At 38.9% G+C, this 144,179-nt stretch overlaps 1 protein-coding gene across 2 annotated transcripts; it reads right to left on the minus strand.

Moving 5' to 3' along the window:
* Positions 1–47,213: 47,213 nt before the first annotated feature.
* On the minus strand, positions 47,214–110,662 carry MAGED1 (MAGE family member D1). 2 transcript variants are annotated; one of them, XM_060086809.1, is made up of 13 exons: positions 110,581–110,662; positions 53,301–53,374; positions 51,861–52,589; positions 50,529–51,197; positions 50,333–50,396; positions 50,037–50,116; positions 49,717–49,808; positions 49,411–49,490; positions 49,277–49,319; positions 48,941–49,003; positions 48,254–48,368; positions 47,634–48,019; positions 47,214–47,424 (listed from the first exon to the last, which is right to left on the minus strand). In XM_060086809.1, exons 2-12 carry the CDS (start codon positions 53,343–53,345, stop codon positions 47,642–47,644), a joined length of 2,358 nt encoding a protein of 785 aa, XP_059942792.1. In that variant the 5' UTR covers positions 53,346–53,374; positions 110,581–110,662; the 3' UTR covers positions 47,214–47,424; positions 47,634–47,641. The 2 variants fall into 2 exon arrangements, with proteins under 2 accessions (XP_059942792.1, XP_059942790.1); XM_060086807.1 differs by lacking the exon at positions 110,581–110,662 and adding an exon at positions 53,904–54,036.
* Positions 110,663–144,179: the final 33,517 nt, after the last annotated feature.

Consider the following 144,179-nt stretch of genomic DNA (forward strand, 5'->3'; position numbering starts at 1 on the left):
AAATCAATCAATAAAACCCAACATATCAAAAGCCTAAAGAAGATAGAGTGATGTCAGGAAGAACATTAACTAAGAAGCTCTAAGCATTCAGTCTTCCACAGAAACACTGAGTAAACCAAAATATATGAACCACAATAACTTTGAGAACTCTAGGAACCAGGTGAGAAGCAGCAGCAACCAAACAAACATCTAAATAAGGAAAAGCCACAATTAAGATGGTAAGAAATTTCATGACATTTTGTTCACTCTTGCCCCACCTCCTCCTTAGATCAGCACAGCATGGTCAGGAAGAAACTTCCCAATTCCTAATTCCTCCCTCAGGAGGGAAGGAAAAGAGATGTAACTTACTTGCAGTGGTCTCTGTTCAGAGATGTCGAAGAGACTAGTTTTTGTGTCCTGTGACTCAGGGCACTAATATGTATTATGACATGGTTTGGATAGTAATTTGGGAGACAGAGAGCAGTGGTGTATGCAACAGAGCTCAGGGGACCTGCAGACCCACAGGCACCAGGGAGTAGATGTTACGAGCAGAGGAATACAATAGAAAACCAAGGCTTCTGATTCTGAAAAGAAGCAGGGGTGAGACTCTTAAGGAAATCAAGCCATTTAAAAGCAGCTGTATACACTGAGAACTGGAATAAAAGTAAAACATAAGCCAAGTGAAGAAACATATCAAAAAAGGCTTATCCCGGACTTCAGACTATACTACAAAGCTACAGTAATCAAGACAGTATGATACTGGCACAAAAACAGAAATAGAGATCAACAGAAGAGGATAGAAAGCCCAGAGAGATAAGCCCACGCACATATGGTCACCTTATCTTTGATAAAGGAGGCAAGAATATACAATGGAAAAAAGACAGCATCTTCAATAAGTGCTGCTGGGAAAACTGGACACCTACATGTAAAAGAATGAAATTAGAACACTCCCTAACACCATACAAAAAAATAAACACAAAATGGATTAAAGACCTAAATGTAAGGCCAGACACTATCAAACTCTTGGAGGAAAATATAGGCAGAACACTCTATGACATAAATCACAGCAAGATCCTTTTGGACCCAATTCCTAGAGAAATGGATATAAAAAAATAAACAAATGGGACCTAATGAAACTTAAAAGCTCTTGCACAGCAAAGGAAACCATAAACAAGACCAAAATACAACCTTCAGAATGGGAGAAAATATATGCGAATGAAGCAACTGACAAAGGATTAACCTCCAAAATTTTTTTTTTTCAGGTGAGGAAACCAGCTTTTCTTTTTTTTAATTTTTTTTAATTTTTTATTTTTTTATTAGTTTCTGCTTTATAACAAAGTGAATCAGTCATACATATACATCTGTTCCCACATCCCTTCCCTCATGCATCTCCCTCCCTCCCACCCTCCCCATCCCACCCCTCCAGGCGGTCACAAAGCACCGAGCTGATCTCCCTGTGCTCTGCGGCTGTTTCCCACTATCTATCTACCTTACGTTTGGTAGTGTATATATGTCCATGCCTCTCTTTCGTTTTGTCACAGCTTACCCTTCCCCCTCCACATATCCTCAAGTCCATTCTCAAGTAGGTCTGTGTCTTTATTCCCGTTTTACCCCTAGGTTCTTCATTACATTTTTTATTTAAATTCCATATATATGTGTTAGCATACGGTATTTGTCTTTCTCTTTCTGACTTACTTCACTCTGTATGACAGACTCTAGGTCTATCCACCTCATTACAAATAGCTCAGTTTCGTTTCTTTTTATGGCTGAGTAATATTCCATTGTATATATGTGCCACATCTTCTTTATCCATTCATCCGATGATGGACACTTAGGTTGTTTCCAGCTCAGGGCTATTGTGAATAGAGCTGCAATGAACATTTTGGTACATGTCTCTTTTTGAATTATGGTTTTCTCAGGGTATATGCCCAGTAGTGGGATTGCTGGGTCATATGGTAGTTCTATTTGTAGTTTTTTAAGGAACCTCCATACTGTTCTCCATAGTGGCTGTATCAATTCACATTCCCACCAGCAGTGCAAGAGTGTTCCCTTTTCTCCACACCCTCTCCAGCATTTATTGTTTCTAGATTTCTTGATGATGGCCATTCTGACTGGTGTGAGATGATATCTCATTGTAGTTTGGATTTGCATTTCTCTAATGATTAATGATGTTGAGCATTCTTTCATGTGTTTGTTGGCAGTCTGTATATCTTCCTTGGAGAAATGCCTATTTAAGTCTTCTGCCCATTTTTGGATTGGGTTGTTTGTTTTTTTGCTATTGAGCTGAATGAGCTGTTTATAAATTTTGGAGATTAATGCTTTGTCAGTTGCTTCATTTGCAACTATTTTCTCACATTCTGAGGGTTGTCTTTTGGTCTTGTTTATGGTTTCCTTTGCTGTGCAAAAGCTTTGAAGTTTCATTAGGTCCCATTTGTTTATCTTTGTTTTTATTTCCATTTCTCTAGGAGGTGGGTCCAAAAGGATCTTGCTGTGATTTATGTCATAGAGTGTTCTGCCTATGTTTTCCTCTAAGAGTTGGATAGTTTCTGGCCTTACATTTAGGTCTTTAATCCATTTTGAGCTTATTTTTGTGTATGGTGTTAGGGAGTGATCTAATCTCATACTTTTACATGTCCCTGTCCAGTTTTCCCAGCACCACTTATTGAAGAGGCTGTCCTTTCTCCACTGTACATTCCTGCCTCCTTTATCAAAGATAAGGTGACCATATGTGCGTGGGTTTATCTCTGGGCTTTCTATCCTGTTCCATTGATCTATCTTTCTGTTTTTATGCCAGTACCACACTGTCTTGATTACTGTAGCTTTGTAGTATAGTCTGAAGTCAGGGAGCCTGATTCCTCCAGCTCCGTTTTTCGTCCTCAAGATTGCTTTGGCTATTCGGGGTCTTTTGTGTTTCCAAACAAATTTTGAAATTTTTTGTTCTAGTTCTGTGAAAAATGCCAGTGGTAGTTTGATAGGGATTGCATTGAATCTGTAGATTGCTTTGGGTAGTAGAGTCATTTTCACAATATTGATTCTTCCAATCCAGGAGCATGGTATATCTCTCCATCTATTTGTATCATCTTTAATTTCTTTCATCAGTGTCTTATAATTTTCTGCATAACCTCCAAAATTTACAAGCAGCTCATGCAGCTCAATATCTAAAAAACAAACAACCCAATCCAAAAATGGGCAGAAGACCTAAATAGATATTTCTTGAAAGAAGATATACAGATTGCCAACAAACACATGAAAGAATGCTCAGCATCATTAATCATTGGAGAAATGCAAATCAAAACTAATATGAGATATCATCTCACACCAGTCAGAATGGCCATCATCAAAAAATCTACAAACAATAAATCCTGAAGAGGGTGTGGAGAAAAGGGAACCCTCATACACTGTTGGTGGGAATGTAAATTGATACAGCCACTATGGAGAACAGTATGGACATACCTTAAAAAACTAAAAATAGAACTACCAATCGACCCAGCAATCCCACTACTGGGCATATACCTTGAGAAAACCATAATTCAAAAAGAGTCATGTACCACAATGTTCATTGCAGCACTATTTACAATAGCCAGGGCATGGAAGCAACCTAAGGTGTCCACCGACAGATGAATGGATAAAGAAGATGTGGCACATATATACAATGGAATATTACTCAGCCATACAAAGAAACGAAATTGAGTTATTTGTAGTGAGGTGGATGGACCTAGAGTCTGTGATACAGCATGAAGTAAGTCAGAAAGAAAAAAACAAATACCATATGCTAACACATATATATGGAATCTAGAAAAAAAAGGTCATGAAGAACCTAGGGTCAAGATGGGAATAAAGGGCCTCCCTGGTGGCGCAGTGGTTAAGAGTCCGCCTGCCGATGCAGGGGATACGGGTTCGTGCCCCAGTCTGGGAGGATCCCATATGCCGCGGAGCGGCTGGGCCCGTGAGCCATGGCCGCTGGGCCTGCGCATCCGGAGCCTGTGCTCCGCAACGGGAGAGGCCACAACAGTGAGAGGCCCACATACCGCAAAAAGAAAAAAGAAAAGAAAAAAAAGAAAAAAAAAAAAAGATGGGAATAAAGACGCAGTCTTACTAGAGAATGGACCTGAGGACATGGGGAGGGGGAAAGGTAAGCTGGGACAAAGTGAGACAGTGATAGTGTAGACATATATACACTACCAAATGTAAAATAGATAGCTAGTGGGAAGCAGCTGGATAGCACAGGGAGATCAGCTCAGTGCTTTGTGACCAGCTAGAAGGGTGGGATATGGAAGGTGGAAGGGAGGGAGACTCAAGAGGCAAGAGATATGGGGACATATGTATATGTATAACTGATTCACTTTGTTATAAAGCATAAACTAACACACCATTGTAAAGCAATTATACTCCAATAAGAATGTTTAAGAAAAAAAAAGCCTTAAAAGAACAATGAGCCTTTAAGATGGACTGGTCAGTGAAGCTCTTCCCCTCCACAAAGCTAGTCCATAAATGTTTGGAGCAGCAGCTATATTTTCAAATGCCAAAATCTCAACAAAATATCACAAAGCATTCAAAGAAACAGAAAAAGTTGGTCCATTCAAAGGAACAAAGTCTCTAGAAATCAACCTAAAGAAATGCAGGCCTCTGACTTACTTGACAAAAAATTTAAAACAACTGTTTAAAATATACTCAATGAGGTAAAAGAGAACTCAGACAGATAACTAAGCAAAATCAGGAAAATGACAGCAACAAAATGAGAATATCTATAAGGAGGTTAAAATTATTAAGAAGTATGAAACAGAAAATTTAAAAGGAAAAGAAGAATACAATAACTGTGTTGAAAAATCCACTAGAGAGGTTCAACAGCAGATTTCATCAGGTAGGAAAAAAAATCAGTGAAGACAGGTCATTTGAAACTATTGAGTCAGAAGAGCAAAAGAAAAAAGAGTGATGAAAAGCAAATAGAGCCTAAAAAACTTATAAGAAACTATTGAATCGATCAGTATATGCTTTATGTGAATCCCAGCAGGAGAAGAGAGAGAAAAAGGAGCTGAGAGCTTTTTAAAAAAAATAATTGGTTAAAAACTTTCCAAATCTCAGGAAGGAAAGGGATATCCAAATACAAGAAGCTAAGTGAACTCTAAGTAAGATAAACTCAAAAAGACCCAACTGAGTCATATTATAATTAAACAGTCAAAATTCAAAGACAAAGAGAGAATCTTAAAAACAGCAAGAAAAAACTGACTCATCACATACAATGAAGTCTCTGTAAGATTATCAATGGAAATCTCAGCAGAAGGCTTGCAGACTAGAAGGAAGTGAGTTAATACATTCAAAGTGCTGAAAGGAAAAAACTATCAACCAAGAATACTATATACAGCAAATCCATCCTTCAAAAATGAAGGACAAATTAAGGCTTTCTCACATAAACAAAAACTGAGGGAGTTCATTACCACTAGAAATGACCTACAAGAAATGCCGAAAGGAGTCCTTTAAAGTAGAAATGAAAGGAGGCTAGACAGTAACCTGAAGCCATACAAAAATATAAAGTGCTCCATCAAGGATATATATATATATATATATATATATATATATATATATACACACACACACAAATACAAAAATGCATACATATGCAAAAATCTGTAATGCTGTAATTTTGGTTCATAACTCCAGTATTAATTCTTTTATAAGATTTAAAAGATAAAAGTATAAAAAGCAACTATATATCTATGTTAATGGGTTCCCAACATGTACAGATGTAAATTTTGACATGAAAAACATAAAGTGGGGGTGGAGCTGTAAAAGAGTAGAGTTTTTTATACCACTGAAGTTAAGTTGTTATCAGTTTAAATAGATAGTTATAACTTTAAGATGTTTATATAAGCCCTACGGTAATCACAAAGAAAATATCTGTAGAATATACACAAACGGAAATGAAGGTAATGCAAGCATGTCAGTACAAAAACAGAAACTAGTCAAGTGGTTGCCAGGGTACAAAGGAGAGGGGGAATGGGAAATGACTGCTGATGGCTTTCTTTTTGGGATGATGAAAATATTTTGGAAAAGTTAGTGGTGATGAATACATAACTTTGTGAATATACTAAAAACTACTCAACTGTACACTATAAAATGATGAAGTCTATTATATGTGAGTATAACTCAGTGAAATATATCTAAATCTGCAACTATCATATGACTCAGAAATTCCACTCTTGGGCATTTATCCAAGAGAATTGGAAATTTAGTATAATGCAAAAACCTGTACATGCATGTTCATAGAACCTTTATTCATAGTAGCTAAAAACTGGACATGACTCTGATGTCCTTCAATGGGTGAATGGGTAAACAAATGGTGGTACATCCATACCATGGAATACTACTCGGCAATAAAAATGAGCTAACAATTTATAAGCAATGTCATGCATGAATCTTAAACGCATTATGCTGAAAGAAAAAAAGCATTATGCTAAATTTTTTAAAAGCAAATCTAAAAATCTTACTTTATGAGCATCTACAGTCACCTCAAAACTAAAAGTTTAATTTAAAAAATTCACTGATACATATTTCTTTTCATGTGTGAAATGAAAGTATAGATTAATATGTGGATAGCTAGAGAGAAAGATAACTTGACAGAAATGAATTTGACAACAATAGGCTTATAGCCTACATAGCTTACATTCTATTTAGAATCAAATGTATTAAAGTAACATTTTAAGACTATAATAAAATAAATGGAAGTGAAACAAGAAAGAGAAGAACTTTGTTTAAATATTTTTTAACTTGGGAGATATTAGATCCTGAAAGAACCCTCTAATTTTTTAAAACAATAGATTTTCAGAAACATTATGGGTTTGGAGTCATTGGATATGAATTTGTATGTGAGCATTCAAAGTTTCTCAACTTATTGTGCATAAAAATCTTGGACTTGGGCTATAGAACATTGTGCATACTTTGACAGCATTTTGCACCTTCTGGTTTGCCCCTCTGATTATTGCTATTATATATTTAGACCAGTATTGAATAGCTCCCATCTGCTTTATTTGGGGCTACAACTCAGGTGGTATAACATTTTTAATTTATTTTATTTTTAAAATCGTCATACATTGAAATTGATGTCTTCCCTTTGTCCTATGAAGTTTAAAACACACACTCATTTATGTAACCACTGCCACAGTCAGAATAGAGAGAACCATGCCATCATTTCCAAAACTCCCTTGTGCCATTTCTTCATAGCAGAATTTCTCAATCTTGGCACTATTGATATATTGGGCTGGATACTTCTTTGTTGTGGAGAGTTTTTCTGTGCACTGTAGGATGCTTAGAAGCATTCTTGGCCTATGCCCATGAGGTGCGAGTAACAGCCACCACCTCCCCCACGCACCTGGTTGTGACAATCAAAATTGTCTGGAGTCATTGCCAAATAAATGTTCCCTTGGGAGGAGAAAAATAATCTCCTGTAGTTATGTACCACTGCCTTATAGTCACACCCTCTCCCCAGTCCTTGTCCTGACAATAATCACAATGTGTTCTACATTACATTTATCTTTTTGAGAATATCATCTAAATAGAACAATATGTTATGTAACTCTTTGAGATTGACTTCCTTGACTAAGCATGCTTTTGGGATTCATCCAAGTTATCACATCTATCCATAGTTCACTCTTTTTACTGCTGAGGTATGTTCCGTTTATTGGCTGTATCCAGATTTTTTTTTTTTTTTTTTTTTTTGCGGTACACGGGCCTCTCACTGTTGTGGCCTCTCCCGTTGTGGAGCACAGGCTCCGGATGCGCAGGCTCAGCGGCCATGGCTCACGGGCCTAGCCGTTCCACAGCATGTGGGATCTTCCCGGACTGGGGCATGAACCCGTGTCCCCTGCATCGGCAGGCGGACTCCCAACCACTACGCCACCAGGGAAGCCTGGCTTTATCCAGATTTTTAATCCATTTACCTGTTGAAGGACATTTGTCTGTTTTTCAGAATTGTGAAGATTTTGAATAGAGCAGGTAGAAACATTCATATACAGGTTTATGTTTAATTATAAATTCGTTTGTCAAGGGTAAATACCCACAACAGTGATTGCTGGGTCATATAGCAAATATATGTTTAACTTTGGAAAAATCCTCCAAACCATACCCTAAATTGTTTTTACTACTTTGCATTCCTATCAGCAATGTATGAGATTTCCACTTGCTCCACAGTCTCTCTAGCACCTGGTAGTTTCATTAACTTAAAAAAATTTTTTTAGTTTGAAATAATTATAGATTCACAGGAAGTTGAAAAAATAGTACGGGTACTGTGTACCTCTTACCCAATTTCCCCAATTACATTTTACACACCCATGGTATAATAGAATATGAGGAAATTGACACATAAAATGTGTGTACAGTTATATGCCATTTTATCACATGTATAAATTCTTGTAACAACCATGGCAGTCGAGATACAAAACTATTCCATCACCGCAGAAATCTCTATCATACAGTGTATGAGAGAACCATTTTCTCCACATCCTTGACATTCAGGCAAGTAGTAGTAGTTCATCATGGTTTTAATTTGCATTTACCTAACGATGTTGTATATCTTTTCACATTCTTATTTGTCTTTGTTGAAGTGTCTGTTCAAGTCTCTTGCCCATTTTCAAATGTTCTTGTTTGTTTTAGTATCGAATTTTGAGGGTTTAAAAAATATATTCTGGATACAAGCCCTTTGTTAAATATGTGATTTGTATATTTTCTCTCAGTCTGTAGCCTGTCTTTTAATTCTCTTAACAGTGACTTTTGCAAAGCAAATATTTAAAATTTTAATGAAATTCAATTTATCAAATGATGCTTTTGCTGTTATATCTAGGAACTCTTTGCCTAATTCAAGCAACAATTTATTCTATGTTCTCTCCTTTTTATAATATTACATTGATATTTAGATTTATAATCTATATTAACCTAAATATTGTATAAGGTGAGTGGTTTAATTCAAGGTTCATTTTTTTTTTTGCACATGGATGTCTAATTGCTCCAACAACATTTGTTCAAAATACTGTCCTCTCTTATTTATTTGTTTTGCACTGTTGTTAAAATCGAATGCCGGGGCTTCCCTGGTGACACAGTGGTTGAGAGTCCGCCTGCTGATGCAGGGGACACAGGTTCGTGCCCTGGTCCAGGAGGATCCCACATGCCACAGAGCGGCTGGGCCTGTGAGCCATGGACACTGAGCCTGCGCGTCCGGAGCCTGTGCTCCGCAACGGGAGAAGCCGCAACAGTTAGAGGCCCGCATACCGCAAAAACAAAACAAAACAAAACAAAAATCAAATGCCCATATTTGTGTGAATCTGTTTCTCAGTTTATCAAATCTCTATTCTGTTCCATTGGTCTATATGTCTATATATTTGCCAATACCACACTGTCTTTATTACTATACTAAGTGGTTCTTGATGAGAGATAATATTGCTCCTAAGAGACATTTAGCAATAGCTGGAGATATTTTGGTTGTCACAATTGGAGGTGGTGGTGGGGTTGCTAAATATCAGTTGGCCTAAATGTCAATGGTACTGAGATTGAGAAACACTTCATAGTCATTCTTAAAATCAGATTGTCTTATTCTTCAAACTTTATTCTTTGTTCAAAATTATTTTTGATATTCTAATGCCTTTCCATATTAATTTAGAATCTGCTTGTCTATATCTACAAAATATCCTGCTGAGATTTTTATAGGAATTGCCTTAAACCTATAGACTGACATGAGAAGAAATGCTATCTTTATCATATTGAGTCTTTGTTGGCATATAACTGTTTATAGTATTCTCTTATGAGTTTTTGTATCTCTGTAGTATCAGTTGTTATTTCTTCTCTTTCCTTTCTTATTTTGTTTATTTGGGTGCTCTCTTTTCTTCTTGGTGATCCTGGCTAGAAGTTTGTTGATTTTGTTTATCCTTTCAAAAAAAATACCTCTTGGCAGTTGGGGTGGTGGTGGTGTGATGAATTGGGAGATTGGGATTGACATATATACACTAATATGTATAAAATGGATAACTAATAAGAACCTGCTGTATAAAAAATTAATTATATTAAATTTTAAAAATACCCTTAAATCCATTGTAGTTGAAGAACCCCTCCTGTTCAATATAAACCTTTGGAAATGTGTTGAAATTTCTCTAATAGACAAGTTGTTTGCAATTGTTATGTATATGCATCATGGAAGAATATGTGTTTTGCATTTGTTGGATGCAAGATTTAGAGACATCCATTAGTACAAAATTTAAAACAAATTTATAAAATGTTTATTAAAAATACCTCTTGGTTTCATCAATCTTTTCTATTTTTTAAATTTCTATTGTATTTATTTTCTCTCTGAGCTTTATTATTTCCTTCCTTCTGCTGACTTTGGGGTTTGTTTGTTCTTCTTTTTCTAATTCTTTTAGGTGGTAGTTTAGGCTTTTTATTTGAGATTTTTCTTGTTTCTTGAGGAAGGCCTATGTCTCTGTGAACTTCCCTCTTAGAACTGCTTTTGCTGCATCCCTGAGATTTTGGAAAGTTGTGTTTCAATTTTCATTTGTCCTGAGGTACTTTCTGATTTCATCATTGACTGTTGGTTTTTTAGTAGCGTGTATTTTAGTCTCCCCATGTTTGTTCTTTTCCCATTTTTCTTTCTGTAATTGATTTCTAGTTTTATACTGTCATGGTCAGAAATAATGCTTGATATAATTTCTATCCTCTTAAATTTGTTGAGGCTTCTTTTGAGACCTAGTATGTGATCTATCTCGGTGAATATTCCATGTGCGTTTGAAAAGATTATGTATTCTGCCTTTTGTTTTTAGATGTAATGTCTTATAGATATAAATTAAGTCCAAATGGTCTATTGTATCATTTAAGACCATTGTTGCCTTATGGATTTTCTGTCTGGGCGATCTGTCCATTAGTGTCAGTGGGATGTTCAATTTTCCTACTATTATTGTATTATTGTCAGTTTCTCCCTTTATGTCTGTTAGTATTTGCTTTATATATTTAGGTGCTCCTGTATTGGGTGTGTATATGTTAACAAGTGTAATATTCTCTTCTTGTATTTATCCCTTTATCATTATATAATGCCCTTCTTTGTCTTTCATCATAGCCTTTGTTTTAAAGTCTATTTTGTCTGAGTATTGCTACCTCTGCTTCCTTGTCATTTGTTTGCATAAAATATGTTTTTCCATCCACTTTTAGACTGTGTGTCTTTCACTTGAAGTGAGTCTCTTGTAGGCAGCATATTGAAGGGTCTTGTTTTCTTATCCAATCAGCCCACTCTATGTCTTTTTTTTTTTTTTTTTTTTTTGCAGTTCGCGGGCCTCTCACTGCTGTGGCCTCTCCCGTTGCGGAGCACAGGCTCCGGACGCACAGGCTCAGCAGCCATGGCTCATGGGCCCAGCCGCTCCGCGGCATGTGGGATCCTCCCGGACCGGGGCACGAACCCATGTCCCCTGCATCGGCAAGCAGACTCTCAACCACTGTGCCACCAGGGAAGCCCCCACTCTATGTCTTTTGATCAGAGTATTTAGTCCACTGACTTTAAAGTAGTTATTGATAGTTATGTACTTATTGCCATTTTATTACTTGTTTTCCAGTTGTTTTTGTAGTTCCTCTCTGTTCATTTCTTCATCTTTTTCTCCTCCGATTGTGGTTTAATGCTTTTCTTTTGTAGTATTCTTGAGTTTCTTTCTTTGTGGTTATTGTGTATCTATTGTAAGTTTTTGATTTGTGGTTACCATGTAGTTCACATATGTTGACCCATAATTATAGGTACTTGCTTTAAACTGATAGCATTTAAGTTCACAGTCTAAAAGATCTACACTCTTTACTCCCCTCCACCACATTTTGTGTTTTTGATGTCATATTTTACATCTTCATGCTTATACCTTTACTTTTTGTTATAGTTATATTTACTTTTGCATTTTTTTGTCTTTTAATCTATGTTCTGGTTTAAGTGATCTTCTATTCTTACTATATATTTGCCTTTCCTACTGGGATTTTCCCTTTTCTATAGATTCTTTTCCATTTAAAGAAGATCCTGCAATATTTATTTTAGGGTAGGTTTAGTATTGCTGAATTCTTTAATTGTTGCTTGTCTGAGAAGTTCTTTATCTCTCCTTCTATTCTAACTGATCATCTTGCTAGGTAGAGTATCCTAGGTTGCAAGTTTTTCCATTTCAGGACTTTGAATATATCATGCCACTCCCTTCTGGCCTGCAAAGTTTCTGCAGAGAAATCAGCTGATAGCCTTATGGGGATTCCCTTGTATATGACTCTTTGTTCTTCTCTTGCTACCTTCAGAACCTCTCTTTATCTTTAAATTTTGCCATTCTAATTATGATATGTCTTGGTGTAGGTTTGTTTTGGTTCACATTTTTTTTTTGGAACCCTCTGTGCTTCCTGTATCTGTTTCCTTCTTTAAGTTTGGGAAGTTTTCAGCCATAATTTCTTCAAATACATTTTTTTTGTGGTACATGGGCCTCTCACTGTTGTGGCCTCTGCTGTTGTGGAGCACAGGCTCTGGACGCACAGGCTCAGTGGCCATGGCTCACAGGCCCAGCTGCTCCGTGGCATGTGGGATCTTCCCAGACTGGGGCACGAACCCGTGTCTCCTGCATCAGCAGGTGGACTCTCAACCACTGCACCACCAGGGAAGCCCTCAAATACATTTTTGATCCCCTTCTCTCTTCTCCTTTGGAACTGTTATGATTCAAATGTTGGCACATTTTATGTTATCCCATAGATGTCATATGTTGCTTTCATTTTTTAAAATTTGTCTTTCTGTCTGCTGTTCTGATTGGGTGATTTCCATTATTCTATCTTCCAGATCACTTATGCATTCTTCTGTGTCATTTAGTTTGCCATTCATTGCTTCTAGTGTGCTTTTTATCTCAGAAATTGAATTATCTATTTTTGATTGGGTCTTCTTTATAGTTTCTAGTTGTTTGTTAAAATGACCTGTGCTCAGATCAATTCTCTTTCTTAATTCACTTAACATTTTTATTATCAGTGTTTTCAATTTATTGTCTGGTAGACAGATTATCTCTATTTCACTTTCAAGGATTTTCTCTTGCTCTTTAAATTGAGAGTAGTTCCTCTGACATTTTATTCTACTTAACTTTCTCTGTCTCTAAGAATTTAGCTGAAAGAGTTATCTATTGTGGTCTTGAAGGGTTGTTCTTAGGTGGACATGTCCCTATGTAGACTGCATATGCCCAATGCCCCTGGTGTGAGGGATGGATTTGATGTGGACACCAGTCATGTCTTTCCTCATCATGTTCTGGCCACCATCACTTTGGTAGGGGGTGTGGCTTTTGATGGAGGAGCTAGAGTATGTGCAGGGTGTGAGGCAGGATTTCCTCTCTGCTCAGTGGCCATTACCACCCTGTCAGGGGCAGGGTTTTCTCCCAAATTGCTAGAGTGGAAGCATTGAGGATCAGGCTCAAACTGGCTCTGTTTCCCTTGTGTGTTTTTGCTTCTTCCTGCACTGTGGTCTTTGCTCCAAAGGAGGGGAATTCTTACTGAGGTCTGATGGTCTGCCTGTGTAGGCATCTGTAGCTATGCTCAGACACAGCTTTCTCCCCTGTTGTGGTCATTCTAGCTGTAGTGTTAGGTTGCGGCATGGAGTGGCCTTGACTGGAGCACTTGCTTGGCTGGGGCTGGGGAATGGGCATGGTGATTTTGGGAATTCAAATGGCAGTCAGAAGTCTGGGCTGCTTCTGTAATGCTGTCTGAGCTAGTGCCAACAATGGCCACTGATGCCTCACTTGGACCACACCTTGGTCTCCCAGGTTACCTCTGTTCCTAGATTATTTTCCCAGGTCCTGGCCACAGTAGATTCAGTTCCAAGTTATGGCATGGAGTGAGTTTGGATTGGGAAGTACAGTGAGGTGGCAGCCACTAGGACACACCTCTCTCCGTCCTGTCTGGTGGCAAGCCAGCACCTACACACTCCTCATAAGTGGAGTCTATGCATCTCCAGCTTTTCTACCTGTCCCAGTGATTCTACAAACAGCCAAGAGGGCTTGTCTCCTATGCATGGGTCCCCAGGACTGAGGCACCCAGTCTGTGGCTTAACCCACTCACTCTCCAGGGTGAGTGTCCACCTGTGCAATCTCCCTTTTCTTCTTAGTCCCTTCCCAGGGGCATAGGTCCTGACTCAATGCTTTTTCTTCATCCTACCCAATTATGTGTGTATCTTTCTTATAGCCTTGGTTGTATGAGTTATTTTTCCAGTTTCCAGTTAGTTTCTCATAATTGTTACACATATAAATGTATTTTTGATGTGTTCATGGAGGGAGGTGAGTCCCACATCCTCTTACTCTGTCATCTTAATCCCCCTCTTAGTGTCCAGTTTTTAAGTCTGCAACTCAAATCACCTAGCTCTGAGAGCCAAAAGAGCTCAGCATTTATGAGTCTCAAAGGATCATAGCAAAGAAAAAAGCAGTTGTTAAATGGGCATATGAACACATCCTGCAGCTATCGCCTCCCCAAACTCAGTGCAGATGGAGCAGGAAAAAAATGCCAATCTCCTAGTTTTTCCCTGGACGAGTTATGACTGAGTCTTTTCCCAGCTGCAGCCTGAGGATGCAGCTTCTTCTCAGCCTGTATCTGAGAGCTGACTGAGATCCTCCCTGAAGCCTGAAAGAGCTGGTGAGCATATCTGCTACCTTCTCTCTCCAGCTCATTACAACAAAACTAAGTCACTAGCTTTTTCCTGGAAGGAGCTTGTGCACACAGCAAGCATCCCAACTTTTATAGCTTCCACCCAATGGATGAGTCTTCCTAGCTTTGATAGCCAATGGGTCTTGGCACTTGTTAGTGCCACAGGATGATATTAATCATATTAAACAAAGAATCCGTTTTTAAGTGGGTGCATAAGCACTTCCTGAAGCTATATTCCCAGGCTCAACACAGAGGGAACAGCAAAAACACCCATTTCCCAAGTTCTCCCTGGAAGAAGTTTGACTGCATACTTTCCCAGCTGTTGCCTGAAGGTCTGGCTTCTAATCAGCCTGCATGTGAGAGCTGACTGTGATCCTCCCAGGAGCCAGAAAGAGCTGGTGGCCATGTTGCCCACTTTCTCCCACTGGCTCACTCCAACAGTACAATCAAATATCCAGCTTCTTTTTGGAAGGAAGTTTTCCATAAATCTAGCACCCTAACTCTTATGGCTGCCACCTGGGGAATGAGCTCCCAAATTACTTAGTTCTGGGAGATGATGTGGCTTGGCATTCACGAATCCCCTAGGAATACACACAAAAAAGAGGTGGTTCTATAAGAGTGCATAAGCACTCCAATGTCTATTCCCTCTGGCTCAAGACTAAGTGAGTAGGTGCAAACACCTAGCTCTTGGTTTCTCCCCGACAGAGGTCAAACTTCATATCTAAGTTTCTGACATTCCCACCTGCATCCTAAAAGTTGAACTTCTAATTAGTCTGCATCAGGAAGCTGAAAGCATTACCAAGCATTTGGGACACTGAAAGGTCTTGGTAATCTTAATCTACTGGGAACCACTAAGAACAAAGATGGCAGCTTGGACAAACAGAAAGGTTTGAAAAGCAACCAGGAGCTCTGGCTGGGCTGACTGATGAAGTTCATCACCTACATGAGGCCAGTCTGTCAAAACTAGGAGATATCTCTGTTTTACCTAATGTGCAAAAACCAACAGTCAAGTAATATAAAGAAGTGTGAGAATAATTTCCAAACAAAAGAACAAGATAAATCTCCAGAAACCAACCTTAATGAAATGGAAATAAGCGATTTACTTGACAGAGAGTTCAAAATAATGGTCATAAATATACTCACCAGGTCAGGAGAACAATGCATGAACAAAGTGAGAATTTCAACAGAGAGAAAATATTTTAAAGTACCAAACAGAAATCATAGAGTTGAAAACAGTAACTAAACTGAAATTTCAATTGAAGGATTCAACATCAGATTAGATCAAGTGGAAGAAAGGATCAGAGAACTAAAAGGCCAGGAGAAATCTTCCAATCAGAGGAGCAAAAAGAAAAAAGAATGAAAAGTGAAAATAGTTTAAGGGACTTATGAGACACTATCAAGTGGATCAATATATGAATTATAAGTGTCTCAGAAGAGAAGAGAGAGAGAGGAAGGGTTATGAAGCTTATTCAAACCTGGGGAAAGAAACAAAAATCCAGATGCAGGAAACCCAAATGATAACAAAAATATAAATAAAAAGAGACCTGGGCTTCCCTGGTGGCGCAGTGATTGAGAGTCCGCCTGCTGATGCAGGGGACATGGGTTTGTGCCCCGGTCCGGGAAGATCCCACATGCCACGGAGTGGCTGGGCCCGTGAGCCATGGCTGCTGAGCCTGCGTGTCCGGAGCCTGTGCTCCGCAACGGGAGAGGCCACAACAGTGAGAGGCCCGCGTACAGAAAAAAAAAAAAAAAATAGAGACCCATGCTGAGACATATTGAAATTGTCCAAAGTTAAAGACACAGGTAATCTTAGAAGCAACTAAAGAAAACTGACTTATTATATACAAGGGAACCCCCTAAAGGACGTCAGTGGATTTTTCAGCAGAAACCTTGTAGGTCAAAAGGGAGTATTGAAAGAAAAAGAAATGCCAAACAAGAATACGTTACCCGGCAAAGCTGTCTTTGGAATTCAAAAAGGGATAAAAATTTTGCCAAACAAAGGATGAAATAGTTCACCATAACTAGACCAGCCTTATAAGAAAGGATAAAGGGAGTTTTTCAAGCTTAAATGAAAGGAAGTTAATTAGTGTCATGAAAATATATAAAAGTATAAACTCACTGGTAAAGGTAGATGTATAGTGAAATTCAGAATACTCTAATATTCTAATGGTGGTGCGTAAATTAGTTCTAACTGTAGTATAAAAGTTATAAGACAAAAGTATTCAATACAGGTGAATAATTTCTTAATGAATATACTATATTAAAGATGTAAATGCTGACATCAAATACAGAAAATGTGGGGAGGGAGAGTAAAATGTAGAACTTTAGGGTGTGTTCAAATTTAAGATTTTTGTTTTGTTTTTCTGGGTTTTTCTAAACATCTTTATTGGAGTATAATTGCTTTAAAATGGTATGTTAATTTCTGCTTTATAACAAAGTGAATCAGCTATACATATACATATATTCCCATATCTCGTCCCTCTTGCATTTCCCTCCAACCCTCCTTATCCCACCCCTCTATGTGGTCACAAAGCCCTGAGCTGATCTCCCTGTGCTATCCAGCTGCTTCCCACTAGCCAGCTATTTTATATTTGGTAATACATATAAGTCCATGCTACTCTCTCACTTCGTCCCAGCTTAACCTTCCCCCTCCCTGTGTCCACATCCCATTCTCTAGGCCTGGGTCTTTATTCCTATCCCTCACCTAGGTTCTTCAGAAACTTTTTTTTTAAGATTCCATATATATGTGTCAGAATATGGTATTTGATTTTCTCTTTCTGACTTACTTCACTCTGTATGGCAAACCCTAGGTTCATCCACCTCATTACAAATAAATCAATTTCGTTGCTTTGTATGGCTGAGTAATATTCCATCGTATATATGTGCCATATCTTCTTTATCCACTCATCTGTCGATGGACACATAGTTTGCTTCCATGTCGTGGCTATCGTAAATAGAGCTGCAGTGAGCCTATTGGTACATGACTCTTTTTGAATTGTGGATTGCTCAGGGTATATGCCCAGTAGTGGGATTGCTGGGTCGAATGGTAGTTCTATTTGTAGTTTTTTAAGGAATCTCCATACTGTTCTCCATAGTGGATGTATTAACTTACATTCCCACCAACAGTGCAGGAGTGTTCCCTTTTCTCCACACCCTCTCCAGCATTTACTGTTTCTAGATTTTTTGGTGATGGCCATTCTGACTGGTGTGAGATGATATCTCATATTAGTTTTGATTTGCATTTCTCTAATGATTAATGATGCTGAGCATTCTTTCATGTGTTTGTTGGAAATCTGTATATCTTCTTTGGAGAAATGTCTATTTAGGTCTTCTGCCCATTTTTGGATTGGGTTGTTTTCTATTTTTGACAGTGAGCTGCATGAGTTGCTTGTATGTTTTGGAGATTAATCCTTTGTCAGTTGCTTCATGTGCAAATAGTTTCTCCCATTCTGAGGGCTGTCTTTTGGTCTTGTTTATGGTTTCCTTTGCTATGCAAAAGTTTTGAAGTTTCATTAGGTCCCACTTGTTTATTTTTGTTTTTATTTCCATTTCTCTAGGAGGTGGGTGAAAAAGGATCTTGCTCTGATTTATGTCATAGAGTGTTCTGCCTATGTTTTCCTCTAAGAGTTTTATAGTGTCTGGCCTTACATTTATGTCTTTAATCCATTTTGAATTTATTTTTTGTATGGTGTTAGTGAGTGTTCTAATTTCATTCTTTTCCATATAGCTGTCCAGTTTTCCCAGCACCAAGTATTGAAGAGACCGTCTTTTCTCCATTGTATATTCTTGCCTCCTTTATCATACATAAGGTGACCATATGTGCGTGGGCTTATCTCTGGGCTTTGTATCCTGTTCCTTTGATCTATATTTCTGTTTTTGTGCCAGTACCATACTGTGTTGATTACTGTAGCTTTGTCGTATAGTCTGAAGTCCAGGAGCCTGATTCCTCCAGTTCCATTTCTCGTTCTCAAGATTGCTTTGGCTATTCGGGGTCTTTTGTGTTTCCATACAAATTGTGAAATTTTTTGTTCTAGTTGTGAAAAATGTCATTGGTAGCTTTATAGGGATTGCATTGCATCCATAGATTGCTTTGGGTAGTATAGTCATTTTCACAATGTTGATTATTCCAATCCATGAGCATGGTAAGTCTTTCAATCTGTTTGTTTCATCTTTAATTTCTTTCATCAGTGTCTTATACTTTTCTGCATACAGGTATTTGGTCTCCTTAGGTAGGTTTATTCCTAGGTTTTTTATTCTTTTTGTTGAAACGGTAAATGGGAGTGTTTCCTTAATATCTGTTTCAGATTTTTAATCATTGGGCTATAGCAATGCAAGAGGTTTCTGTGCATTAATTTTGTATCCTGCAATTTTACCAAACTCATTGATTAGCTCTAGCAGTTTTCTGGTAGCATCTTTAGGATTCTCTGTGTATAGTATCATGACATACTCAAACAGTGACAGCTTTACTCCTTCTTTTCCGATTTGGATTACATTTATTTCTTTTTTTCTCTGATTGCTGCAGCTAATATTTCCAAGAGTATGTTGAATAATAGTGGTGAGAGTGAGCAATCTTGTCTTGTTCCTGATCTTAGTGGAAATGGTTTCAGTTTTTCACTGTTGAGAATGATGTGGTCTCTGGGTTTGTCATATATGGTCTTTATTATGTTGAGGTAAGTTCCCTGTATCCCTACTTCCTGGAGGTTTTTTTTTTAAAATAAATCCGTGTTGAATATTGTCCAAAGCTTTTTCTGTATCTTTTGAGAAGATCATATGGTTTTTATCCTTCAATTTCTTAATATGGTGTATCATATTGATTGATTTGCATTTATTGAAGATTCCTTGCATTCCTGGGATAAACCCCATGTGATCATGGTGCATAATCCTTTTAATGTGTTATTGGATTCTGTTTGCTAGTATTTTGTTGAGGATTTTTGCATCTATGTTCATCAGTGATATTGGTCTGTAATTTTCTTTCTTTGTGACATCTTTTTCTGGTTGTGGCATCAGGATGATGGAGGCCTTATAAAATGTGTTTGGGAGTGTTCCTCCCTCTGCTAGGTTTTGGAAGAGATTAAGAAGGATAGGTGTTAGCTCTTTTCTAAATGATTGAAAGAATTCACCTGTGAAGCCATCTGGTCCTGGGCTTTTGTTTTTTGGAAGATTTTAAATCACAGTCTCAATTTCAGTGTTTGTGATTGGTCTGTGTATTTTTTCTATTTCTTCCTGGTTCAGTCTCGGAAGGTTGTGCTTTTCTAAGAACTTGTCCATTTCTTACAGGTTGCCCATTTTCTGACATATAGTTGCTTGTAGTAAACTCTCGTGATCCTTTGTACTTCTGCAGTGTCAGTTGTTACATCTCCCTTTTCATTTCTACTACTATTGATTTGTGTCTCCTCCCTTTTTTTCCTGATGAGGCTGGTTAATGTTTTATCAATTTTGTTTATCTTCTCGAAGAATCACCTTTCAGTGTTACTGATCTTTGTTTCCTTCATTTTTTTTTCCATTTATTTCTGATCTGGTCTTTATGATTTCTTGCTTTCTCCTAACTTTGGTGTTTTTTTCTTCTTCTGTCTGTAATTGCTGTACGTGTAAGTTTCAGTTGTTTGTTTGAGATGTTTCTTGTGTCTTGAGGTAGGATTGTATTACAATAAACTTCTCTCTTAGAAGTGCTTCTGCTGCATCCCAAAGGTTTTGGGTTGTCGTATTTTCACTGTCTTTTATTTCTAGGTATTTTTTGATTTCTTCAGTGATCTCTTGGTTATTTTTTAAACATCTTTATTGGACTATAATTGCTTTACAGTGGTGTGTTAGTTTCTGCTTTATAATAAAGTGAATCAGTTATACATATACGTATGTTCCCATATCTCCTCCCTCTTGTGTCTCCTTGCTTCCCACTCTTCCTATCCCACCCCTCTAGGTGGTCACAAACCACCAAGCTGATCTCCCTGTGGTATGTGGCTGTTTCGCACTAGCTATCTATGTTAGGTTTGGTAGTGTATATATGTCCATGCCACTATCTCACTTTGTCACACCTTACCCTTCCCCCTCCTCATATCCTCAAGTCCATTCTCTAGTAGGTCTGTGTCTTTGTTCCCGTCTTACCCCTAGGTTCTTCATGACCTTTTTTTTTCTTAGATTCCATATATATGTGTTAGCATACAGTATTTGTTTTTCTCTTTCTGACTTACTTCACTCTGTATGACAGGCTCTATGTCCATCCACCTCACTACAAATATCTCAATTTTGTTTCTTTTTTATGGCTGAGTAATACTCCATTGTATATATGTGCCACATCTTCTTTATCCATTCATACAATGATGGACAGTTAGGTTGCTTCCATGTCCTGGCTATTGTAAATAGAGCTGCAATGAACATTTTGGTACATGACTCTTTTTGAATTATGGTTTTCTGAGAGTATATGCCCAGTAGTGGAATTGCTGGGTTGTATGCTAGTTCTATTTTTAGTTTTATAAGGAACCTCCATACTGTTCTCCATAGTGGCTGTATCAATTTACATTCCCCAAAACAATGCAAGAGTGTCCCCTTTTCTCTACACCCTCTCCAATATTTATTGTTTCTAGATTTTTTTTACATCTTTATTGGAGTATAATTGTTTCAAAATGATGTGCTAGTTTCTGCTTTATAACAAAGTGAATCAGTTATACATATACATATGTTCCCATATCTTTTCCCTCTTGCATCTCCCTCCCTCCCACCCTCCCTAATGGCCATTCTGACCGGTGTGAAATGATATCTCATTGTAGTTTTGATTTGCATTTCTCTAATGATTAATGATTTTGAGCATTCTTTCACATGTTTCTTGGCAATCTGTATATCTTCTTGGAGAAATGTCTATTTAGGTCATCTGTCCATTTTCAGATTAGGTTGTTTGTTTTTTTGTTATTGAGCTGCATGAGCTGCTTGTAAATCTTGGAGATTAATTCTTTGTGAGTTGCTTCATTTGCAAATATTTCTCCCATTCTGAGGGTTGTCTTTTGTTCTTGTTTATGGTTTCCTTTGCTGTGCAAAAGCTTTGAAGTTTCATTAGGTCCCATTTGTTTATTTTTGTTTTTATTTCCATTTCTCTAGGAATTGTGTCAAAAAGGATATTGCTGTGATTTATGTCATAGAGTGTTCTGTCTATGTTTTCCTCTAAGAGTTTGATAGTTTCTTGCCTTACATTTAGGTCTTTAATCCATTTTAGGTTTATTTTTGTGTATGGTGTTAGGGAGTGTTCTAATTTCATACTTTTACATGTACCTGTCCAGTTTATGCAGCACCACATATTGAAGAGGCTGTCTTTTCTCTACTGTATATTCTTGCTTCCTTTATCAAAGATAAGGTGATCAGGGCTTCCCTGGTGGTGCAATGGTTGAGAATCCGCCTGCTGATTCAGGGGACAAGGGTTCATGACCCAGTACGGGAGGATCCCTCATGCCATGGAGCGGCTGGGCCCATGAGCAATGGCCACTGAGCCTGCACGTCCAGAGCCTGTGCTCCACAACGGGAGAGGCCACAACAGTGAGAGGCCCGCGTACTGCAAAAGAAAAAAAAAAGATAAGGTGACCATATGTGAGTGGGATTATCTCTGGGCTTTCCATCCTGTTACATTGATCTATATTTCTGTTTTTGTGCCAGTACCATACTGTCTTGATTACTGTAGCTTTGTAATATAGTCTGAAGTCAGGGAGCCTGATTCCTCCAGCTCCGTTTTTCATTCTCAAGATTGCTTTGGCTATTTGGGGTCTTTTGTGTTTCCATACTAATTGTGAAAATTTTTTTCTAGTTCTGTGAAATATGCCATTGGTAGTTTGATAGGGATTGCATTGAACCTGTAGATTGCTTTGGGTAGCAGAGTCATTTTAACAATGTTGATTCTTCCAATCCAAGAACATAGTATATCTCTCCATCTATTTGTATCACCTTTAATTTGTTTCATCAGTGTCTTATACTTTTCTGCATACAGGTCGTTTGTCTCCTTAGATAGGTTTATTCCTTGATATTTTATTCTTTTTGTTGCAATGGTAAATGGGAGTATTTTCTTAATTTCACTTTCAGATTTTTCACCATAAATATATAGGAATGCCAGAGATTTCTGTGCATTAATTTTGTATTCTGTTATTTTACCAAGTTCATGGATTAGCTCTAGTAGTTTTCTGGTAGCATCTTTAGGATTCTCTATGTAGAGTTTCATGTCATCTGAAAACAGTGACAATTTTACTTCTTCTTTTCTGATTGGGATTCATTTTATTGTTTTTCTTCTCTGATTGCTGTGGCTGAAACTTCGAAAACTATGTTGAATAATATTGGTGAGATTGGGAACCTTTTCTTACTCCTGATCTTAGTGGAAATGCTTTCAATTTTTCACCATTGAGGACGATGTTGGCTGTGGGTTTTTCATATATGGCCTTTATTTTGTTTAGGAAAGCTCCCTCTGTGCCTATTTTCTGGAGGGTTTTTATCATAAATGTGTGTTGAATTTTGTCAAAAGCTTTCTTTGTATCTATTGAGATGATCATATGGTTTTTCTTCTTCAATTTGTTAATATGGTGTATCACGTTGTTTGATTTGTTTATATTGAAGAATCCTTGCATTCCTGGAATAAACCCTTCTTGATCATGGTGTATGATCCTTTTAATGTGCTGTTGGATTCTATGTGCTAGTATTTTGTTGAAGATTTTTGCATCTATGTTCATCAGTGATATTGGCCTGTAGATTTGTTTCTTTGTGACATCTTTGCCTGATTTTGGTGTCAGGGTGATGGTGGCCTCGTAGACTGAGTTTGGGAGTGTTCCTCCCTCTGCTATATTTTGGAAGAGTTTGAGGAGTATAGGTGTTATCTCTTCTGTAAATGTTTGATAGAATTCGGCTGTGAAGCCACCTGGCCCTGGGCTTTTGTTTGTTTGAAGATTTTTAATCACAGTTTCAATTTCAGTGCTTGTGATTTGTCTGTTCATATTTTCTATTTCTTCCTGATTCAATCTCAGCAGGTTGTTCATTTCTAAGAATTTGTCCATTTCTTCCATGTTGTCCATTTTATTGCCATAGTAGTGTTGCTTGTAGTAATCTCTCATGATCCTTTGAATTTCTGCAGTGTCAGTTGTTACTTCCTTTTCATTTCTAATTCTATTGATTTGAGTCTTCTCTCTTTTTTTCTTGATGAGTCTGGCTAATGGTTTATCAGTTTTATTTATCTTCTCAAAGAACCAGCTTTTAGTTTTATTGATATTTGCTCTCATTTCCTTCATTTCTTTTTCATTTATTTCTGATCTGATCTTTATGATTTCTTTCCTTCTGATAACTTTGGGATTTTTTGTTCTTCTTCCTCTAATTGCTTTAGGTGCAAGTTTAGGTTGTTTATTTGAGATGTTTCCTGTTTCTTAAGGTAGGATTGTATTGCTATAAAGTTCCCTCTTAGAACTGCTTTTGCTGCATCCCATAGGTTTTAGGTCATTGTGTCTCCATTGTCATTTGTTTCTAAGTATTTTTTGATTTCCTCTTTCATTTCTTCAGTGACCACTTGGTTATTAAGTAGTGTATAGTTTAGCCTACATGTGTTTTTATATTTTACAGGTATTTTCTTGTAGTTGATATTTAGTCTCATAGCATTGTATTTGGAAAAGATACCTGATATGATTTCAAATTTTTAAACATACCAAGGCTTGATTTGTGACCCAAGATGTGATATATCCTGGAGAATATCCATGAGCACTTGAGAAGAATGCATATTCTGTTGTTTTTGGATGGAGTGTCCTATAAATATGAGTTAAATCCATCTTGTTTAATGTATCTCTTAAATGCTGAATTCTCTTAGCTTTTGCTTGGCATCCAAGGTTTTAACTTCTCTGTTGAATCTGAATGAGATCCTTCCTGGGTAGAGTAATCTTGGTTGTAGCTTTTTCCCTTTCATCACTTTAAATATGTCCTGCTACTCCCTTCTGGCTTGCAGAGTTTCTGCTGAAAGATGAGCTGTTAAGCTTATGGGGATTCCCTTGTATGTTATTTTCTGTTTTTCTGTTTTTTTTAAAAATATTTTTTGTTTTTTTAAAATTTTTGATAGTTTGATTAATATGTGTCTTGGCTTGTTTCTCCTTGGATTTATCCTGTATGGGACTCTCTGCACTTCCTGGAGTTGATAGACTATTTCCTTTCACATGTGGGGGAAGTTTTCAACTATAACCTCTTCAAATATTTTCTCAGACCCTTTGTTTTTCTCTTCTTTTCCTGGGACCCCTATAATCCGAATGTTGGTGTGTTTAATATTGCTCCAGGTGTCTCTGAGACTGTCCTCAATTATTTTCGTTCTTTTTTCTTTATTCTTCCCTGTGGTAGTTATTTCCACTGTTTTATCTTCCATGTCACTTACCCGTTCTTCTGCCTCAGTTATTCTGCTATTGATTACTTTGAGAGAATTTTTAATTTCAGTTATTGCGTTGTTCATCATTGCTTCTTTGCATTTTAGTTCTTCTAGGTCCTGGTTAAACATTTCTTGTATTTTCTCCATTCTATTTTGAAGATTTTGTATCATCTTTACTATCATTGCTCTGAATTCTTTTTCAGGTAGACTGCCTACTTCCTCTTCATTTGTTTGGTCTGGTGGGTTTTTACCTTGCTCCTTCATCTGCTGTGTGTTTCTCTGTCTTCTCATTTTGCTTAACTTACTTACTATGTTAACTTAGTATGACTTTAGACAGCCTCTCTGCTAATGGGTGGGATTGTGTTCATATCTTGCTCGTTGTTTGGCATGGGGCATCCAGTATTTGAGCTTGCTGGCCGTTGGGTGTAGCTGGGTCCTAGTGTTGAGATGGAGCTCTCTGGGAGAGCTCTCGCTAGTTGATATTACGTGTGGCTGGGACATCTCTGGTGGGCCAACGTCCTGGACTCGGCTCTCCCACCTCCGAGTCTCAGGCCTGGCACCAGGCTGGAGCACCAAGACCCTGTCAGCCACCATTCTCAGAAGAAAAGACAGAAAGTAAAGGCAAAACTGTAACAATAAAATTTAAAAATTTTTAGAAAAGAAGAGAGTAACCAAACAAATAAACAAATCCACCAATGATAACAAGCACTAAAAACTAAACTAAGATAAATGTAAAACTCAGAAACAAATCCGTTGCAGAAAGCAAACCCCAAGTCTACAGTTGCTCCCAAAGTCCACTGCTTCAATTTTTGAAACGTTCATTGTCTATTCAAGTATTCCCAGATGCAGGTTTTTTCAAGTTGATTTCTGGGATTTTATCCACTGTTCCTGAGTCTGCATGGAGAAATATCCCTTTATCATCTTTGTTCGCCCAGCTCCTGGGGTTCAGCTTCGATTTTGGCCCTGCCTGTGTATGTAGGTCCCCTTCAGGCATCTGTTCCACACCCAGACAGGAAGGGGTTAAGGCAGCATCTAATTAGGGCTTTCTTGCTCACTCAGGCTGTGGAGAGGGAGGGGTACAGTAGTCATAATTCAGATGCGGGGCAAGCATGCGGTGATACAGGCCAGAGTGACATTGCCACAGCCTGAGGTGTGCCGTGTATCCTCCCAGGGAAATTGTCCCTGGATCTCGGGACCTGGGCAGCGGTGTGCTACACAGGCTCCTGGAGGGGGTGTGGGTAGTGACCTGTGCTTGCACACAGGATTATTGGTGACATTGGCAGCAGCATTAGCGTTTCATGCCTGTTTCTGTGATCTGAGCTCATAGCTGCAGCTCACGCCTGTCTCTGAAACTCACTTAGGCGGTGCTCTGCCTTCTGTGGGCACAAGTGGAAGGAATCCCTTTTCTTTGTGCACCCCAGAATAATGGTCTCTTGCCTCTACAGCAGGTCCAGACATTTTTTTGGACACCCTCCCAGCTAGTTGTGGCACACTGGCCCCCTTCAGGCTGTCTTCACACAGTGAACCCCAGTAGTCTCCCTGGGATCTGACTTCCAAAGCGTGAGCCTCAGCACCCATTGCCCACCCACCATGGTGGGTGAGCAGACAAGTGTCTCAGGTTGGTGAGTGCTGGTTGACCCTGATCCTCTGTGCAGGAATCTCTCAGCTTTGCCCTCTGCACCCCTGTTGCTGAGTCCCAGTGAGACTACTGTCGTTGGCTGTGTGATGACAGCCTGAAGGGGGCTAGTGTGCCACAACTACCTGGGAGGGAGTCCCAAGATCCCGGGACAACTTCCCTGGGGGAATACATGGCACACCTCAGACTGTGGCAACGTCATGCCAGCCTCTGTCACCGCAGGCTTGCCCCACATTTCAATTATGATTACTGTACCCCTCCCTCTCCACAGCCTGATTGAACAAGAGAATCCTAATTAGATGCTGCTTTAAACCCTTCCTGTCTGGGTGGGGAACAGATGCCTGAAGGGGACCTACATGCAGAGGCAGGGCCAAAATCGAAGCTGAACCCCAGGAGCTGGGCGAACAAAGAAGAGAAAGAGATATTTCTCTGTGAAGCCTCAGGAGCAGTGGATTAAATCTCCACAATCAACTTGATGAACCCTGCATCTGTGGAATAACTGAATAGACAAGGAATGTTTCAAAAATTGAAGCAGTGGACTTTGGGGGCAACTGTAGACTTGGGGCTTGCTTTCTGAGATGGATTTGTTTCTGAGTTTTACATTTATCTTAGTTTAGTTTTTAGTGCTTGTTATCATTGGTGGATTTGTTTATTGGTTTGGTTGCTCTCTTTTTAAAAAAATTTATTATTACTATTTTGCCATTTCTTTCTTCCTTTTCTTCTGAGACTGGTGGCTGGCAGGGTCTTGGTGCTCCAGCCAGGTGTCAGCCCTGAACCTCGGAAGTGGGAGAGCTGAGTCCAGGACATTGTACCACCAGAGACCTCCCCGCCACACATAATATCAATCAGTGACAGCTCTCCCAGAGATCTCCATCTCATCACTAAGACCCAGCTCCACCCAGCGGCCAACAAATTCCAATGCTATAAACCCCATACCAAAAAACTAGCAAGATATGAACACAATCCCACCCATTAGCAGAGAGGCTGCCTAAGGTCATACTAAGTTCACAGACACCCCAAAACACCACTGGACACGGCCTTGCCCACCAGACAGACAAGATCCAGCCCCACCTACCAGAACACAGGCACCAGTCCCCTCCACCAGGAAGCCTACACAACCCACTGAACCAACCTAAGCCACTGGGTGCAGATGCCTAAAACAACGGGGACTACGAACCTGCAGCCTGTGAAAAGGAGACCCCAAACACAGTAAGTTAAGCAAAATGAGAAGATAGAGAAACACACAGAGATGAAGGAGCAAGGTAAAAACCCACCAGACCAAACAAATGAAGAGGAAATTGGAAGTCTGCCTGAAAATAATTCAGAGTAATGGTAGTAAAGATGATCCAAAATCTTCGAAATAGAATGGAGAAAATACAAGAATCGATTAACCAGGACCTAGAAGAACTAAAGCGTAAACAAACAGTGATGAACAACACCATAAATAAAATTAAAAATTCTCTAGAAGGAATCAATAGCAGAATAACTGAGGCAGAAGAACGGATAAGTTACATGTAAGAAAAATAGTGGAAATAACCACCTCAGAGCAGAATAAAGAAAAAAGAATGAAAAGAATTGAGGACAGTCTCTGAGATATCTGGGACCATATTAAACACCCCAACATTCGAATTATATATGTCCCAGAAGAAGAAGAGAAAAAGAAAGGGTCTGAGAAAATATTTGAAGAGGTTATAGTCGAAAACTTCCCTAACTTGGGAAAGGAAATAGTCTATCAAGTCTAGAAAGTGCAGAGAGTCTAATAGAACATAAATCCAAAGAGAAACATGCCAAGACACATATCAATCAAACTATCAAAAATTAAATACAAAGAAAAATATTAAAAGCAGCAAGGGAAAAACAACAAATAATATACAAGGGAATCCCCATAAGGTTAACAGCTGATCTATCAGCAGAAACTCTGCAAGCCAGAAGGGAGTGACAGGACATATTTAAAGTGATGAAAGGGAAAAAGCTACAACCAAGATTACTCTACCCAGGAAGGATCTCATTCAGATTCAACAGAGATATTAAAACCTTGGAAGACAAGCAAAAGCTAAGAGAATTCAGCATTTAAGAGATACATTAAACAAGATGGATTTAATTGATATTTATAGGACATTCCATCCAAAATCAACAGAATACACTTTCTTCTCAAGTGCTCATGGTACATTCTCCAGGATATATCATATCTTGGGTCACAAATCAAGCCTTGGTATATTTAAGAAAATTGAAATCATATCAAGTATCTTTTCTGACCCCAGCACTATGAGACTAGATGTCAATTACAGGAAGAAATCTGTAAAAAATACAAACACGTTGAGGCTAAACAATACATTACTTGCTAATCAAGAGATCACTGAAGAAATCAAAGAGGAAATCAAAAAATACCTAGAAACAAATGACAATGAAACCACGACAACCCAAAACCTATGGGATACAGCAAAAGCAATTCTAAGAGGGAAGTATATAACAATAGAATCCTACATCGAGAAACAAGAAACATCTGAAATAAACAACCTAACGTTACACGTAAAACAGTAAGAGAAAGAAGAACAAAAACCCCCCAAATTTAGGAGAAGACAAGAAATCATAAATATCATATCAGAAGTAAATGAAAAAGGAATTAAGGAAACAAGAGCAAAGGTCAATAAAACTAAAAGGTGATTCTTTGAGAATATAAAACAAATTGATAAACCATTAGCCAGACTTATCAAGAAAAAAAGGGACAAGACTCAAATCAATAGGATTAGAAATGAAAAAGGAGAAGTAACAACTGATACTTCAGAAATATAAAGGATCATGAGAGATTACTACAAGCAAGTACATGCCAATAAAATGGGCAACCTGGAAGAAATGGACAAATTCTTAGAAAAGCAAAACCTTCTGAGACTGAACCAGAAAGAAATAGAAAAAAAATTCCCATCACAAACAGTGAAATTGAGACTGTGATTAACAATTTTCCAACAAACAAAAACCCAGGACCAGATGGTTTCACAGGCGAATTCTATCAAGCATTTAAAGAAGAGCTAACAGGGGCTTCTCTGGTGGCGCAGTGGTTGAGAGTCTGTCTGCCAATGCAGGGGACACGGGTTCGTGCCCTGGTCCGGGAAGATCCCACATGCCATGGAGCGGCTGAGCCCGTGAGCCATGGCCACTGAGGCTGTGCGTCCGGAGCCTGTCCTCCACAACAAGAGAGGCCACAGCAGTGAGAGGCCCGTGTACAGCAAAAAAAAAAAAAAAAAAAAAAAAAAAGAAGAGCTAACACCTATCCTTCTCAAACTCTTGCCAATTATAGCACAGGGAGGAACACTCCCAAACTCATTCTACAAGGCCACTATCAGCCTGATACCAAAACCAGACAAAGATATCACAAAGAGAGAAAGCTACAGGTCAATATCACTGATGAACATAGATGCAAAAATCCTCAGCAAAATACTAGCAAACAGAATCCAACAACACATTGAAAGGATCATGTGCCATGATCAAGTGTCGTTTATCCCAGGAATGCAAGGATTCTTCAATATATGCAAATCAATCAATGTGATACACCATATTAACCAATTGAAGGATAAAAAACATATGATCTTCTCAATAGACGTAGAAAAAGTTTTCAACAAAATTCAATACCTATTTATGAAAAAAACCCTCCAGAAAGTAGGTGTAAAGGGAACTTACCTCAATATAATAAAGACCATATATGACAAACCCACAGCCAACATCGTTCTCTATGGTGAAAAATTGAAACCATTTCCACTGAGATCAGGCACAAAACAAGGTTTCCCACACTCACCACTATTATTCAACATAGTTTTGGAAGTTTTAGCCACAGCAATCAGAGAAGAAAAAGACATAAAATGAATCCAAATTGGAAAAGAAGGACTAAAATTGTCACTATTTGCAGATGACATGATAACTATACACAGAGAATCCTAAAGATGTTACCAGAAAACAACTAAAGCTAATCAGTGAGTTTGGTAAAATTGCAGGATACAACTTTAATGCATACAAATCTCTTGCATTCATATATACTGCTAATGAAAAATCTGAAAGTGAAATTAAGAAAACACTCCCATTTATCATTGCAGCAAAAAGAATAGAATACCTAGGAATAAATCTACCAAAGGAGACAAAAGACCTGTATGCAGAAAACTATAAGACACTGATGAAAGAAATTAAAGATGATACAAACAGATAGAGAGATATACCATGTTCTTGGATTTGAAGAATCAGCATTGTGAAAATGACTATAATATCTAAAGCAATTAACAGATTCAATGCAATACCTATCAAACTACCAATGGCATTTTCACAGAACTAGAACAAAATATTTCACAATTTGTTTGGAAACACAAAAGACCCAGAATACCCAAAGTGATCTTGAGAAAGAAAAATGGAGCTGGAGGAATCAGGCTCCCTGACATCAGACTATACTACAAAGCTAAAGTAATCAAGACAGAGTGGCACTGGCACAAAAACAGAAATATAGATAAATGCAACAGGATAGAAAGCCCAGAGATAAACCCATACACATATGGTCACCTTATCTTTGATAAAGGAGGCAAGAATATACAATGGAGAAGAGACAACCTCTTCAGTAAGTGGTGCTGGAAAATTTGGATAACTACCTGTAAAGGAATGAAATTAGAATAATTCCTAACACCATACACAAAATAAACTTGAAATGGATTAAAGCACTAAATGAAAGGTTAGACACTATAAAACTCTTAGAGGAAAACATAGTCACAACACTCTATGACATAAATCACAGCAAGATCCCTTTTGACTCACCTCCTAGAGAAATGGAAATAAATACAAAAATAAACAAATGGGACCTAATGAAACTTAAAAGTTTTTACACAGCAAAGGAATCCATAAACAAGATGAAAATACCACCCTCAGAATGGTGGAAAATATTTGCACATGAAGCAACTGACAAAGGATTAATCTCCAAAATATAGAAGCAGCTCATGCAGCTCAAAATCAGGAAAAGATCCCAATCCAAAAATGGGCAGAAGACCTAAATAACATTTCTCCAATGAAGATATACAGATTGCCAACACACACACAAAAGGATGCTCAACATCTCTGATCATTAGAGAAATACAAATCAAATCAACAGTAAGGTATCACCTCACACTGGTCAGAATGGCCATCGTCAAAATATCTACAAATAGTAACTGCTGGAGAGAGTGTGGAGAAAAGGGAACCCTCTTGCACTGTTGGTGGGAATGTGAATTGATACAGCCACTATGGAGAACATTATGGATGTTCCTTAAAAATCTAAAAATAGAACTACCATATGACCCAGAAATCCCATTACTGGGCATATACCCTGAGAAAACCATAGTTCAAAAAGAGACATGTACCACAATGTTCATTGCAGCAGTATTTACAGTAGCCAGGACTTGGAATCAACCTAAGTGTCCATCGACAGATAAATGGATAAAGAAGATCTGGCACATATATACAATGGAAGATTACTCAGCCATAAAAACCAAAATTGAGTTATTTGTAGTGAGGTGGATGGACATAGAGTCTGTCATACAGAGTGAAGTACTTTAGAAAGAGAAAAACAAATACCATATGCTAACACATATATGGAATCTTAAAAAAAATTGTTCTGATGAACCTATGGGCAGGATAGGAATAAAGTTGCAGATGTAGAAAATGGACTTGAGGACACAGGGAGGGGTAAGTGTAAGCTGGGACAAAGAGAGAGAGTAGTATTCACATATATACACTACCAGATATAAAACTGATAGCTAGTGGGAAGCAGCTGCATAGCACAGGGAGATCATCTCGGTGCTTTAGACCACCTAGAAGGGTGGCATAGGAAGGGTGGGAGGGAGGTGCAAGAGGGAGTGGATATGGGGATATATGTGTACATATAGCTGATTCAATTTGTTATACAGCAGAAATAACATTGTAAAGCAATTATACTCCAATAAAGATGTTTTTTAAAAAAAGATGAATGAGGTACTTCCCTGGTGGTCCAGTGGGTAGGACTATGCACTCCCTATGCTGCGGGCCTGGGTTCGATCCCTCTTCAGGGAACTAGATACTGCATGCATGCTGAAACTGAGAGTTCACATGCTGCAACTAAAGTTCCTGCATGTCGCAATGGATATCCTGTGTGCCACAACTATGACCCAGCAGAGCCTAAGTGAATAGATAAATAAATAAATAAATATTTTTTTAAAACTTAAGATGAATGAAATCATATCATGTATTTTTTCAGACCACAGTTGTATGACACTAAATAACAGGAGGAAAACCAAAAAATTTTAAAATATATAGAGATTAAACAACTTGTTTATGAACAGCCAATAGATCAAAGAAGAAATTAAAAGCAAATAAAAAATATGTTTTAAAAAATACAATAATGGAAGCACAGCATTCCAAAATTTATGGGATGCAGCAAAAGCAGTTCTAAGAGGGACTTAGGAAAAAAGAAAATTTGAAATAAACAACCTAACTTTACACCTCAGTGAAATAGAAAAAGAACAAACTAAGCCCAAATTTATCAGAAGGAAGAAGATAACAAAGATCAGAACACAAATAAATGAAAAAGAGACCAAAAAACACAATATAAAAGATAAATGAAACTGAGTGGGTTTTTTTTCACACCTCCTGTTCTTTTCCAGCAATACACAAGTTAACACTGATTTACCATCATCTTTAGCTGTGTTCATGATGAGTCTCATTGTAGTCCAGGACACAGAGACGTCCAACACTGTCCAGGTGTTGGGGAGATGGGTGCAGGCTATCTAGATTCAGGGGAGTCTTGGTTTCCATACCTGAATCTTTGCCCAGCTCTGTCTTTAGGGTCTCAGAAAGGCTACTGATGATCATGCGATCCTCATTGCACTGGCTCTCACTCTTATTATGAAATAACTCTTGAGCCTTCATGCCCAGGAAGCTTTCTGAACTGGGACCAAGAGTTGGTTCTTTTTGAAAACATAAACAAAATTAACAATCTTTTAATTATACTAAGAAAAAAAGAGAGAACACTTTTATGCCATAATATTAGATATTCTAAAAGAAATGGATAAATTTATGGAAACATACAACCTACCAAGTCTGCATCATGAAGAAATAAAAAAGCTGAACAGGCTAATGACTAAGAAAATTGAATCAGTAATTAAAAAAAAAAAACTCCCAACAAAGAAAAGCCCACGATCAGATGACTTCACAGGTGAATTCTACCAAACATTCAATGAAGAATTAATACCAATCCTTCTCAAGCTCTTCCAAAAAATTTGAAGAGAAGGAAACACTCCCAAACTCACTTTATGAGGCCAGCATTACCCTAATAGTAAAGCCAGATAAAGACATACAAGAAAAGCAAACCATAGGCCAATATCCCTGATGAATATATTTATAAAAATTCCCAACAAAATACTAGCAAACCAAATTTAACAGCAGATTCAAAGGATCATACACCACGATCAAGTGGGATTTATCCCTGTGATGCAAGGATGGGTCTAAATATGCAAATCAAGAAGTGTAACATACATTAATAAATGAAATACAAAAATCATATCATAATCTCAATGTATGCAGAAGAAGCATTTAACAAGATTCAGCATCCTTTCATAATAAAAACTTTCAACAACTTGGCTGTAGTAGGAAGGTACTTTAACATAATAAAGGCCATATATGACAAATTCACAGCTAACATCATAATGGTGAAACTATGAAAGCTTTTCTGTTAAGGTCAGGAATAAGAAAATGTTGTGCACTCTCACCACTCTCATTAAACATAGTACTGGAAGTTCTAGTAGTAATTAGGCAAGAAAAAAGAAAAAAAGGCACACAAATCAGAATGGAAGAATAAAATTGTCTCCATTTGCAGATGACATGATAGAAAACCCTAAAGACTCCACAAGAAATCTGTTAGAACTGATAAACAAACTCACTAAATTTGCAGGATACAAAGTCAACATACAAAAATCACTTATGTTTCTACTCACTAACAACAAATTATCTCAAAAGATGAAGAAAATAATCCCATTTACAATACCATAAAAATAATAAAATATTTAGGAATAAATGTAACCAAAGAGGTGAAAGATGTGTACACTGAATACTATGAAACATTGATGAAAGACATTGAGGAAGACACAAACAAGTGGAAAGATATTCCATGTTCATGTATGGGAAGAATTTATATTGTTAAAATATCCATACTACCCAAAACCATCTATAGATTCAGTGAAATCCATATCAATACTCCAATGGTATTTTTCACAGATGTAGAAAAAATAACCCTAAAACTTGTATGGAACCACAAAAGACCTCGAATAGTCAAAGCAACCCCTGAGATAGAAGAACAAAGCAGAGGCATCACACTTCCTAAATTCAAATTTTATTACAAAATTTATAGTAATCAGAACCATACGGTACTGGCATAAAAACAGACACATAGCCCAAAGGAATAGAATCAAGAGCCCAGAAATAAACCCATGCATATATGGTCAACTAACATTTGATAAGAGAGCCAAGAATATTCAATGGGGAAAAGACAGTCTCTTCAGCAAATGGTGTTGGGAAAACTGTATATTCACAGGCAAAAGAATGAAATCAGACCTCTATCTTACACCACTCACAAAAAGTTTACTCAGAGTGGATAAAGACTTAAACATAGGACTCAAAACGGTAAAATTACTAAAAGAAAACATAGGTAAAAACCTCCTTGAAATTGGTCTTAGCAATGATTTTTTTGGATATGACAACAAAAGCACAAGTAAGAAAAGCAAAAGTAAACAAGTGGCATTGCATGAAACAAAAAAAGCTTCTGCACAGAAAAAGAAGAAATCCATACAATAAAAAGGTACACTACAGACTGGGAGAAAATACTTACAAACCATCTATCTGATAAGAGGTTAATATCCAAACGTATGAAGAATGCATACAACTGAATAGCGAAAAAATAAACAATCCTATTAAAAAATGGGCAAAGGACTTGAACAGACATTTCCCCAAAGACATACAAATGGCCCACAGGCACATGAAAAGATGCTCGACTTCACTAATTATCAAGGAAATACAAATCAAAACTACAATGTGCTATCACCTCACACCTGTTTGAATGGCTATTATAAAAAAGACAAGCAACAACAAGTGTTGGAGAGACTGTGAAGAAAAGGGAACTTTTACACACTCTTGGTGGGAAAGTAAACTGGTACAGCCACTATGGAAAACAGTATGAACATTCCTCAAGAAACTAAAAATAGAACTAACATATGATTCAGCAATCCCACTTCTAGGTATATATCTGAAGAAAATGCAATCAACTATCTCAAAGAGATCAGCACCCCCGTGTTCATTACAGCATTATTCACAATAGCCAATTATATATGATGGAATATTATTGTCATAAAAAGAAGGTAATCTTGCCATTTGTGACAATATGGATGGACCTTAAGGGCATTATGCTAAGTGAAATAAGTCAGAGAAAGACAAATACTACATGATTTCACTTATATGTAGAGTATAATAATAACAAACAAACAAAAAACCTGAACTTGTAGTAACAAAGAGTAGAGTGGTGGTTACCAGAGGCTGGGTCATGGGGAGTTATCATTTAATGGTACAGAGTTTCAGTTTTGCAAGATGAAGAATTCTGGAGATGGATGATGGTGGTGGTTGCACAATATGGATGTACTTAATACCACTGAACTGTACACTTTATAATGCTTAAGATAGTAAGTTTTATGTTATGTGTATTTTGCCATAATAAAAAAATTGAACTAAAATATTTAAAACACAAATTGAGTTTTACTATGATGAGTGATTTCATACTGAAATTTGGAAATTTGGTGTATTTTGTGATGGGACTCGATATCTTACTTAAATTTTATGTTTTAGCAAGCATCTTCTGACACTGCTCCAGCTGTTGAAAGTTGGCATTGCCTCATTCCTGTTAGGTAGGAGTTGAAGTGCAGGTTCTCTACTTGGCCTCTGTTGATACCCAGAGTGAAAAAGGGACTCCTTATTACCACTGTGCAGGGTCAGGCATTCAGGCTCCTCTTTAGGCTTCTGCTGATATCACCCTGGCTGGTAGAGGCAGAAGTGTTTTGTTACTGCACCCCATATGGTTTCTACTGACACAGTGGTATGGTGGCCTTGTTAAGGATAAGGGGTAGTGATAGTCCTGGCTCTCTACAAACCTTCTCTAACACCATCCCAGTGGGGATGGAGGAGTGCTTCATTATTTCTGGGTAGATGTAGAAGTCCAGACTCCTCACATTGCCTTCACTGACACTTCCAGAGATGACGGTAGACTTCTTACCCTAGAGGTGGTGAAATTTCTGACTCTCACTTAGGTATTCTCTGACATCACCACAATCAGAAGGGGGAAGGACTACTCATTACTGCTGCACATGGTCTTGACATCTGAGGTGAGGAGTGGAACTACTTGCCACCCAGACAGGACAAAAGTTCTGGATCCCCATTTACCTTTCTCTGACACCATCCTGGCAAGGTCAGAGTCTGGAGTGCTTGTCTACACCCATGCGAGGGTAGAAATCTAGGCTCTCCATTTGACCTTCACTGGGGGTGAGGGTGTTGGAGTGCACTGCAGTTTTTTCATGACGTTTTGCAGTTACTGTCTAAAGGTTTTATTTCTGGAAGGAATATTTTTAAGTACGTCTACTCCATATTTCTGGAAGCAAGAGTCCCCCAAAGTGACTTTTGAAAAGGGCATTGTATGCCTTAGGACTAACAACAAAACCAACTTAAATATTGAACTCTAAGTAATAGTTTTATTGTCGTTTTTGTTGTTGATTTGATTTTTCTTTAAGAAGTATGGGTTAAAAATTCTGAAACTAAATTTTGTGTAGACTAGCATTGAACAAATAAATAAATTAGTGGATAATGAGAGCCAGGTTTCTCACTGTTGGAGAAGGGGATTACAATTATTGAAAGGGAGAAGGTTGAAATGAATCCTGTGTTGGACTGGAAGTGGGGTAACAGTATGAACTCATTGTTTTTAAAGTGGATGTAAAATATCAATAGATTAAAATGTGGATGCACACACACACACACACACACACACACACACACACATACTTCCCCTAGATCTGTCTTCTGAGATGGCCTGTAGCAATGATACCTCAATAGCAGTGAGCACACTTAGCACACAGGTCTTGGTTTATAAACACCATTTCCCACTGAAGAAAAAAAAGCAAGAGCTCCATGGTGAAATGTATGATGGCTGAGGCAGGAAACATACAAAATGAGTCTGTATTATCTTGCTGTGCCAAATGTAAGAAATGTTCAATAAATTATGGGGATGCATCAAATGAACTGAAGAGTCAACTAGAAGGGATTCCTACTGATCAAATCTGTAAGTAGTTGCATATCTAAATAAATAATCTTAGTAAAGGATTATACTGTATTGAATAGAATAATATCAGAGTCAACACTGATATACATACACACACACATACATACATACATACATATATACATTCTTACATGAGAAGAGAAAGAAATATCTTTATAGTAGAGAATTCAATAGTAGAAATCCAACTTTTAAAAAGTAGAAAAAGTGATGAAAATAGAAAGTCATCTCTGGACAATAAGCATGGTAATAACTGAATGAGGCAAAAATCATCAATGATACTAAAATTAATGGGTGAAAAAATTGGCATCATGTGTGTGGATGACTAATACCCCAGAAGAGAGTCTAAGCTGCCCAGGCTGGTCTTTGGGGATTTTCTTTAATCTGGCCCCAGCTTACACTTGTTCCTCTGTTTCCCTTTGGACTTGGACCCCCCCAATCCAGTCTGTCTATGTCATTCACTTGCACCTCTGCATAACAAACCAAATTACTAAAATCAACTACTTCTTCGTGTGAACCTTTTTGTACTTCAGTGCTCTGGCAGAGGTATAGAAAGTTGGGGCCAGACCCCGGATTTAGAGGCCACCCCAGTCCTTCCATGTTCTCATTCTACTACTATCAGTCTCACTTCCATCATGACATCAACTACCCATGCAGGGAACCTCCTCCAGGAGTCTGCTGGGCACACATTATTTCAAAGATATATGGACTCCTAGGTGTTGTCCTGGAAATGCACATATTACTTCTATCCATTGGCTAGAAATAGTCAGATGATCCCAACAAAATTGCAAAGGTGCCTGGGAAAAGTAAGCACTAAGTGGTTTTGGTGGGGTTTTTTGTTTGTTGGTTTGTTTGTTTTTTGCTTTGTTGCCAAATACTGAATTTTCCTCATATACTTTCTTTTTTTAATTAATTTGTTTTTATTGGAGTATAGCTGATTTACAATGCTGTGTTAGTTTCTGCTGTACAGCAAAGTGAATCAGCCATACATATACATATATCCACTCTCTTCTAGACTCCATTCCCATATAGGTCATTACAGAGCACCGAATAGAGTTCCCTGTGTTATGCAGTAGGTTTTAATTAGTTATCTTTTATATATAGTAGAGTCTATATGACAATGTCCCCTCCCTGTTTCCCTGTTGGTAACCATAAGTTTGTTTTCTACATCTGTGACTTAATTTCCATTCTGTAAATAAGTTCATTTGTACCATTTTTCTTAGATTCCATATATAAAGGATATCATATGATACTTGTCTTTCTCTGTCTGACTTACTTCACTCAGTATGACCATCTCTAGGTCCATCCATGTTGCTGTAAATGGCATTATTTCATTCTTTTTATGGCTGAGTAATATTCCATGGTATATATGTACCACATCTTCTTCATCCATTCCTCCATCAATGGACATTTAGGTTGTTTCCATGTCCTGGGTATTGTAAATAGGGTTGCAATGAATATTGGGGTGCATGTATCCTTCCGAATTATGGTTTTCTTTGGGTATATGCCCAGGAGTGGGATTGCTGAATCATATGGTAGCTCTATTTTTACATTTTATGGAATCTCCATACTGTTCTGCATAGTGGCTGTACCAATTTACATTCCCACCAACTGTATAGGAGTGTTCCCTTTTCTCCACACCCTCTCCAGCATTTCTTGTTTGTAGAATTTTTAAAATGATGGCCATTCTAACCGGTGTGAGGTGATACCTCATTGTAGTTTTGATTTGAATTTCTCTAATAATTAGTGATGCTGAACATCTTTTCATGTGCCTCTTGGCCATCTGTATGTCTTCTTTGGAGAAATGTCTATTTAGACCTTCTGCCCAATTTTTTAAATTGGGTTGTTTGTTTTTTTGATATTGAGCTGCATAAGCTGTTTGTATATTTTGGAGATTAATCCCTTGTCGATTGCTTCATTCTCAAATATTTTCTCCCATTTTGTGGGTTTTCTTTTCATTTTGCTGATAGTTTCCTTTGCTGTGCAACAGCTTTTAAGTTTCATTAGGTCCCATTTGTTTATTTTTGTTTTTATTTTCATTACTCTCAGAGGTGGATCAAAAAAGATCAGACAGAGAGTGTCCTGCCTATGTTTTCCTCTAAGAGTTTTATAGTATCTGGTCTTACATTTAGGTCTTTAATCCATTTTGAGTTTACTTTTGTGTATAGTGTTAGAGAATGTTCTAATTTCATTCTTTTACATGTAGCTGTCCAGTTTTCCCAGCACCTCTTATTGAAGAGACTGTCTTTTCTCCATGTATATTCTTTCCTCCTTTGTCATAGATTAGGTGACCATAGGTGTGTGGGTTTATTTGGGCTTTCTATTCTGTTCCATTGATCTATATTTCTGTTTTTGTGCCAGTACCATACTGTCCTGATTACTGTAGCTTTGTAGTATAATCTGAAGTCAGGGAGCCTGATTCCTCTGGCTCCATTTTTCTTTCTCAAGATTGCCTTGGTTGCAGAAATAGAGACACAGATGTAGACAGCAAACGTATGGACACCAAGGGGGAAAAGAGTGGAGGGAGGGGGTGGTGGTGGAATGAACTGGGAAGTTGGGATTGACATATATACACTACTATGTATAAAATAGATAACTAATAAGAACCTGCTGTATAAAAAATAAAGTTAGATTTAAAAATAAACAAAAAAATTGATTGCCTTGGCTATTCCAGGTCTTTTGTGTTTCCATACAAATTGTAAAAGTTTTTGTTCTAATTCTGTGAAAAATGTTATTGCTAATTTGATAGGGATTGCACTGAATTTGTAGATTACTTTGGGTTGTATAGTCATTTTGACAATATTGATTCTTTCAATGCAAGAACATGGTATATCTCTCCATCTGTTTGAGACATCTTTGATTTCTTTCATCAGTATCTTGTAGTTTTCTGAGTACAGGTCTTTTGCTTCCTTAGGTAGGTTTATTCCTAGGTATTTTATTCTTTTTGATGCGATGGTAAATGGGATTGTTTGCTTGATTTCTCTTTCTGATCTTTCATTGTTAGCGTATAGGAATGCAAGAGATTTCTGTGTATTAATTTTGTATCTTAAAACTTTACCAAATTCATTGATTAGTTCTAGTAGTTTTCTGGTAGCATCTTTAGGATTTTCTACATATAGTATCATGTCATCTGCAAACAGTGACAGTTTTATTTCTTCTCCAATTTGGATTCATTTTATTTCTTTTTCTTCTCTGATTGCTGTGGCTAGGACTTCCAAAACTATGTTGAATAAAAGTGGCAAGAGTGGACATCCTTGTCTTGTTCCTGATCTTAGAGGAAATGCTTTCAGTTTTTCACCATTGAAAGTGATGTTTGCTGTGGGTTTGTTGTATATGGGCTTTCTCATATACTTTCATAGATAAGTAAGATAAAACACAGAGAAGAGAAAATACTTGCCCCAAGTGACACCACTGGGGGAGGCAGAATTAGAAGCTAGGGCTCTCTGATGGCAAAGTCCAAGTTCTTTCTACAACATCCTGCTGTCTCAGCCCTCCTAGAGCTCACAGTATCCCAGCCCTTTTCCATGTACTCACATGTTCCATCACTTAAGATTTTTATTGTAAGCAATGGTATGCTGGTAAATGGTTAACAACTGGTTCTCAAAACAAAACAAAAATATCCCTGATTGGTAGTCTTTGCCACTTTTCATAGAGTACATAATCTCACCATGGTCAACTTCAAGTTACCAGTTTCACTGAATGTAAAGGCAGGATGAAGTGCACACAGGGGCAAGCTGGCCCCAGCACATCGCTGCTTATAAGCAATAGGAAGTCTTCCTTGCCAAAGTAAATAAGTAGGCTTTATTAGAAAGATATCAGAGACTCACAGAACTGGCGGGAGACTGGAGAAATGAACTTAAGAACTGGATAGGGAGCACAAAGACAGAAATAGTCTGATCAGAATGCTGCCCTGGGGATAAAAATCCCATAAACCATTTTTTTAACTCGTGTCAATCATTTAAGTTTCAAAGTCCAAGGAAAGGACATGTGATTGAGAAGAGTAGGTTGCATGCCTGTCCCTTGACAATACCAGGAGAGGGAGAGGAAGAATCTGGCTTATAACATTTCAGTGGGAGAAGGCACATATCTGAACATGTCATCCCACAAAGACTATGTGTCAGTTTTCTATTAATGAAAAACAAATGACCACAATTTGAGTGGAAAACAACATCCATTTATTATCTCATAGTAATTGTAGGTCAGAAGTCCAGGCATGGCTTGCCTGGGTTCTCTGTTCAGGCAAGCCCGAAATCAAGGTGTCAGCAGGGCTACATTCCTTTCTGGAACCTCTGGGGAAGAATCCACTTCTGTGTACATTCAGATTATTGGCAGAACTCCTGTCTTTGAGCTGTAGGTCTGAGGTCCTCGTTTCTTTGCTGGCTTTCAGCTGAAGGCCTCACTTAGTTCATAGAGGCCACCCATTTTCTTTGCCATGTAGCCCCTCAATCTTCAAATCCAGGAATGGATAATTTCCATGTATTAAATCTCTCTCAGTCTTTAAATATCTCTTAACAGGAAGAGTGCAGGCCCCACTAAGACCTCACCTGATTAGGTCCAGCCCACCCTGGATGATCATCCTGTTTTAAGGTCAACTGATTTCGGACCTTATTACATGTGGAAAATCCCTTCACAGCAGTGTCTAGATTAGTGTTTTATTGAATAATGGTGAGAAGGTGTATGTACACCAGGGGTGGGGATCTTGTGAGTCATCCTAGAATTATTTCTACCACGAAAATGGGGGAACTCTATTATCTTAAAAGGAAATTGAGTGCCATTAAGAGAATGAATGTATACCAACAAGACAGATATTCTCTACAGTCCATTTGTCCAACATCTACACATACTTTTTGCCATCTTATACTTTGGAAAATGGCAACATGTAACTATTCTTCATACAAGAAGAAATGTATTCACTCATCCCCAAAGGGAGCCAAACTTGAAGTGTTATCAGTCATAGAATCCATGTGCAAGTTTAGGGTCTTCAGATGGCATCCATTCTTCCTCTAGTTCAATACATACTGCATCAATATTCTGTAATAAGATGGATAAATAAAAAATAAAACTACCACCAACTCACCATGTATAAAATAGTAAGAAAAAGAGAGTAATAGTAAAAAGAAAGTAATAAAAAGGGGCACACTAAATATATATATATATATATGCATATTTTTGCAAAGAATCAAATATGGTAACTACTGCAGCCTTCATTTCTAAAACTGGTTATAAGGTCAAAGTTGATATAAACTTTCTTTCTTCATTGTTCCTGTTATGTTTCTTTTCATCCAGTCAGCATGGGTTGACTGGGTTGGATGGGTTATCTAGAAGAATGATTCAAACATTTATTTATGTGCAGTCTGAGAGATTGGTAGCATTGCCTGTATGGGATTGCTGTAGCTGTCTAATAATTTTAACCATGTTGGGACATGATAAGGCTTACTAGAAGATCTCCTGGTCTCCAGACACACTCCTTTCTGCGCCCATTATGTAGCAGCAGCCCTACTTCCCCCTGAAGATTGAAATCAGTCATCTTAGCACTTGACAGCACCATTTGTCACTAACTTTATCCAGTAATTGGGGTGACCATCTGCCTCAGCTAATTGGCTTTGTACAGAGGGAAAGCAAACTTCTCATCTCTTTATGACTGAAGGTAGCTATACAGCTTGGAGCCAGGTGCCTACTAAAAATTCTAAACCAGTAGAGTCCAAAGTTGCAGGGACCAGAAACATTTTGTGAATAGGCCTTTAGGAGCAAGTCTAAATTCCATTCTTCAGTTCTTAGACCTAGGAATTCTGGTTGTTGACTAGATGACGTTATATATTGTATATAGTGGCTAGTTCAAGACACATAGCATATATTGTAGGACAGCACCTCTAACACACAAGGTGTTGTCTCTCAACTTGTGGCATAACTGTCTTCAATAGAGTCATTATTCCACTGTATAAGGACAACTTTTTTTTATGAGTAATGGAGTGCATGATAAAACAATGAATTCCATAGGTATAAGCCAATCACCACACTTTTTTGGTTTTAAAATGTCCCTTGATCAGAAGCAAGTCTGCATAAAATTTCATAACTATGGATAAAACATTCTGTAAGATCACAGATGGTGGTTCTGACAGAAGTACTTCAGGCAGCGAAGGCAAATCCATGTCTAGAATACTCACTTATTCCAGATAAATTATAAAGCCAACTAACTCCTCCATGATATAATGGCTCCAATTAACTTACCCCCAGGTAACTGGCTGGTCCCTTTGAGATTGATATGTAACAGGAATTCAGTACAGTGTTGACAAGTTGGGCATTCAGCAGTGGGGGTGGTCACATCAGCCTTTGTAAAGTGAAACCATATTGCTGAGGTCATGTATAGCCTCTGTTCATGCCACCACGACCACTTTCTACAGGTGCCCATTAAGGAAGCACAGGAGTGGCTGAGAAAAGAGGTTTACTGACCTCCACTGAATGGGTCATATTGCCCACCTGATTACTGAAAGCATATTGATGTGAGTGGTCACATCTAACACTAATAGTCTCATTCTCCTGACTGGTTCCAAGAAGTCCATATACCACTTCCCTAGATCTGTTTTGTGTCCATTTTCCCAAATGTCCTCATTCAACATCTCTGCTAATTAGGATGCACCATTATCCCCGGACTTAGATCTGGATGCAATATCCTATATATTCATATGATATATATATATATATATATATATGTTTCCAAAGGGTGCAATGGCAAGGAGTGTGTGTAGATGTTGGATAAGTGAACTTCAGTAAATATTAGTTAAAATAAAAATAGTTTTTTAACTTTTTATTCTGATAAGACTTACAAAAAAGTTGCAAGGATAGTAAAAAGAATTCCCGTATACACCTAACCTAGATTCTCCAATGTAAATATTTTACTATATTTGTATTATTCTCCTTGTCTCTCACACTCTATACACACATACATGTGGAGACAAATTTTAAAATATTTTGAGAGTAAGTTACAAACACATTCTCTTACATAAAACAGTACAATAATCAAAATCAGACCACTAACATTGATACTAACAGACCACTAACTGACCTTATTCAGATTTTGCCAACTGTCCAAATTGCACCAGAATTTCATGAGCAGTGAAGGGAAAGAATCAAATCTCTTCTGGGGTATGAACAGGGCAGATGGTGTACTGAAACCTGGATTAGGGTTCAATCCACAGGGATGGAGCTAAGGGGGCTTCTATAGGCATTGGGCCTCCTCTGCCAGCTCCAGGCTCCAATGATACCACCCTCCTCTTTCTTCAGGCTCCCTAGAACTCCCTTGTGACCTTCCACACCTCTGATGTTGCCATAACCGCATAGTTCTGGAAATAAACTTTACCTGCTACTGGTCGCCGCAAGGCAGAGGACCCAGGACTCTTCCACCACTTTAGCACCTAACACAGCTGGGAGGATCCACAGAGCTCCATTGTTATTATTAGGTTTCTGTCTCACAGACAAGAGCTGGGGAGGGGTGAAAAATCATCTCTTGTCATCTCTCATTCCCATTGACAACTGGGCAAGGGAGGCTCAGAGAAGTCTGAGACTATTAGGGGCAGAGCTGGGGGGATGCCCCGTTCCTGTCTCTTAGGCCTAGTGTCTTCCCCTGACATCACACAAGTGGTCTAAATTCCTCTCCCTAAAGGGCAGTCACAGTCTGCACACAGCGTGGAGCTGGGGGTGTGGGTGGTGATGGGTGGAGGAGGGAATGACACCTCAGGGAAGACCTGTGCTTACCCGGGTGGCTTATGGATGAATGGGTTGTTCTTTTCTGAGGCTGCAAAGTGGAGTCCATCTACCTGAACGTGGAGGCTGTAAACACACATCGGGAGAAGCCTGAGGTAGGTGAGGGACTCTGTGGCCTAAGTTGGCACGTGGTGAAAGCACCCTCCCCTGCAGAAAGGCAGCCCCAGTCCCACAGAGCTTGGGTGTTTCCACCAACATGTAGAATAACCAGCACCCAGAAATGCAGGAACCGCAGCCCAGACTCGAGGCACCATAGACACCCACAGCTAGAGCAACCCTGCCTAAAAGGCCTCTGGCTGAGGTTCCCCCTGAGAAGAGGGTCAGGATCCAGGCTTGGCTGAAAGAGGGGAGCCTGGCAGTGAGGACAAGAGGCAGGGAGGGGCGGGGGCTCCACACTGCTGGCTGCTTCCTGCTAATACTGGGTTCTCTCCTCTCAGAATGTGGACGTCAGCCGGGAACCTGAGGAAGCCCCGGACACCGTCCCTGCCCACTACTGAGCCCTTCCCAGGAGGCTAAATTGCCTTTGCTCCTGCTTTCTTCTACCCCAGGAGCTCCTGCGTCTGCCCTTGCCCATATGCTTAGGTAACACTAAGCCTCTGAGGAAGTTATGGCCTCTAAGTTGATCCTCAGCGAGAGCGCTCTGCTTCCAGCAAGACCTCAGCAGCTCAAGCCATCCCCCTTCACAGTCACAGCCAAAAGACTGTCTGGCTCTGCATGGTGCTTTGTCTTACTTTCTCAATTCTTGTTCCCTGAGCAACAAAGGTTCCTCTTTCTCCCTGCAGGAGGGGGAGAAGTGGCCATTGTGAGGCCTCCTTCACTATGCATAAGACCTTGTCTCTGCGATGAGGCCCTGCTCCTGTGGGGGTGGGGATTGTGAAGGCTTTTTAGAGGCAGATTCCTGGGCAGCATTTCCAGAGGTAAGGGGCGCCAGTGGGACCACCCCTTTATGAGCAATGTGACTAGGGGTATGAGATCTTCCTTCTCACACAGGAAACTCTGGCACCTGGCTCATCATGTTCTCTGCCCCTATTCCTGCCCCCATCCTGGGGTCATTTCACTTTCCACATGGATAATACAACCAACACCCTGGAGTTCCCAGAACATTATCTCCAGGAACAGTTATCTTTCCTCACCTTCAACTACCCACTCTCCGAACTTTATTATTATTACCTGGAGTTCTACCTCCTCCGTCTTCTTAAATGCAACTGTCTGACCACCTACACCCTCTCTCATTATTTCATCTTTCAATGTCACTTCAAAACACCTAGCAGCATATCTATCACATATGAGTCACTTCAGTGATATTTAATACCACACTTTTTTTTAGACCTCATTAACATTCGTGTTCATCAATCCCTCCTTTGTTTCCCTATCCATTAGTCAGAAAGCTGATCCGCCCTTTGGGCTAGAACTGAGGCCCCATCTCTCCCATATAAACATGTTGATCCCTCCCTAAACACAGAAAAAACAGGGAGCACATCTAATTCACTTTGCAGTTTCAACGTTTATTTCTGATACCAAAACTTGACAGCACACAAGGGGGGAAGAAAGCAATAGACAAGGAACAGCAAATAAATTTATCTTGCATGCCACTTTCAGTCAACAGGATGTGGCTCTCTAGATAGCTGTGTTTAGAAGGATTCTGAGGCTTCAGCCTCACTCAGGGGAAAGACTATTGCAACTGATTAGCAATATCTGTGAACATAAAAAAGAAAAAAAATGTAAAAATCAATGCTATATACCAAATAGTAAGGAACATAAATAACAAATACTGCTTCCCCATACTTCCCTCTGCTCACCACCACGTGTTTCCTAGGACTCCCAGCTAGAGCACATAAATACATTCCCATGGATTCTGTATCTCCCAATGACCCTAAGTGCCCAATCCAAAGTGATATACCTACCCAACATCTCACTCAACCCAGAAGAAACCGATGGCACCAAAGTTGGCAGCAAAGTTGGCACTGGCTGTACCACCAGGGCCAATAATGGGGCCGGCGAAGGTCTGAGGAAATCTGGAGCGAGCATTCTGGTGGTATCTGGCCCAGAAGGTAAATGGGATTCTGGACCAGGGATCTCCAAAATCTCCTTCCTCGTCCCAGGTCAGCAGCTCAAACTCAATGTCATCCCAGCTCCAGGGCCCAGAAACGGCCTCATCTCCAATCCCCATGCGGGTTCTTGCCTCAGCCCGGGCCTCAGCCTCAGCTGCAGCAGCATCCAGAGCATCCAAGGCCTCATCTGCGGCCTCCATGAACTGCGCAGTCCAGTCACGAGGGTCTCTCTTCTGAACCTGAGATGAGGAGTAGAAAATAAAACCCATAATAGTATTAGTTAATATTTATGAAGCACCTACTATATATTTAGCACCCTACTTTGTGCTATTGTTTATGCAGTAACAACAAATACCACCAATAATGTGGTACCTACCGTGTGCGATACCTAAAATCTCTTTCCTGTTCTGGACTTTTCCCAGCCAGTCATACTTCATCCCTTAACCTATCGAGTCTTGCAGTTCCTCTATTACCTCTGCAATGAATCGCAGCACTTTCATCTTGCTAGTCTCATGGTAGGAACGGAGGCCCCAGAGGAACTCATACTCAGGAGGGTTGCTGTTGGGCACTCGTCTGTAATCTAGGTACCTTAGAAAGAGGAGAAAGGCCTTTGTTTCTACCCAGGCAGAATAATAGTCCATCAATGCGTAATAATTGGACCTTCTCACTTCCCAGATTTCAGGTAGCAACTCCCCCCAGTCTTATTCCTAAACACAGATTTACCCTCTAATAATCAGGCCTTTGAATTCCTGTGCCAGTGCTTCTACACAAAGCAGTCACCTAGGCCTGGAGGGTGGCTTGAGTAGGGTCATAGAAAGGACAACACTTAATTTCATCTCCTCTGTCACAGCTCTAGCTCTAAATTCTTATAATCTTGTCATTGAACCACAGATAGGCCCATTGCAAAGCCTCAGCTAAGCCCAGCCTTTGGAATATCTACTGTGGGCGTGGTGGACAGGCTCCACTTGCAAGATCACTATACTGCAGGAAAATCCAACCACAAGGAGCATACTCAATAAATACTCCTGCATACATATGTGTGTGTATATGCATAGGTAAGGTATAGTTAGTATAAGAAATGAGCATGGAAAGGGCTTTCTGAGGCTGACCAGCACACAGAATTCATGAAGACCAGACAAAGCTGCTTAGGCATCACTTACTTTTGCTTTACAAACTCGTAAGTGAGAAGTTTCCTCAGATCTCCAAGGAGGGGATGTCTTACCCTGATAGTAAGAAAAAAAAAAAAAGGGGGATCCATAATCAGACACTATGACATTGCCCCAAGGAAAGAAAGGAGTTTTCCAGCACAGAGGTCAGAGACAAGAGAAGAGGCAGAGAGGTCAGGACTATTTCCCCATCTACCCAGGTCACATCCTTGGGCTCTGTACCTCCCCAAACCAATTCCCTTAGACCACCAGGCTGATGCAATCCTGGGACCATCCTCTGTTGCCAAAGGATGATATAAACAGGCAAGAGATGAGAGAGCCCAATCATACCCAGGACGCAGTCCCATCTTGCGTAGTGCCTCCCAGAGGACAGCTGCAATGGGAGGCAAGGGGAGACAAGGGACGGAAAATGAGCATGGAAAACAGGCGGTAGCCAACCCCCAGCTGCTGGCCCAGCCACTCACCTTCACTGGCACGGTTGCCATTCATGAAGATGACACCCAAAATCACTAAGAGGAGACCCAGCTTGGGTGTGTCTTTGGTCCTAAAGAAGTACAAAAAGAATATATTTTCAGCAGTCATTTGCATGAGACACCCCAGGCAGCTTACCCATCTAGCTTCCCCAGTATTCCTCAGCTAGGGGATAATTCTACCCCAGGTCTGCCCATGACCTGCTATGTGACCCTGAATCCTGGACCCTGGCCTACTCGAAACTCCAGGAAAAAAGCATCACTGAGAAAGGCAATGTTCCACCTCCTTTCCCATCTTACGTTCCCAGTATGCCAGCCAGGGACTCAGGGGTACTGATGAGAATATACAGGTGTTCTTCCTTGTCAATTTCCTTCAGCTGAATTCCAAATTTCTACAGGGACAAGAAAACAGACTATGAAATTACAAAATCTAGCATAAGCTACCCCCACTCAGTACTACCCACACTCAGCCACTCCTTCGCCTCCCTGTGAGATTTGCCCTAAACTCCCAGTAGGAATCCCATGAATCTTTTAAATCAAGACTTTCCCATGATACCTCTCAAAAACAAAACCCAAGAAACCTTTCCCCATCATTCTGTTCCTCAGGGCTGCCTTCTCACCTTCTCCAGGACAAAGCATGCGCGTTCAATGATTTCTGGATACACATCAGTGTATTCACGGATGATATCCCTCAGCATTTCTGTAGGAGAGAGGAGGGAGCACCTGAGCTGAGCAGGGGCCACAGAGCTGCGACCTCTTTGCCAGCCCTGCCCAGGGGAGCACAGTCAGTGAAAAAGGAAGACCCGACCATGGAAGGAGGGGATTGAAGAGGAGGGGACATTTAAGCAAAGAGATGTCCATAGAGCACGGGGTGAGGGGAAGAGCAGAGCTCCGGGAGAGGGCACTGGATACCTACCTGAGCGCTTGATGGGCACCTTTGTGTAATCTTTAAGCATCAGGTACTTGACCAACTTATTCGCCTGGGAGGGAAAAAGGAAATCATTAAAGTTATAAGATATTTACAGAACACTTGGTTGAACTACGGATGGAAAGACAACAATGAAAAGAGCAAGGGGTGGGGGGAGAAGTGACTGGGGAGTTACAGTTCTTACTCTTTCCTGAAGAAGGGCCACATCTCGGGGCTGTGAGGCACCCAGGTTCTGTGAGGCACGCGAGTTGGGAGAGGGGCGCAGGTTTGGTGAGGGGCGCAGGTTCTGCCAGTCAGGCGGAACTGGCCAATCGGTGGGGATCCAGTCAGGTGGGAGCGGCCAGTCAGTGGGAAGCGGCCAATCGGGTGGCAGCGGCCAATCGGGGGGTAGTGGCCAGTCGGGAGGGCCTTGCCAATCTGGAGGACCCTGCCAGCCTGGTGGGGTCTGCCATCCAGGTGGAGTCTGCCATCCAGGTGGATTCTGCCAGGCCAATGGGTTCGGCCAGACAACTGGACCAGGCCAGACAATGGGGTTCGGCCAGATCACAGGGTTCTGCCAGATCACTGGGTTTGGCCAGATCACTGGGTTCTGCCAAGCAACTGGGTTTTGCCAGGCTGGTGGGGTCTGCCTAGCTGGGGGGCTCTGACGTGCTGGTGGGGTCTGCCTGGCTGGCTGGTTTTGCCAGCTTGATGGGTTCTGCCAAGCCAATGGAGTCTGCCAGAGCACATTGGGGGGTGCGCCAGGTGGGCTCTGAGTGGTAACTGGAACCGGTGCAGACCTCCAGGTCCCTGGAGCCAGTGGGGCCCGCCTCTGATCCCCACTGCTGCTCTCTTCCACATTCAAGTTATTAATCTGCATCATCAGAGAAAAGGAAGGTCAGGGTCACCAACTGTTTCTATGTCCTCACCATATTTATTCCAGGAAGGCCCCCTAAAACCCTCACCTGTAGTGACAGCCTGACCCACTAGCCAATGGTCACCCTGAGTCCTGGGCTTCTCTTTCACTGTCTTCCAGGCAGGAGTTTCATCTCTGAACCAGGCCAGGAGCAACCCAAGGGTGGGGCCTGAGGCTTCTCCTCTTCCCATGTCCACCACTGGCTCTGCTTGTACCACCCTGGACAAATCACTCAAGTCACTTCACCTCTCTGGGACTTAGTTTCCTTCTCGTAAAACTGAAACTATGATCCCTAGCTGGTATGAGGTACCCTGAAGATTTAGTGAGTGAGATAACCTGTGTGAATGTGCCTAGGCCAAGACCTAACACATGGTGGCTACTTTCAAAATGTAAAGCGAATTACATACAGGCTGCATATATTATGTGTCCATGTCTCGTCTCCCCATTAGTCTGTGGACACTCAGAGAACAGGAATTAACACTTTCACCTTTATCATCCCCTACAACCTAGTCAAATACAGACAGTTATATATATTCAGTTTTGTTTTGTTTAGAACAAATGAACAACATCAGAGAAGAAAAGAGAGTGCCCAAAGCAAAGTGGAACTAGCAGGGATCTCACCTTGCGGGTCCTCTTGCCCCGAATTATAGTCCTGGACTCCAGATTCTGAGCCTGGGAACCATCTGCTGATGTCTGTGCAGCTGCACCATCAGATTCACAGATACCTGGGCATGGGTCAGCCTCTATGTCAGCCTGGGAAGTGGCTATCTTGGCTTGGTTAACATTCTGGGTCTGGGTATCAGCTACTAGGGCCTTAGTGGTGTCATTCCAAGCCTTGAAGGCTGTTTTGGGCTGAGTGCTGACCATCTCACTGGCACTGAGAGACTGAGAGAAATTGTAGGTGGCATTTGGGCCCACCGTAGTAGTGGTATTCTGGGCCTTAAAGGCCATCTCCGACTTGTTGGCAGTTAACTCACTGGTGGTTGCTGCCTGGGAAAAATCATAGGCAGCATTTGGGCCCTTTGGGGGGGCATTCTGGGACTTAAAGGCTGCTGTAGGCGGCGTGTTGGGAGTCTCCTTGGCATTAAGAGCCTGAGAGAAATCATAGGCAGCATTTGGGCCTTTTGTCGTGGCATTCTGGGCCTTAAAAGCTGTCTTAGGCTTAGTGGCAGCTGCTAAAGCCTGCATATCAGCTATCTCACTGGCTGTTGGGGACTGTGAACTCTGAGGACTAGCATTCGGCGCGCTGGCAGCTGCTGTGGCCTGGTTGGTAGGCGGAGCCTCTGAGATCTGGATGGCCTCCATCAGGGTCTGCATAAGCAAGGTGCTGTCTTCCACGGAGGCCTCAGCCTGCAAATACAGGGGAAAAAAATTAATCTCTGGGTCTGCGAAGTGGGGTTGGGAGGATAGGGGAGAGAACACGCAGGGGAGGTGCAGGCGAGCGGTTGGTGCAAAAAGAGGAAGGCTGAGAAAGAGATCTAGCGGCCTGTGTGGGTTAAGGGATAACAAAACTTGTGGTAGGGGCTGAGTGGGGCAGGGGCTAAACAAGGGGTGGTGCCAAATGAGGAGAGGGCGCAAAGTGGAAGGGGGATGCTGATCTAGGAGTGAGGTTAGAACAGGGCAATGCAGAGTGAGGTAGGAGCTCAGGAGGAGGAGGCGGAGCAAGAGTGCCGCCTTGAGGAGTTGAGGAGAATAAGGGGGTCGCAGGGGGTGGGGAATGCTGGAGAAAGGGAGGGTGGAGGCGGGAGGTTGGGGGAGGGGGCGGCAGAGAGCTCTACAAGCCTCAGGACTACGGAAAAAAAAAGGTTCCTTACCCAACCAGGATTCTCTGGGCAGATTGCCCTGACTACTAACAGGGTCTCCCCTTTCTCTGAGCAGGGACTGATGGCTGAAAAGGGACGACCCCCCCTCAACCCCGCGCCCTTAAACCATGGGAATTTGAAAAATGACGGAATCTAGGCACCAAGAAGGCAAAATCTGATCCAGGCGTCTGGACAGCCAAAGGGGCCCAGGGGGAACTGTCGGCTAGGGAAATGGTGGGGAGGGGAGTGGAGATCTCACCTGGAAGCCGAGGAGGCCTGCACCACAGTCCATTTTCTGAGACATGGTTCTTGTCCCTCTGGCAAGAGCAGAGCCTGGGGGGTGTGGAGGAGGAGCTGGGCGTTATACTACAGAGGGCAAATGCGAAGGAACAAATTTGGGGAGATGGTGGTGTTTGAGGTTTGATTGTGGGGGCGGATGAGGTGCTGAATGTGAGGGGAATGGGCCAGATCGGAGTGCGAAAAGTGAATGGGTGTCTGGATGGAGGTTCTGAATCCCGAGAAGCTACGACGGGGAGAAGCTTCAAATCGGGGTTCAGATAAGAGTTCTGAATCCAGGCAGATTGCGTTGGGATTCGCATTTGGGAATTGAATGGAGTTTTCGAATCAGGAGGAATCGTATAACAGTACAGATCGAGGTCGAGAAATCTGTAGAGATTCTGAACGATGGGAGGGGTTCAGAGAGCGAACAGAGATTCTGAATAAGGGAGGATCAGGTGAGGGGTGTGTGAATCGGGGTTCGGGGAGTGGAAGAGGGATCAGAATCCGGGGTAAAGGGATCGGGATGAAGAATGGGGCGCCCGCACCAGGGGGCAAGATGCCCTGTCTGGGGGCTAATTCTCACCTTGCCTCAGGCCCCAACCCCAACCCCCTCGTTGCCTCCCTTCTTCACGACTCAGAGGATCGGGATTGCAGTGTTCTGCTCTCAGCAGCCGCACCCTCTCCTTGTCCAGGAGAAAATGCCAGCGCGGCAGCTAGGACGACCCCGCCTCTTTGCCTAATATACCACCCACCGCCTCACATGGTTGTACGCATGCGCAAGAACTGACCGACCAAATAAGAGTCCCGCCCGTTTCCCCAACAAAAGCTTCGCCCTGAAGACTATGCTGCGCATGTGCAGCGGGAAGCAGTCCCGCCCCTTTGCCAACACACCACCCCACCACCAACCAGGTGGACAGTTTACAGCGGTCCCTCCCCTTCCTCTATATCCCCTCCCCCAAACAGATGCGCTGTGCCTCTAGATCCCACCCCTTGCCCCACACACCGGCCCCCTACCTTTTCCGCAATGCGTCTCTGTCCCTCTCAAGGCCCCTCCTGTCAGGTGGGCATGCAACTCCACCCTCTAGTCTAGCAGCACTTAGGTCACTACTAAGGAGGTCTCTGTGTGGGGTCTCTAATTGCAACAAGTGCTAGGCTCCTGCTAAAAATAAGCTCATCCACTTAGGGGGCCTAGGAAAAGGAATGGCCAGAGAGGATACATTAATGGAGGTAGAAAAAGGTCTGTGCCTGCCACGTGACTCTACATGATCTTCCCCCCCCACCACCCAACAGCTTCCAGACTCATAAACATTAGCTTCTTTCCTGCCCTTTTGCAGCTCCAGCTATTTATTTTGTGTGTGGAGGCGGGGAGGAGGGGAGGGAAGGGCACAACGTGTACTTCACAGCACGATCTACGCTGGAGCTTGTTTTCCTCTCACAGCAGCCTTGGGAGGTGGATATCAGCATCTCCATTGTACAGATAAAGACGCTGAGCTACAGATATTACATGAACTAGACAAGGACACTGAGCCCAGTAAACAGAAAATGCAAAATGTGGGCCTTGGTCTTCCAGACCCTAAAAACCCCTATTGCACCATCGCTGGCCCCGGGGACTGAGGCACCCTCCCTTCTTCAGTTTGAGCAACAGATCCGCCCCACCTCCCCTGCTCTGTCAACACCTGTCCCAAGCAAGCAAGTGTTCTGTTCTCTGAGACCTAAGCTCACGCTCTGCATCCCGGAGGGCACAGGTGAACGTCCCCCGCGCCCCCCCCCCCGCTCTACGTGGGTCCATCCCGGCGTGCAAATTGCTCCTTGGGGTCCACTCCCTGCTCCGTCAGGCCTCTTTGCTATGAGTGGCACAAACGCTGTCCCTGAGGCCTTCCTGGTGCCTGCTGGAGCAGCCAGGACAATCAGGCACCTGTATGTCTGAGCCATGGCAAGCCTTGATTAAGAGTAAACGTTTGCCCTGCTTCCTTCCAGGGCTGGGCCTCAATTCGTGGGATGGAGTGCTGGACCAGTGTGTCACTAGCTGCATGAGCCCACTCAGGCCACTGGAATTCTCTGAGCCCGGCTTCTCAACGGGAAGCACAAGTAGCACTTACTGGGGTCCTACCCAACAACAAACATGCTGCACTTCCAGAATGACCGGAGAGGCTCAAAAAGGCAGAAAATGATATACAGATGTGAAGTGACTCAAATTGAACTGATACTCTCCAAAAATCCAGGGTAGTTCTTTGTACACTTCACATTTGTTCTTGCATCAGCTCCTGCCAGGAGCCAACATATGAAAGGAAGCTAATGCTGGGAAGAACTGCAGCATTTGGTCCCCAAGGGCCAACATCAATTCTGCCTGGCTGGATGACTTTCCTCATCTGTTGCATAGCAACCTCCCCTGTCAAGCTGCCTGTTTTTCCTCAGCACTTCCTCTGTAAAGTGTCTGCAGTGGGACGTGATCAGACTCAGGAAAGGTCTGAAACACCATGTTATATGCTTTCTGCTCCCAAATCTGTATCTCCAGTTCTTGACTTGGCTTATGAGTTCTAGATCTATAATCCAACAGCCTACCTCACTTCTGCAATTGTCTCGGTATTTTTACAGTTAACAGGTCCCATATATCCTCCTCCTCAGCACATTGTGTTTCTCCTTTAGTCATGCCCTTCTCTCTCTTTTAGAGAGACGGATTTTTGTTTGTTTTATTCATTGCTGTATCCCTAGCACCTAAAATGATGCCTGGCATATTTTATATGCTCAAAAAGTATGTTTAATGAATGAATGAATCCCACCATCCACCCTACTGCTAACGCAAGAAACCTGAGAGGCACTCTTTTTCCTTTCCTGTGATGAATTCACTTACTTTTACTCATTACACAAATAATGCATATTCATCATTAAAAATTCAAACATTACCTAAATATTTTAGAAATTAAGTAGCCATCACTCCAAATCTCACCACCTTGAGATAACTGCTATTAAGATTTTGATGCTACCTTTTCATACAACACTTTATGCATATATATTCTTACATAAATGGGATTACATTATATATGCCATACTTTAAATTGCATTCTTTTACTTACTGCCTCCCACTTTCTTTCACCTCTATACCCTCATCTGAGACATGCTTTTTTTTTTTTTTTTTTTTTTTTTTTTTGCGGTACGCGGGCCTCTCACTGTTGTGGCCTCTCCCGTTGCGGAGCACTGGCTCCGGACGCACAGGCTCAGCGGCCATGGCTCACGGGCCTAGCCGCTCCGCGGCATGTGGGATCTTCCCGGACCGGGGCACGAACCCGTGTCCCCTGCATCGGCAGGCGGACTCTCAACCACTGTGCCACCAGGGAAGCCCTGAGATATGCATTTTTAACAGCCATTTTTATATCCTTTCATGTTCAAACATGTTCCATGCTTTTTGTTTTACAAAAATTAAGATCATATTATATACACTTGAATGCATCTGATTTATCTTAGTTAATGCTAATCTACCTTTGATTCATTCTTTTACATTGCTGCATAATATTCCATAATAGGGATGGACCACAATGTATTCAACCATTTCCTCACTGATGGTAATTCACTTTGGTTTCAGGTGTTTTGGTGGAGGGAGGGAGCACATACCAACAACATTGCAATAAAATACTTGTACATATAACCTTATATTTTAATGCTCAATATTTATTCCTATGACATCAGATGCCCAGGAGTAAGACTGATATACTCTCCGTTTGGTGTCATAAGACTTTTCCATTTTTTTCCCAATCTGATGTGTATTTTATTGGTATCTCCTTGTGGTTTTAATTTACATTTCTGATAAGTAAGTAGTGGACCACATATCCATATAAGAATGGACCTACTGGATTTCTTTTGGAAAGTACTTATGCAAGTCTTTTACCTATTTTTCTTGTGTTGTCTTTGTCTTAATTGTTTTGGGGACTTCTTTGTACAGTCCTACAGATGCTTATTGAAATCCCTTAGAGCTAGATGTATTGCAAATGTTTTTTTCACATTTTAGTAAGTGTGTATACTCTATACTATGTAACAGTTCCAACTGCAAGAATATATCTGCCACAAAGGCCAGATATATTCACTTTTGCACATTCCCTTAGCAGCTAAGAGAATGTGATCTAGGATTTACCAGTGTGGTGGGGTCCTGAAGACTACCATCAGGTTCAATGATTCACTAGAAGCACTCACAGAACTCAGGATAGGTGCTACATTCATGGCTATGGTTTATTACAATGAAAGGATACCGATTTAAATCCACAAAGCTAAAAGCTGCATAAGTCAAAGTCCAGGAGAGAACAGGGATGAGCTTCCAGTTGTCCTCTCTCAGTGGAGTTGTATGGCAGTGCTTAATTCTCCCAGCAAGATGTGTGATAACCAGGGAAGCTCACCTGAGCCTTGGCGCCTGGGATTTTACTGGAGGTCAGTCACGTAGGCATGGAACACCTGGGTGGCTAACCTTAGTTTACTCAGTCTTCAGCCTGTGCAGAGGTCAAACTAATGCCGCAAGGCTCAAGGTCCCATTATAAATCATACTCTTAACATAAACCATCTGTTGGCCCAAAGCCCCGGATGAACAAAGAGACTCTAATCAGGCATGATATTCCAAAGGCTTAGAGGTTATCTCCCAGGGGTTTGTCAAGAGCTGGACCTTTCTTTGGAATGTGCATTTTTCGGAATGCACAGGGTTTGAACACCCCAGACCTGCCGAGTCAAGTCTTCTACTTCACAGTCATAATTCCAAACTAACACTTGATCTGAAAGGAGTGATTCAAAGATTCAATGATGGAATTCAATGCCATATCTGTGACGGTGAGAGCAGGAACCCCAAGAAAATCCAGTTTCTGGGCGCAGCATTAGTAGCAGGGCCAAAGGCAGCATCCAGTATACGGTATTCAGTGGTGACAGTAATAGTATCCAACCATGCCAATATTTATGGCATGATTTTTGAAATACAGCTGCGCCAGCTGCTCTTAGAAAATTATTTTATTAATTCTACCACTTTAACATACTTAAGAATATCTAAAAATTTTTAATTACTTATGGATACACTGAAAATTATAAAGATAGTACAGAGAGGTCTTATGTACCCTTTAGCTGCTTCCCACAGTGAGCACATCTATATACATATAATACAATACCAAAACCAGGAAATTGACATTGGAATCACATGTGTGTATAGTTCTATGTCACTTTATCACATGTGGAGGTTTCCACAGTAATCACCTCCACAACCAAGATGCAGAACTATTCTGTCACCACAAAGATTTCCCTGTACTACCCCTTTATAGTCACACTTACCTCCATTACTGCCACTATCCCTAACCCTTGGAAGCCATTAATATGTTCTCCATCTCTGTAATCTTAACATTTCAAGGTTATAAAATGGGAATCATACAGTATGTCACATTTTGAGTGACTTTTTTTCACTCAGCATAATGCCTGTGAGATACATCTAAGTTGTGTGTTTTTCTCCTTTTTATTGATGAGTACTATTCAATGGTATAGATGTGCCACAGTTGGTTTAACCATTCACCCACTGAAGTACATCTGTGTGGTTTCCAGTTTGGGCTATTAGAATAAAGCTGCTATAAACATTTTTGTACAGTTTTTTCTGTGAACGTAAGTTCTCATTGCTCTGGGATAAATGCCCAAGAGGGCAATTGCTGGATTGTGTAATAAGAGTATGTTAGGTTTATAAGAAACTTGCCAAACTTTCCCAGAGTGATTGTATCATTTTACATTCCCACCAACAATATGTGAGTGGATCTATTTTCTCCAAATCCTTGGCAGCATGTGTTGCATATTTTTAGGAATTCTGATAAATGTGAAATAATAACTCATTGTGGTTATAATTTACATTTCCCTAATGGCTAACGATGTTGAACATTTTTAACATGTGCCTATTTGCCATCAATATATCCTCTTTGGAGAAATGTTTCTTCATGTGTTTTGTCCATTTTTCAATTGATTGTTTGTTTTCTTTCTTTTTTTCAAAGTGTTGAACCTTGAGAATTTATATATTTTATGTATGAGTCCTTTGTCAGATATATGGTTTGCAAACTGGTTTCTCCCAGTTTGTAGCTTGTGTTTTCATCCTCTTAACAGAGACACATGGCAAATTTTTTAGAAGTCCAATTTATTGATTTTTTTCCTTTCAAAGACTGTGGTTTTTGTGACATTTCTAAGAACTCTTCAACAAGCTCTAAGGATCTGAAGGTTTTATCCTATATTATATTCTAAAAGTCTTATGGTTTTAACTTTTTTTTTTTTTTTTTTGCGGTATGCAGGCCTCTCACTGTTGTGGCCTCTCCCGTTGTGGAGTACAGGCTCCGGACATGCAGGCTCAGCGGCCATGGCTCACGGGCCCAGCTGCTCTGCGGCATGTGGGATCTTCCCGGACCGGGGTATGAACCCGTGTCCCCTGCATCTGCAGGTGGACTCTCAACCACTGCGCCACCAGAGAAGCCCAGGTTTTAACTTTTATATGGGAGTCTATCACCCATTTGGATTTAAATTTTGAATGAGATGTGAGGTCTAGGTCGAGTTTTATTTGGGGGGATGGGAGAGGCAGAGCTACAGAAATCCATCTGATCATTCCACCACAATTAGTTTAAAAGATAATCCTTCCATTGAGTTATCTTTGCACCTTTGTCAAAAATCAGTTGGCCATACTTGCATGAGGCTATTTCTGAGTTCTCTATTCTGTTCCATTGGTCTATGTGTCTACTCATCCATCAATACTGCAACAGTCTTGATTACTGTAGTTATACAATAGTCTTGAAGTTGGATAGAATTTTATTCTTCTTTTTCAGAATTATTTTATCTATTATTCTAGTTCTTCTGTTTTTCCATACATTTTGGAATAATTTATATCCACAAAGCATCTTACTGTAATTTTGATAGCAACTGCATTCAACCTGTATATCAATTTAGGGAGAATTAACATCTTTCCTATGTTGATTGTTCTAATCCATGAATACAGTATGTCTCTCCTTTTACTTTGATCTTCTTTGACTTTTTCATCAGAGTTTTGTATATTCTGCTGTTGTTGGGTGGAATGTTCTATAAATATCAATTAGATTCTGTTGGTTGATGATGTTGAGTCTATCTGATTATGCTTTTTTCCAAATTTGGGAAGTTTTCAGCCGCTTTTTCGGCCCTTCCTCCTTCTCTCCTTCTGTGACTATGATGACACCTATGTTAGATCTTTTGCAATAGTCCAACAAATACCTGAAGGCTCTATTTATTTTTTTCAGTCTGTTTTTCTCTGTCAGGTATAATTTCTATCACTTCACCTTCAAGTTCACTAATTCATTCTTCTGTCATCTTATTCTGCTGTTGAGTTCATCTATTGATTAAGTTAATTTATTGGATTTTTCAGTTCCTAATTTTTTTTAATGCTTCTTTATATCTTCTATTCTTTTGGAGATTTTCTATTTCTTTGCTGAGACTTTCTATTCTTTCACATGCCCTATGAACAATTGCTCATTGAAACATTTTTATCAAGGCTGTTTAAAAACACTTGTAGATGATTCTAATATCTGTCATCTTCGTGTTGGTGTGTGATGACTGTCTTTTCTCATTCCAGTTGTGATTATCATAGTTCTTGATATGAAAATTGATTTTCAATTGCATCCAGGATATTTTGCATCTTATAAGGATCTGAATCTTACTTAAATCTTCTGGCTTACCACATGTGGGTGGAAGTCCACATTCCTACTCAGCCTCCACTGATACCTGGGAGAGAGGGGCTTCTTGTTACTGAGGGCTAAGTGAGAGTTCCAGCTCCATATTAAGCTTTTACTGATACCACCCTGATTGGTAGAGACCAGGTGCCTAATTACATAGCCAGGGAACTCACCACCACGTCATTGCTTGGGATCCAAGTTCCCTAGAGAGCATGCCATCTTATCTCCTACTTTCAGGGTCATCTCACGTTTGGTTTATATATAATGCTCAGGGACAAATAGGGAAGAGTACATCTATACCATTTACCTCTTCCTGCTGGAAGCAGAAGTCCCCAGTTCTAATTGGGGACTTTTAAAAAAATTATAACTATTGAGATTTCTAATGTAAAATCATACTATAAGAAAAAAATAATTTGATCACTTAATTAACAATATATATTACAGTCATTTTGATGTCTTATATGATTTGCTGAAATAACAAAAACAATATTGGGCAATAATCTGAAAAAGTAACATCCCTTTCTTTTTCTTGAAATGATTTTACCATTTCACCATTTAGAATGTTTGTTGCTTTTTTATAAGTAGCGTTCAAACAACATATTTAGTAGTTTATTTCTCTTCCTATTTTACTTAGTTACTCATGTTTCTTTCTGCCTTGTTCCCAAATCTAATCCATCACCTATTCTTGTTGATTCTACCATTTTAAGTACACCTTGATTCCATTCTATTCTCTCACTTTTCATCATCCTGTTGCTAGAAGGACGCATGAAGAGAGGGAGAAATGGAGAGAGAAAAGTTGAAAAGAGAGGGGATGAAGAGAAAGAGAAGGGAGGAAGGAAAGAAGAAAAAAGAAAACGGTAATAAAAGAAAGAATGAGTGACAATAGCAGTTGCAAGTAAATGGAATTATTAAGATAAGGAGAAATAACAGAATGGAGAAGGAATGGATACTAAGTTGAAATAGATAAAGCAGGAGGAAAGAGAATGAGGAAGTAGAATGCATAAGGGAAAAGAGATGTAGGATGGAAGAGTGTGAAAGGGAAGTGGAAGGAGATAGAGAGATTAAGGGGTAAATGAAAAAGAAAGGAAAATAAACAAGGGGAAGGAAGAAAAAGAGGAAAGAGGGTGTAGAGAAAATAACTAGGGAGGAAAGAGAAGTGTCTGAAGTAAGAGGAGCAGGGTGGAGGGGGAAGAGGAAGGGGGATGGGCGGAGAGGGAGAAGGAGGAATGATGTGGAATCACACCTCACTATTGGCAGATTTCAGTCTGCAGACATAAGAATGCTTAATGTTAGAACTTCTTTTTTTTTTCTCCTCAAATACCTAGTTCCCTTTATATTTGGTACCCATCAAAGTGCCAGAGGTCATTTCTCACAGGACGTCACTCTTGCCTGGAGGTAAGACCACTGTGGTTTTCAACCAGTAAGTGCCACGTGCCCCACGTTTTGAATAGATAAATTTGTGTGTGATACTCAGCATTTATCACATACTTTCTGCTGCTCGTTATTCATCAGGTATGGATATTATCTGACAAATTTAGGTATGCAGGAAATATAAGTTTTCTTTTTCTCTGCAACTCAACTTGAATTCTGTCAAGTTCCCAATCTATTGAGTGGTTGAAACTCAACTCCAGCGGTGTGAAATTCTCCTCACCCCATTCTTTGGGATTGTAAGTTATGGTATCTTAGTGTCAAAACATCAGGATGGGTGATATATGTTAAGTATCACATGTCCATGCCAGCATGACATGGTGTCATATCTGGTTTACCAATGTTTGTCCAAGCAGGTAGCTGTTGAGTTGAGCCTCATTCTTTACCACAAAGCCCCTTTTGGGGTCTGACTCTCTCTGAGGATGTCATATCCTGCTCATATACATGGGAAATATTCTGCTACTCCTATCATATGCTGAGGCTTGTTCATCTCTGTGAGGCTGTCTTTGATTAACATATTCTTCTTATACTCCCATGATATCCTGAGCTGAGAGAAACTATGTGAGGAAGCCCAAAGCTCAGAAAGCATATAGATACCACAGAACCATTTTTATTTTGTAGTCTTCTCCTTGTCTTCTTCCTGGCCTTACCCAAGAAGTGAGGCACAAGGCCATATTGCTAGAGGATCTTACAAACCTATCTTGGGTTTCTTCCCATCCCTGGAACACAGGGTCTAGGTTTCTCCTTTTCTCAGTAACCCACAATATCTACTGACTTCTTACTTCTTCTTTGCTTTTCTTCCCAAAAGAATGAATATGAGGCTAGAGATACAGTCTTGAAAAGAAGTGCTAACAAGAACAAAAAGCTAAACAAACTAAAAGTCAATGACTTTTCTTGGACTCGAAAGAGAAACAAGGTTTCAGAGCAAACCACCATCCTGAAATATTGAGGGACAGGCAAATCAAGAGTCACAGACAAGATCTGCTTACCTAAGGCAGAAGCCACTAGAGCCATAAACTTGTAGGAACTCTTAAATGAAAATTTTGACAAACTGCTAGAGGCTGAATATGGACTAGAATGAGAGTGAGAAACTCCTGGGAGTGGTAGTCTTGTTGAGAAAGCACACTTTCATGGGCTTTATTTCCAGGAATCTCACCAGGTTCTCACAGTAAAGATCCAAGAAAGACACCTTGGCAGCCCCAGCAGGAGGAGGGTAAGAGTCTTTGTGACTATCCTTGTGAAATATGCCCAGAGCCTTATCCATAACAACGTCCTGCTTTCCAGGAGGAAGGACTACCAGAGCACTGTCCCAGAGCCACGAAGGTAGGACATTATTTTTCTCACTCCAGCCCCCCTCTAACTTTCTTGTCTCACCTAAGGTGTGTGTGTGGCAGAGGGGGAGTTGTGTGGGTGGAGATGTGGGGACTATACAAGAAGAAGTACTTGTAAGGGTCACAGGCCCACTAAAACACTGAAATTTAATTGGAATATTACAAAACACCCCCTTTCCCCCACACCATACCACCATACCAACAGGGCTCCACTACATTATAGTGGATTATAGCTGAATGAGCTGCAAAACAGAGACTTTCTAAGGAAGCCCAAAGTCAAGAGAGGAGAAAAAATCAAGGATGCTAGAGGAATATGAAGCCTCTGCCACCTGCTGCTAAAGTAAATTTTAAACAAAGCCCAACTCCTAGCAAGATTAACATAAATCTTCACAATAGAGGCCTCTCTCTCTCCCAGTTCCTATTACCTGTCCAGCTTTCAACAAAAAATTACAAGGCACACCAAAAGGCAGGAAGAAAAAGTCTGAAGAGACCAAGCAAGCATCAGACTCAAATATGACAGAGCTATTGGAATTATTAGGGAATTTAACATACTATAATTAATATGTTAAAGACTCTAATGAAAAAAGCAAACAACATGCAAGAACAGATGGGTAATGTAAGCAGAGAGATGGAAATCCTAAGAAAGAATCAAAAGGAAATGCTAGAAATAAAAAATCTCATGACAGAAATAAAGACTGCATTTGATGGGCTCATTAGTAGACTGGACTCAGCTGAGGAAAGAGTTTGTGAACTTGAAGACAGGGCAAGAGATACTTGCCAAACTGATATAAATAGAAAGAAGAATGAAGAAACAGAACAGAACATTCCAGAATTGTGAGACAATTTCAAAGGATACAACTATGTCATAACTGGAACACTAGAAGGAGAAAAAAGAGAGAATGGAACAGAAGAATATTGCAAATAATAATGGCTAAGACTTTTCCAAAATTAATGAAGACAACAAATCACAGGTCCAAGAAACTCAGAGAACACCAAGCAGGTAAATACTAAAAAATTTACACTGAGGAACATCATATTGTAACTGCAGAAAACCAAAAACAAAGAAAAATATTGGAACAAGACGGAGGAAAAAAAATTCTAAGTATACTTTTATCAGAACAAGGATAAGAATTACAGAAGACTTATCAGAAACCATGCATGCAAGAAGAGGAGGGGAGTGGAATATTTAAAATGTTAAAAGAATAAAATCCAGTGACCTAGATCTCTATGTCTAGCAAAAGTATCATTTAAAAGTGAAGGAGATATAAAGACTTTCTCAGACAAACAAAGACTTAAGGAATTCATCACCAGTAGATCTGCCCTGCAAGAAGTGTCAAAAGATTTTTCAGGCACAAGGAAAATGATATAGGGCAGAAGTGTAGAACTACATAAAGACAGGAAAAGCATCAGAGAGGGAATAAATGAAGCTTTCCTTCAAAGAGGAAATCAAAATTACAATTATAGATATTCTTGGATGCTTTAATCAAAGGAAATTTATGCAATACATTTTTCCATTATTAAACTACATGCAATTCACAATAGAAATATTTCAACCATAAACATATAGCAAGGATAAAATAAAAGGATGAATTAAGTTATGACACACAATTAATAAATAAAAGAAGATATATTAATATTAGACATAGTACTTTAAGGCAAAACATTCTAGATTAAAAGTTCACTGCATAATGTAAACAGAATAATATACAAATCATAATTTAATAGATGTGCAAGAAGGAATAATAAAACCAAAATCATATCATGCTATTATAACGCCCTTTTCTAAGTGAATGATAGACTAAATCATACAAAATATGATTCTTAAAACTCTTACAAAGATACTGTTCATTGAGGCCCAAACATAAAACATTATGCTGCCTCAAAATGAGCATTATGGAATTCTTAAATCCTTCTTCCATGTTTTCTGGAATGGAGGTAACTTGTTTTCATCTGTTTCATTTACATATGTATAAGAATGTAGAAAGAAATTTTAAAGTACTGTATGCTTAAGAGGTGCTATGTATTGTGGTAAGCGCTGGGGAAATAATGATGAGCAAAAACACACATATTACCTGCTTTCAAGGACTAACAGATCCCAGTCTAATGTAAACAAACTGAGCCCAGTCACACACACACAATTTTAAGAAACCTTACTGAGTTTTTCATGCCAATTTGTATCATGGGACCAGCCAAACAGACATCTCGAGGTTACATCAAATGATTTTTTAATAAACTTAAGTAGGTTACACCTTCCTTCATACTCCACATTTCCCTTCCAGTTAATTCCTCCCTCCCACCACCTAGCAATTAATATTCCATTAATAAGCAGAAGGTTACCAGAAGAGACAAGAGGAAGAAGCCTGCAAGTAGAACTTCCACACAGTTTGAGGATGTTTGATATTTTAACAGATGATCTTGCCATAAGGGCTCTTGGTACCTTGTGACACACAGGCCCTCTATCATTTGCATTGGCAAATCCAGAGGTATATCTGAATGTTCTCATATACCTGGGATATGATTTAGCTCCATATGTGTCTTTTAATGTTCAGCATCAATATAAAACTTCTAAACCGCCTAATTTGAGAATCACAAAGCTTTAATGACAACTATAACAGGGAGCTGGGCTTAGACAAGTCATCACATACTTCAGCTTTACGGCATTTCCTGATTCATTTTATGAAACAAGGATAATCTGAAAAGCACTGGGATACCATACCAACTCCAACATTGTACACACACACGCACATGCACAATGGTAAATGATATATTCCACCTGAGACTGTTTTTTAGTACATGATGTTACATCACAATTATTTTGACATAACATTTCCATGACATTAAAAAGCCTTTGCAAACTTCCTTTATAATAACTATGCAATATCCAATGATATGAATTTACCTATGACTAATTAACAAAAGTATTATTTCTATTTATTTTTGTTTATTAAATTATCATTGTGGTGATTTTTTTCCCCACAAACTTCAGTGCATATTTCAAATTATTTTCTCATGGTATATTATTAGAAATGGAATTACTAGGTCAAAGGTGTATGAACTATTTTAAGGTTGCTATTCAATAATACCGAAACACTTTCCAGAAAGATTTTGATCAATACTAGTAATGTAGAAGAGGTCACATGTACCTCTGATAGTGTTGAGTGTTTGCTTGAAAAATATTTTCCAGTTTGACAGACAAAATGATATTTAATTGATTTAAATTGCATTTCTTTCATGAGTAATGAAGTGGAACACACTTTCAGTGTTTATTAGACATTTGTACTTCTGCTGTGAGAGTTCTTTAAATATTAAGATTATTAACCTTATTATCTAGCTCATTTGCTGCAATTTATTTTTTAGTTTGTGGCTTGCCTCTTAATTTTGTTTATGAATTCTTGATCTAGGAAAAAATGTAAACCATACTTTCTTTTCCATTGTCATTTCCTCTATATTTTTAATGCTACAGATGTCCTTCCCAATCCAAAAGCCAAATAAGTATTAATTTTTCTGGAAATTAATTTGGAAATGTGTATTTAGGGCCTAAAAATACTTTCTCAGTAACTTACCTTTCAAGACTATGCTCTAAGTGGGAAATGATAAAAATCTGAATTATTTTGATGATTTTCATGACAGAAGCATGAAGTATAAAGTAAGAAAACACAATACAAATTCAGCAGGATATTCATTGGGACTTTTACAGTTGCCTCAGAATTTTGGTTAAAGCCACATAGCTTAAAAAAAAAAAGATGCCAAGTATCCCCATATTCTAAAGAGAGCCACCAAGGAGTCCTGAACACAATCCAATAGGGATTAGGCAGGGGTGGCAGACTACTCATGCTACTGATACTTATTCCATTCCTTCTCAGCCCAAATGTACTTAGAGACTAGAAAGAATTAGAGAACAATTTACAGTGTTGTGAGTCCTTGGCTTGGGAAAGAGTGTCTTTCCCTTGAGGAAGGGAAGGGCATGCGACTCCCTTGCCAAAGCCATGTGAAGAGGGATCCAAAGAACCACTTATAGAGATTGGGGGAATCTGCATGAGCTAAGAAGAGAGGGGAGTATTTTATCACATTTTGGATAGTCAACAGTTTCCCTCCAGATTGGAATTTCTGATGATTACTAAGGTTTGACTTGCTCCTAAAGACCTCTCTACGTTGAGTGCATTCCTATGGCTTCTCTCCACCATGTATTCAACTACACTTAATAACTTTTTTTATATTGAAGTATAGTTGATTTACAATATTATATTAGTTTAAGGTATACAACATAGTGGTTCAATATTTTTATAGATTATATTCATTTAAAGTTATTATAAAATAATAGCTATATTTCCCTGTGCTGTAGAATACATCCTTGTGGTTTATTTATTTTATACATGGTAGTTCATACCTCTTAATCCCCTACCCCTTCCTCCTTCCCTCTCCCCACTGGTAACCACTAGCTTGTTCTCTGTATCTGGGAGTCTGTTTCTGTTTTGTTATATTCATTTGTTTGTTTTATTTTTTAGATTCCACATATAAGTGATAACATACAGTATTTGTCTTTCTCTGTCTGACATTTCAATAAGCATAATACCTTCTAGGTCCATCCATGTTGTTGCAAATGGCAGACTTTCATTTGTTTTTATGGTTAATATTCCATTGTATTTATATAGCACATCTTTATGCATTCATCTGTTGATGGACACTTAGGTTGCTTCCTTATCTTGACTATTGTAAGTAATGCTGCTATGAACACTGGGGTGCATGTATCTTTTTGAATTAGTATTTTTTGTTTTTTTTTCGAATATATACCCAGGAGTAGAATTGCTGGATCACATGGTAGTTCTATTTTTAGTTTTTTGAGGAGCCTCCATACTATTTTCCATAGTGGCTGCACCAATTTACATTCCCACCAACAGTGTAGAGGGTTCCTTCTCCTCCACATCCTTGCCAACGTTTGTTATTTGTGTTCTTTCTGATGATAGCCATTCTGTCAGGTGTAAGGTGATACCTCACTATGGTTTTGATTTGCATTTCTCTGATGATTAGCGATGTTGAGTAACTTGAACTCTGGCTGAAAGATCATCCATGATCACTACATACATGGGCTTATCTCTGCTGATGAATTTTCTGATGTTAACAAGATCTGAAGCCTGGTTAAAGGCTCTTCAATACTCCTTGCACATGTTTTCTCACCATCATGACCTTCTTGGTGACTTATGATCTCTGAAGTTGGACTGAAGCTATGATCATGTGACCCACATTGTGGGCTGTCTGTCCTATGTATAGATTCATCCTAATGTAGGACAGTGTCTAAGATTAGAGCACAGTTACTCTAATACTTACTACAGTCTTGGAAGCTCCCTGGCTGGGAGCCAATTCTGTGAGTATCTATCCTAAGGCTTAAACATCTATCCTTTGAAGGGAGGTTAATCTGTCTCTTTAACCTGTCTTTACACTCAGAAGTTTCTTAAACTCAGTCATGAAGAGTTATCCTTGGAATATGTGGTCACATTCCCCGTGATCCAAAATCTTCCTCAAATCCTTTATTTTGAATACATTTCTTGTTCTTTTTCAGGCTCTTTCTCCTCATCTGATAACACAAATTTTTAAAGTACAGCTATCACTTATATCTGATACTTGGCAGTAGTGAGGAAACCAACCAGCTCAAAGGAGAGGAGAGGAAGAGTAAAGAAGAAGAGAAAAAGGAAATGGAAATGAAAATGGAAAGAAAAGGAAGGAAATTATTCTTAAACAAGTCTCCACCATATAGCTTCCTAAGAGGCAAGCTGGAGACTCAATTTACCCTCCAACCTGACAAAAATACTAAAAAGAGGGAGGACAAAAAATGTGAAATAATTGTTTTCAAGACACTGGACATCCAGGAATGAAAACCAGTGATCCCTGAGACATGAGGGAAAATGAGGTGAACCTTTACAACTTGGGGGAGTTTCCAGTTTGTGGTGCAATGAGGGAGAATGCAGTCAAAGTCCAGAGGATTCACTCAGTTTAGGTGACAGAGATGAGACCAGGAAGACCAAGGTGGCTGGAGTTCAGAGAACAGAATACCAAAAAGGAGAGCACTGCACTTAGGGAGAACTCCAGAGACCTTTGAAGGATTGCCATAAAATATTCAGGAGAGTACTGATTAGTGAATGCATATAAAGAAATTATCCAAGGCTTGGAAAAGAACCACCTGAAAGTGTTAGAGGGAACAAGTATCAGAAGCTCAGACAGGTCTGGGGATCATGCCTGTTCCCACCATCCAGAGCAGAAAAACTCAATTCCTGAGGCATGGGGTATTCAGATGGGCTTGCCTCAGTAGGCTGGGATAATTTAGCAGAACAATGCTGTGGTCCTGCCTAATAAATCTTAAAAGGAAGGCCTGAAAAAGATTTAACTGCTTCCGAGTAACTGCTTCTCATAATAAAGCTCAAGAAGATGTATAATAATATAATAATAGCACCAAAAGGTAAACCTTTATACCAAAATTTTACCAAAAAGCAAAGTTCATAATGCCTGGCATGCAATTAAAAAAAAAAAACTCAGGCATATGAAGAAACAGAAAAATGGGACCCATCGTGAGGAAAAAAATAGTCAATCAATCCAAACTGACCCAGAACTTACACAGATGCTATATTTAGCAGACAAGCACATTAAAAAAGTTATTATAACTATGTTCCATATGTCCAAAAGGCTAGAAAAAAGAATGGTCATGTTAAGTAGAGAAATGAGATATATTTAATAAGGTGCAAATCACAGGCTTAGTGATAAAAAGCAGAATAATTGAAATAAAAAATACACCGGATGGAATTAACTAGGAAAGATTAGTGAACTTGAAGACATAACAATAGCAAATATTCTAAATTAAATAAAAATAAAAATTTAAAAACAAACAGCACAGAAATGCCCTTGTTTACGCTGTTTCCTCTTTTGGGAATACTTTCCCCCCATCCCAACCATCCATCCATCCTTCATCCAGTTAACTCTGAATCTGCCTTCAAGTCTCAGCTCAATCATTACTTCCTACGTCTTTCACCTCCCTGAGTAGATCAAATCCTCTTTAAACGTACTCACAAAACCCCGTACTTCCCCTCCACAGCAGTGTCAACTTCACAAAAATTTGGTCTGTGATTAATGTCTGTCTTCTTCACAAGACAGTAAGTTCCATGAGGGCAGAGAAAACATGTTTATTTTTGCCTACTATGATATCCCCAGCAACTCAAACTGTGCCAATCATATAGTGTTCCTGTACCCTGAATACTGTGTCTCTCAGCTCTGGGATTTTAATCTATTAATTATATACCCTCTCTCCCATATCTTCAACCTCTTTCTCTACTGGCTGTATCTTACCCAACATCCCTTTTTCTTACTCAATAAACCTTGATTTTTATTATGGGTGATAATGTTCCCAATTGTAAACATATTTCCCAGACACCCCTGCAGACAGTGGTGGTCATGTGTCACAGTTCTGTCCACTGGATGTAGATGGAAATTGTTGGGTAGGATTTGGGGGAAAGCTCTGTATAAAGGAGATAAATTCTACTGACAAGGTATTTTGCCCTCTCCTCTTCCTCATTTTCCTACCTGGAACATGTAAATGATGGCAAGAGTTGCAGCAGCCATCCTGCAACCATGATGGGAGCCACATGCTAAGGATCATGGAATAACAACAAAAAAATATGTGGTACCTGAGACACTGATGAAATCATGGAAGTCCTGGGCTTTATACCATTGGATTTGTTTTAGTAAGATAAAGATATCCCCTAGTCATTTTAAGCAACTTACTTTTCAGATCTCTGTTACTCATATCCAAATGCAATTCCAAATGCCTGTCACAAAACGTGAAATCTCTCTCTCTCTCTGACAAACACACACACAGAATCTTTAATATACTATCTCATTCACACATGATTCCCTCTATGACTTATATGATAATGACTATGATTTATGATCTCCACACACTGTCCCAATTCTCCAAACTATCACACTAACCCACACACTGTCTTTATTACTCCCACTTCTGCACATACATTATCCTATCCTGTACTATCATACACACGTGTCCATACAGTACCATGACACCCACTGTCAAATACAAGTACCTCTAATCAACCTCTAATATCACACACACCATCTCCATCACTCAGTCACATCTACCATTACTCAATCCCTACACTATCACACAGTGCCTATCCATACCCACTATCATACATACAGTCCACATCCCCACTATAAAACCTCCATCATCCTCCAAAATTCCTTTCTCACATGCTCATGCCATCTCCATATCATACACACTCACAATCAATAACCACATCACCTCCATTCTCACACATTCTTTTGCCATTCCTCACTGACACTCAGAAACTGCATTTACCCATCACACACTTTATTCAACAACTCCACTCAGACACTCATGATTTCCATGCTCTAAGTTATCATAAGTATTACCATTCCCCATTGTCATGCATGCTCACTGTACCTATCTGCCCCCACTAATTGATATACTTCTTATTGCCCCCAGCATCACACACTCAAACATACAAACACATGAACCCTATCACTTCCACCACGTACCTATCTTCTACCATCACACTACATTTTCCCCATTCTACCCACTGTCTACGTCCTCCTATTATTGCTTGAAATGCCCCATCCACATTTTCAAACACACAAGCATCCCAGTGTCTCATTAACATCGTGTCCTTTCTCACTATTTTCTCTCCCTCCCTACTCTTTCACACAACCATACATATGCACAATTCTCATCTTCCACAGTATGACATGCACTGCATCCCTATCATTATCACATACTTTCTGATCTTGTCCTGTCACTATCATTCACATTGCCCCTGACTTCATTTTCAGTGATTTCATACCATCCTCCACTATTATTCACACCATCCCCATTGCCACCATGATCACACATACCTTGCTCACATCACCCCCCACTATCCCACTGTCACTCAATACTCTCCCCATCTCTGCATCAAATACACAGCTCAGATCATCCACAGTTTTACACATGGTGCCCATCCCCTGCAATCTTTCTCATTTTCTCTTTTTTCCCTTCCCTTCTCTTCTCTCCTGCCCCCATACCATATACTTTCTCAATATGTGGGCATTACATGAATGCAGATATAGTAGGGAAATTTCTTACTTGAAGCTTCATTTCAGAGCTTTAGTAAGCAGAGGAACGGACCATGCTCAAAAGTTACAACATTTTGTGTTCCCACTTTAGCTAGTTGTAAATGGATTCCTTTTGGTACATTTGCCTTTAAGGAACATTTCTTCATGTTTTGTTACTGCATTTAGATGAAGTTTTTAAATATTCCATTGATATGACTTTAATATGAAACTATGCAGTTAAGTTATTTGCACTATACTTACGTCTTCCTAAAATATCCCAGCAGTTTTTTTGTGAAGCTAAAAGCAAAATTGTGATATTTTTGGTACTGAAGAGGATAGACAGGTTCAAGCAAATGGCAATACTGAAGATATCACTGAGCTATGTTAGATGGAACGCTTAATCTTTACTTCTCATGTTTCCATGTGGAAGAACTTCAACTAGACTAACACTCCTGCTTTTCTGTCCATGGGAAAAGAGATGAGTTATATGACTAGTATGTTTAGGAGAAATATCTGAGTAGGCTTGGCTTGGGCCCTTGCTCTGCTTCCCTTTCAGGAATCTGTGTGCCTATAGTGAACATGCACTCTGACTGGCTCCCTGCCATACAATAAGGGGCCTACTTTGGCCTGGAGTCTCGTGGTTTTGCAGTTGTCTCGGTAAATCTGCCTAATTCTGGGGTCCACACTAATTGGAACTCCACACTAAAACGATCTTCTCCAACCAGCTTTATTAGTAATGAAGATGATGTTTTGATCTCCATCTATCTGATTCCTACATTTATATTTCAATTGGTTTTGAACCTAGGCAGGGAAGACAAGTGTTATTTATTGATCCCTTACAATTCCCACACGATGTAGACCACGAAATCATGTAAATTCTCTTTACTGGCTTTATCTGTCTTTAACACAAACAAGTTTCTAGGTGGAGTTTGTTTTTGATTAGCACTTAAGATTGCTTAGAACTCTTTCATGGGATAGGGTGGCAAAGCTTTATGTGAAATACTAGAAAAGGAGTTAGATATTCATCCAGATGTACGGAAAGCCTTACTAGAGAAAGACAAGATTATACATCGGTGAACCATTTCTGAAGGGGTAAAAAACCCTTTTAATAAAAAACTAGAATTTAGTCTGATAGGATGTTCTTGTTAACAAGTTTTCTGGAAATTTATACTCTAACAGTCATTTTGGCTATTTCTTTTTTTTTCTTTTTGCTAGCTAGCTTTGTGCTAGCTTTTGAGCCCTTGCATACAAACTTAAATACTGTGCTTGTCTGCTTATTAGTGAAATAACACCATTTCAGAGTACAATTTGTGTCCAAGGTAACTAGGCCCAAATATTGGAATTTTCAGTTTTTACCCTAGGACAATTTGTGTTGTACAGAAATGCCAACTGTTCTCTGGAAATAAAGCAGTGTGAGAACTGGACTTCACATGTGACCTCTTTTGCACAGGAACACTTTTCACACTTGCACATAGTTGGGTGTTCTAGTGGTACTGACCCAAATACAACAAGGTCAATACTGCTAATCCATTAGCAGTACTATTTACAATTACCAAGATATGGAAGCAACCTAAGTGTTCATCAACAGACGAATGGATAAAGAAGATGTGACATATATATTCAATGAAACACTGCTCAGCCATAAAAAAAGAATGAAATTTTGCCATTTGCAGCAACATGGATGGACTTGGAGGGTATTATGCTAAGTGAAATAAGTTAGACAGAGAAAGACAAATACTCTATGATATCACTTATACGTGGAATCTGAAAGATAAAACAAACTTGTGAATACAGCAAAAAAGAAACAGACTCACAGATATAGAAAACAAATTAGTGGTTACCAGTGGGGAGAGGGAAAGGGGGAGGGGCGAGACAGAGGTAGGCGTTTAAGAGGCTGAAACTACTAGGTATAAAGTGAATAAGCTACAAGGATACACTGTACAACACAGGGAATATAGCCAATATTTTATAATAACTATAAATAGAATATAACCTTTAAAAATTGTAAATTAGCATATTGTACATCTGAAACATATATTGTACAGCAACTCTACCTCAATTAAAAAAAAAACCACAATGAGATATCACCTCACACCTGTCAGAATGGCTATCATCAAAAAGTCTACAGATAACAAATGTTGGCAACGATGTGGAGAAAAGAGGACCCTTGTACACTGTTGGTGGGGATGTAAATTGCAACTGTGGAAAACAGTATGGAAGCTCTTCAAAAAACTAAAAATGGAACTACCATATGATCCCTCTGAATTCCAGACAAGATTGATTCATTGACTAATTCATTTATTCACTCACCTATCCATTCATTACTTTATGGTGCTATATGTTAATCTAATAAATACATTTAATAAGGACCTGTTATGTGTCTGGCACTGCTCTAAGGCCCTTGAGATATATCAGTGAACAAAACAGACAAAAATCCCTGCCTACATGAAGCTTACATTATAAAACATACTTAGGCATACCCTGATCAAACTCCTGAACTCAAAGAATAAAGAAAACACCTTACAAGCTTACAGATAGAAAGAAAAAATTATCTACAATAGAAAAATTAAAGCCAGACAGGCAAAGAACTTTACACGAAAGTTCATGATCTCAATCCCTAATTTTCCCAGAAATGGCTTTACTAAATTCTCAGGAACGCTGAAGTCAGTCTTTGACTCAGAACCTATGTTTTCCTAGGACACATTATCTAACAGGGGCAATACTAACCTTTTCTCATGCAACTAGATGTGTGCTGTTCAATTTTTTTAAATTAACAATATATTGTTTAGGGACATACATATAAGGTGATAAAACTATAAGAAAACCAAGGGGATTGTTAATACAAAAGTCAGGGAGAAGTGTTATCTCTAGATGGAGGTAGACAGGAGGGGTGATTGGAGAAGGGCACATGGTGGGGGGGCACTAAGGTATGGCTAATGTTCTATTTCTTGTCCTGGTTGGTGGGTTTACTGGCATTATTTTATTTTATTATTATTATTTTATTTTATTTTTTTGCAGTATGCGGGCCTCTCACTGTTGTGGCCTCTCCCGTTGCGGAGCACAGGCTCCGGACGCGCAGGCTCAGTGGCCATGGCTCACGGGCCTAGCCACTCCGTGGCATGTGGGATCTTCCCAGACCGGGGCATGAACCCCTGTCCCCTGCGTCGGCAGGTGGACTCTCAACCACTGTGCCACCAGGGAAGCCCTCATATTATTATTATTATTATTTTTTGCGGTATGCGGGCCTCTCCCGTTGCGGAGCACAGGCTCCGGACGCGCAGGCTCAGTGGCCATGGCTCACGGGCCTAGCCACTCCGCGGCATGTGGGATCTTCCCGGACCGGGGCATGAACCCGTGTCCCCTGCATCGGCAGGCGGACTCTCAACCACTGCGCCACCAGGGAAGCCCCCTCATATTATTTTAAATGTAAATAATAATTCATTCATTCAACAAATAATAAGTGCCCATCATGTATCAGGCATTATTCTAGGCATCGTGGACACAGAAATAAATTAGATAAAAATCTCTGTCCTTACGAAGCTTGCAATAAAATTCTCCAGAGCTTAAGCACAAGAACATACACACTGAAAGAGTCTACCAAGTGTCCAGTACAATAGATACACAAATATCCCCACATCACCATGAAATTTCAGAATATCAGTGACAAAGTAGAAATTCTAAAAGCTTCCAGGAGTTGGGGGTAGAAATAGTCCAGACTGGAACAGGACAGAAAGCTCTAGAAAGGAGATTTCCAGAAAATAAAATTTCTGGATAACCTAACTTACTTGAGCATGTTGCAAAAACCTAAGCAAAGAAAAACAAAAACAACAGACATACAGATTAGATGGAAAGATAGTAATATATAAAAAATGCAGGTGAAAAGCAATTATTAAATCTAGAATTGCTAAAAATGTGTACAAGAAAAATGTAATCACAATTCACTACTGGTCTCTTTAGTGAACAATGCACACACAATAATGTAAACATTATCATTAAAAATGTATGCTATAACTATATTAAAAGGATGGAGAAGGGAAGTAGGAGAGGAAAAGTGAAAGTTTAATCTTCATCTACCACAACAGGAAGTCAACAGCTAATACCTGAAATAAGTAACTCAAGAAATAATAGTATAGCCGTATTGTTTAGAATTACTGAGATAAAAACCAAAATAAATAGCTAACACATTTCAAAGTTGGTTACTTCAGGCACTTGAGCCTGGTGAGTGTGGGGAGGTGAAGCTAAATACTGCTATTTTTTGTTATGACTATATATTTTTAAGCCATATATAGGCCTTATTATAATATAGAATATATTGTATCTAAATATTATACTTACTATAATAAAAATACAAAATAGAATATACTTTCATTATAAAGGGAGCTAGTTAATTATAAAGGAAAGGGATATGATGAGAACTGGGATTTACTGAAATTAATATGGTCAACAGAATAGATCAAGAGGTGAGGAGCATATAAATGTAGAAAGTGAAGGGCCCCCAATGTTTGCCTTTTATTCTTTTGCAACTTAGGGAAGTGGGTGTTCCAAATTGTTCTTAAATTGTAGCAATAGTCAAAGGGGAGTTTTACCCTTGAGAAGTGACCACCAGAGGACCTGGTAGCCCCAGTCTCACAGGTAGAGTGGAATTGGAAATTATGGGTCCAAGATAGTCAGAGACAGGGGAGACTGAAGACAGGAGAGGCGAAATTTATTCTGGGAAAGAAACTCAGACTGCCACAAGAGGGCACAACAAGAGTGTAGTATTTCCCCTGGTTCCCCTCCTACCTTTCCTGCTCCCCATTCTCAGCTTTTTTGCCCCCATCCCCACTCCCAAATGCCTGTATTTCTGAGATTCTGCCCCGCCCCCACCTCTTCTCACTCCACACACTCTCCTGGGGCAAGCTCATTCATACCTTAATTAAAACCACCACCTCTACGCTTGATGACCTCCAAATCTATCTGTAACCCTACTTGCTTCACAGCAGAATAAATTCCTGACTGCCTACTGGATACTTCCTCTTGGACATTCCAAAGGTGCTTCAGACTTTGACTGTTCAAAATTGAACTCATCATTTTTTCCCCTCAAACCTGTTCTTCAATCTGAGTTCTCCAGCACACGGAATGGCTTTTATATTTCAACCACCCAAGGCAGAAAGAAAACTGAAGAACATCCTAGATTCCTTCCTCTCATCGACCTCCCTATATCCTCCAGTCAGCCACTGAGTTCTTAATTTTTCATACATGTATTCTAATTTCATTCCCACTGCCTTAACTCAGGCTTCAACATCTCTCCTCTTTTGTAACAGCCTCTGAACTCGTCTCCCTGTACCCAGTTCTGTCTTCTCCAGTCTATCCATCAAAATCTCATCCACTAGACAACTGATGAGGACATACTGTATAGCACAGGGAACTCTACTTAATGCACTGTGGTGACCTAAATGGGAAAGAAATCCAAAAAAGAGGGGATATATGTATGTGTGTGGCTGATTCATTTTGCTGTACAGTAGAAATGGACACAACATTGTAAAGCAACTATACTCCAATAAAAATTAATTTAAAAAAACTCATCCACTGGATATTTCTAAAATGCAAATCTGATCCTGTTAATCCCTTGACTAAAATCCCAATATCTCCCCACTGTTCTTAGTATAGCATTCAAGGCTCTCAATGATCTGGCCACTATCTTCTTCTCATTAAATACCCTCTCACTTTCTATGTTCTAAGTATACTAACTATCTTGAACATACCATAAATATACTGAAAACATTGAATTATTTCATATAATGTGTCTTTGCTCATACCACCACTGCTTGGAATGACTCTCTTCTATTTCTCAGCCCCCACAGTTAAAACTGACAACATCTACACACCTTTCAGGACTTAGGCATTAATTTCTTTCTGGAACCCTCTCCCACCCAACAGAATTAACTATGTCCTCCTCTGTGTCTCTAATGTATTCTATATAGACTTTTATCAAGCATCTGTGATATTTTGCTGTGTAGATTTGTTTATGTGTCTCTTCTACTAATATCAGCTTCTCTAGGACTAGGAACATACCTTTTTCATCTCTCTATTCAAAATATATACCACAGTGCCTGGTATAAAGAAGATGCTTAACAAATGTTTCTGAATAAATAAAAGAATCATCATAAGGATGTAATATATGAGGCCAGCCTGATGCCAATCTCCTATCTATGGCAGACATCAGTAATCTACTATAGAATTGTCCCCTTGCACCTCAGAATCATTGTCAAGCCAGCATATTATGAAAACCGATTTCAATCAATTGGAATTGGCACAAGATATAAAATTTATTTCTTATCCTGGAATGTAGGCTGTCACAATGGAGTGCCTCAGTAATTACTGGAGTTGATCTAAGAGAATTAACATGGGAGAATTAACATAACTAATGGCAGAGTATCTCCTAAACACTCTTTGCAACAGTATGTTGTAGCAAAAATTGGCATCAGGAGGTAAATTCTGTCTGTATACATCCAGCACTACCCATTGAAGAGACATCTTGTCATCAGAAGAGACAAAACCCCATATATTGGTATTCTGATTTATACTTCAATTTCATCTCAATTGATTAGAAAATATTCCTCTCTAAGGATCAGAAATCTGATAACAAGCAAAGTACTGCACCTGAGCTACCAGGCATATCACACTTGGAGAAACAATGGATCAACTTATCTTCATTCCTTCTGCATCCAGAACCCCTGGGAAAGTACAGAAGAGAAAAACTCCTTTCTCAAATGGAACAACAATCTATTGGAGCACTGTTTCCAAATCTTAAGACCATAACACATATACAAAATGATAACATATGTACAGACATGGGGCTATACTGGACAAGACTGTTCACTGCCAGAAGTAACTGGCCTGGAAGCTCCAGGTAAATTGGGCTGCCTGTACAGTGTATTAGTTTCCTATTGTCACTACAAATTACCACAAACTTAGAGGCTTAAAGCAACATAAGTTTATTCTTTTACAGTTCTAGAAGTCGAAAGTCTAAAATGGGTTCACAAGGTTGCATTCCTTCTGGAAGCTCTAGGGGAGAATCCATTTCCTTGCTTTTTCTAGCTTCTAGAGAGTCTACATTTTTTGGCTCATGGTCCCTTTCTTCATCATCAAAGTCATCAGCTTAGCATCTTCTTTCCTCTCTGACCCCTGCTTCTGCCCACATATCTTCTCTCTATAACTCTGACCCTCTTGCCTATCTCTTATAAAGAGCCTTGTGATTATACTGGGCGCACCCTAATCATCTAGGACAATCTCCATATCTCAAAATCCTTAAGCTTTTACCGTTTCAATTAACATATCAGGTTCACATTCAGGTTCTGGGAATTAAGACAGACATCTTTGGAGGTCCACTATTTAGCCTACCATTTGCAGATTGTGCAAGCTGTGCATCACATGATTCTGCAGGGTATCATTCATACTGTGTACATCATAGATATTTGCATTTATTATGACAATTTTCTGGCAGGTAGTAATAAAATGTTTTGAGGATGAGATACCATATTCCAGTTCACACAAAGGTACCATATGACTTAGCAGAAGCTCATGGTCTAAAGTGATTAATATCTCAACACAGCCGTAAAACACTGGGGTTGGGGAGCTCTGTATTATAGAGGGTTGAGGCCCTGGCAGCACTAAAAAATTATAGCAAACATTCATTAAGTGTGTACTATGTGCCAGGCACTACACTAGACACTTTATAACCCTTAAAATCCCTTGAATCTTTACAACTTGTTGTGGTATTAATATTCTGACCTAAAAAATGAGCAACATGAGACTCAGAGAGATTTATTAAATATAACCAAGGTCACACAGCTAGAAGGTGGTTAAGCTGGTAAATAAACCCAGGTATAGCTGATTCTAGAACACAAATACTTTTCTGCTGTACCATGCTGCCTCTTGTTTTTTATATATACTTTTGGCCGTGCCACACGGCATGTGGGATCTTATTTCCCCAACCAGAGATTGAACCCATGCCCCCTGCAGTGGAAGCGCAGAGTCTTAACCACTGGACCAACAGGGAAATCCCCATGCTGCCTTCTTAAAGTGAGAGGATATAAAAATCAATGTATTAGAGTTCTTATACCTTGAGCTTCTGGAAGGCACACTGATCTGTGAATGCTAAGGCACTGAATATTCCTATGGCAATTTCAAGCAGTAGTTCCTCTGAATACTGGGTGATAGACAAGCAACCTATGTCTATACCCATACCGGGAGGAAAATCATTCCATATACTCTAGTTTCTCCACTTCTTATCGGCTAGATTTTCTCAGTTTATTTTGGCTTTTCTGGTTATAATTCCTAAAATGATCTGGAACCTTTCCTGAAGCTTCCAGCACACTCATCTGTCTGGCCTCCATTCCTACTCAGTCTTTTTTTAGAACTGGACAATTCTCCCTTATTTTGTGATGATGAAACTGACCTAGCCAATTTCAGAGCCTACACCATGAGAAGTGGTTATGGTGAACATCTGAGAAGAGAATCCAGTTATTAATGAAATCTTTCAAGTTTGGAGGTGATCCCTATTCAAAGCAATAAACTCTTTATTACCTTTACTCCATTTCCTGGAGCTCAATGTGGAGTTTCTGGGAGTATTTACCAGATTCCAAAACTGACTGAAGGCTACCAAAACTCACTGCACTGAAGAGTGAATTGTGATTTCTGGAATGAATCACTTAATGATGAATAAAGGCTAACAAATCTCTGAAGATTTACACATTGCCAGTATAAACCCAGAATAATTAAACTGTCTAGGATTCAAACCCTGGCTCTTCCAGTGATAGCTGTGTGATGACCTTGGGAAAATTCTTCCATCTCCTTTTCTTGGTTTCCTCACATGTAAAACAAAGATGAGAGTTCCTATATTATACGATTGTTCCAAGAATTAAATGATTAAACAAACTATGTAAAGTTCTTATAGTAGTAGTATACATGGTAGGTGTATAATTATATGCAATAAATGGAAAATATTTTAATTAACTTTTATTATTAATCTTTTTTTCATTTTTACCAAGATCTGATTTTTCTCACAAAGACCTTTCCACAGCATTACATTAATCAGATTCCTGTACTGTCTGATGCTGAGCAAGATTACACTTCAAATTGAAGGCCTTTCTACATTCACTGCACTATGAACTCACTGATACCAAATAAGGCTAAATCCTAAGGAAAGCATACTCATATTTTTTTTTTTTTTTTTTTTTGCAGTACGCGGGCCTCTCTCACTGTTGTGGCCTCTCCCATTGCGGAGCACAGGCTCCGGATGCGCAGGCCCAGTGGCCATGGCTCACGGGCCTAGCCGCTCCACGGCATGTGGGATCTTCCCAGACCGGGGCACGAACCCACGTCCCCTGCATCAGCAGGCGGACTCTCAACCACTGCTCCACCAGGGAAGTCCACTCATATTTTTTACATACATTGAGGGTCTTGTCTTTATGAATCACTTAATGATAGATAAGACTTAACCTCTAATTGAAGGTTTATTCATTCTAGTAGTTTCTCTCCACTATGAATTTGCAGATGATAAACAAGGATCTCCTTCCATCTCTACTATGAATTTTCTGATATTCTGTAAGGACTGATATCACCAAAACCCCTTACCCACATTCATTACATGCATAAGCTTTCTTTGCACCATGAATTCTTTTTTGCCTTAATAAGATCTGAGCTAGATTTGAAAAGCCTTCCACACAGGCGTTGCAACCATAGAGGTTTTTCTTCCCTTGGAACTCTCTCATGTTTCAAAAGAAAATGTCTGAGCTTGTCCTGAAGTCTTTCCCAGTTAATACCCTCATAGGGTTTCTCTTCACTATGCATTTTCATATGGTGAAAAAACCTTGATTATTCACTGCAATTTCTTTCACATTGGGAAAGTTTCCCCACCCTATGAAACTTCTGGTGTTGAAAGAGAACCGAGTTCTTCCTGAAGGCCTTGCCACATTTTTACAGCCATATTAATTAATAAGTTCTCAGGTGTGAATCCTCAGATGTCAAATTAAGATCGGCCTCATGACTAAAAATTCCTTTATATTCATTACCTTCACAGGATTTCCCTCTACTAGAGTACTCTGAGGCATCAACCTTGAACACTAACAAAAGACTTTTAGACACTAATCATACATGTAGGGCTTCTGTGCATCAAAAATTTCCCAGTGTCTCACACATTCTAAAAACTGTGCAGAGTCATAGTCCTATGAACCATATCTCTATGCTGTTTCTCCTAGGGGCTTTCCTCATATAACAGACATGTAGCTCAGCCTTTTCTCAGCCAATGCACTCTCAGCCTTTCTCTTCAGTAGGATTATTTTTATAAGTGGCAGTATTGTGCCCACAGTAGACTTCCCTGGAGAAAGGAATATGTTAGATTCTTCCCTGCCAAGCTTTCTTGCAGCCTATGTCATCACATGCCAAGTCTTCTCCACAGAAGAGACTCTGACCAATTGGTCTTGGATTCTGGATCCATAATATTCTTCGGAATTTGGCTTTTTCTGAGATTTCCCTCATTGAAATAGATCCTACTCTTAGCCATAAGATTATCATCTAAAATGATAGATCCTCAAACATAAATGGGCAAAAAACATAAGTAAATCAGTCACAAAAAAGGAAATATAAAAAATAAATACATGAAATATTTTACCTTATCAGTCATCAATAACTGTAAACTGAAAGAACCATGTGCGATTAACTGTTCCTCTCTCACTCTCACCAAGCAGTTTATATGAGTGCATGTTTGACTGCTGTCCTTGCTGGTATGAATGTAAACTGGTAAAAAACTTCTAGAAAACAACTTTCCAGTGTGTAATTATGAGCCAGAGAATAGTCGTACCTTTTGAGCCAGTAATTACTCTTTAAACAATCTAGTGAACAAAATGGTCAGATATGCAAATAAAGACTCATGTACAAAACGATTCATTGAAGCATTTATATAAGTGAAAAAATGGAAACACACAAAATATCCAAAAACATGGAAATGGTTAAATAAATTGCAGTATACTTTTATGATGGGATATTACGCAGCCAACAAAAATGTTGCCCCAAATTGTTACTGACAAGGGAGATTCTCAAGTGAGATAATTTTTAAAGAAAGCAGGTTTTAGAGGAGAAAGCATGGGTTGAATTGTGTCCCTTTAAAATTCACATGTTGAAGTCCTAACCTCCAGTACCTCAGAATGTGACTGTATCTGGATATAGGACCTTTAAAGAGGTAATTTAGTTAAGATGAGATCATTAGGGTAGGCCTTTATCCAATATGACTGGTGTCCTTATAAGAAGAAGTTAGAACACAGAGACACATAGAGGGAAGACCATATGAAGACACAGGGAGGAAAAGATAGCCATCTACGAGCCAAGGAGAGAGGACTGAGAAGAAACCAACCCAGTCAACACCTTGATCTTAGACTTCTAGGCCTCAGAATTCTGGGGAAATAAATTTCTGCCATTTAAGATACCCAGCCTGTGGAACTTTGTTATGGCAGTCCTAGCAAACTAATATAGCAGGATACAAAATTGTATATACTGAAAGGAAATATATCAATTAGTTAATAGGATTTATATCTGGCTAATGAAATGGACAATTTTTATTTCCTTCCTTATAAAGTTTTGTTGTTCTCCAAAATCCTCACGATGAGCATGTGTCTACCTTTATAATACAAAGTATGTAAAAAAAAAGATAAAGAGATCCATAAGCAAACACAGAATAGACAGAAAAAAGACATATAACTTTTACTTGATGAAATGAAGCTGCCAAAATGAGGTAGAAAGAAAATTAGTCAGAAAACTAAAGTCTAGGGACTTCATGGCTTTGTCTCATTTTTAGGTGGCCTCCCAACTCAGGGAGAGAGGGACTTGGAGAAACAAAGTGATGTGAGGATGACTAGTTTGTTTGGAGGCTAATGGCAGAAACAACGGAAGAGATTCAACTGAGTGGAAATGGGAAGATGACCTGAACAAAGGAGGTGTTGAATGTGTAGAACTAAGAGAGAAAAGCAAGGATTTGGAAGAAGGGAGACAGCAAAAGATTCATTTCCAGGGCACTGCAGAAGGGGAAGCAATAGAGAAGGGAGAAGTAACTGGGCATGCTAACAAAAAGGTAACCAAAAAGGAAATAGGAAAAGAAAGATTCTCTTTTGCCTGATTTTATGGCACCCACCAGATGGAGAGTTTGAGAGGGGTAGAGGGGTTTAGAATATGTCACCCCAAAATATGCCATGTTGGCATATTGATTATTTTGAATTAAAGGTACTTGAGAACCAGCTGGTGCAAGAACAATACTCTGACCCTCCTTTGTCCCCCTGAAAGCAGGAGAAAACTTTCTCAAGAGAAAGATATCCTCCCTGAACCAGAAGGGTAGAAGGCATCCTTATCACCAGAGACAGGGAATTTAGGGCCCAAGAAGGCTGCACAAACAAACCTTGTTAATTCTTTACTATTTACTATTTCTAGGCCAAACCCCTTTGCCTTGTCGATTCTTCATAAATACATTGTTTGTTTTAATCTACAAGGTATAACAGCTCCCTGCTCTGATCACTTGAGTCTCACATTTTTGTGGGACTCCTGTACATACAAAATTAAATTTGTTTTTCTCCTGTTAATCTGTCTTATGTCAGTTTAATTGTTAGACCAGTCAAGGGACCTATAAAGGAAGAAGGGAAAGTTTTCCCACCCCTACAGTTGCAACAATAAAGACAACAACTACTACAACGGTTTAGTAAGCATATACCAAGCACAAACACTCACTGAAATACTATATTTCACATGGAAACATTCAGAGATAGGTATTATTATTACAAATGTATAGATGAAGAAACTGATGGTCAGAGAGGGAAACTGAGTTACTCAATATTTTAGAATTAGTAAGTAGGGGAACTGACAGCCAATTCAAGTATGCCTGGCTCTTAAGCTCCTGTGTTTTCCACCATGCCAAGGGGCCTTGTGGGCATTCACCAACCAAAATTCCAAAACTATCCTAACACTATCTAATAAAGCTGTAAGTTCACAAGTCCCTCCCTACCTCATTTTCCTTCCTTTGCTCACCTAAGAGGATTTCTTTCTGGGTTCTTTTGTCCTTAGCTCTTTCCAAATTCAGCTGGGAATTTATTTTGGTCTTTTGATGTGGAAAATCCTGCAGTTGAAAAGGGAATAAATGTTTGTGGTTAGAGGTGGGGTACTGCATGTCCTTAAGTTCAGTTCTGAAGGGTACAGGGGGGGTGATGGAAGGGAGTTTCTCACTTATTACATGTTTTAGAACCAGGCAAAGGTCTTGTGAAAGAGGCATAGAAATGCTTGTGTTCCCAAGAGCCACGGAGAGGGCGCTGACCTTGAGGGATGAAAACCTGATAAGAAAAACACAAGTCATTTACTCTTCATGGATTTGTTCCATAATCCAGGAACAGAAAACATTGGAATCCAAAGGTTACAGTGCACTGAACTGGTTAAGCACATAGGCTTCAGGGTTGAACAGAGCAAGGCTAAAATCACAATATTACTTCTTACTTGTTATTGGACCTTGAGCAAATATCCTTACTTTTCTGAGCACTGGATGTGTGCAAAGAGAGTGTTGCCTGCTGTTCCAGTAAACAACAAATGTTGCCAGCCATCAAGTCAGCAGCCACTGCAGCTGCCCCCCACCCCTCCTGCATGGTGCGCCCTGAAAGGAATTCACGATGGAGAAAAACAGGAAGCATTCTGTGCTGGGGATACTGGCCCTACACAGTTATAAGATGCATATCTAAGGAATAATTTGAGCCCGGACTCTTGCATCTTCCCATACATAGAAAAGTACTAAAATCGTTAACTTGAGATGTCTATTTTTGTGATTAGCAGTAATATTTTGATGTTCAACTACATTTTTTTCCAGCAAAGAACTCCTATATACCCTGTCTCCTCCCTCAGTAAGGTCCCCGAATCAAACTTAACTCCCTACTTTTAGGTTGTACATATTTCCTCAGCCAACAGATATTTCCTCTATAAAATAAAGAAGATAAAAACCCAAAAGGTAATGAGACGTTCTGAGCCTAAACCTAATCTCAAAAGAAAATGAAAGAGTTCTAGGAAAATTTGCTAGTTCTGCCCCCCAGCTTGTTTGGACAAACCCTCATGATAAAACAACTAAAAAATATCTTGGTGAAAAAGAAGTAACAACTACTTGAAAACAACAAAAAGACAGGGCAATAAAAATATGGAAATATCAGAGCAACACCACGGGAAAAGGGGAACCTAGAGAAGTAAATATAAGCAGAGAGGCAATCCCCCCAAAATTTAACTTTCTATATTTCAGTTGCCTTGAAAGGCAAAGGAAACAGATAAAGCCCAGAACTACACAGAGTAGGAAAACTATCAGGAGACCCTCCCTACAATAAGCTGGGACCCCAAAGACTACCATCTCGGGGTAGGATGAATGGGAAGCAGGTCATTTTGTAGCTCAGGTTGAACGACAGGACTTGCCCTGGGATCCTTGAACCTTGAATTAGACAAAGAAGCAAGTCAGCAGGATCAGCTGATAACAGAAAAGACTTCAAACACTGGGATTAGCAAACACAAACCATAAAATCAGTATTTTACCATGGATAAAGAAATAAGTAACAAACCTAAAGATATTTCCAAGCAACAGGAAACTGTAACAAGTGGTATATCATAATTAAACCTAATCAACTTAAAAAAAATACAATACCCCAAATGAAAAACTCAAGGTATAGCTTTAATCAGGAGATTAGGAAAATAATTTGTGAAAATTTAAGACAAGTCAGAGGAAATTAATGAGACAAAAGATGGAAAGTACAGAAGAGTGTAAGAGGCTCAAACTGCTCTCACTCACTGAAGCAAGTGTCAGGACTTTGTAAAAGTGATCACACTGAATCTTAACAACCACTTTACGAGGCACAAAATATATAATTTCACTGATAATACAGAAAATCCTTTTCAGCCCTTTCTCCATTTCTACAAGCAAAATTGGGCTCCAGACCTGCTTTTTCTTTAAAATAGCTAGTGAAATTCCAGAGCCTAACTTTACAAATGCAAATGTTCACAATCAACAAAAGGAAACTCAAAAGGAGATGTGGGCTCTGTACTCTCTCCCTACAGCCTTGGAGGGGTGGAAACCATTTTGCTTCACAATTATTTCAAATAATCTAAATTTGAAAGATGTTAAATTGAGAATTTTAATGAGAATGTCAATCTTGTTCTCTTTTACAATATGGAGACTTATGAATATTCATAACTGCTACCAACTAATTCTATTCTGTTAATACATATCTTTCCTTAGAAGTATTATTTAAAGAAAGGCATTTTATAAGACTCTTGCAACTTTAGAAATTGATGCTTTTTTCTATGAAAATAACCCACAAAAGAAATGTGTAATTCTAATTAAGTATCTTATTTGGTAATTCATTAACCTGGTGTGGTAGACAGAATAATGGCTTTCCCAAGATGTCCACATCCTGATCCTGTGAGTATGTCACCTTACACGGCAAATGGGACTTTGCATGTGTGATTAAGGATCTTGAGATGGAGAGATTATCCTGAATTATACTGGTGGGCTCAATGTAATTACAAGAGTCTATAAGAAGGAAGCGGGAGGATGAGAGTCAGAGAAGGAGATATGATCATGAAAGTAGAAGGTCAGAGTCAGAGAGTTGAGGATGATATACTGGTAGATCTGAAGATAGGGAAAAGGACCGTGAACCAAGGGAACGCTGGCAGCCTTTAAGAAGCCGGAAAAAGCAAGGAAACCGATTTCCCCCTAGAGCCTCTGGAGGGAGCTTGGCCCTGCCAACACCTTGATTTTAGGACAGCTGACCTCCAGAACTACAAGATAATAAACGTGTGTTTATTATCTATGTTTGCCACAATTTATTACAGCAGCAATAGGAAACTAATACATCTGGTGATAAAGCTGAAATTGCCATCTCTGTATTTAAAAACAGATTAATACTTCTAAGACCATTCTGACAAATTAGGAAAAGATCATTAGCACTTTCCTCTCTACCCATAAGCATGGATAAACAAATATAAATCCATGATTCTGCTGGATTTACTATATAACAAATACTTTGAGAGGATATATTTCTTTTAAATGAACAGTGTCATGATTTCTATTTCACCAGTGAGAAAAATGAAACCCCGAAGGTCAGTACACTATAAGCTAGGATTTAAATCCCTGTCTACTGGCTACAAAGTTCAGTATTATTTCACTACATCTTGCTGCCTCTCAAACTGCTTGGGGTGATGAAGACAGGGTAGAACATCTAAATGTATTCCTCAAACAACTCACAGCTGCACAAAAGACTCCATGTCTGTGAGATACTCTACCTTTTTTGCTTTAACTCGATGCTCTCACAGTAAGCAACATGCTGTTTTCTTAGTTTGACTTCCCAAGTACCCCAAATGACATACCCTAGAGAGAGGACCTGAGTGTTCTCGCCACAAGAAAATACTAGTGTGAGACGTGTGTGCTTTTCTCTCTGAATCTATCTTAGTATCAGTAAATTAATTTGTATTTGTTTATCACCAAGTTTCATTTTAGCATTTCACAAATGCTAAAGACCAAATCCTGGACAGTAGTCAATTAACTGAAATACTACCACCTTGTAGGCTCTTTAATTAAGTACTGTTAAAATTTCCAAATAAAGGTAACTTCCTTTCTTTGATGACTTCTAAAGTATTTACGCGTCAAACACAGCTCATTAGAGCATGAGGCCTCAGAGATGCTCAAGTGAAATTGTTTCAGAAAAGAATTCTACTTTACTTTATACACAATGATATCAACTTACAGAGGTATAAGGACTGAAAGGGAAAAATAATTACAGTTATTCACAAAATACATTAACAAACCAAAACCACTTTGTGATAATTCACTGAGCTGCACAGGTATAATTCATGTACTTTTAAGTATGATTTACATAAATGTTATATAAAAACTCAATAAAATCTACAAACAAACAATTGGATCTAGAGAAAGAGGTTAGTAAGGTGAATGGATCTAAAAACTATACACCAGAAACAAGCATTCCCATATACCAGTCACAATGTATTACAAAATGTAATTTAAAAATATTAGTGAGAGCAACAAAAACTATCAGTACACAGAAATATACCTAACAAAATATGCATGGGTCCCTTGCAGAGAAAATTATAATAAACTTATTTCAAAGACGTTAAAAATATCTAGATAAAAGGAGAGATAAACCATGTTCATTGTTGTAAAGATGCCATTTCTGTATCTATAATCTATAACTAAAATGCAGTTCTAATCAAAATGTCAGTTTCTTAGAGACCATATTAAGCTTATCTCAGAATTCATATGGAAAAGTAAAAGGCAAAGAATATACTTTTGAGGAAGAGTTAAGGAAGGAGTCTTTCCCTACCAAATATTAAGATGCATTACAAAACTATAGTAATTAACAGTGTAATACTAGTATAGAAATAGACAAATAGGCCAGTGGAAGAGAACAGAAAGCCTAGAAACAGATATATACATACATTACAACTTGGTATATCATAGAGACAGCAGTATAAATCTGTGGAGAAAGAACAGACAACTCAGTAAATAGTCCTTGAACCACCGATTAATCATTCAGAAAAAAAATTAAGATCTCTACATCATACAGTACCTAAAAATAAATTCCAAGTGAATCATAAACCTAATTGTGAAAAGAAAATTATAAAAATTTTACAGGAAGAGACCGTAAAACACCTTTATGAAATCAAGGTGAGAAAGAATTCCCTAAACAAGATGCAAAAAAACATGTCATAAAGGGAAACTGATAATTTCATGGGGAAATGGAAGTAGCTGATCTTCCATGAAGGCTAAGGTGTTCAATATTATAGCATAAACTGAACCATTTATGAAACTATTTCTATTTGCCCCCTTTCCCTAGATCTTCTAGACCAGAGTGGCCTCTCAACTGCTCATTTCTTCAGGTACTTCCCAAGCTCAAGGCTAGATGACATACCCAGGTAGCTACCGTACATGGTCTAAATGACCACCTGCTCTCTGGTTCCCACACTCAGAGGATTCTCAGCCACTGCCAGATTAACTGCTACTTCTATGGAAAATTAAGTTCTTACCATGGTGCCTTCCAGGAGGCCTTCTCTGAGCCCCGGGGTTAGAGATACCCTCCTCCATATTTCTACTGAAAGCACCACACCCTGGTCTCTCTGTCATAATACTCCCTATTGTAATGTCTGTGTCTATCTCACCCACCAGACTCAGTAGAAAATATACCTAATTCAACAACATGTCCTCATTATGCAGCAAAGAGTCTATATCACTATATTTTTTACTTATTTTCTTGATTGATTAATTAATTAATGGTCTAGCTAACTTTTCTAAGGCTTGAAATCAATCTATCTTCCCCACGGGTATCCTAGCACTTCTGACATTCTCAGACTGTGTATGTTTTCCTCTCTCACCTTCTATAACTTCCCTCTTTCTTCACTCATACTTCGTGTCTACTAGGGCCCTGGGAAAATATTTTTCTGATAACCAAGAAAATAGAGGGAATGAAAAGTAGCAAGCCACGTTCATTGCCTCTTGAAGCTATCAGTTCACTATTCTCCTTCCCACCTAGAGTCTTTCCCTTGTGACCTCCAGGATCCCCCTCCTTGAAAAATAAGCTTACCACACCCTTCAGTGATGTATAGAACACCTCCTTCACCTTCTAGCCATAAATGAAATAGTTCTCTCCTGAGCCTGCTGGTTCTCCCACATCCCTGGTCCCAAAATTCCCAACTGGTAAACCACACACACTGGTATGTGAAACCTCTGCGTAACATGCTACTCAAGCAGTATCTGTCAGATGGACATCCTCAGGTGGCTTGCCCTGTGATATAGAGCAGAGCCCAGCATGTCGTAAAAGATAACTGGGTCCTATACTAACTGTATTTTAGGACTACACTGTAGTGTTCAACTGGTAGTAAAGAAGGATGATGTTTTCTAGAATAACTCTGCCTTGTGAGTATGTATGGAAATGCAGCCAAGAGCATTAAACAGATTGACACAAATAGAAGTCAAAGGATGAAAGGACATCAAGTGGAGAACCACAATAAATATGCCACTGTTTTCACTATCTTGAAAATTCAAATTCTCAACATGCATAGAGAAAGCAAAAATAATAACAACAGTAAAAAGTAAAGAAACAGCGAACTAAAATATGAAATAAGCATCTCCTAATTTTAAATATGCTCTAATATTAGTGAAGTAAATCAGGTCCAAGAAGTACATTAAATACTAATTTTAATTAAGGTTTGGAATTATTTATTATTCCATTACTAGTTTTAAAATTAAAAAAACAATAATACATATGTATAATATTTCACACCTTCATATAAAACATTTTGTCAATTTTCTAAAAGTTGATAAACTCTCATGCAATTTTTGATCACTACAAGTGTATTTCTACAAAATTCAGGTAATTAAAGGTGTGCCATAAACAAACAAACATAAGATGAGACTCTAGGAGGCAATCCAAATGCTTACCCAGCCATCTTCACTTCTAACTGGCCACAGAAATAAACCAACCAAGGTTCTCAATCTTTGAGATTTCGGGAAAGAAACAAACAAGCCAGGGCCCTCCCTAAGGAAAAGGCTCCCTAAGGGACAGACTGGAAAAGAAAGGAACAAGCCAGCTCCCTCCTTGGAGATGGCTAAAGATGGTTGTTCAAGGATCCTCCAAAGACACAGGGTCATCTAAGCCACTACCCCAGTCTTCATATTCTGCTATCCATAGATGCTAATTATCTCTGATCACTTCCTGGTTCTGGTTCTTGACCCTTGAGTTTGAGGAAGAGTTAACTCAGTCAGAGCCCACCCACAGAACCCTTGGCTAATTGCTAAGATCCATTGTTTGGACCGTCCAAGAAAGAGGAGCATTGTAGGATGCTAACCCAGCTGTCTTCATTCTCAAATGGCCTCAAAGGCTGAGCAACCACACTCAATTCTAGGGCCCAATTCTTGGGCCTAGAAATTCTGGAAAAGATAGGACCAAACCAAGGTTCTCCTACTGAAGCAGCTAAGGGCAACCGTTCCAGGAGAAATGTGAAATAGTAACCAAGACCCCCATATCCACAGCAAATCACAAGTCCTGGCTATCCCTGATCATCTCTGAGCCATAGTTTTCTGGCCTCAAGACTGGGGGAGAAAAGAACCAAGGTATGTATCCTCATATACTTTTAGTGGGAGTTAAAATTGATGTAATCCTTTAGAAAATCAATTTTCCATTATCTAGTAAAGCTGAAAATATGCATAAACTAATACCAGATAATCCCTCTCCCAGATATATATCTTAGAGAAACTCAAGCACATGTGGAACAGGAGACATATGTAAGAACAGCAGTACCGTTCACAATACCCAAAAACTGAAAGCAATCCAAATGTCCATAAACAGTAGAATGTATAGACAGATGTGTGTGTGCACATGTATCTGTATACACAGGCAAAGAAATGATTACCATAAAAGGCAAGTCAGGATAAATAGTTACCTCTGGGAGAGAAACAGGGATAAGATGAGGCTTCTAGATAACTTGCAATGTTCTATATTTGGTCCTGGAAGGTTCTTTTATGGGTGTTTACTTTATAATTATTCATTTTAGTGTACACTTACATTCTATGCAACTTTTGGTATTTTTGTTATATTGCATAATTCGAAAAACATTTTAAAAAAAAGAAGAAAAGAAAGAATTTGGGCCTCCCTATGGAACTCCCTTAAAGCATCCCCTAAGTGCATGTGTTCTCAACCTTTCTGAGATAAGGAATGACATAAAAAGCATCCACCCCTCTGTAAAAGCTATGGGGACTGGTTATCCACATTCATTTACAATAGAATTTTTGGGAAGGGAAGCCTGGGCAGGCCAGGGTCCTACCAGCAGTGCCATTTCCCTTAAAGTTGCTAAGGGCAGTTGTTCAAGTCCCTCCAGGTACAGGAATCAGTGAATAGAATGCTATCTTAGCTCCCCTTACATTCAAGATTTTACCACCAGTCCTTTCTTGGCCCTGGTTATTGGCAAAAATAAAATAAGGTTTGTGAAGTAATGACAAAGTTGAAACAAAGCCAGGACTACCCAAGGGATCTGCTGCAAAGCTGGTTAAGAGCAACTACTCATGCTGGCCATTGCTGCTTCCATTCCCTAACTCTTCCTCCCTTCTGTAAAAATCCCCACTCCTTTGTCATGCCATGTGCCTCTTAGCTACACTCACCCCTTCTTCCACAAAAGAGCATCTTTCTCACCTTCCTCTCTACTCTTACACCCTAAACCTTTCCTACTATCTTTGATGATCCCATGGCTAACTTGTCCATCACCCCAGCTTCACAGTTCCTTGACCTCCTCTACTCCAACTCACCCACCCACTTCTCATCATCCAGAACTACTTTCCCTCTGAAATCTTAAGCTCCTATATCCTACTCTGACCATGATTTCTTGTCTGACATTCCACCTCTATCTAACATCCACTCTTTAAGCTTTGAAATCTCCACACAGCTTCACTGACACCCACCCACATATTCACACAGCTTCTCCTTCTCTGGTTCTACAGAATCCTCTTGAGAACACACTTTTTCCTGATGAGACTAAATCCCATGGTCTATAACCTGAACTAATCTCATCGGTAACCTCAACAATCTACTTAGCCCCTCAAACCTCCCACCACCCAAAATCATCATCACACATTCAGAAGTCTAAAATCAAACCCAATGTTCACCTTCCTTGCTCCCACTTTTTGGCAGCCGAACACACCTGGAAAAAAGGACAAGACTAAAACCATTTTATTTCCAGCTCAGAGAGGTGTTCATTACTGCCCATCAATCTTCTCTCATTCCCTAAAGAAGGGTGCAACCTTCTTCCTCTTTCCTCTGGCTCCTGGTTATTCCCTCTCACACTCAAGAATGCCCTTACTGCCTTATTCAGAGAGAATATATTGGGGCAAGAAAGAAACTCCCTCAATCTCCTGCCTTTCCAAAACCTCACAAACAAGGCTTTCTGACCCTCTTTAACTCCGATATCAGAAGCGATGCCCTTTCTCTTGTTCATGGCCAGTCCTTCCACGTGTTCTCTATACCACATCTTTTCCTCATTTGCTTCTCCAGTTGCCCCATTTCTCTCCTGTATTTTCAATAACCTCTGTTTTTATTAGCTCCTCCTCTGCAGAACATATAAACATGCTCAGATCTCTCATCCTAAAAATATACATATACCATTTGTTATCTATTCTACTTTTCACAGACAAGAGTCTTGACACAGTAGTCTACATTCACTTCATCAACACTTTTGCCAATTACACTACTGGCTTGCTGAATTTTAGCCTTCATCAATGCACTGATCCATACACGCTCACTGCCCTGGTTTCCCCTAAATCCTTAACCTAACAGAACCCTCTCAAATCCACATGTTATATATACATGTAGATAAATTTCACATTTTATATTTTTAAAAGTTTAAGATAGTAGTTTTAAAAAAGAAGTGCAATACATGTTCATTAGTGTACAACACTGTTCGGCACAGAGAAACACATGAAAAGAGATAAGCATCTTCAATCATTATTCCACCCTCCCAGAGACAACTTTTAAAGCTACATTCTAACCTCTGGGAGAAGCTGAAAAAAAAATCACCTCACTCCCCCTCATACTCTTAAATCCCAGAAAGGAGAGGAGGAAGAGGAATTCTCAGATTACTCAAGGATACACAACTGGGCCTCGGTGTCAACTGGTGGAGCTTTGAAGAGGAAGAGCACAATAGGCAAAAGTTTTGGTGTAGCCTGTTAAAGAAAAAATTATTCTGACACTTGTTAAAATGGTAAGAAAGACTTTATTGAGGACTATTGTGATAGGTGTCAAGACTATTGCTATATGGGAGAGAGACTGGACTCAACTCTGAGTACAGTAAAGGCAGCTGGGGATCTATAGCCAAGAAGCTATAGAAAATTACTAAAAGGAAACGTCAAGACCAAGGTGATTGTTGCTAAACTAACTTGGGATTCTTGCTGAAGGCAGACCAGAGTGTTGAAATATCAAGCAAGGGTTGGGGGATCCTGGCTAAATTGAATTAGCAGGATCCTTTCTAAAACTGGGCTAAGCAGGCCAAAGACAACGCCCAAGGATGACGTTTAGTTGAAAAGAGGGCTCAAAGGAACATGACTAAAGTTTGGTCAAGGAGACAGTCTTTGTTAGCCCTTTCCCACTCTTCAGCTTTCCTTGGGGGATGTTTCTCCACTGAAATATTCTCTATTTTAGACCTGTGTCAATGAGACGGCCCCTGGATATACATGAGCAAACAGAATTACAGACACACAACACTACATCCATGTGTATGGACAGATCTATTTTGTATATATTATATATTATTCTATACATGTGTGTGGTGTGTGGGAAAGTTATGTGTATGTATATATGTATATACATTATATATTATGTGTTTTATATATAACCTGTTGTATACAACTGTATATATAACATATATAACCTATTGTGTGTGTATATATAACCTATGGTATGTATATTATAATCTATTGTAACACACACACACAATTCTCCCACATATCACACACACATCTAAAGTGCACTGTAACATGACATTATCTCTCTCCGGGCAGTTACACCTCTCTCCTCACCATTCTCATACTGCCCCACTCCCATCCACCACTCAATGCATCATCAGTACATCACAGGGATGATTATATATCTCATCTGCTTAAGACAACTGCATTACTTCTCCCTCATACCCTTCAGAGTGAAATCCCAGTTCTCTGACCTGACCTCTGGGGCTCTCAATGTCCTGGTCCCCATCCATGTCTCCAGTTTTGTCTCTCCTCCCCTACATAAAATTTATGTTCCACTTATAACTAACTACATACATACCTCTCCTTGAATACATCAAGATGCCACTGCCTTTTCCAGCTTCCTCTGACTGGAACACCCTTCATGGCTCTTCCACCTTCATACTTCTTCTACTCATCCAATATCAACCATTATCTCCCCACTCCAAAGCATTTTCAGGTGCCCAATCTGTGCTCCCACAGACTGTCAATCCCACTTGCCTATGTCCACCATAGTACTGCTCACAGTCTTTAGACATTGCCTGCTTATTTACTCATATCCCCACAATAATGAATCTTCACCAAGGACCAGAAACCAGTCAGGTTTAACTTCACATCTCCTGCACTGAACATAAGACCATACACCTGGTTGTAAGTGTTCCATACATTTTTGCTGAATGAATGAGTACATAAACAAATAAAAGTCATGCTCAGCAAACTTTCATTGCAATGCTGATGGAGTCATTCAAATGTGTTCAAAATAATGAGGAAAATGGCATAACAAAAGATCAGGCAGCAGGACTAAAAAAAAAAAATCCCCTGAGAATTCACATCTTGTTTTCTAAGTACCAATCCCTACTGAAAGAATACACAATTCCTTGTAAAATAACTGATTCCAGGGCTGGAGTAGGGAGTATACATGATGAGCTGAAAATATATCAGAGAGCAGTGAAGTCAAGATCTAATGAAATCATGTGAAAATGATACAGGAACCAAACAAAAAGGACTCCTAATTTCTAGAAAGGCACAATTTCTACAACCAAGATTACACAGCAAGGATCTCATTAAGATTCGATGGATAAATTAAAACCTTTACAGACAAACAAAAGCTAACAGAATTCAGCACCACCAAACCAGCTTTACAACAAATGCTAAAGGAACTTCCCTAGGTGTGAAACACAAGAGAAGAAAAAAGACCTGTAAAATCAAACCCAAAACAATTAAGAAAATGGTAATAAGAATATACATATTGATAATTACCTTAAATGTAAATGGATTAAATGCTCCAACCAAAAGACACAGACGGGCTGAATGGATACAAAAACAAGACCCGTATGTATGCTGTCTAGAAGAGACCCACCTCAGACCTAGGGACACATACAGAGTGAAACTAAGGGGAGGGAAAAAGATATTCCATGCAAATGGAAATCAAAAGAAAGCTGGAGTAGCAATACTCATATCAGACAAAATAGATTTTAAAATGAAGACTGTTACAAGAGACAAGGAAGGACACTACATAATGGTCACAGGATCAATCCAAAAAGAATATATAAAAATTGTAAATATTTATGCACCCAACATAGGAGGACCTCAATACATAAGGCAAATGCTAACAACCATAAAAGGGGAAATCAACAGTAACACATCAATAGTGGGAGACTTTAACACCCCACTTACACCAATGGACAGATCATCCAGACAGAAAATTAATAAGGAGGCCTCCCATGGGGACCCGGCCTGAGGAGGAGGGGCGGGAGCTTTGAGACTAGGGTGGCGTGAAAGGTTGCATCCTTTGCTCTCCAACAATCATTGGAGTACTGTTTTCAATATGTCCACACAGGGATTCAAAATAACAAAAATGCTTTTGAAAAATACTGTCATAGGATGACAGAGTGGTTTATAAATTATAGCATACAGGGACTCTGGGCTGAAGGGCCGTGTGAGGCCTCTGCACGAGGCACCCTGTGAACAAGTGAAACTCGACCCGGCTACAGATTTGTTCGGCCAGGTTAGGCACCCTGGTTTCTGCAGCCAAGCATCTTTCCCAGTGGTCTGTCTGTGCTTTCTTCTGGATACAAGCCGTGTGGATAAAAGGCTCTTGGTGCTCCAGCCAGGAGTCAGTGCTGTGCCTCTGAGGTGGGAGAGCCAACTTCAGGACACTGGGCCACAAGAGACCTCCCAGCTCCACGTAATATCAAATGGCGAAAATCTCCCAGAGATCTCCATCTCAAAACCAAGACGGAGCTTCACTCAACGACCAGCAAGCTACAGTGCTGGACACCCTTTGCCAAACAACTAGCAAGACAGGAACACAACCCCACCCATTAGCACAGAGGATACCTAAAATCATAATAAGGCCACAGACACTCCAGAACACACCACCAGACAAGGACCTCCCCACCCATTAGCACAGAGGATGCCTAAAATCATAATAAGGCCACAGACACTCCAGAACACACCACCAGACAAGGACCTCGCCACCAGAAAGACAAGATCCAGCCTCATCCACCAGAACACAGGCACTAGTCCCCTCCACCAGGAAGCCTACACAACCCACTGAACCAACTTTAGCCACTGGGGACAGACACTAAAAACAATGGGAACTACGAACCTGCAGCCTGCAAAAAGGAGACCCCAAACACAGTAAGATACGCAAAATGAGAAGACAGAAAAACACACAGCAGGTGAAGGAGCAAGGTAAAAACCCACCAGACCTAACAAATGAAGAGGAAGTAGGCAGTCTACTTGAAAAAGAATTCAGAATAATGATAGTAAAGATGATCCAAAATCTTGGAAATAGAATAGAGAAAATACAAGAAACATTTAACAAGGACCTAGAAGAACTAAAGAGGAAACAAGCAACGATGAACAACACAATAAATGAAATGAAAAATACTCTAGACGGGATCAATAGCAGAATAACTGAGGCAGAAGAACGGATAAGGGACCTGGAAGATAAAATAGTGGAAATAACTACTGCAGAGCAGAATAAGGAAAAAAGAATGAAAAGAACTGAAGACAGCCTCAGAGACCTCTGGGACAACATTAAATGCACCAACATTCGAATTACAGGGGTCCCAGAAGAAGAAGAGAAAAAGAAAGGGACTGAGAAAATATTTGAAGAGATTATAGTTGAAAACTTCCCTAAAATGGGAAAAGAAATACTTAATCAAGTCCAGGAAGCACAGAGTGTCCCATACAGGATAAATCCAAGGAGAAACACGACAAGACACATATTAACCAAACTATCAAAAATTAAATACAAAGAAAACATATTAAAAGCAGCAAGGGAAAAACAACAAATAACACAAAAGGGGAATCCCCATAAGGTTAACAGCTGATCTTTCAGCAGAAACTCTGCAGGCCAGAAGGGAGTGGCAGGACATATTTAAAATGATGAAAGGGAAAAACTTACAACCAAGATAACTAGACCCAGCAAGGATCTGATTCAGATTTGACGGAGAAATTTAAAACTTTACAGGCAAGCAAAAATTAAGAGAAATAAGCACCACCAAACCAGATTTAAAACAAATGCTACAGGAACTTCTCTAGGCAGGAAACAATACAGAAAGAAAAGACCTACAATAACAAACGCAAAACAAGTAAGAAAATAGTAAGAGGAACATACATATTGATTTCCTTAAATGTAAATGGATTAAATGCTCCCACCAAAAGACATAGACTGGCTAAAAGGATAAAAAACAAGACCCATATATATGCTGTCTACAAGAGACCCACTTCAGAACTAGGGACGCATACAGACTGAAAGTGAGGGGATGGAACAAGATATTCCGTGCAAATGGAAATCAAAAGAAAGCTGGAGTAGCAATTCTCATATCAGACAAAACAGACTTTAAAATAAAGACTATTACAAGAGACAAAGAAGTACACTACATAAAGATCAAAGGATCGATCCAAGAAGATATAACAATTGTAAATATTTCTGCACCCAACGTAGGAGGACCTCAAAACATAAGGCAAATACTAACAGCCATAAAAGGGGAAATCGACAGCAACACAATCATAGTAGGGGACTTTAACACCCCACTTTCTCCAATGGACAGATCATCCAAAATGAAAATAAATAAGGAAACACAAGCTTTAAATCATACACTAAACAAGATGGACTTAACTGATATTTATAGGACATTCCAACCAAAAACAACAGAATACACATTTTTCTCAAGTGCTCATGGAACATTCTCTAGGATAGATCATATCTTGGGTCACAAATGAAGCCTTGGTAAATTTAAGAAAACTGAATTTGTATCAAGTATCTTTTCCGACCACAACGCTATGAGACTAGATATCAATTACAAGAAAAGATCTGTAAAAATTAGAAACACAAGGAGGCTAAACAATACACTACTTTGTAAGGAAGTGATCACTGAGGAAACCAAAGGGGAAATCAAACAATACCTAGAAACAAATGACAATGGAGACACGACGACCCAAAACCTATGGGATGCAGCAAAAGCAGTTCTAAGAGGGAACTTTATAGCAATACAATCCCACCTTAAGAAACCGGAAACATTTAAAATAAACAACCTAACCTTGCACCTAAAGCAATTACAGAAAGAAGAAAAAAAAAACCCAAAGTTAGCAGAAGGAAAGAAATCATAAAGATCAGATCAGAAATAAATGAAAAAGAAATGAAAGAAACAACAGCAAAGATCAATAAAACTAAAGGCTGGTTCTTCGAGAAAATAAACAAAATTGATAAACCATTAGCCAGACTCATCAAGAGAAAAAGGGAGAAGACTCAAATCAACAGAATTAGAAATGAAAAAGGAGAAGTAACAACTGACACTGCAGAAATACAAAGGATCATGAGAGATTACTACAAGCAACTCTATGCCAATAAAATGGACAACCTGGAAGAAATGGACAAATTCTTAGGAATGCACAACCAGCGGAGACTGAACCAGGAAGAAATAGAAAATATGAAGAGACAAATCACAAGCACTGAAATTGAAACTGTGATTAAAAATCTTCCAACAAACAAAAGCCCAGGACCAGATGGCTTCACAGGCGAATTCTATCAAACATCCTTCTCAAACTCTTCCAAAATGTAGCAGAGGGAGGAACACTGCCAAACTCATTCTATGAGGACACCATCACCCTGATACCAAAACCAGACAAAGATGTCACAAAGAAAGAAAACTGCAGGCCAATATCACTGATGAACATAGATGCAAAAATCCTCAACAAAATACTAGCAAACAGAATCCAACAGCACATTAAAAGGATCATACACCAGGACCAAGTGGGGTTTATTCCAGGAATGCAAGGATTGTTCAATACACGGAAATCAATCAACATGATACCCTATATTAACAAATAAAAGCCATATGATCATCTCAATAGATGAAGAAAAAGCTTTTGAGAAAATTCAACACCCATTTATTATAAAAAGCCCTCAGAAAGTAGGCATAAAGGGAACGTACCTCAACATAATAAAGGCCAAATAATACAAACCCACAGCCAATATCGTTCTCAATGGTGAAAAACTGAAACCATTTCCTCTAAGATCAGAAACAAGACAAGGTTGTCCACACTCACCACTATTATCCAGCATAGATTTGGAAGTTTTAGCCACAGCAATCAGAGAAGAAAAAGAAATAAAAGGAATCCAAATCAGAAAAGAAGTAGTAAAGCTGTCACTGTTTGCAGATGACATGATACTATACATAGAGAATCCTAAAGATGCTACCAGAAAACTGCTAAAGCTAATCAATGAATTTGGTAAAGCAGCAGGTTACAAAACTAATGCACAGAAACTCTTGCATTTCTATACACTAATGATGAAAAATCTGAAAGAGAAATTAAGGAAACACTCCCATTTACCACTGCAACAAAAAGAATAAAATATCTAGGAATAAACCCACCTAAGGAGACAAAAGACCTATATGCAGAAAACTATAAGACACTGGTGAAACAAATTAAAGACGATACAAACAGATGGAGAGATATACCATGCTCCTGGATTGGAAGAACCAATATTGTGAAAATGACTCTACTACCCAAAGCAATCTACAGATTCAATGCAACCCTATCAAACTACCACTGGCATTTTTCACAGAACTAGAACAAAAAATTTCACAATTTGTATGGAAACACAAAAGACCTCGAATAGACAAAGCAAGCTTGAGAAAGAAAAACAGAGCTGGAGAAGTCGGCTCCCTGACTTCAGAGTATACTACAAAGATACAGTAATCAAGACAGTATGGTACTGGCACAAAAACAGAAATATAGATCAATGCAACAGGATAGAAAGCCCACACATAAACCCACACACATATGGTCACCTCATTTTTGATAAAGGAGGCAAGAATATACCATGGAGAGAAGACACCCTCTTCAGTAAGTGGTGCTGGGAAAACTGGACAGCTACATGTGAAAGAATGGAATTAGAATACTCCCTAGCACCATATACAAAAATAAACTCAAAATGGATTAAAGACCTAAATGTAAGGCCAGACACTATAAAACTCTTAGAGGAAAACACAGGCAGAACACTCTATGACATAAATCACAGCAAGATCCTTTCTGACCCACCTCCTAGAGAAATGGAAATAAAAACAAAAATAAACAAATACGACCTAATGAAACTTAAAAGCTTTTGCACAGCAAAGGAAACCATAAACAAGAAGAAAAGACAACCCTCAGAATGGGAGCAAATATTTGCAAACGAAGCAACTGACAAAAGATTAATCTCCAAAATATACAAGCAGCTCATGCAGCTCAATATCAAAAAAACAAACAAGCCAATCCAAAAATGGGTGGAAAACCTAAATAGACATTTCTCCAAAGAAGATATACAGATTGCCAACAAACACATGAAAGGATGCTCAACATTACTAATCATTAGAGAAATGCAAATCAAAACTCCAGTGAGGTATCACCTCACACCAGTCAGAATGGCCATCATCAAAAAACCTACAAACAGTAAATGCTGGAGAGGGTGTGGAGAAAAGGGAGCCCTCTTGCAGTGTTGGTGGGAATGTAAATTGATACAGCCACTATGGAGAACAGTATTGATGTTCCTTAAGAAACTAAAACTAGAACTACCATACGACCCAATCCCACTACTGGGCATGTACCCTGAGAAAACCATAATTCAAAAAGAGTCATGTACCACAACGTTCATTGCAGCTCTATTTACAATAGCCAGGACATGGAAGCAACCTACGTGTCCATCATTGGATGAATGGATAAAGAAGATGTGGCACATATATACAATGGAATATTACTCAGCCATAAAAAGAAACGATATTGAGTTATTTGTAGTGAGGTGGATGGACGTAGCATCTGTCATACAGAGTGAAGTAAGTCAGAAAGAAAAAACAAATACCGTATGCTAACACATGTATATGGAATCTAAAAAAAATGGTTCTCATGAACCTAGGGGCAGGACAGGAATAAAGACGCAGAAGTACAGAATAGACCTGATGACACGGGGAGGGGGAAGGGTAAGCTGGGACGAAGTGAGAGAGCAGCACTGACATATATACATTACCAAATGTAAAATAGATAGATAGTGGGAAGCAGCTGCATAGCACAGGGAGATCAGCTTGCTGTTTTGTGACAGCCTAGAGGGGTGGGATAGGGAAGGTGGGAGGGAGATGCAAGCGGGAACAGATATGTTGATATATGTATACATATAGCTGATTCACTTTGTTATACAGCAGAAACGCACCAACACTGTAAAGCAATTATACTCCAATAAAGATGTTAAAAAACACACACACATATTATGTTTGCTGATGGTTTTAAATACCAAGTATAAAATAGTTGTGGGGAAAAAATTAGTTTGAAAATGGAGTAGGTAGGTATTAGATATTAGGGAATTATTGTTAATTTTTCTTAGTGAGATAATGGCAATTAAATTATTTACAAAATGTTCCTATTATTAGGAGATGAACCCTGAGATATTTATGGGGAAAGTGCCATATGTGCTCTTCAAACTGATCTATTAAAGTGGTATCTCAATCATAATGCCAAGAAGCATTTTTGTGAAAATTGACAAGCTGATTCTACAATGTATATTGGAATTCAAAAGGCCAAGAATAGGGCTTCCCTGGTGGCGCAGTGGTGGAGAGTCTGCCTGCTGATGCAGGGGACACGGGTTCGTGCCCCGGTCCGGGAAGATCCCACATGCTGCGAGGCGGCTAGGCCCGTGAGCCTTGGCCGCTGAGCCTGCGCGTCCGGAGCCTGTGCTCTGCAACGGGAGAGGCCACAACAGTGAGAGGCCTGCATACCGCAAAAAAAAAAAAAAAAAAAAAGGCCAAGAACAACCAAAGCATTATTGAAGAAAAGGAGCTAAACTGTAGGACATACTGACCATAAATAAGATACATTATAAGGTTACATTAATTATGACAGTGGTACTCATACAAGAATAGAGAAACCAAAATGAACAGAATCCAGAAACAAACCCTCATATATAACCTAACCATTGGATTTATGAAAAAGATGATGACACTATAGGAGGGAAAGGATGATCTTTTCAATAAGTGGTATTGGATTGACTGTATGTCTGTTTCAACAACAACAAAAAAACAGTGGGCCTTTACCCATATCCATAACTCATACTGGCAACATACAATAAAATGAATATCAAATGAATTGGAAATATAAATGAGATTAAACAATAACCCCACAACTAAACAATAACCCCATCTTCATGACCTTGGGAAAGGCAAAGATTTCTTAACCAGGGCAAACAAGCACTACTCATGAAGGGGAAAATTTATAAATTGAACAATATTAAAATTGAGATACAGGCATATCTTGTTTTAGTGCGCTTCACAGATATTGCATTTTTTTACAAATTAAAGGTTTGTGGCAACCCTGTGTTGTCAGATGACGGTTAACTTTTTTTAGTAATAAAGTATCTTTTAATTAAGGTATGTACATTGTTTTTTAGACAATGCTATTGCACACTTACTATACTACAGCATAGTGTAAAATTAACTTTTATATGTACTTGGGAACCAAAAATTTCATATGACTTGCCTTATTGTGATATTCACTTTATTGCAATGGTCTAGAACCAAACCAAGGTGTGCCTGTATTCAGTTCATCAAAAGAAACAATAAATGCTGGAGAGGGTGTGGAGAAAAGGGAACACTCTTGCACTGCTGGTGGGAATGTGAATTGGTACAGCCACTATGGAGAACAGTATGGAGGTTCCTTAAAAAACTAAAAATAGAACTACCATATGATCCAGCAATCCCACTACTAGGCATATACCCTGAGAAAACCATAATTCAAAAAGAGACATGTACCAAAATGTTCATTGCAGCTCTATTCACAATAGCCCGGAGCTGGAAACAACCTAAGTGTCCATCATCGGATGAATGGATAAAGAAGATGTGGCACATATATACAATGGAATATTACTCAGCCATAAAAAGAAACGAAACTGAGCTATTTGTAATGAGGTGGATAGACCTAGAGTCTGTCATACAGAGTGAAGTAAGTCAGAAAGAGAAAGACAAATACCGTGTGCTAACACATATATATGGAATTAAAAAAAAATGTCATGAAGAACCTAGGGGTAAAACGGGAATAAAGACAGACCTACTTGAGAATGGACTTGAGGATATGGGGAGGGGGAAGGGTAAGCTGTGACAAAACGAAAGAGAGGCATGGACATATATACACTACCAAACGTAAGGTAGATAGATAGTGGGAAGCAGCCGCAGAGCACAGGGAGATCAGCTCGGTGCTTTGTGACCGCCTGGAGGGGTGGGATGGGGAGGGTGGGAGGGAGGGAGATGCATGAGGGAAGGGATGTAGGAACAGATGTATATGTATGACTGATTCACTTTGTTATAAAGCAGAAACTAAAAAAAAAAAAAGACACCATTAAGAGATTGAAAATGCAAGCAACTGAGATTTGCAAATAAATAGATCTAACAAGTATTCACATCCTTAATTTAGAAAGATCTCCTACAAATCAATAAGAAAAGGATAGTCAAAGAGAAAAGTGGTCAAAAGACTTGAACAGGCACCTCAAAAAAAAGATACCCAGGCCAACAAACATGAAAAGGCAAACATTTATCACCAGAGATATGCAAATTAAAACCACAACGAGGTACCATTAATAACCACTAGAATGGCTACTTTTTTTTTTTCTTAGAAAGACAACACAATGACAAGTGTTGGCAATATTCTAGAGCAAATGGAACTCTTAAAATTTTCTATTAGGAGTTTTTTAGTACAACTAATTTGGAAAACCAATTGGCAGTATCTACTAAACCTAATCTTATCCATAACCTGTGATTCATCAATTCTACTCTTAGGTGTATGCTCAACAGAAAGCTGTGCATATTATCACCAAAAGACATGTCCTAGAATGTTTACAGTACTATTTGCAGGCCAAAGGTGTAAAAAACCAAAATGCCCATCAATTGTGGTATATTCACACAATGGAATACACAGCAATAAGAATGAAGGAATTACTACTACGTCCAATAACTTGGATCAATCTCAAAAACAAAATCTTAAGCCAAAGAAGTGAAACACCAAAAAATACATACTATACTATTATATTTTTATAGAGTCCAAAAACAGGCAAAATTATTATACAGTGATAGAAGCCAAGATGTGATTAATTTGGAGTTTAGTTTGTGACTGGTAGGGAATACATTCAAGGGATTTCAAATACTGATCATTTTCTATTTTTTTTAAATGAAGTATAGTTGACTTACAATATTATATTAGTTTCAGGTGTATAGCACAGTGATAATATTTTTATAGATTATACTGTATTAAAAATTATTACAAGATTATGGCTATAATTCCCTGTGCTACACAACATATCCTCCTTGCTTATCTATTTTATACATAGTAGTTTGTATCTGTTAATCCCATACCTGTAATTTGCCCCTCTCCCTTCTGGTAACCACTGGTTTGTTTTCTATATCTCTGAGTCTGTTTTCTGTTTGGCTATATACATTCATTTGTATTATTTTTTAGATTCCACATATAAGTGATACCATAATGTATTCATCTTTCTGTCTCACTTATTTCACTAAGCATAATATTCTCCAGATCCATACACATTGCTGCAAATGGCAGAATTTCATTCTTTTTTATGGCTGGGTAATATTCCATTGTATATATACACCCCATCTTTATCCATTCACCTGTTGATGGATACTTGAGTTGCTTCCATATCCTGGCTATTTTAATTAGTGGTGCTATGGACACTGGGGTGCATGCATCTTTTCGAACTAGTGTTTTCATTTTTTCTGGATATATACCCAAGAGTGGAATTGATAGATCATATGGTAGGTTACACAGGGGTGAAAATGCTTTGAGCTGTACACTTATATGTGCACCTTCCTGCATGTATTTAAGTTTACTTAAAAATAATGCCTGCAAATCTCAAATGGTTCAGCCAAAATAGATCAAAAAATAGATAAAACATTATACTTCAATTTTTAAAAATTGGATGGATGAATAGATAGTGAGCAAGTCAGTGAATAAGTGAGCTAATATGGCAAAAGTTAACAACTGTTGAATCTAGGTTCAGAGTATAAAAGTATTCATTGTACTCTTCTTTCAACTTATGCTTGTTTAAATATTTTATTAAAACATATTCAAGGAAAAAAAGTAATCACACCTCTCAGTTCTTAATATTTATAACTAGGAAGTAAATCAAGCACCTGATATAATCTGACTTGTGAAAGGAAACTTACAAAATGAAATTTTTATACCCAGACTATTTCTAATAAAATAAAGTATTCTGTGTATTTTCTATTTCTCATTAATGAAAAGAGACAGAGAAAGAGAGGACCAAGCCAGGACTGAGTGTCTGACAGACTTTAACTCCATTAACTCCATTACCAAGTTACTATCCACCTGAGTCCTGGTTTTATTAGTTAGCAAATTACTAACTTGGTTTTATTAGTTAGCAAGTTACTATCCACCTGAGTCTTGGTTTTATCATCAGGAAAATGACAATGATGATACTGACTTTAGAGAGTGGTTTTGAACATTAACTAGGGAGCCACTAAATTCATTTCAATTGACCATACAAAACATTTATGGGCAACGTATTATGAACACGCAGTGATAAGAGCAGTGAGAGAGGAAAGTAAGTATGCTGTAGGACAGCACACAATGCACCACAAATAAACAGACTGAGGAAGAGGTGAGGATAGAGACAGAGATACGGCTTCCTAGAGGGGCTGGTAACTGACAATTCACTTAAATGGTAGCAAGAAGCTAGCCAAGCAGAAGAGAATATGGGGAATTTACATGGACATATTAGATCATCTGAGTATGCAGAGTGGTTCAATAATGCTATGCAGTAAAGTGACCACAAGCAGAAGGGAGGAGAGGGAATGTTGGAAGCAGAGTGACCAACAAATGCAGAGACACTGTCATAGATATACCCTATTTTTCCACTAATAACTGTATAGTTTGTGCTCTCTCTTCCTTTAGGTTTCTGCTCAAATGTCACGATACCAGGGAGGCCTTCCTGACCATCCTATCTAACATAGTACAGCCTCCCCATCACAACCTATTATATATTTATTATATATTCACTTATTGTCTCTCGAGTAGTTTAAAGGACTTTGTTCTTGTTTTTACTTTCCACTGTTGTATACTCAGTGCTTAAAACACTGTCTGGCATATAAAAGCTATTCAATAAAAAAACTCTTGAATGAATGGATGGATGGATGCACACGCAGTGGGTTAAAGCCAGTGTGATATTTAAATGCTGTGTAATTATGATTTGAATAGAGAATAAATAGACATCAGCAATACCCTTTGAAAAAGTTCCTAAGTGTTTTGGTGTCATGAAACCTCAGTCTCCTCATTAAAGAACTGAAAATTATACCTGGCCTAGAAAAAAGAATTATCTCTTATTTTGGCAAGCCTAACACATTAGCTACAGGAGGAAGAGGGAATAAGTTGCTTGTTCAAGGAGATCTCTGGTTACATTCCTCTTTAGAGCCTGAAAGATCCCTGACACTCATTATAAATTTAATGATCATTTCCTCTCCCTTGGGTAAAGAATTGAAATAATAAATTGTGATAATTAATGAATATTCTCGCAAGACAAATTACACATGATAAATGGAGCAGAAAAATACATTTCACATTGCAACAAATGTAAAAAAAAGACAAAGTTCATATTGCACCAAATAGATAATACATGTGAAGCTCCTAGAAAAAAATCTTTGCCTCAAAATTCTGCCAACTTGCTCTTCAATGTTGCTACTGGACACCAGAAAAAGATTTACATAATAAACCAAACTCATATGAAACGATAAATTTGTGATTGGATGTCATATCTGTCAACCATTTCTGCTCTGTGAGAAATTCTAAAGGGGATGGGAAAGCTTCCACCCTCTAAAGCTGACACCAAATTATAGGCAAAATCCACTATGTTTGCCACTCTAAAAACTTGGGGATTCAATTGTATACCAAAATGTTTTTTTAATGTCATGAGTGGAGAGCTGAAACCAGTGCAATACCTGATATGTGACTTCGTTTTGGGTAAAAAATAAATAAATAAAAGGACATAATTTGAACAAGTTCCTACGTCTCTTAGAGCTCTAAAATTTCTGCTCCTTTTCTTATTTTTAAAAAGAACAAAAAACAGCCTTGCCCTTGAAATTGAAGTCACATATGATTTCAGAAAGTATATAATTCACAGGCCTCTGCAGGAGTGGGACCGAAGAGATCAGAAGTCTTCAGGGGGAGTAAAATACTGGGGTCGAAAGTAAAAAGAAGGAAGAATGTAGGTTTAGCGTGGGGGAAGGATGTAGCAAAAGTTCTGAGGCTAAGAGGGGGGCGGGGTGGAAGGTGGGAGTAAGAGGTAGGAAAGAAATCGGTGGTAGAGGGAATGACCCAAACTCAGAAAGATTGTTTAGAGGATTCGGGATAAAGAGGGGAAGTGAAGAATAATCAGGGATAAAAGGACCACGAGAGTCAGAAGGGGGAGGGGATGACGGCCAGCCATCTCCCGAGGCGAAAGAGAGAGGAGAGAGTGAGCGATCGGAACCACAAGCGTCAGAAACATCCTTCAAGGTACCCTGGGGATGAATTCTTTCCACCTCGTGTTGAAGCAAGGAGGAAACCGTCCCTGAGGTGTCTGCGGACTCACTTGTGAAAATTACCAGTCCCTTTCTTTACACTCACCTTGATGAAGAACGCCGCGACACGACGATGGCGTGACCGGAAGTGCTATTTTCTTTTGTTTGAGGAAGCTTTAGCCCGGGCCGCCACACCCTCCCCCCGCCTTCACTCCAGACAACTTCCTGTGCCTCTCTAGCAAGCTCTTGAAATACTGTATCTCGGTGGCTCTCTCACCAGATGGGAACCCGGATAGTGACGTAGAATGTCTGGAAGAGGGAATCGGTAACTTTTTACAAATCCTAGCCCTAGTCATCCCAGGAACTGCAGCATCTCCGCCAAACTCTACGTATCCAATTTGTCACCTCGCCTTCCTGATTCTGACTTTCAAATACCTCCCTTACCTTTAGTCCCTTAACACTCGGATGTCTACAGTTACGTATTTACGATACTGATTTACTGCTTCCTGGCATTAAAAAAATAATAATAAATTCATGTTTATTAGTGGCATACTTCGATTTCAAGATTTTTAAAACTTCTTAATCTGAATCATTTTTGTCTTGGAATGGTATCCAGAGAGTTACGTGCCATACTCAAATTTCCAAATAAATAAAAGTGAACTCATTTAGAAAGCGTTCTTGTATACTTGTATACTCCCTCCGAAAATGAAGACAATGTTAATTTGACAAAAAGTTTCAATAATAAGAATAATCCTTATTCTGGTTAAAAGTTCAATATTGAGTTAACTATTGTCATTACCTCCAGAAAGCTCTTCTGGGCCCAAAATCTGTACCCCAGGCCTCCTCTTTTGTGGTTATTTTCAATAAATCCACGAGTGTACCAAACACTATTCTATACCCAGAGGCATCGCACTAGAAGCCCACATCCTAGGGGCTAAAGGTGACATTTAAACACATAAGAGTATAGCATAAAATAGGTGATTATAAATGTTTGTGGAATGAGTAAATGACCAAAATGTTGTCAAGGCAATGACGGGGGCTGGCACAAGGTCCTTACTTTTGCTAGTATTTGTATAGTTCATTTCAACATTTGACTCATATTTTGTTATTCAGCCAACAGATTTTGAACAACCACTCAGTGTAAGGTTCTGCTCCTGATATTGTCCATATAAAGAAGAATAAGACATAGTCCTGGATTTCAAGACCCTCCAACCAGTGGGGGAAATGAACACATAAACAACTAGTAGCACTATAACGTGACAATAATAATTGGTAAAGAGAAGACAGTGTTGCAACTATGGCTATCCAATTGACTGGTGAATACTAAAAACCTAAAATAGACCTTATCTCCTAGAAGGTGCTCAATAAAGGCTGGTTTCATGTTGAATAAGTGATTGAATGGATGAATGAAAAGGAAGAATGACAGTGGATTTGAAGTGTGGTGTGAAAGAAGCAGTGATGAGAGATGAAGCCTGGATGTAAGAAGAGGCCAGACAAAGAAGGAGCTTGCATTCCATGTTACGGAGTTTGAGCTTATTATGAAGAAAACAGAAAGCCAAAAATGAATTTTAAGCAAGAAAGCATCTAGTCAAGATGGTTTTCTGGGGACTCTAGTCTGCCATCTTCTCCATCTGCTGGCTTTCCACATAAAGTCTCTATCTCTTGCCTCAACAACAACAACAACAAAAAGCATGTAGTAATGTTTCAACCCAAAATATAGAAAATGGGTTGTACCAGTGCAACCTGGAGGCAGAGAGTTTGCTTTAGAGGCTATTGTGGTAATCGATGACCAAATACAGAAAATGAGGGGTTTACGCTATTAAGAATTAATTGTATTTGGAACTGGCTGGAAAAAAGAGTCAGTGGATTATCAGAAATCCAGAGGCAGTGAAACCTGAGCATTTTCCTTGATGCCCTCCACAATCAAAATTTTGATTATTTCATGCAACAAATATTTATTGAGCAGTTTAATATGCACCAGGCCCTGAGGATAGAACCATGACCAAAATGGACAAAAATTTCTGCCCTCACAGAACTTACATTCTTGTTTCACGGATAATAAAATATTTAAGAAAACACATGCTAAGTGGTGACAAGCGCTACATAGAAATAAACCAGGTAAATGGGATAGCAATGTACTATGGGGCTTACACTATGTGGGGGACAGGAAGAGGGTTGCCATTATAGAAGAGCTCACTGAACATTTGTAAACTTTATCCACTTCTCTCAGTAACCAGGGTCACTATCTTAGTTCAGACCTTCTATATTACTCCCCAAATGCCAACGATGGTATACAAAAGCCTTGGTTGTCTAACTCTGTCTCTTTCTCTCATCCCATCTCTCATCACCCAACCTCTCCCACCCTAAATCCAAGTCTTACACAACTGTTTATAATTTGGAAAGTGCACCAAGATCTCAAATCTCTGTGCATTCACACTCTGCTAACTCATATTCATCTTTCAAAGGTCAGCTCACATTTTATCTCTCATGAAACCTTGCTGATGTTTCTTTTCACTCCTTAACCAAAACCAGACAACTGCTCCCCTTCTCTGCCATGTTTAGCATTCTTAGCACTTTGTTTCGTTCATTCAACAAACATTTGTTCGTCAACTTCTGTGTAATTGTCACTGTTCAAGGCAGTAGAGATACATGCATAAATAAAAGAGTGAAAAAAATCCCTGCACTTTTGTAACTTACATCTTAGTTAGGAAGACAAGCAATAAACAAAATAACATAAATATGGACCTTATAAAACAGTAGTTCTCAACTCTGGGTGCCCATTAGAATCACTAGGAGAGCTTTCGTCTTTCTTCTTTTTTTAAATACCAATGCCTGATCCCCATCCAGCCAAAATTAATCTAAAGCTTAGGAGTGAGGTCAGGCATTTACATATATTTTTAAACCTCCTTTAAAGCTCCTTTCTGATGAACAGAGAAGATTGAAAATTACTGCACTACAGGCTATGGAAAATGATACCAGAAGGACAGTCAGAAAAGCTAAGGAATTAAGAGCAAATAAAATGATAAAAATGTATGTCAATCTAAAAAAACATGGTGTGTATAAAAACATAATAATCATACTGATTGCTGGGGTTGAAAAAATGGTGATTCAAAGATTCTGAACAAAAATATCATACAACTCAGGAGGAGATGGACATCAGAATTCATTTGTTTGGGAGAGAGGTTAATATATATTTAAAGTTCAGACGTTGTTAATTTAAATAATTATAAGAAATATTCAAAAGTTACTGCTAAAATAACAGATTCACAGTGAGAGTAAAAAGTAGAATAAGGAAAAATGCATACATTTAAACCTGTAGAGGGATTAAATGGAATAGGATAAAATTTTCAATAAATTTTTAAAAAGGAAACACATGCCTATATGAACAGAAAGACATGGATTGATGGACAGGGTAGGTGATGAGAGGCAGAGGAGGATTGCATAGCCCAAGGAAATTTATTAATAATTATCTTGGTTGAGAGATGGTTCAGATCCCAAAACTCCCCAAAGTCCCTATGATATCCTGTTTTAGTCACACAGTCTTCCCTATCCCTAATGTTCTCTTTCAATCTAGTTTCTTCTTTTCTAAAATGTCGCATAAGTGGAAACATAGAATATGTAACCTTTTGAGCCAGGCTTCTTTTACCTAGGATAACACCTTTGAGATTCATCCAAGTTGATGCATATATCAACCATTCATTAGTCTTTATTTATGAAGTGTATTTCATCATATGGATGTGTTGCAAATTGTTTATCAATTCACCAGTTGAAAAACATTTGGGTGGTTTCCACTTTTGAAGATGATGAATTAAGCAGCTATAGCATTCATATGCAGTCTTCTGTGTGAACATCAATTTTAATTTCTCAAAAGAAATGCCTAGAAATAGGACTGCTCATAAGTGGTTATGATGTGTAGATGTTTAACTTTATAAGAAACTGCCAAAATGTTTTCCAAAGTGACTATACCATTTTGTGTTCCCACCATCAATGTGTGAGAATTATAGTTGCTCTACATCCTTGCCAGCACTTGGTATTCTTTACACTATTTTTATGTTAGCCTTCTAATAGATATGTAGTAGAATCTCTTTGTGATTTTAGTATGCACACACTTTGTTAAAAGGACAATTATTTCTCCATTGAATCTGTACCTTTGTTAAAAAAAATCAATTCACTATATTTGTATTGGTCTATTTCTGAATGCTCAATTCTTTTCCACTGATCTCTGTGTTATCCCTTCACCAATACCATGCTATCCTGATAACTGTAGTTTTAAAGTAAATCTTAATCTCAAGTAGTGTGATTCCTTCAAATATATTCTTCTTTTTCAAAGTTAGCTTGGTGATTCTAATTCTTTTGACTTTCCCTATAAATTAAGGAATCAGGTTTCCTATAACTACCAAAAATCCTGTTGTGATTTGATTGAAATTGTGTTAAATCTATAGATTAACTTGAGATAATTGTCATCTTTTTTAAACATCTTTATTGGAGTATAATTGCTTTACAATGGTGTGTTAGTTTCTGATTTATAACAAAGTGAATCAGTTATACATATACATATGTTCCCATATCTCTTCCCTCTTGCATCTCCCTCCCTCCCACCCTCCCTTCCCCACCCCTCTAGGTGGTCACAAAGCACCGAGCTGATCTCCCTGTGCTCTGCGGCTACTTCCCACTAGCTATCTATTTTACGTTTGGTAGTGTATATATGTCCATGCCACTCTCTCACTTTGTCACAGCTTACCCTTCCCCCTCCCCATATCCTCAAGTCCATTCTCTAGTAGGTCTGTGTCTTTATTCCCATCTTACCCCTAGGTTCTTCATGACATTTTTTTTTCTTAAATTCCATATATATGTGTTAGCATACAGTATTAGTTTTTCTCTTTCTGACTTACTTCACTCTGTATGACAGACTCTAGGTCCATCCACCTCACCACAAATAGCTCAATTTCGTTTCTTTTTATGGCTGAGTAATATTCCATTGTATATATGTGCCACATCTTCTTTATCCATTCATCCGATGATGGACACTTAGGTTGTTTCCATGTCCTGGCTATTGTAAATAGAGATGCAATGAACATTTTGGTACATGACTCTTTTTGAATTATGGTTTTCTCAGGGTATATGCCTAGTAGTGGGATTGCTGGGTCGTATGGTAGTTCTATTTGTAGTTTTTTAAGGAACCTCCATACTGTTCTCCATAGTGCCTGTATCAATTTACATAGGGAGGGAGAATTGAGAAGAAGACTGATGGACTCCTTGCATTGAGAACATGGGGCTGAGTGTCCAGAGAGACCTAGGTGGCTAGAACTTTCAGGAGAGAGTACTAAAGAAAAGAAACTGCACAGAGGTCAAACTTCAGATATCTACTGAGGTTCCTCTTCAGCATTCAGTTGATGACTGATCAGAACATGCATGTGAGGAAAGTACCCAAGGCCAGATATAGAATCACCCCAAAGGATTAGAACTAACAGTATATGCTGGGAAGGCAGATCCAGAAATAATGCCTGTTCCCACCAGCCACACTAAAACACCTCAAAATTCATGGAGCATGAGGTAGAGTACACAGAAGCGTAGCTTCAGTAGCAGGGAATCATTAGGCCTAGAATGAGCACTACTCCAGTACTGTAATAAAACAAAAGCACGACCCAATAGTATCAAACCATTTCCAGGTACCTTAATTATTTCCCAGAACTATGTCAAGAATATTTATAGGAATAGAGACATATTTAGCATTGAACAAAGTAAAATCTATAATATCTAGGTAGTATTCAATTAAAAATTACAAAGAATGCAGAAAGCATAAAAATATAAACAAAAATTATTGAGGAGAAAATTCAATTAGAACTGATTCAAAGCTGAGATGTTAGAATTAGCAGACATAGACATTTAAATAGACATTATAACTGTATTCCAAATGTTCAAAAAGTTAAGTAGAGATGTGGAATATATGAATAAGACCCAAATAGACATTCTTGAGATGAAAAATAAAATTTTTATGATGAAAAATGTGATGGATAGAATTAATGGCTGATTAGACGTTGCATAAGAAAAGATTAATGTACTTGATGGCATAAACTATCTGAAATGAAACAGGAGAAAAATGAGTTATAAAAAATGAACAGAGTATCAGTGGCCTATGGACCGGCAACTAATGAAAGGATAATTGGAGTCTGAAAGAGAGGAGAAGGGAAGGAGACAGAAAATAAATTGAAGAAATAATGGCTGAAAATGTATAAATTTGATAAAAACTATAAACTCACAGAACCTAGAAGATAAATGAATTCCAAGCACAAGAAAAATGAAGAAAACTACACCTATTACATTATGATCAAAGTGTTTAAAACCAGTGAAAAAGATAAAATCTTAAAAGCACCCAGAGATAAAAGGCTTGTTATGTACAGAGGAAGAAAGAAAATGATGACATCAGATTTCTCCTGGGAAACGATGCAAGTAAGAAGACAGTGGAGAAAAATCTTTAAAATACTGAAAGGAAATAAAATGGTAAGGTAAAATTCTGTATCTGGCAAGAATATCTTTAAAAAATAAAGGCAAAAAAAGACATTTTTCAGACATATAAAAGCTGAAATAATTTATTACTGGCAGACTTGTACTACAAGAAATACTAAAAGTGCTTCATGAAAAAGAAAAATGATACCAGATGGAGATTTGTATCTACAGAAAGGAATAAAGAGGACCAGAAATAGTGTGATGTTGTTATTAATAATAAGAAATATATATTTGGTCTTCGTCTGCTGTTCTTGGCACATAGCTCTTAAAATTCTTGCAGTTTCCTGCATAAGAGCCATAAGGGCATCTTTTGTTATAATATTTGGTCTTTTGTCCTCAGTTCCTGAAATAGTTTTAAGGCATAAAGGTGAAATGGGTGTCTTGTTATTTATTCATAACAAGCCCCTTTCAACCACGTCTGAGATTATGTTAATGCGGTGATTTTTGGAAAGCCACTAAGGATGGGGGCTGGTTGCCAGGGGAAAACAACCTTGATTAGAGGGTTGGAACTTTCAGCTTACCCCCTAAACACACACACACACACACACACACACAACCTCCAGCAAAAGGAGAGGGGCTGAAGATTGAGTTCAATCATCAACAGCCAAATATTTAATTCATCATGCCTATGTAATAAAGCCACCATGAAAACCCAAATGGACGTGTTCAGAGAGCTTCCAGGTTGCTGAACATCCTGAGATGCAAGAAGAGTGGGCTGTGCCCAGAGAGAGCATGGAAACTCTGCCCCTTCCCACATACCTTGCCTTATGCAACTCTTTCACCTGACTATTCCTTTTATAGTAAACCAGTAATGTAGTAAATAAATGTTTTCCTGTGTTCTGTGAGCTGCTGTAGCAAGTTAATTGAATCTGAGGAGGAGGTCATGGAAATCTCTGATTTATAGTCAGCAGGTCAGAAGCACAGGTAACAACTTGGACTTGTGATTGACATCTGAAGTGAGGGGGCCGGTTTTGTGGGACTGAATCCTTAACCTTTGGTATCTGACGCTATCTCCAGGTAGATAGTGTCAGAATTAAGTTGTAGGACACCCAGCTGGTGCAGAATTGTGTGGTGTGGGGAAACTCCCTGCCACTCTGACACATCTGATGTCATAAGTGAAGTAGTGTTAGAGTATTGAAAATGGAGGAGACACACAGTAATGTGTTTTTCCTCTGGAAATGGTACCAAAAAGGATAACTATATGAAAATATTTTTCTTATTATTTAAAACTTTTTAAAAGAAAATTGATCGTTTAAACAAAAATAATAATAATGTATTGTAAGTTTTATAACATATGTAAAAGTAAAATGTATACAGCAATAGAATAAAGACCAGGAGGGGAGAATGAGCAGGCTATTTTAAGGATCTTATATTGTACCCAAAGTGGTATAATATTACTTGTAGGTAGGCTACAATAAGTTAGATATACGTCATAAATGCAAGACTGACCACTAAAATAACAAAACAAAAAGTTATAGTATAAACTGACAAAGGGGATAAAATGGAGTCAGAAAAATACTTGACTAATGGAAAAGAAGGCAGAGAAAGAGGAAGAAAGAAACAGAGAACAGATGGGACAAATAGAAAACAAATAGAAAAATACTAAACTCAAACTAAACCATATCAATAATGACAAAATGTAACTGGTCTGAACACCCTAATTTAAAGTTATAGTTTGGCAAATTGGATAAAAATACAAGTCACAGCTGTGTGCTGCCTATAAGAAATATATGTTAGTTTCAAAGGCAAAAATATAATACAAGATTTGATAAAGGTATACCATGTTAACTCTAGTGGAGAGAAACCTGGAGGTGCTAAATTTATGAGACAAAGTACATTTTAGGGTAAAGGATATTATCAGAGAAAAGGAAGGATATTTAATAATGATAAATTAGTCAATTAAATAAGAGGACATAACAATCATAAATGGTTATGTACCTAATAACATCGTGTCAAAATATATGGAGCAAAACCTGATAGAACTGTGTTAGGAAAAAAAAAACCAGTCCTCTTCCTGTGTTTTTCCTTTACTCTCACACTACTATAACACTCTGACACCAGATGTGTGGGTGGGTTTCCCACACCAAGCAATTATGTGACGCCAGCTGGGTGTCCTATAATTTAACTCAATTCAATTCAAATCTGACAGTACCTGGAGATAGCATCAGATCCCACAGGTGTAAGGATTCAGTCCCACAAGACTGCTCCCCTCACTTCAGATGCCAACTGAAAGTCCAGGTTGTCACCTGTGCTTCTGACCAATGGGTTCTTATAACCTCATCTTCAGGTTTGATTAATTTGCTAGAGCAGCTCACAGAACTTAGGGAGACACTTATATTTACCAGTTTATTAAAGGATATGATAAAGGATACAGATGAATAGCCAGATACATAGATGAACAGCCAGATACATAGATGAAGGCCTGGGAGGGTCCTCACCACAGGACCTTCTGTTTCCATGAATTTTGGATGCATCACCGTCCCAGTACATGGAGGCTCTCCGAATACCATACTACTGGGATATTATGAAGGCTTCCTCATGTAGGCATAATGAATTATTAGCTCCATTTCCATCCCCTTTTCCCTCTCTTGAGGATGGGAGGGTGAAGCTGAGAATTCCAAGCTTTTCACCATGACTTCATCTTTCTGGTGACCACCTCCTGTCCAGAAGCCCACCCAGAGCCACCTCATTAGCACAAAAGATGCTCCTAGTGCTATTATCACTTAGAAGTTTCCAAGGGTTTCAGGAGCCCTGTGTCAGGAACCGAGGTCAAAGACCAAATATTGTAACAAAAGATGTTTCTAGTACTCTTATCCCTTAGGAACTTACAAGAGTTTTAGGATCTCTGTGCCAGAAACTGGGGTCTGAGACCAATATACATTTTCTATTATCTCACAGCTACAAAGAGAAACATTCAAATCTACAATTATAGTCAGGGATTTCAAGATTCCTGTCTCAATAACTAATAGAAAATGTAAGCAGAAAATCAGCAAGGATATGAAGCCAACTTGAACAATACAATCAACCAGCTAGACCTGATTGACATTTACAGAACACTGTACGCAACAACAGTAGAATACACATTTTTCTCAAGTACACATGGAACATTTGCTGTTATAGATCATATTCTGTGGAATAAAAACAAGTCCTAATACATTTTAAAGGAATTAAGTCATACAAAGTGTATTATCAGATGCTAAAGTTATTAAATTAGAAATCAATAACAAAAAGACTCTGGAAAATCCCTAAATATTTGGAAACTAAATAATAAACTTCTAAATAACTCATGGACTATAGGGTAAATCAAGAAGGAAATTAAAAAGTATTTTTAACTGAATAAAATGAAAACACAGTATATCAAATTTTGTGGGATACTGCTAAAGAAGTACTTAGAACAGATATTGAATCATTAGGTTTTATACCTGAAACTAATGTAATGTTACATGTCAATTATATAAAAATACAGAAGTACTTAGGAGGAAGTTTATAGCACTGAATGTCTACATTAGAAAATAAGAAAGGTTTCAAATTAATGACCTCCTTAGGAAGCTAGAAAAAGAAGAGAAAATTAATCCCAAAGTAAGCAGAAGAAAGGGAATAGTGAAGATCAAAGTGGAAACTGATGAAAGAGAAAAGATAAAAACAACACAGAATAATTAATGAAACAAAAAGCTCGTTCTATGAGATCAATAAAATGGGTAAATCTCTAATCAGAACAAAAAAAAAGAAAGAAAGAAAAGGAAACACAACTGACTATTTCCATCTAACTGGGGCATCAGCAATTCAGTTTTGACTGATTGGTACCACTAGTGAACTTGCATTCTCAATAAATTTTGCAAACATCATGTTACCAGCACTTCTAATTTTCAAGAGAAGTTGGAAGCTACTATTTATATGTAAAATCTGATTTTTAAAAGTTGGCACTCAATTCAAAACTTTTCAGCACTATGAGGGCCTAACACAACCCATCTGTAGGCCTCCAGGCACTATGTAATCATGGAATAAACATTGTAAACAGAAGTTGAGAACTGAGATACTTCATTTCTTATTTTAAAAAGTACTAGAAATTAATTCTGGCTGTAAAACTGAATTTTTGTGTAATTAAATAATTTAATACACTTGTACTTTGTTTTAGCCAGTCCCAACCCAGTAGTTCTCAATCTTGGCAGCACAAATTACCTGGGGAGCTTTTTTAAAATACTGATGACTAAGTCATACTTCCAGAGATTCTGATTTGATTGGTCTGGGGGGTACAGCTAGGGCAACTGAATTTTTAATAAAACTACTTAGATGTTTCTAACTTGCAGACAAGGATGAGAACCTTTGAAATAGACTGAGGTAAGGATGAGTTCTTAATAGGGCAAATTACCTATTGAAGACTCAGGAAAAGGAAGATACAATTTGCTCAAGGGAAACTCAGCTTTCAGCACTTCTCTTTAGTCCCCAGTCTAATCTCTTTTGTGGTGGTCTTTTCAACTTGCTTTCAAATACATTGCCTACATTCACTTGCTTGATGATCACCAAACATTCTCTTATTCATTCAACCATTCATTCAATGTTTTGTACTCTGTATTAGATGCTGAGATTCCAAGAAAATAAGATATAATTCCTTGGCTTTGAGATGCCACAATCTAGTAGAGGGAGGGAGTAGACATGTAAACAAATCTTCTTCCTTATTATAGTCTACTATGTTCTAGGTCATTCCTCTTCAGCATGTATAGAAGTCCCCACTTATCTGCAGGGGATATATTCCAAGAGTAGACCCCTAGTGGATGACTGAAACTGCAGAGAGTACTGAAATATATATATATATATATATATATATATATATATATATATATATATATATATATGTATGTATATAATGTTTTTCCTACATATACATACCCATGATAAAATTTAATTTCTAAATTAGTCACAATAAGAGATTAACAATAACTAATAATAAAATAGAACAAATATAACAATATACTGTAATAAAAGTTAAGTGAATATGGTCTTTCTGTCTCTCAAAATATCTTATTGCACAAATTTAATGCTTTTTCCATCTTAACTAAGTACTTGTCACACACTGCGGCCCTAACTTTTGCAGTTTGAGGTGCGACAGCAAAACTAGCATGAATTTCTTTTTCCTTCTTCAAAATTTCACAGACAGAAGATTTGTTCTTACTGTAGATCTTAGCAAACTCAGCATATATTTTTCTTTCCTTAAGTAGAGAACTTTCACCTTTTCACTTAAAAGAAACACTTTACAGTTTCCCTTTGGTGTATCCAAATTGTCAGCATCACTACTCTTGTGCTTTGGGGCCATTATTAAGTAAAATAAGGTTACTTGAACACAAACATTGTGATACTGCAACAATCTGATAACCTAGACGGCTACTAAGAGACTAACAGGCAGGACATGTTGGACAAAGGGATGCCTGCGACAGAGCGGGGCAGCCAGAGATTTCATTATGCTACTCAGAATGGCGTGCAATTTAAAACTTATGAATTTTTTATTTCAGGAATCTTCCATTTAGTATTTTTGGACTGCAGTTGACTGTGGGTAACTGAAACCACAGAAAGCAAAACCTCGGATAAGGTGGGACTACTGTAGTCAGTTCTTGTTTTTCACTGCAATTTCTGCTGTCTTCATGGACAACTTCAACATTTATTTGGATTATCCATCCAAATGTAGCCTCAAAGCTCCTTGATGCCCACAACTCCAATGGCCATTAACTCTATCCACTTCAAGCTCCAAACTCTATGACCTTTACTATGGATCCAATTTAATGCAATGTGTCTCTCAAAATTCACCAATGATGACTTTCTTCAAAATTTGATACCTTTCTATCTCTTGCTTCTACTATTTGGCACTGTTAGCCTAAGTCCCTTTCTTCTTGATGTCCTCCCAGGAGCATCATATTTTAGATACCTACTCTATTTCAGGGACAACTCCAGTTGATTAATAATGATGACTTGAGGCAGTATGTCAAGAAAATTTTAAGGCCATATCTGAGATCAAGAAGTAGTGTCTGCCCATGGATATAAGAAGGGGGGTGGCAGCATACTTGCCCTCCTAGCTTTAATGCTGTATATCCAGACCTCAGTGTTAACAAAATCACACACGTAACAATTGGGTACAAAATTCTGACATCAGCTACCATGTTCCAAACCTTTGAACTCTCACAGCATTTTGGCAATCCTACCCTTATGGTATTTATCTTACCACAGCTCTTATAGTAGCTGTTTTTGTATCCAATTTATCCTTCTTACTTTTTGACAAGCTCCTTGAAGACTAGAATAATGGCCTACTCACTATTGTTTTCCTCGAACTGCTTGGGATGATACAAAAATGACAATAGAAACTACATTTATTGGGTGCCAGGCACTGAATAAAACATCTTAACTAAGAAAATTATCTAATTTAACTGTTACAACCACCTTGTGAAATAGGCACTATCCCTACCCCAGTTTTACAGATGAGGAAACTGAGTGTCAAAGAGGTTAAGTGACTTGCCTAGGTCAATTAACTAGTGAATAGTAGAGCTTGGACTAGATCCTAGGCCCGACATCAACTCTTATGTTCCTTACTCTGTACTCAAAATTTGCAGAACCGTAATAATGATTCAAAGAACACAAAACATTAGCATTAGTATAGTTTAATTTATTAGGCAGGATGGTGGGTGCATGGGCCTACACCGTACAATTCTATATAGCATCTTAAATGTCTTTAACATGTTATGATATTTTAAAGTTAGTGATCATAAGAACTTTAGATAATTGAGTTCTATCTTTCTCTAAACTTATGAAGTCATTTTATCATGCCATTAAGATATATTAACTTCACTTTAAAATTTTATCATGTATTATTCAGATACCAAAATGCTCTTATATAATGTATCATTGGACTACCGTGTATGCTGTATTTGCAACCATGTCTACAAATTTGTGTCTGAAGTAGTTTAGCAATGCCTAGATCCATAAAAATGACAAGAGTACAATGTGAAAAGCATAGGCTAGAATCCAAAAAACTTGAAATCTAATAGACTATATTGGACACAGGCTGTAGAAAAGCTAGTAAACAAAGAGGGAATGGGGTGTCAGTATGGAGTCCAGCAGGTGGTACATTAAGAAGAAAATTTAAACATTTAATTCCTTTGGTAGGAGTGATGAGTATGTTAGGTTCATTGACATAACCCATAAGAATCATAACCCATAAGAACTATGACTCTTATTTTTGTGCCAAGGAAACCTTCTCATTAGGACTTTTTTCCGTTGTAGATAGGAAGAGAACATACTGATGCAAAGATATAAATTATTGATCTACTTGCAAACTAAAATTCTCATTAAAAATCACCTGTCAGTTTATGAGACAAGATAAAGTAGACACACTTCTTATTCTTCCCACTAAGAACAGCTAAAAACCCTATACTTGATAGGCAAAAAGAAGAAATCAGACCAGCTAGGAACCTTAGGACATGAAGTACAGCACAGCAGTGAGTTCCTAGATTTTTTTTTCTTTTGCCTCATATATCCAAGACTGGATGCAACAGAATCTAGCAACCCAGAAATGCCAATGGGTACATTTTCAAGAAAAGCCTTATTTCTGTAGCCAAAAAACTGGGAAAAGATAACAAGCATCAGCATAACAAGATAGGAAAATTAAGGCAATTATTGCCTTACTCCAGCCAAACATCATGGAAAATAATGTGGCCTTACCTCACCCCTTGGTCAATAAAGGCTGAGTGGAGAGCTTAGACTTCCATTCTCACCTGGCTGTAACAAGGCATGTCTTTTCTTGAATCAGAGTGGTTTCAGACAAAGCCCAGTGGGGAGCTGAGACATTTATCCTCACCCAGTGACAAGGAAGCATTCCCCTGTGGTTTCAGTAGAGGTCATACAGGGAACAGTAATGAGGTGCCCCACAACATACAGATAGGGTAGTCTCAGTGTTGGCCTAGTAGGGAGCCTGAACTCCTGTCCACCTTTTAACGGTAATGAGGAGCCCTCCCTTCCTGGGTATCAAGGGAAGCTGAGTGAGGAACCTAGACTTCCACATACACCTGGCAATGATAAGGCAGCACTTCCCCTTCTCCCACTAGTATGGTGTCAGAGGGCGTCTGTTGAAACGAAGGATTTAAATAAGATCCAGAGTCTCACAACATGACACAAAAAATGTCCAAAATACAACACAAATCACTCATCATATCAAGAACCAGGAAAATCTCAACTGGAATGAGAAAAGACAATCTACATGTGCCAACACTGAGATGACACAGATATTGGTATTATCTGACAAGTATTTAAAGCAGCCATCATATAAATGTTTCAATGTGCATTACAAACACACTTGAAACAAAAGAGGTAGAAAACCTCAGCAAAGAAATATAAAGTATCAGCAAAGAAATAGAAGACATAAAGAAGGCTCAAATAGAAATTTTAAAACTGAAAATATAAAAACCAAAATAAAATCACTGGATGGACTTGGAGCCAGAATAGGGAAGACAGAGAACTGAATAAATGAACTTGAATATATAACAATAAAATTACCTAATATGAACAGAGAGAGAGACTGAAAAAAAAGGACAGAGCCTCAGGTACTTGGACTATTACAAAATACCTAACATTCCTGTCATCAGAGACTCACAGGAGAGAGAAAAAGAGTGGAACTGTGAGTGTATTTGAAGAAATATTGGAAGAAAATTTCCCAAATTTGGGGGAAAAGTTCTTGAAAGCAGCAAGAGAGAAGTGATGCATTATACATAAGGAAGAAACAATTTATATTGGCAATAGATTTCTCATCATAAACATTGAGGCTAGAAGGAAGTGGTAAAACATTTTTCAAGTGCTGCAAGAAAAGAACTGTTAACATAGAAATCTATATCCAGAGAAAATATCTGTCAGAAAAAAGGAGGAGATCAAGACATTCTCAGATGAAGGAAAACTAAGAGAATTTGTTCCCAACAGAATGGCTAGAAACAATTTTTCTAAATAGAAAGGAAATGATGAAAGGAGTCTTGGAACATTGAGAAGGAAGAAAGAACAACAAAAAGAGAAAAATTAGGGGTAAATATAGTAAACTTTCTTTCTCTTTAGTTTTCTAAACTATGTTTAAGAATTGAAGGATAAATTATAGCATTGTCTTAAGTGGTTCACAAAATATGTAGAGAAATATTTAAGATGATTATATTATAATAGGGGAGAGCAAAGGGACTTAAAAACTGGAAAGTTTTCTACACTTTACTTAAACTAAAAAATGAAGACATGGGTGGACTGTGATAAGTAATGTACCTACAATGTATAATGGAATAATATGTATAGTGTATAATGTAATACTTAGAACAATAACTAAAAATCTATACAGAGAGATACACTCAGAAACACTATGGATAAATAAAAATGGAATTCTAAAAATGGTGTAAGTGAGCAGCCATGGACCCATTTTTTCCTGCTCCTCCCTTCTAACTATAAACTCTGGAAATAATGCAAGAAGGAACTAAGTGAGAACTCTGAAAGGTAGAAAGAGGAAGGCAAGCTAGTTAGGGCCCCAGGACTGTAGAAACAACATGGTGGCAGAGTGTCTTATGACAGCCCCCCCCCCACCACCACAATACACACACACACACACACACACACACACAACCCAGGCCTGGCATTTCCCAAACTCCAACCTATCAGCAGCAGAAAGCCCAGGTAGGCTTACTTCTCTCCTGAGGTGAATAGAAATACCATCACCAACACCCAATGGAGCCTGGTGGCAATGGCCAGGAGGATTTATCAGGAGACCTGCTGATAATAAGCAGCCAGGGAAAATGCATTTCTTCCCTGCTGGCCTACCCTCCCCTACAGGAGATAAGAGGCAACAGGGTGGCAGGTTCCAGAGTGCTCCTACCACAACAAGCAGCTCCACCCAGGAGCCCTCTTCATCCACAGGGCCTGAGACGCCCTTGATAAGAATTTTAAAGCAGCCATCATAAAAATGCTTCCACAAGCAATTTGAAATTCTCTTAAATGAAAAATTAGGAACTCTCAGTAAGAAATAATATAATACTGAAATAAGAAAATTCAGCTCAATAGTACAGTGGAGAAGAAAGGACAGAATCAGTGAATCAAGGACATATCAAGAGAATGTATTCAATCTGAACATAGAAGTAGACCAAATACAAACCGGAGCCTCAAGAACCTCTGACAAAATAACAAATGCTGCTGTTTACAAGAAACTCACTTCAAACTCAATGACATATGTAAAGTGAAAACATAGAAAAAATATATAATGCAAGTATTAACAAAAAGAAGTTCTTTGAGAAAAAGTCAATAACATTGGTAAACATTTTGCTAGAATAGTAAAAATTAAATGAGAGGACTCACAAATCACCAAAACCATGAATAAAATAGGGGACATCATTAAAGATTCTACATAATTAAAAACATAATAAGGAATAGTACAAATAATTTTACATTCATAAATTTGACAACTTAGAAGACAAAGACATATTCCTCAAAAATCACAACCTGCCAAAACTCAACCAAGACAGTATACATAAACTGATAATCTGATTAGTCCTATAACCATGAAAGATATTGAATTTGTGATTTAAAAGCTGTAGAAAAAGAAATCTCCATGCCAAGATGGTTTCACTGGGCAAGCCTACCTAATATTTAAAGAATGATTAACACTATTTTACACAATCTCTTCCAGAAAATAGAAGAAGCAAGAATACTTCCTGTATCATTTTATGATTTAAGAATTACCCTAAATAAATGTATCTATTAAAGACAGGCCACCACCTTCCAACCACCTAAGCCCAAATTGGAAGGATATAGAGGTAAATGGCATAAGCTTTGGAGTCAAATATAATTGAATTCAAATTCAGTTTTGCTATTTATCACATGTATGAACAGAAACAAGCTGATTTTTTAAGGTTGAATACGAAAGTTAGAAGAGACTGATGTCCCAGCACAATGGGCAGGCAGGAAGATTTCCTTATTACTCCATTTGTTCTATCCAGGTCTTCAACTGATTGGAAGAGGCACACCAACATTAGAGAGGGCAATCTGCTTTACTCAGTCCACCAATTCAATGTTAATCTCATCCAGAAACACTTTCACAGACACATCCAGCAATAATATTTGACCAAATGTCTGGGAACCCCTGGACACACAAAATTAACCACCACCAGGAGTAACACCTGTGAAATGAAAGGGAAGAACAAAGATTGAGCAGAGAGAGCCTTTGAACCATGATGCAGAGCTGGAGAAATCTCTCTCAGCATAGTGAAGAGCTCTAGGGCAAATATTGTCTGTTAGAGGAGCCCACGTTTGGTGGAAATGGTTAAGCCCTTGTAGAGCCACTTTGCTCAGACGGTGGCTGGGAGTCAACCAGTAAGAATATTTGCTTTTTAAATTTTTATTTATTTATTTATTTTTGGCTGTGTTGGGTCTTCGTTTCTGTGCGAGGGCTTTCTCTAGCTGCGGCAAGCGGGGGTCACTCTTCATCACGGTGCGCGGGCCTCTCACTATCGCGGCCTCTCTTGTTGCGGAGCACAGGCTCCAGACGCGCAGGCTCAGTAGTTGTGGCCTAGTTGCTCCGCGGCATGTGGGATCTTCCCAGACCAGGGCTCGAACCCGTGTCCCCTGCATTGGCAGGCAGATTCTCAACCACTGCGCCACCAGGGAAGCCCACCCAGTAAGAATCTTGACTTTGGCTACCACTGTCTAGTTCAGTTACTGGGTGGGGGCCACCAGAGAAGATTAGGAGTTCAGTTGGAAAGCAAAGGCAGGCTCAGAGAGCTAACAGTTGTCAGTTAAACACATTCTTCTCAACTGGATGGCAAATATCATTTTGAAGATGAATATGACAGTTGCATCTCAGATATATGTGCCACAGCATCATGATCTAAGACACCATCATTTCTAACCTGGATAATTTCAGTAGCCTCTTAGCTATTTTCTTGTTGTCACTCTTGTCCCTCACCTCTCACTCCTGTGTCAGTACTCCTCACAATAGGCTGAGAAATCCTGGTAAAATGTAAGCTAAATCACCTACTCAGCTCAACAACCTCCTATTGCTCTCCATTTTCTTTGGAAAAAAAGGTTAATACAATGACCATCAAAATACATGATCAATGACTGCGTTTCCTATTTATTCCACAGTATTGTGAGCACATATCACCTTCTCAGAGAGACCTTCCTGTCTGCCACATCAAATGGAGGGAGCACCCCTCCATTCTCTATGACCACATCACATTTTATTTCATGCCAAATCTTATCAAATTAACCTCATCTTGAGGGCACAAATTATATTGATTTTGTACTCTGCTGCATTGCTAGCTTTTAGAACAGTGTGTTATATCTCCCAGGCTTTCAATAAATATGTTTGGAGGGACTTGTATAATTCTTATATTGTTTCCTTCCCTGGCAGAAATGTAATCTCCACTAGGGCCACGATTTTATCTGTTTCACCTTTGGATCTGTAGATTATAGAATTGTAACCAGCAAAGAGTAGGCAAAAAAATTATTTGTAGAATAAGTAAATGGTGTCTATTGGGTCCCCACAATGTACCAGGCCTACTGACAGATATTGCATAATAGTAATAAGCAAGGGAGATGTGGTACCTATATTTAGATATAAAAAATTAAAAGTAACAAATATATATCAATGCTATAAATTATGATACACATGCATAAAGGAAAAATACATGGTGCTATCAGAATATAAAACAAAACTTTGCTCAGAAAGTCAGGAAAATATTCTACAGAAAGCAAAATTTATGCCAACAAGTTCAGGATAGGGAGGGGTTAGCAAGGGAAAGGAGGAGAGGAGAACAGTATTCCAGGCAGACAGAATAGTATGTGCAAAGTCCCTGTGGCAGGAAAGAAATTGGCATGTGTGATAAGCTGAAAGAACTACTGACATTGTATATGTTAATGCCTTCTAGCCAAAGAACACTAGGAACACACAGGGAGATAAATTTAAGTTGTATTTATTACTCATTGCAGTGAAGAAATGACTGACATGTGGAACCGTGAATATTTGCCAGGAAGATCATGTTAGAAAGAACCTATTATGGGAGTTGAGTTTGGGTTGGGTGATTTGGTTGTTTATGTCCAACAGAAGAACAACAGGGCTTAGCTGTGAGTAGCAGGACATGTTATCAGCAACACTGAGGCCCCCTTGTAACCATCAGGCAAGTGCCACACATCAGCCACTGCTTCCTTCCTTCATAGGACTAAAGAGCAGAGAGATGTGGGAGAAAGTGGCACAAGAACCTGGAGAGGTAGGCAGGGCCGGGCAAGGCAGGGCCTGGAAGACCATGTTGGCTAAGTTGGCCTTTATCTTAAAGCCAAAGGAAACAGAGGCATGATGTACTTAAATCTGTGTGTCAAGGACACTGGAGGGTCTGAGATTTTATCCTACTTGCAAGTTCACAAGTTTATTTGCCACGGGTTGACAGCTCCTGGCAGAAGACAGAAGACTCCTGGATGAGAGACAAAGGACTTTACACTCGCAGCAAAAGCAGTAGCCAGAGCAACAGGTCTGCACCAGTGCTACATGCCCAAAGTCCCCTGGGGGCGATGAAGGTAGACTTACCTGGATGCCTGCACATGCAGGAGGTTGTGATACAGGAGGGGGCCCTGAGCTTGGGAGACTTACTGACTTTGTAGTGAGTAGAAGCAATCCTGCTCTTTGGGGGAGGTGTTACCTTATCCCTCAGGATTACTCAGTACAAATAAAACCCTGAGAAATCTCCCTGGTTAAGAGTGGTTAGGGCTTTAAATTCTTGACATACCCAGCAAAACCACAAAGGAACACTCAGGGCACATGGTGGACTTCCTCTTCCAACACTGTGTTGTTGAAAAGGGCAACATTTGGAGAACCTGCTCATCACATGGAGAAAACTAACACTGAGTCGCGGACTTACACCACATATGATCATTCCCATCAGGCTACAAAACTGCTATAATTTCTCCTGTGTTGACCCCCCACACTCCCCTGCAGCTACTGCCCCACCTGGTCACCCTATTAATGGGGCAGGGGAATGTAACACACCCCGGGATAACTACAGTGAGAGAGTTTGTACAGAGACAGCGGTACTTTGCTGAGTGAAAGAAGCACCCAACCCCATGAGGAAGGAAGGACAGGTGGAGACAAGGAGGATGATGTTCTGCGCTGGGGACACAGAAGGTGTCTGAACCCATGGGCACTGGTCCTCCATGGGAGCATGAAAATGGCACCCCAAGAGGTGGTTTTTGTATGTAGAATGGATGTGGGCCTGGTGTAAAGTGGAGAGAGGCACCAACCCTTCCCAGCAACTTCCAGGCCTACCTCTTACAGAAAGCCTCACCCTGCATTTTCTATGGGAGACAGAATTCCTTGATATCCTTGGTTGCCATGGGAACTCAGGTACTTGATCCAGCTTCTGTGAACCCCATGTGTCTCATCAGGACCAATTTTTCCCCAAATGGATTCATAATAGTCAGATGCTTCATTCTGAACTTGCTGATATTATCTGAAGATGGGTGACTAGCTGACAGCTTTAGGAACGGGTGACAGCTCTGTGGATGGAATGGGACACATTACTCCACCTAAAACTGTAGGAGGAGCACTCCTGTTTAATCTACAGTGGTCGAGGGTTCTACCTGTGGTGATGTTTGTATGTGTTCATTATGCCACTGTACACTATTTTAATAAAGTACTTAATGATGAGAATTCTGATATACCTATTCATTTTTCCTAACATAATACAAATTATAGTCTCATTAGTAATTTAATAGGTATATTCAACACGTAATGATTTGTGGCATGGTATCAGGTAATATGCTAAGCACTTTACACATAAAATCTCACTGAAGTTTCAAAAAAAGTGTGAGATTTTGTGTATTTTCTAAAACCTCCATTTTGCTGATGAAGAGATGGAAGCCCCAGAGAAGTTAATGAATGGCACACGTGGTGGGGGCCTGGGTGTGGGTACAGGAAGGGGCAGGGTGGAGAGTGCCAGGTCCAGGGGTGGGGGGCCCAAGATACCTGTGAGGACCTTCGTGGCATTAAACAGCAAATACAAAACACAATGGCAGGTCAACAGAGAGACTGTGGGAGAAAGGGGGGGATAAAATTTTTTTTAATATTTATTTATTTGGCTGCGTTGGGTCTTAGTTGCGGCACACGGGATCTTCATTGTGACATACAGGATCTTTTGCTGTGGTGCGTGGGCTCAGTAGTTGTGGCACACAGGCTCAGTAGTTGCGGCTCACGGGATCTAGAGCACATGGGCTTAGTTTCCCTGCAGCATGTGGGATCTTGTTCCCTGACCAGGGATTGAACCTGAGTCCCCTACATTGGAAGGCGGATTCTTAACCACTGGACAGCCAGGGAAACCCATTCACTGTTTTTCTGAATGAGAAGCCCCACGTTTTCATTTTGCATTAGGCCCCTCCTTGTATAGTTGGACCTGCGTGGTAGAAAAGGTCACAAATTCAGTTTGCATAGCTCCAAAGTCCATGTTACTGCTTTTTCTTTTCTTCTTGCCTTTAACGAAAAGAAAAAGAAAAAAAATGAAGAGGTGATACACACGCACAGTATAAAATTCAAAACTTTCAAAACATACAGTCAAAAGTATGCCTCTTGGTTCTTCCCTGGTAGCGCAGTGTTTAAGAATCCACCTGCCAGTGCAGGAGACATGGGTTCGAGCTGTGGTCCGGGAAGATCCCACATGCCTCGGAGCAACTAAGCCCGTGTACCACAACTAGTGAGCCTGCGCTCTAGAGCCTGCGAGCCACAACTATTGAAGCCTGCATGCCCCATCTACTGAAGACTGCACGCCAGAGCCCGTTCTCTGCAACAAGAGAAGCCACCGCAATGAGAAGCCCGCCCACTGCAACAAAGAGTAGCCCACACTCGCTGCAACTAGAGAAAGCCTGCGCACAGCAACGAAGACCCAATGCAGCCAAAAAGAAATAAATTTTTAAAAAAGTATGCCTCTTACCCCAGTTGTAGAATCATACAGTTCTCCTGCCAAAGGCAACAACACTTTTCCACCAGGTTCTTATACATCCTTCCTTTTATATTGCACATATACAAGCATATATATGTATTTCAACCACTTGTCTTTATATGCAAGTGGTTAAATACCAAACAGAGCCTGGGCCTGAATTTTTCCATTTCTAATGTATCTTGGAGGTCTTTCTGCATGATCACAATGAGGCAAAAGTTAGAGAGTGCTTGTCATGCCATTGTTTTAAGTGCTTTAAACCTGTTGGTTTAACCCTCATCATACCCAATGAAGTAAATATTATCCTTGTTTATTGATGAAGAAACTAAAGCACACAGAATGTGAATAACTCCTCAAAGGTAACATGGCTAAAAATGGGGAGAATCAGGATTGGACCCACGCAGTGTAGTTCCAGAATGTACACTTAACCACTAAGCTAAATAACATTCTTTTTTCTTAGATAGCTGCGTGGTACCCTTTTATATAGATGTACTCACTTTTATTTATTTACCAGTCTGCTACTGATGGACACTTATGGTCTTTCCAATCTTATGTTATCACAGACAAAGCTGCACTGAATAAGCTTACATGTGTCATCATGCCACACATGAGCAAGTACATCCAGTGGATAAAATCATAGAAGTAGAATTTCTGGATCAAAGGGTAAATGCACACATGATTTTGACAGATATTGCTAAATTGCCCTCTCCAGGTGTTGTATCAATTCACACCCTCACTAACAATGCAGGAGCATTTCTGTTTCCCCACATCCTCACCAAAAGAGTGTGTTTCAAACAGTAGATTGGGCAACATGATAAATAATGAGTGCTATCTTACTGTAGTTAAAATACACATTTGCCTTATTATGAACAAGGCTGGGGATTTTAAAAACATATTTAGAGGCGTTTTGTATTTTCCCTCCCGAGAACGTATTTGTCATACCAGTAGCAGAGACTGAGTAGCTCTTCTCCAAACCTGTTCCTTTACCTCCTCGAGTTCCCCAGCCCTCCAGCACCTAACTGTGGCCTATGGCCTGAGTCCTGGCCAAGGGAAAGTGGACCTCAGTGATGTACAACATTGACCAGCCTGACTCCTAAAGCCTCCTGTGACATCCTCCTCTTCTCTTTCTTGCCCCATCTGCTGGCAAACTGTTCGCACCAGAGTGACCAATGCAGCCAAATGCTGAAAGTGGCAGAGATTCTTCTGTCAGTTGGTCCCCTAATAATTTCATAAAGCAGAGCCAAGCCTCCCAAGCCTGCTTCGATTTGGATTTTACATGGGCAAGAAACATTTTTGGACTTCAAGGCCACTGAGATTTGGGAGGTCCTCTGTTACAGCAGCTGGTGTTATCATAAACAAAGAGACGACTTTGTGCCTTTTTCCAAAAATGGTTCAATGAAAGACTATTTTCTTATTTGGGAAATTAGCCCATCGTCTGTGATATAGATAGCAAATACTCTTTAAACTTGGCCTTTTGAGTTTTTACTTTAGATAGATTTAGTTTGGTGAATCTCTTTTCAGTCTCGTTGTACTAAAATTTATCCCCTTTTTCTTTTATGAATTCTGCTTTCCGTGACTTCCCTGGTGGCTCAGTGGTTAAGATTCTGCCTGCCAATGCAGGGGACGTGGGTTTGATCCCTGGTCCGGGAAGATCCCACATGCCACAGAGCAACTAAGCCCGTGTGCCACAACTACTGAGCCTGCACTCTAGAGCCCGCGAGCCACAACTACTGAGCCCGCATGCCACAGCTATTGAAGCCCGCGCGCTCTAGGGCCCGTGCTGTGCAACAAGAGAAGCCACCACGAGAAGCCCGTGCACCGCAACAAAGAGCAGCCCCCGTTCGCCACAACTAGAGAAAGCCTGCGTGCAGCAACGAAGACCAAACGCAGCCAAAAAAAAAAAAAATTCTACTTTTGAAACATGCCTTGAAAGATCCTGTTCACTCCAAAATTATACCTAAAAATCTTTGGAGAGTCTCTTCTACACCTCTTTTTCTAACAGTTGTTTCAGGATGAATGAATGATGAGTTTTAACAAAATATGTTTCTGCATCTACTGAGGAGATCATATTTAGTTTTCCCATCACCTTCATCAGTTAAGGTGATGGATTACACTGACATTCTGTGATGTGAAACCAATCTTGCTTTCCTGGGATAAAAGCAAATTGGTCATGATATGGTATCTTCTCTATATATTGCTGGGCTTTTTTTTTTCTTTTTTCAAGTACGTTGCTTAGGATATTTTCATCTCTGTTTATGAAACAAGGTGGTTTGTAACTTAAACTTCTGAAAGTGCCCTGTCTAGTTTTGGTACCAATGTTATGCTACATAAAACGCAAGAGGGTAGTGTACCCTCTATCTCTGTTCTTTAAAAATTTTATGTAATACTGAGATTATCTCCTATTTAAATATTGACAGAACTCATTTATGAAGCTATCTGGGCTTAGAGATCCTCTGGAGATTTTTTATCCCATGTGTTTCATATTTTTAGTTCTAATCGTGTTTTTTTTAACTTCTCTCAGTTTTCTTAAGTTGTATTTTACTGTGTGCCCACTTCCTCTTAATTTTGCATTTTGGCATAAAGGTCTCTAGAAATGTCACCTTATTTGATTCCTGGTATTAATAAATTGTGCCTTTATTCATTTTTCCGCTTAAGTCTGACCAGAGGATTGTCCATTTTACTGACTATTAAAAGGGCCTGTAAAATGCTGTGTTAAAGTGCTCTGTTGTATGTTTGTTTTCACTTTCATTAGTTTGGTTTTTATCTTTAATGATTCTTTGTTTTTCTTTGTGTTTATCTTGTTATGTTTTAACTGCTCAGGATGGATGCTTAGCTCATTTTCTGCCATTCTTCTTTTCTTTTTAAAAATCTATTTTTTATTGAGATATAATCCACATACAACATTACTAGTTTCAGGTGTACAACATAATGATTTGATATTTCTGTATATTGCAGAATGATCACCACAATAACTCTACTTAACATCTGTCACCATTCATAGTTACAAAATTCGTTTTCTTTTGGTGAGAACTTTTAAGATTGACTCTCTTAGTGTTGGGCTGCACCCTGCAGGCCTATAAGGCCTTTGCTTGCCCAGCTTCAAAACCTAACATGAGCCTGTAGTCAGCGACAGAGACATCAGTGGTTTAATGGATGGGGGAATCTTACATGTCTGAAGCAAGGTCCTGGAGCAACATCCCACCGTGTGCTAAGGATGGCAGGCAGGACATGGCGGCAGTCTTCTCTTATGGGGATATTGCAAGTGATAGGGGGGTTAGCTTGGGTTAGCTCATTGGTTATCAGGGAAACTAGCAGAGGAGCATGCCCTGCACTGCCCCTTTAATAAGAACAAGCCTCAGTAGCTGGGCCCTGGGGCAAGTATGTAGGAAGGTCAGTCATGTGAGTAGGGGATAGATGAAGCAGGCACTGGTCTGAGCAGGGGATGTACAGAGAGCAAGAGAACAGCCATCTGGAGTGGTCTGACCATACAGTTATCAACTTTCAGATACGGTAGACCCCCAGTGGATGCCTGAAACTGCAGATAGTACTGAACCCTATATATACTATTTTTTTCCTATACATAAATACCTATGACAAGGTTTAATTTATAAATTAGTCACAATAAGAGGATATCCAAATTGCCAGCATCACTACTCTTGCAGTTTTGGCCCATTATTAAGTAAAATAATGGTTACTTGAACACAAGTACTGTGATACTGCCACAGATAACCCAGATGGCTATGAAGTGGTTAATGGGAGGGACACGCTGGACAAAGGGATGATTCATTTTCAGGCGGGACAGTGCAGGACAGCAGGAGATTTCATCACACTACTCAAAATCGTATGCCATTTAAAACTTAAGAATTGTTTATTTCTGGAATTTTCCATTTAAAATTTCTAGACTGCAGTTCAAAGCAAGTAACTGAAACTGCAGAGAACGAAACCAAGGATAAGGGGGGACTACTGTATGCAATACAGTGTTATTAACTACAATCACCATACATGACATTTATTTTACAACTGGAAGTTTGTACCTTTTGACCTCTCTGGCAACCAGCGAACTCTTCTCTGTGTCTATCAGTTTGGCTTTTTGTTTGTTTCTTTTTTTGTGTGTGTGGTGTTTGTTTTCAAACCCACATATAAGTGAGATGATATGGTATTTGTCTTTCTCTGTCTGACTTATTTCACTTAGCATAAGGCCTTCAACATCCATCCATGTTGTCACAGATGGCAGATTTCCTTCTTCTTTATCGTTGAATAATATCCACTGTTCTATATATACACCATATCTTCTTTATTCACCCACCTGTCTATGGACATTTAGTCTGCTTGCATATCTTGGCTTCTGTAAATAACACTGCAGTATACAAGATATCTTTTTGAGTTAGTGTTTTCATTTTCTTCAGATAAATACCCAGGAGTCGGATTGCTGGATCATAGAGGGGTTCTATTTTTAGTTTTTTGAGGAGCCACCATACTGTTCTCCATAGTGGCTGCATCAATTTACATTCCCACCAACAGTGCACAAGGACTCCCTTTTCTCTACATCCTTGCCTTGTTATTTCTTGTCTCTTTGATAATAGCCATTCTGACAGGTGTGAGATGATATCTCACTGTGGTTTTGATTTGTACTTCACTGATGATTAGCAGTGTTGAGTAACATTTCATGTACCTGTTGGTCAGCTCTGTGTCTTCTTTCCTCTTTTCTAATATACACATTTAGGATATACGTTTTCATCTAAGTGAGCTGTCTTCCCAAGTTTGGTCTGTAGCATCTCTTTGCCACCAAACTGAATGTGTTTTCTCATTTGCACCCGGGTAGATGATGTAAAGGGAAATGGGAGCTGATTTACTTATGATTCGGTCATCTTGACTCAGAGGGTGTAAGCCGTTGGGACCTCAGCTAAAAGTGAGGGGGTGGTCTACCAACATCACCACTTTTGGTTAGCTCTGAGCTTTAAAGCACAATTCAGTTTTATAGCTGTTTACTTTTATGTAGGCAATTCTGGATAGAAGCTGTTTTCATTTGTAGGCTTGTTCTGCTCGTCCTGTCTTCTCCTAAGAGACCTAGTAATTGCATACGGTAATTCCTCATCGTCCTCTTAGAAATAAATTGTTTTAAATTTTTTTCTTTATATGTTCCCTGAGCTTTTTAGTTACTCTCGGCAGGCACACTGGCCCTTACGACCTACTTCAATTTATCAGAACTTGAAGTCTCTTATCTTGGTGCAGGTGCTGAGTATCATATGCATCTCTTAGACCTATCTCATTTGTTATTTATTTACTTCTTCTAGGTTCTTATCGTGTGCACTTGATCTGTCACGCCCTGAGAGAGGCCATTGCAAGACTCATACTGCTAATTTGTGTCTGTCATAATCATAAATGTTATAACTTCCTAGGAAATCATATTCTTCTACAATAAAATATTCCCTTCTTTGTCTGGTATATTGCATTCTAATCTTAATTCATTCTTTCCCAATTTAAAATTGTGATTTCAATTTAATTTCTCTCTTTCCTTACCTCCCTTCCTTCCTCCCTTCCTCCCTCCTTCCCTTCCTCCCTTCCTTCCCTCCCTTATTCCATTCTTTCCTCCCTCCTTCATTCCTTCCTTTCTTCCTTCCCTTCCCTCCTCCCTTCCTTCCCTCCCTTATTCCATTCTTTCCTCCCTCCTTCATTCCTTCCTTTGTTCCTTCGTTCGTTCCTTCCTACCTTTCTTTTATATTATTGATATTTGCAATTGTCTGGAAAATCAGCCTGCCTAGGCTAGGCTATACCATGTTAACAAACAAACCCCAAATAATTCTCCCTTACGTGTTGGCTATGGCTCACTCTATACCATATTCATTCCAGGATGCAGCTTCCATTGAAGATATGGCTAGCTTTTAAATTTTTGCTTGGAGGTAACAGAACGCATTACACAATACTTTGTGGAAGACTTAGATTTAAATGTATCTGTCATATCAATACCTGTGAATGGTATAATCTGACCTATTTTAAAAGACTTTCCATTTGGATTACATATGCCATAGATATTACTTTGAACTCCGATGAGAAAATACTGTTATCAGTTCCTGACAGTAGAGTTTTGAAGTTCCCAACAATAATTTTGGATTTGTCTATTATTCCTTTCAGCTCTGTCAGTTTTGGTTTCACGTATTTCAAAGTTTGGTTCTGGCTGCACACACATTTAGAATTGCTAAGATTTCTTGCTGGATTGATCCTTTTAACTTTATGTAACATGCCACCTGTGCCTAGTAATTTTATTGACCTGAAGTACACGTTCTCTGATGCTGATACAGACACTCCTCTTTTTAAAATAATTAATATTAGCATGATATGTATTTTTTCCATCTACCTACTTTGAATCTACCTGTGTAGTTGTGTTTGAAATCTTTCCTGTAGACTGAATATATTTGGGTCACTTTCTTTCATCAGTTCTGTCCATCTCTGTCTCTAACTGGTGTACTTAGAGAATTTATATTTAAAGTAAATATTCCTATGGTAGGCTTCAGTCTAGTCTTTCAGTTCTTGATTTTTGTTGTTCCCTCTGATTCTCATTCTCATGTTTTGTTTTTGCATTCCTGTGGGTTACTTGCATATGTTTTAGGGTTCTATTTTGAATGCTTTGGGTATTTCACATTGTATGGTTCCTCTAAGTATTATAATGTACATATGTAACCATCTACAGGTATTGATGTTTTATGATATTGCATGAAGTTAGAATCATTAATTGCATTTAAGTCCATTAACCTCCTAACTTTGAAATTTTAATTGTCTGAATTATTTCGTTAACGTGCATTAAGCATGAAAACAGATGTTATACTTTCTGCTTCAACCATCAATCATAATTTAAGAAGCTCCTGATTAAAAGGATAGTTTATTTTATATACACTTCTTTTTTTCCAAATCAGTGCTGTTCTTTATTCTATTTTGGTTTTAAATCATTATTGGAGTATAATTGCTTTACAGTGGTGTGTTAGTGTCTGCTTTATAACAAAGTCAAACAGCTATACATATACATATATCCCCATACCTCCTCCCTCTTGGGTCTCCCTCCCACACTCCATATCCCACCCATCTAGGTGGCTGTATCAATTTACATTCCCACCAACACTGCAAGAGGGTTCCCTTTTCGCCACACCCTCTCCAGCATTTATTGTTTGTAGGTTTTTTGATGATGGCCATTCTGACTGGTGTGAGGTGATACCTCATTGGAGTTTTGATTTGCATTTCTCTAACTATTAGTGACGTTATGAAAGCTTTATGTGTTTGTTGGCAATCTGCATGTCTCCTTTGGAGAAATGTCTATTTAGGTCTTTTGCCCATTTTTGGATTGGGTTGTCTGCTGTTTTGATATTGAGCTGCATGTAAATTTTGGAGATTAACCCTGTGTCAGTTGCTTCATTTGTGAATCTTTTCTTCCATGCGGAGGGTTGTCTGTTTGTCTTGTTTAGGGTTTCCTTTGCTGTGCAAAAGCTTTTAATTTTCATTAGGTCACATTTGTTTACTTTTGTTTTTATTTCCACTTCTCTAGGAGGATGGTCAAAAAGGATCTTGCTGTGATTTATGTCACAGAATGTTCTGCCTATGTTTTCCTCTAAGAGTTTTCCAGTATCGGGACTTACATTTAGGTCTTTAATTCATTTTTAGTTTATTTTTGTGTATGGTGTTAAGGACTGTGCTAATTTCATTCTTTTACATGTAGCTGTCCAGTTTTCCCGGCACCACTTATTGAAGTGACTATCTTTTCTCCACTGTATATCCTTGCCTCCTTTGTCATAGATTAGCTGACCACAGGTGCGTGGGTTTATCTCTGGGTTTTGCATCCTGTTCCGCTGATCTATATTTCTGTTTTTGTGCCAGTAGCATATTGTATTGATTACTGTGGCTTTGTAGTATAGGCTGAAATCAGGGAGTCTGGTTCCTCCAGCTCCATTTGTTTCCCTCAAGACTGCTTTGGCTATTCAGGATCTTTTGTGTCTCCATAAAAATTTTAAGATTTTTTGTTCTGGTTCTCCGAAAAATGCCATTGATAGTTTGATAGGGGTTGCATTGAATCTATAGATTGCTTTGGGTAGTATAGCCATTTTCACAATGTTGATTCTTCCAACCGAAGAACATGGCATATCTCTCCATCTGTTTGTATCATCTTTAATTTCTTTCATCAATGTCTTATAGTTTTCTGCATACAGGTCTTTTGTCTCCTTAGGTAGGTTTATTCCAAGGTATTTTATTCTTTTGGTTGCAATGGTAAATGGGAGTGTTTCCTTAATTTCTCTTTCAGAATTTTCATCATTAGTGTATAGGAATGCAAGAGATTTCTGTGCATTAACTTTGTATCCTAAAACTTTACCAAATTCATTGATTAGCTCTAGTAGTTTTCTGGTAGCATCTTTCAGATTCTCTATGTATAGTATCATGTTATCTGCAAACAGTGACAGCTTTATTCTTCTTTTGTGAGTTAGATTCCTTTTATTTCTTTTTCTTCTCTGATTGCTGTGGTTAAAACTTCCAAAACTATGTTGAATAATAGTGGTGAGAATGGACAAACTTGTCTTGTCCGTGATCTTCGAGGAAATGGTTTCAGTTTTTCACCAGTGAGAACGATGTTGGCTGTGGGGTTGTCATATATAGCCTTTATTATGCTGAGGTAAGTTCCCTCTATGCCTACTTTCTGGAGGGTTTTTTTTTTTTATCCTAAATTGTTGTTGAATTTTCTCAGAAGCTTTTTCTGCATCTATCTCAGATGACCTTATGAATATTCTCCTTTGATTTTTTAATATGGTGTATCACATTGATTGATTTGCGTATATTGAAGAAACCTTGCATTCCTGGGATAGACCCCACTTGATCATGGTTTATGATCCTTTTAATGGGTTGTTGGATTATGTTTGCTAGTATTTTGCTGAGGATGTTTGCATCTATGTTCATCAGTGATATTGGCTTGTAGTGTTCTTTCTTTGTGACATCTTTGTCTGGTTTTGGTATCAGGGTGATGGTGACCTCGTAGAATTAGTTGGGGAGTGTTCCTCCCTATGCTCTCTTTTGGAACAGTTTGAGATGGATAGGTGTCAGCTCTTCTCTAAATCTTTGATAGAATTTGCCTGCAAAGCCATCTGGTCCTGGGCTTTTGTTTGTTGGAACATTTTTAATCACCATCTCAATATCAGTGCTTGTGATTGGTCTGTTTATATTTTTTATTTCTTTCTGTTCCTGTCTTGGAATGTTTTGCTTTTCTATGATTTGGTCCATTTCTTCCCGGTTGTCCCTTTTATTGGCATACAGTTGCTTGTAGTAATCTCTCATGATCCTTTGTATTTCTGCTGTGTCAGTTGTTACTTCTCCTTTTTAATTTCTAATTCTATTGATTTGAGTGTTCTCTCTTTTTTTCTTGATGAGTCTGGCTAATGGTTGATCAATTTGGTTTATCTCCTCAAAGAACCAGCTTCTAGCTTTTTTGATCTTTGTTTCTTTCCTTTCTTTTTCATATATTTCTGATCTGACCTTTATGATTTCTTTCTTTCTGCTAAATTTGGGGTTTTTTGTTTTCTTCTCTAACTGCTTTAGGCATAAGGTTAGGTTGTTTATTTGAGATGTTTCTTGTTTGCTGAGGTAGGACTGTATTGCTATAAACTTCCATTTTAGAACTGCTTTTGCTGCATCCCATTGGTTTTGGGTTGTCGTGTTTTCATTGTCATTTTTTTCTATGTATTTTTTGAGTTCCTCTTTTATTTCTTCAGTGATGTCTTGGTTATTTAATAATGTATTGTTTAGCCTCCATGTGTTTGAATTTTCTACAGATTTTTTCCTGTAATTGATGTCTAGTCTCAGAGCGTTGTGGTCAGAAAACATACTTGGTATGATATCAATTTTCTGAAATTTACCGAGGCTTAATTTGTGTCCCAAGATATGATCTGTCCTGGAGAATGTTCCTTGAGTGCTTGAGAAGAAAGTGTATTCTGTTGGTTTTGGATGGAATGTTCTCTAAATATCAATTAAATCCATCATATTTAATGTGTCATTTAAAGCTTGTGTGGCGTTATTTGTTTTCATTTTGGATGATCTGCCATTGGTGAAAGTGGGGTGTTAAAGTCCCCTACAATGTTTGTGTTACTGTCGATTTCCCCTTTTATGACTGTTAGCATTTGCCTTATGTATCGAGGTACTCCTATGTTGGGTGCATAAATATTTACAATTGTTATATCTTCTTCTTGGTTCGATCCCTTATCATTATGTAGTGTCCTTCTTTGTCTCTTGTAGTAGTCTTTATTTTAAAGTCTATTTTGTCTGATATGAGAGTTGCAGCTCCAGCTTGCTTTTCATTTCCATTTGGATGGAATACCTTTTTCCATCCCCTAACTTTCAGTCTGTATGTGTCCCTAGGTCTGAAATGGGTCTCTTGTAGACAGCATATATACAGGTCTTATTTTTGTATCCATTCAGGCTGTATGTCTTTTGGTTGGAGCATTTAATCCATTTATATTTAAGTCAGTTATTGACATGTATGTGCCTATTACCATTTTCTTAATTGTTTTGGGTTTGTTATTGTAGGTCTTTGCCTTTTCTTGTGTTTCCTGCCTAGAGAAGTTCCTCTAGCTTTTGTTGTAAAGCTGGTTTGGTGGTGCTGCATTCTCTTAGCTTTGCTTCTCTGTAATTTTCTAATTTCTCTGTCGAATCTGAATGAGATCCTTACTTGGTAGAGTAATCTTGGTTGTAGGTTTTCCCAATTCATCACTTTTAGTATGTTCTGCTAGTCCCTTCTGGCTTGCAGAGTTGTTGATGAAAGATCAGCTGTTAAACCTCTGTGGATACCCTTGTATGTCATTTGTTGCTTATCCCTTGCTGTTTTGAATATTTTTATTTGTATTTAAATTTTTATAGTTTGATTAATATGTGTTTTGTCGTGTTTCTACTTGGATTTATCCTTTATGGGACTCTCTGGCTTCCTGGACTTGAATGACTATTTCATTTCCCATATCTGGGAAGTTTTCAACTACAATCTCTTCAAATATCTTCTCAGTCCCTTTCTTTTTCTCTTCATCTTCTGGGACCCTTGTAATTCGAATGTTGGTGCATTTAATGTTGTCCCAGAGGTCGCTGAGACTGTCCTCAATTCTTTTCCTTCTTTTTTCTTTATTGTGCTCTGCAGTAGTTATTTCCAATATTTTATCTTCCAGGTCACTTACCCGTTCTTTTGCCTCAGTTGTTTTCCTACTGATTACTT

The sequence above is a fragment of the Mesoplodon densirostris genome, chromosome X (genome assembly GCF_025265405.1).
Source record: "Mesoplodon densirostris isolate mMesDen1 chromosome X, mMesDen1 primary haplotype, whole genome shotgun sequence".
Lineage (NCBI taxonomy): Eukaryota > Metazoa > Chordata > Mammalia > Artiodactyla > Ziphiidae > Mesoplodon > Mesoplodon densirostris.

Coding starts and splice junctions, on each gene's coding strand:
- MAGED1 (XM_060086809.1), bottom strand. CDS start 53,345: ATGTCTCAGAAAATGGACTGTGGTGCAGGCCTCCTCGGCTTCCAG. Junction 52,590..53,300: donor CAGGCCTCCTCGGCTTCCAG/GTGAGATCTCCA, acceptor CTGTATTTGCAG/GCTGAGGCCTCCGTGGAAGA. Junction 49,004..49,276: donor AAGATGGGACTGCGTCCTGG/GTATGATTGGGC, acceptor TCTTACTATCAG/GGTAAGACATCCCCTCCTTG.